Genomic DNA, 141,047 nt, shown 5'->3' with positions numbered 1-141,047 from the left:
CACTGTCTTCCTCTGAAAGGCAACTTTTATGTGCGTTTATTTTATTGTTCCTGAATGAATGGCTCATGTGGAAAAGAAACTGCGAGAGTAACTTTTAGGTAAAAGCTATTGACTCAAGCGGTTGGCTAATTGCCCATTTTCAGGCAGTGAAAATAATGGGCAAAAAAATAAAAAGCCATCCACAATTTGACTAAATTACCCTCCTATAGCTTGGGAAGGTATTTATAGTCAGAATAATAATAATAGTCAGAAAAACACAGCGCTGTGACCTGGCAGATTAGAAGGTAACCATTAGCGGTTTGATAGCTTCAGGGCAGTGGAGTATCGACCCGCGTGTAGCTGCATGCTTTTGTCATTCTTGTTCACTGTCAGCTCCCTCTCTTTTCTTTTCTTTTTTCCTTTTCTGGAGAAGGAAATAAAGCTCTTTTCATGGCAGATGGCTGTTTTTCAGCTAGTTCTTCTCGGCTACAGTTTTACACTACTGACACAGATGAGGAGAGCTGCAAACAGCACATCAGGGCTTCAGGACTGAGGTGTGGACAGGCTCGCTTTCAGTGCTTTCGGGAAATGTAGGTGTCTGTGGCATTGTCTGTCACACTCATCCTTTTGTGCAAAATCTATTCCCTGTTTGGCTTGTGATACTTTTATTTTGGAATATTTTTCAGCAGCACAAAGCCTTATTCATTCCTTCGCAGGGTAAATGTACAGTTCGAAATAATAATGCAGCAGCTGCAATGACACGGCCAAACATGCCAAAATTTATAAAAAAGCATTTCAAGGAATCTGTTGAAGAGTCGATTATATCTTTGGGTCTTTGGGGAGTTTTATAAAGAAATGACCAAACTGGGCTTAGACTAAATCATTATTGGGCCTGTGAACTTCTACATCATCATGTGTCATAACTGTACTTTCAGCAGAGTGTGCGCTTGCACAAAAGCTTAAACTTGAATTGTGTGCGTCTTTGGGGTAACTTCTTAACAACAAACCCAGCGCAACTGTCTGGAGTCAAACTGTGACTTGTTCTTTAAATAGAAGCTCCAAAAAATCAGAGACAGGGAGAATTAAGGAGTGGGAAACCAGCGGGAGAGCAGGCGTTCAATCACTCCCCACGCAGAGGATATAAAAAGTCTTCAGTAAGAATTTAAATAAGTATAAATGTAACACACATTTCTAAAATGACCATCAGCTCTTTGCAGAGGGCCCAGATTTTGCATCTAAGACAAAAACGAAAAGCTGAAGAAAGTTAGTAGAGAAGATGAAATGTGAGTTTGGAGCTTGCCACTCTTTGGCTTCAGCATCGAGTCCTGCTGCCGACTGCCTTCACACCTGGCCTTTTTGTATGCACAAACAGGATATAATGAGTAAATAAGGGTCTCGTGAGCTTTAGAGGCCAGCCAAGAGTTTTTCTCCCCAAGCTTACCAGCTGCTGTTTTTAGGTTTATATTTAGCTTAAAGATAAATGAGTGGTGTTAGTCTTCACTATCTCGTCACTATCAGATACCTGATAGTGGTTTCTTCCTGTTAAAAATGAGTTTGTGCTTACTCATAGGGGTAGTCGGATGGTTGGGGTTTTCTTTAAAAACTGTAACGTGTTCACAGTATAAAGCACCTTGGACTCATATTTCTTGTGGTCTGGATTGAAAACCTGAATTGATTTAAGTCAAATTTCATCTATTTTGCAAACAAACCAAAAAAAGAGTCAAATTGTGCTTTTCAACATGTCAAAATACGAAACTGGTGGACTAAAAGCTTAACAGTTTGCACAGGTAGTGAAAGTGGGTTGCTTTTAAACTAAATATCACATTCATTAATAAAGCTATTAGAATAATTGTTATTATTTTTTATTTTATGGTGCAGTGAATGTGTAATAGCCTATTAGAGTTGATTACAAAGCAGCAGGTACTGTGGGAACCTGTAACCTGCGAGGAAAATCATTCAGGAATATTTTAGCTTTAAAATGGAATATTTCCTATTTGCACAGCGCTAATGACAGTCCAACTACCCCACCATCACCCCCTCCCCACCATCAATTCATCTTATCAGTCCACAGTATCACTTATCAGTGAGTTGGTGTAAATGGCAGCGTGTGGGAGAACAAGTGCTGCAGCTCAACTAACAGCATTCCTCCTCAAAAGAGTTTCTCCTGTCCTTCCTTCCTTCCTTCCTCCCCTCCCTCTCTCCTTTCACTCTCATATTGTGTCTCTAACGAGTCACGTCCTTCTAGCAATTATTATGAAATTAAAGCTATTTTCCACGGCCGATGTTTGCCCCGGTAATAACCACACCGAGATAGGCTTCATTCATTTAGCGTTTTAGTTCAGCTCAATTCCTGTCGCATTAGCAAGAGGAGCAAAATCAGAGTGTCACTCAGATATTCTGCTTAATGGTTTGGCGATGGCCTGGCCCCTTTTCTTTTCTTTTTTTCTCCTTTTCCTTTCACGATCCCCCTAACCCTATCTCTCTGCCAATTACGCTGTTTAATCTATATGTAGATAATGGTGTCCAGGACCTCCCTGTTGAAATGTCAGGTGTGAAGAGGTTATTAGCTAACTTTTAATTACTGTCCATCATTCACCAGGCAGCAGGACAGATTGGTCTTCTCCAGCTGTCCGCTTATCTAGTCTCCGAGTTGGCTGGAGGTGTGGAAAAGAAAGACGTTTAGGAAGCACCAGGTCTTCCACTTAATATCACCATTTTTTTTTACACTATTAACTAGACTTAGTGTTTGGAAGGAAGACACAGAAGCGAGGAGGAAATGACCAAGTAGATTATGTGTCATAGGGTTTAATAGAAGCTGTCCATGAGGAGAGTTGCTCAATGAAAGGTGACTGTGATGCTGTGATGGCACTGTATAATGTGCAAAAAATTTGCAGAAAATGCGCAATAATTTTAGCATCAAAACAAAACAATCTCTGCTTTCCAAAAATCTGAAAGTAGTTGGCGCTGGTTGCAGACTATCAGAAATGCCAGTCTACCGACACTTTTAAAAACATGCATTCTAGTTTAAAGTGAAGCTTAATAGAGATCAGCTAGATCATAAATGTTCCAGCACAAAAATATTTTATGAACTCCCCCCAGTTCAGGTGTCAAAACCTGCGTTGTGCGCTGAAAGACCAACAACCCCAGAGCCACAATTTAGTCCTCCTGTCTTCAGCACTTGTACTTGCTCTGCTGTATTGCTCCAGCAGGGAAGCAACAGGATGACTAGTGCAGACAGATGCCAAGGAGAGTGGCCTTGGAATTGTCTGTGGAACTGGTGGAAGAGTTGGACTCAGCGTTTCCCAGCAAGACACAACCGCTAAAAAGACTGATTTCTGATGGTTGGTGCGAGACCATTTGATTCAAGACTGTTGCACCTGTACATATAATGTATAAGTTGGACTTCTAGCCTGGTTTCAGTTTTAGTTCTTTTTGTTTCTTTAATGCCCTGGGTTTGCTTTACTGCTACGAGCACTCCTTTTTCAGCTGCTCTCTACCCGATAGAAAAGGAACCCCCTCTTCCTTCTGCTTGTTCCTCTTCTTTACATGTGTAACTTGTCTGTTTCTTATCCAGACCGAACTGAATAGGAAGTCTCCATTAACTTGCATGGGCAGTTTTGCAAATGTATGTAGAAACAGGACACTGGTTGTAAAGGTTCTTAAACAACAGCGCACATACAGCAGGCCTAGAAAAGACTTTTTCCCCTAAAAATAGAAAACCTGAAGAATATTGTAACTAGATTCACATCTTCATTCAGGAAGCAGCGACACATAAAAATACACACTTGCAGCGAGAGCGATCTCTTTTCAGTCCTTGAACTGTCTTTCAGTGGTTTTACTATTTTAAGCTCTACAGGGCAGAGCACTGCTGATTACAGTGCCACAAAGAGAAATACTTCCCGGGCTTAGGTTTTCTTCTTCTTCTTCCTCGCCATCTTTTACAGCCTACACACAAATTCCGCTGGAAGTAGCGGAGCTGTTATTTCAGCAGGCATCCTCCATATGATGGAAGCTCTGGTTACAGAGGGCTGCTTCTGGATTGCACACATAATTACGCACGCACACATGAGCAGTGTGCTAAGACATTCCTTATTTTATTCAAACAAAGAAGAAAACGGAAATGGATAATTGGTAAAAAAAAAAAAACCTGCAGAAATTCTGACACAATTAGATAATTGTGGAAATTACTGATTGCCTACATCAACACACACACACACACACACACACACACACAAGCTCTCGGTCTCTGCCTCTCTCTGTCTTTGGGACATAAATGTCTCTGTGGTATCCAAGCCTGTATAAACTTGAGCATTAGTGTGTTTTCAAAACTAACCATGCGCTAGAGGACATCATTAAGCCGATTAAGGCTTTTCATGCAAACATACCTGCCTTTGAACTGAGGTTTGTGTGATATTTAAGACTTTAAGTGGAGCCTCACTTTTCTGTGCGGGGTTTTGTGTGTGTTAAGACTCTGCTTTCAGAGCTCTGCGGTGAATTACCGCTGACCCATGAAGACCCCGGGCCCCCCAACTTCTGCCTGTGGAAACCCCCCTGTCATCTGGATCACATTGGGCTCAAATGGGGGGCAGAGCAGAACCCAGTGTGTCTGACCCATGCAGATCAGGAGGATGCTGGAATGAAGGTCCACTGCGGTGTGTGTTTCGCTCTTTCTGTCTCTGGCACAGACACACAACCTGTATGACGTGATGGATCTAATGCACACAGTGTCTGCACACAATGTTTCTTTGTACAAGAGAGTTTTAAAGGAATACACTCATATCCTACTAACATTACTAACCACTTTGTAACACACTTTGCGTATTTGTAAAAAAACAACATTGCTGAAAATGTGGTTTAAATGGAATCATAAATGCAGTGTTTGAACCAGGCCTGATGTAAATGTGAAGGAGTATCATCAAAATAGTCTGAAAGATTGCGCCATCACAAATATGTGTCCGCTTGCCTTACATATAAGAAGAAACCTGTGCTAGACCTTACATCGTTTTTATCTCCCAACATGATGAGTTGCTGCCCCCTGCTGTAAGTTTCCATCCATGAAAACTCTCAGACAAACAATGCTGTTATTTAGACAGTTTATATGTATGAATGCACAGGAGGAACATTGTGATCTGACTGATCAGCCAGAGACATGCATAATATTTAAATTAGTTTAGTAATACAACCACTTCCCACTTTGATGCCAGTACTTCTCTGTCATTAATGATGATTTAAAGATCCATGACGTTTCTTTACAAGATAAAATACTACAGGTATGTAAGCATTTCAAGATAAACAGAGCTTCATCATTTGACCTTAACCAGATCCTTTTTTATACCTGAGCAGCTGTCAGAAACAAATACAAAAGATAAATATTGAATGATGTCATCCCTGTTATCAGGTTAAAAAAAAGGTTCTTGAATTCTTAAAGGGTGTTGAGGCACTGACACAATGAGTGTGTTGCAGTATTTACGGGTCGTAAACACATACCGTTACACTAACACTCCTTCAGCTCCCAACAAAATGAACTAGTTATTTACTTTATGCAAAATATGAAGCAATCTGGTCATTTTTTCTATACTCATTGCTAATATTGTTTATGTATGTATTTACAGAATATACATGCACATATACATATATTATGCATATATATTTATTGCTGATTGTGAATTAATAATAAATAATGTTACAAATGACTAGCAATATTATTTTCATTATTTTTGATGCAATATTGTCTACTTTATGGTTTATACATAGTATTTCATATTGAATTGGAGCTGATAAGATACAATACCAGTTGTGTTCTGATGGCCCTTGCCTTCACATTTTAAAGCAATGAGTAACCTTGAGTGTCATTTCTGATCTGCGCTTGTTGCTTAAAACTAACTCCACGCCGTCTGTGACTGAAACAGGACAGGAAACACGGGGCCACAGCCTTATGACGAAACGCTATGTTGCAAAAAATTTTATTACCTGGATACAAAGTTTTAGAAACAAAAGTTACAACTTTACAAAAAATATTCAGAAATTGTTCATGAAACAGTAAACAATACCATCACTATCAAAGTATTATTTTTAAACTTTATTAACACATTTTCTTAGACCTCCTGTTGTTCTTATGGACATTTTGCTTGTATTGCTTTCTTGTTTTGTTCTTTTCAAAACATGATTTATGTCAGTGTAAACATTCATTAACATGCTGCTTTCACATAATACATAAACTGAGAGGTTCAAGGATTAGATTCAGGCTGCAAGAGTATTTGGAGGTTTTCGCAGTGCTCACAGCCAGTTTGCAACATATTTTGCATTTCCACACAAATACACCTCTTGTGCAAACACACACTCGCTCTTCTCTCTCCCTCTCACACACATTCAAGCACGTTGTTGAATTTCACTCTGTTAGTAAGTGACGCATCTCCTCAATTCTGGGGCGCTTCAACAATTTTGAGCAGAAAGTTATTGATTCTAGTTAGTTTTTGTTAGGTTATGTGTTCATTAGTAGGTTAGTTTGTTAGTTTGTAGAGAGCTGTTCAACACTCTTCTTTTGGGTTAGTGAATTGTTTTGATGAATGTTGATGACTGTTGTTCATAGTAGGTCTGTCCAGTGGTATTGCTGGACATGCTTTGATTTACTCAAAGTTTAGTAAAGAACAGCAAACAAAGACATTAGTAAGATGGACATTTACAGGATCAGGACTGTTAGTATCAGCACCAATCAGGAGTTAGTACTGAGGTGTGCTCAGCTTCTGTCTGACAGCACCGCCCGAGCTGACAACAAGCCAGGCACTCACCTGCAGGTTGACCGCACAGAGCACGTACAAACGTAAAGACTGACCTCTCTGAATCTGATCGCAATCGGTTTTGCGTCGGTTGCTCATAAGTGTGCGGTCAACCCAGTTTGATGTCAGCAGCTGTTCCCGCTTGTCTTTTCACCTTGAGCTTAATCACTTTTTTTTCCTTTCCAAGTCCCGAAAGCCTTCTCGACATGCTCAGTGCAACGTTTTTCCCGACTTTAACGATTTATCTAAACTTCTAAAAGAAGGGATGCAAGATCATGCAAAGGGAGTATATGCGCTGCAGACTGCGGGCAGAAAGCAGAGGGTTAGTCAAGTTAGGGTTAGAAATGCCAGCCAACAGCATTCTCAATACAGGTTAGTAATCCTCCAACTGTTAGCACATATATTAGTACTGTTAGATATTAGTGAGATACTGTTAGTACAACCCAGATGTGGGTAAAAATCTATTTACACATAATTATTAGCATTTGCTGTAATTGGCTTCAGTGTGAAATGATAGGACTGTAGGCATCGGGACAACTTAATTATTGCCAGCGGGCATCGTTTAGAAAACTACAGACCATTAATTTCCAATGGCATCCTTGTGATCTAAATCAGTATAATAACTGCTACTTCAGTGAGGTTGTAACAAATGCTAAGAACCATTTGTAAATGTTGTTTTATCCCTTATCTGGTACATCCAGTGGCTAAAAGAATATAGGCCTGTTATTGATTGAGCAGCTGTGAAAACAAAAATCACAGTAAAGCAGCTTTTAGCTTAAGGCCCGTTACAAATACATTTCATCTGACTGATAAGAGACACATGCAGACATACGTATAGGGTACATGCAAAGAAACACGTGCACTCACGTACACACCCCCATAACACGCACACACACACAAGTGTGATCCACTTTAGAGGTTTCCGCACAAACAAAAACATACTGTGTGAATTGCACATTGGGAACTTGTCATTTTCACACACTTTAGCAGCTTTTTTTTCAAATATCAGAGCTTTGCACAAATCTGGCATAGATAAACTCCAGCTATGAAAAGACACAAAAAAGTCTCGCTGAAACGCTGCTCGCTTTGAGTGAAGTATCTTATACAGGAAGAAACCGTGAGAGGGTTAGAAAGAGTATGGGTCACTGCACGTGGCAGCTAAAGGAAAAATGCATGAGTGATGGTCAATGGCTACAGAATCAGTGTTTTTGACCAGCAAAATAAAGTCAGAGAACGGGCCAGGATGTGCTTATTACTTACAAAAAAAAAATCGCACTGCAGCAAATTATTCTGCACAACACCCATGAAAAAGCTCCCTGCTAAATCTGAGCACACTGATGTTGACTACGAAGCAACAAGTGAAATACTGTTTGCACTGATTTGCAAAAGCAGAAGTCATCTCTCAGTAGGAAAACACTGGAACACGGATTCTCTCTTCTGAAGGTACAGGGCAGGGAAAATGGCACCATGTGGTCGTCACTGCAAGACAAATCACAATAAAGGGAATTAGGATGGTATAGTGTAGTATAAAATAATGTGGATATAGTGAGTGATGGCATGATTACAAAGATATATTTTTGTACTGGTTTGAAAAATATTGACAAATATTTCCTTTTCTACAAAAATCTTGAATAAAATCACCAAAGGGGCAGATTATGCTAATACGATTTGGTCACATGATCCAATTTGTGGTTTATCTCACTTCTTAACCATAATCGTGAGAAAAGTACCATAAAGCAAGCATAATAATAATAATAATATTAAATGTCAGTGATTAAGCACGTAACTGATCTCCCACGTTCTAGCTGGTCTTCATTTATCTGTCCTCTGTGCCAGCATAGAGGCTCAACACAAACACACAAGGACACACACTCACACAAAAGCATGACTGAGTCCATAAAAAACTGGCTCTGCATTTTATATTCATCGGCACTTATATAAGAAGTCACTGTGTACAGCATAAAAGTGAATGTGGAGGAAAAAAAGTCATTGGTATAAATCTGTGGATAGATCCTGTACCAGTCCATACGCAGCACAGTAGAGGGCAATGGAGCGAAGCCACCGGGAGCACAATGAAGTCCTGTCAAGCCCCCCCAACAATCTGCTTTTTCCATCGGTGTAACTGGAGAAGAGCACACAACACAAAGCAGCAGAAAAAAGTGGGACACAACCCAACTGTCCTCACAAGATCCCCCAGGTACTGGTTGTTCTTTCATCTTTTTTTTTTTGTTTCTTTTTACTGCTTTATATTTAGTCTCAGACACGGTGGACTGAAAAACACCCACTGTAAAAACATATGAGTCACTTAGGATAGGCATCAGTAATATCAGTTATCTAAATGACTGAGTAATGCTATTAAATTTCCATGTGGCCTGAAAATTAACCTCCCTAGAAATGATAATGACGACAATCCAGTCTGTACACATAACCTGTCCTGTTGTTGGTTCCCTTCTGGATCCTCCCAGCGTCCTGTGTGTCTCTGTCTGCAGCGCTGTGGATGAATCCACAGGGAGTACCTAAAAGGCAAAACCCATACTGAGTCAGATGGACATGTATACTATGTATATACTTCATATATACTTCATATATGCTTCATATTAGATGTGAATCTAATATTAGAAGATCAAAGTTAAGGCTGGGACTATTTGACATTGCTCTTGGCAAATCACTGCAAAAATAATAACTACAGCTTGTTCTCTGCAGATTAAAGACGTATAGGGTATGTTGTATCCTGCTTTATTGAGAGATGTATTGAGATTAAAAATAACTACAAGATTTTTTTTCATAGTCTATGATAAATGAGCATACCACCCTACAACCTACAAGACATATTCTCTATAATCTAGGCCCTCACTTGGAGGGATTAAAGGAGTCAGTGTTTACCTAAAAACATAGATCTTATTAAAGGATTGGGTGAGATAGAGGGGGTAAAAGTTGAACGCAACGGAAGACCAGAATAATTGGAAATTATAAAATGATAAATTATCTCTTTTTTTTTCCTACCAGTAATCTCCGGGATCCACATCCACCTGTCACCAAACGATAAGAAAAGATCGCTCCTTCTTCGCCTTTTTTCTGCTTTCTTCGTCTTCCTCTACCAGGCTGACTGCAAGCCGATCAGACGGTAAAACAGGCGTCGTGTGTGTGCGCAGTGATTACGCCCGCACTGAAAGGCTGGTTGGATCGAGTCGCAGCACGCTACTAACACGAACCGCGGCTGTGCGTCTTCTCTATATGGCTGCCGAGCGGAGAGAAGCAGATGTGGGAGTGCCAACAACAGCTGCGCACTGACGGGAGTCCAGTCCACGGAAAACAGGATAAAGTGGAGTCGGAAGCCTCGGGACAAAGAACATGAGCCGAGGGTATTAATGAGAACAGTAACTTCTTTCACTCAGCGCGCAGACCTGAATTAATCGCTGGTCTCGGTCTCCAGCTGCTGCCACAGGTTTATGGTCTTTTGTATGCGCCCCCTTCATCCACCATCTGTGTTTCCCGGGCAACGAGAGGACTGCCTGCAGGCACCACCAACAAGGCCTGCATGCAACCACCTCAAATCAAGGCACACTACAGTGACGTGCTGTGATTGTGCTTACTGTAACATAACCAGTGGTTGATGTTTCTTCATTGTTAGCTGCTTTCTACACGTACACATAATCTCACACCTCTTCTTCTGCCTGCTTTGCATTCACTCATCCAAATTGGTGTTTGAACAATATTTCTTATCTTCTCAGTGCTGTGATTCAACACATTCAATTTCAAGTAACGGGTACTCGACTGAAAATGCCAAGTCTACGAGTGAATCCCAGCAAATATTGAAAGCTCTTAAAAAATGGACATTTGCCAACTAAATACTTTTTCAGACATCTAGCTGTTATCGTGATTTTAATTCATGAACAAAAGAGCTCACATTACTCAGATTAGCCTTAATTTTCAGGTATAATTGATAAAGGGCTTAATTATTTCACAGCAAATCAACAGGAAAACTGGAAACAAGTTATAAAAATCTCATGGATAAGCAGAAAAAGAACAACATTAGGCTGCGTGTCATCAATCATGAGCATAAAAGAGCATCCGACACCAGCTGTTAACCTCCGATAATTCTCAGAAACAGAAATGAAAAGTTTCAATAAAACAATAATAATAAGAAAACCAGTGAAGTGATAAACTGATGAAACAAATAGTGTCTGTCAAAGAGAAAAGCTTTAGAAAGAGGAACTTTTTGGGAGGGGGGGGGGGTCCTGACCCAAAGAATGTGGTTCTGCCAGGGGTTGAACCTCCTGGGCTGCCAGTGGAAGTGGGACACTGGCTTTTACTCTTGATTTTACTGCCAACTAAATAAAATGCTGCTTTTCTGGATCAGGACCTGGAACATTCTTGACTGGCTGAGTTAATCAGCTGATCTCAGTTCAACTGGGCTGCATTCCACTTACTGAGGAGGAAGATTAGTCTGAGAGACCTGACAAGAAACAAGAATGAGTTGCTTTCAAAACTACAGCAGTCGGTCTCCCCAGTTACCAAACACTTCAACATTTAAATAAACTTAAAATTACCATTATTTTTACATTTTGAGTTTTCATGTTTGCTTTTTGGGGGGGATTATGAGCCTGTTTTCTATTCTGTATATCTCCGTTTTTGAGGTCATGGTAGGCCAAGGAGCTGGGGGGGAAAAACTCACTGGACTTTCGTGAAGATGTTTCATCTTTCATCCAAGAAGCTTCTTTTAAATACCCAGGACTTTGCACCATTTGAGTGAAGAAGCTCTTGGATGAGAGGAAACATCTTTACGAAACTTAAAGTCCAGTTGTTTTCTGTGCCTTTAGTTCCCCGATTGCTTTAGTTGATGAAAGCTTTATTAATCTCCATTTTGCATTCCCATTCTTGTCTCTGCGTTTATCTTCTATCTCTTTGTCAAATTCCTGGCTCAGTCCTGGTCTCGGTGCTGGTTATTTCCTGTCTTATTTTGATAGTCTCTCGTCGTGTGCTTTCGCTTTGATTCTACTCCCACACACTTATTATCTGTTATTAGTTTCAGCTGTCCTCCTACCTGTTGCTTGTACCCTCGTTATCCTTTGTGAGTATATGTCGTCTCAGTCCTCTCTCTGAGCTGTGTCCTGTGTGCCTGCTTATCTTTGTGCTTTTGTTGGAGCGTAGCAATAAAGCTGTTTTTTCATTTTTATGTTATGTGTTCCCAGTCCTGCACTTTGGGTTCAATTACTGACGCCACACAGCGAATCTTGATTTCTTTTAAAAGTCATTAACATGATGATCATAATGTTGATGATTCATTAAAACTGGGATGTTTAACGTTTGTTTGTTTGTTTTCACAGTGTAGGTTATTTGAATTGTGATCCCACTGCATAGCTGTCAGTATAAAGCTGCCTAGTACGTCACTAAGAAAGGGTATTTACATTTCATTAATACGCCCATGCTATCTACCTGATAAAACCCCCATCCAGATGGAGGCGCCAGCTTGCGCGCTCACAGATGTTTGGCCTTCCTGAGTCGCCGTACCACTGCATGTACCTCGCTGCCCTAGCCGTGCGCGCGCTGGCTCGATTTGTATGAACAAACTGTGAAGCATCGCTGAATGTGACGTTATCCATGCATCAGCCAGCTCCGTCGGCTCTCTCGGGTCTGTGCCGAGTCACCGACTGTCTTTACCTGAGTAATGCCCGAGCGGCCGGTGATCCCCGCCAGGTGACTGGCTGCGGGATAACCTGCATCATCAACGTCACTGAGAGAAAGAGCAGCGACTCGCCCCTTCCAGGGGTGGAGTACATCCACATCCCGGTCTCTGACACCCCGGGGTCTCGACTCAGCGATCACTTTGACGAGGTGGCGGATAAAATCCAGGTTACAGCGGAGAGCAGCGGCCGCACGCTGGTGCACTGCAACGCCGGGGTGAGCCGCTCCGGAGCCCTGTGCATGGCTTACCTAATGAAGCACCGCGGCGTGAGCCTCCTAGAGGCCCACGGCTGGGTCAGGACCTGTCGCCCTGTCGTGAGACCCAATAACGGGTTCTGGAAACAGCTCATCCAGTATGAGGGGGAGCTTCGTGGTTGCAACTCTGTCCGCATGGTGTCCTCATCCATGGGAGAGATACCTGACATTTATGAAGAGGAGGCCAGGAATATGATGCCACTATGAGGGATGGAAGCACGCTTTTTTGTGTGTGGTGGGAAAGTGGGACATTATTTCACAATGATCTGCAGTGTGCTGGCCCTAACTGTAAAATCCTGTGCAGCCATGAAAGGAAGCATAAAAAGTGAATGCGTTCCCTCCGGGCTCTCATAATAATGGGCAGTGGTGCAGAGTAACAGTGAGCTACTGTATAATTTTTGCCTGCTGTGGTTTTTCCATGGCGCATTTAGCCACCTCGTGCTTGATTATGTGAGATTTTTGGTGAGCTCAGGAACCACTTGCAGATATGAACCCACCATCAATCTGCAAAATGCTCAAACATCCAGGAGGAGTGAGATTTACCAAAACATGTTTGTCATGAATGGGAGCTCTAAAGACAGGCTTGTATTAGGCTTCTACTCAATTTGACTAAATACTGCTCCACTGTCTTTCAGATCAATGTGCACTTTTTATACCACAACATTTATCTGAAAAATTGCAGGATGTTATAAAGGATTCAAAGCTTATAAAATACAACAAAATAAACGAGTGATTGCCATTCTCATTGAGTCGTTCCACATAAAATCAACCAAATCCTTCAATAAGGCAAATAGTGTCATCTGCATAGTCATGCAATAAACATCTAAAAAGGTACAAAGTTTAATAATTTTAGGTTGTTTAATCAAGGTAAACATTTTTTAACATAATAATAATAATAATGATATAAATATTTTTGAAGAAAAATAGCAGCCATATCAATTTTACATTCACCTCAGCTAGCACCACCTGAATGACGAAATTCTCTTGAGTCATAAGGAATCATTGCTGGAAGAGGATCATAGTATCAAAATGTAGGTACAAATGAGCCCTTTCATGTCGAAATTTGACAAAACACCAGAACCACATGGTGATGTAACCGCTCAAAGTTTACACATTGTACTTGTTTTGTTAGTGAGTCATCACACAAACATCCAGGTTGTCGGTTCTTGTTTCTGTTATTCTGCGTCACTGTAATAATAAAAATATTTTGGCTTTAGAGTGCAACACGGATTTGAAATTAGTTTGGTTGTGGTCTTGAATCTGAGCTTGAATACATTTTTCAACCCTGAAAGTTTAATGTTGCCATCTCATGTATGTAAAAGTTATGAGGGATTAAAAGTGCTGGGAAACTCATGTCAGATATCAGATTATGTATTTTGAGACCTTATAACTATGAATTTTCATCATCATAATAATAATAATAATAATAATAATATAGAAAGTTTATGCATGAAAAAAAAAATCAGCTGATTCTGAGGGCTCAGGTGGGAAGCTCTGATTCAACACTCAATGACCATTTTTGCTTTTAAAAATGTCCAGAAACTCCAGTAAACTCTTTGTATACTTTTTATGTGGATCAATTGTACATTTAGATAAAAGTTAAAGTCCTGCATTCACAGCGCTGCTAACTGAACTATTTTTAACATTAATGCTTTGATACTTTTTACTCTCTCTTCTACCTATGATAGGCACAAAGTCAAAATAAGAGCTGTGACACTGAAGGCTGTTAACAAGTCCGACTCAACTGAGACAAGACGGTAGAAAAAAGCGTTTATTTTCCAATAAGCACACAACTGAGCTGGCTCCCCTCTCACCCTAATGAACAAAAAAAGCTTTTTCTTGTTTTTTTATTTTCTTTTTTAATGGACAGTCACTCCTTACAACAGAGAAATAAAGTCTAGATGGCCATGATGTTTTCTAGCCAATTACGGTGCTTCACTAAAAAAAGAATTACAATAATTTCTGTGGATTCTTTGATAAAAATATACATTTTCATACCATAATATGGGATTCCTTGAGCCAAAAGAAAACATGCCCGCCACCTGTAACAAACAGCGAGGAAACTGAGGAAAACGGGTACAATATCAGAGCGACGCCACGGATCACAGTAAAACTCATTCACAACTTGGCACAAGTCTGTCATTTCTTTTAAACATAAACACACATCTGTTACAGAGGAAATGTGAAATCTTTATATTTAAGTGGTCATCCCCGAGACACACATCAAGTGGTACAACGTAAAAATATTCTTCTAAACCACAGACATGATGGATAGTTTTAAACACCGCTTTGAAAAAGACTGGTCGTCTCGACATACTGTCTGAAATAAGAGATTAACACGCGCACCCAGCAAACCTAAGACAAGTCTCAATTTTTAAAAAGGAGTAGTCGGCCATCATACGGTTGCTCCCTTTATGCCACAAGTTTGCATCACAGCATTGACAGTACTTTCATATCTGCATCCAACAGAAACCTACAGCCAGCTTAGCGTCAATAAATATGGATTTCAGTGTTAAGCAGCGCATCACTAATCGTGCACTTATGTAGTGTTGAATAAATGGAAAAAGTTCACGTGAACATCCGCTTAGAAAGTCTTACAAAAAAAAAAAAAAGTAAGATGGTTTTATTTATTTTTTTTTTAAATTAACCATCAAAGTGTCTTTTTTAATTTTCAAATGTCAGTTTCTGTTCTGTAATCAGTTTATCGCAAACATTTACTCTGTAATATTGTACAGGTGAATCAATGAGCTGCTGCCCACGTAGGGTGATTTAGTGTAGGTAGAACAGTTATTAACAAGGAGCAGCCTTTAATAACAAGTCTGGTAATGAAGTTATATTTGGGAAACTGCTATAAAACACTGTTTAAACAATCACCACAATCTAACGTTGTAGTCCTCATTGATTCTACATTCCACCTTGAAAGCAAAGATGTGCTTTCCAATATTTGTGCCAGGCTGTGGCTGTATTTAGCATGCAGATATGAGAGCAGTGACTTTTCTTTCTTCCATGGGTATATTTAAGCCATTACCTCCTTCTGGATTACGGTTGTTGCTACATTCACAGGGCCTACACTGCAGAGGCTGACCTCCAATATGACACTTTTACATCTTAATGAAATCTTGATGTATTTTTTAAATCTAAAAGACATTTTACAAAGATTCAGATGGCTTATTTAGGAGTAAGGCTGGAATTTGCTACTTCAACATCCTGAGCAAGGACCTTTGTCAGGCCAAACTACAAGTGAAATAATGACGCGAGTGCAAAAACAGCATGCCTATTTTACCTTCAATGCATTCCCCCCCATTCTCTCAATAAGGCAAATCGTGTCACCTGCATAGTCATGCAATAAACATCTAAAAAGGTCCAAAATAGAAGAATGTCCATTTAACCCGAGGTGTAACCCAGAGTACTTCAGTAATATATCGAACACCGGTATCTGCGTTCCTTCATTTCAAACAGCCAACAGCTGGCTTGAGATCAAATCTGAAAGAAAAGAAAGAATTGAAAAGTTACAACATTTCTTGAAAAGACCCGCAGAGAAATTTATTTCTTTATACAAGCCACTCACCTGCTGTTCCAGTTTTTGGTATTCTGTGGCCTTAGGTCGACGCGCGGCTCTGGATCGCTTTCCTTCCAAAACAAAGGCGATTATCTGGCGGCGAAAAAAAAAAGATTAGGCAAGACTGGTTTGGACTGCTGTAAGAAGTCTGATTTTCAAAATAAGGATAGCTAAGCCAGCAAATGTTAGAACTGAGTGTGCTACACATGAATGGACAACTAGGTAAAAAAAAAAAAAAAAGCTTTAGCTAATGTAAAAGTGGTTTTCAGCATTAAACCAGAACAGCTGGGAAATGTGTTTCTTTCCTTAAGCTCAGTGAAGAAATTGACACAACTCTCAACTGAATTGTTGTGTGTGTTCTACACAGGAAATGGACCTGCGCCTCAAAAGGCAACCACAGGTGTTAAATATATTTTAGGCTGTTATGTTAGTTTAAACACCAGAGTCAATATTTAAAGTCAATTTTAAAAAAGTGTGTGTATTTCTGTGTTTCTGTGTGTGTGTGTGTGTGTGTGTGTGTGTGTGTGTGTGTGTGTGTGTGTGTGTGTGTGTGTGTGTGTGTGTGTGTGTGTGTGTGTGTGTGTGTGTGTGTGTGTGTTTGGGGAGGGGTACAAGACTTGGGACATCAAACCGGTCTAACAGCAAAAGTACCTTGCGCTTGTTGTGGTAAGTGATGTAGAGCACTGCCACCAGCACAGCTGCGGAAACGAGGTAGGCAAAGAAATGGCTGCTTTCGCCGTTTTCCATCATTTTGGATGTGTTGGATGGAACTTTCACCTCTTTTTTTTTAGTCTGCTCCCCACCATCCTTTCCTTCCTCTTCGCCATTAGCAAGGTCTGGTGATTCCTCATCGCCATCTGTATGATCGTCACCAAGCCCTTCATCATTCTCCTCCTCATCTAAATCTTCTTCTTGGATTTTCACCGTGGTGCTCACTTTAGCTTTAGGTTTCCCCGTCGATGTGCTGCTGATTGGCTTTTTTTTAGAACTGTTTTCTGTAGGAGCTTTGTCTTGTGGACTTTCTTCTTCGTGTTTGGTTTCAGGCTCCGTTGGGTTGGCTTGCACATCTGTCTGTATGGGCACCTGGTCTTTCCCTTGAGTTTGCAGACCAGAATCCTGTTTTCCATCGTGCTGATCATTTCCATCCTCCTGTTGATTTTCAGTTTGACTCTGTTTATCCGTTTCATCTCCTGCGCTGTCCGGATTTTTCTCGACTGCCTTGGACTGTTCAGATGTTGGATTCACACCCTTCTTAGGTGAGCTGGGTGACTCTTCATGTTTTGATACGTTATCCGCCTTTCCGGTATGGTTACCAGACTCGCTTGACTGAGGTTGATCTGTTCCATTTTTACCATTTACTGGTGGGTCGTTCACATTTTGGGAGACTTCACCCTGTGCTGAATAAAAAACCAAGAGACTCAGTATTAATTGAATGTTAAATGTGTTAACTGGGATTTTGAATTAATTATTTATTACATGCACATCTGCTTGTTGATCCTCACTACTTATCCTCACTAGACTGTGACAGTGACCACTGACTGAGTGCATTTGCTTACATATGTGACATACTGCGTAGACCTACTACTATAGGACTAATACACCAGTTATCAAGGCTGGATTACCCACCATGCAAAGCAAAAGGTCAGTGGGCTACAATATGTCAGCTGACCTCATTAATTTGTTAGGTTGACTACAAAATCAACTAGGGCTATGTGCATATTCCTTAAAACAGTCGTAGTAATTTCTTTGCAGTTAATAGTTTCACACATAAACCATACAAAAACACAAAAAAATAAGCAACACGCACTAGGAATCCAGTATTTTTTATCATCCTGATTTTCAACTGGGCCAATAATCAGCAGAGTGAACAGTATATGCCATTAGTATTTGGTCATATGACTTGTATGGATCAGTGGTGCAGACCATGTTTAATAGATAAATAATGCTGAGATTTTTTTTTACCTAAAGAATGTAGATCTGTATAATAAGTTATAACTCATGAGTAATTTTCTTAACATTATGCTACGGAAAAAATGATCCAACAGTGTCCACAGTTTTATCCAGCAGGTTTGAAAATGTATGTAGTAGAGACCAACTGATTTATTGGTGGGTCGATATTATCAGCTGATACTGGCACTTCACCTATCCTGTTATAAAGGTTGATTAAAGAAAGTAAAGAAGAAAAAGGTAGAAACACCCTTTAATCGTGTTATGAGTCTTAATGTTGCATAGTTTGCCAACTAAAGGGCAGTCTACAACTTCCCTGTTGACAACAGGTACCACACAATCAACAAGCAATGCCAGGCAAGTAAACAAATAAGTGCATAATAAATGTCAGGGAAATCTCTTTAAGTTTCATGTGTCTGAAAAATAAACTATATATATTGGCCAATATATCCGAATATTGTCGGGGGTTTTAAACATCACCAAATATTGGTATGGATATATCGCCTGTGTCAGTTTGCCTCCAGTTGGGAGGAATTATGCCAGATTACGGTGAAAACCTCGTATGTGAATCCATATTTTGCTATATTCACTGTAAAGACAGGGAATATTATGATTATGCACAGGTGTGTATAGTAGAGTATAGCACAAGTACACATTCCCCTGCAAGAGATCACAATAAGTTAATTATATCGCAAAAGTGAAGCGGCGAAGGAAAAGGAGACTGGATGAGCGCAATCCCTCCCAAGCTCTTAAGAAGCGGAACTATATCCTGTAGCACCGAGAATGAGCCAACCTGTTAAACCGGATCCACTGCTAAAGGAGGATGAGGAAATAGTCAAGACTATTAAAATAACAGAAATAGCTCAAATGAAAAACTAAACAGAATCAATAGCACCTATTATGCAATCGCCACCATCCACCCCAATCAAAAACAAAATTAAAAAATAGCTTCATCAAATAAAACATTAAAATTTACAGTTTTAAAAAATGTCAACACTTTAACGTGGCCGAGTTTTTATTACTCATTTTATTTATTTATTTCTGCAGTGGTGTAAATCAGTCTATTCTCCTTTCTCCATTTAAAAAAAAGGACTGTTTTGACATATATCGCCTATCATCTTTACATCAGGGATTGTGGGGAAATCCATAATTGCTCGACCAACGCAGGCCTAAAGCTAAATAACAAACGCAAAAACACAACTCTACTCACCTCCGATGGAGATGAAACACAGGAATATTGCAGATGTCGTGAGCAGCAGCAAAACCGTCCTCATCGTGTCGGCTGTGTCCACACGGCAAAGAAACGCGACCCGAATCCGTCTAATTTCAACTGCGTCTCCTCAGAGCTCACGACGCAATCCGCGTTGACAAACGCAGGCCGACAGGTTTGACATGTCCCTGCTTCCGTGTACAAGCTGGTCTTTCTCTTCTTCTGCGATTGTAAATGCGTGAGTGAAGTTTAGTGCCACCTAGAGGCTACATGCTTTTATAATAAGGAAGTGCTGACGGAGAAAGCGTGGCGATTGTGGTTTCATTACTTTCACGTCCTTCTTATTGTGCAGTTTTATCATTTCAGCTGCCCCGCCCAGCCTGTGACACCGCTGAATCTCTAGAGCCCATCTATGGTAGTATACGGCACGAAATCATTATACTTTAGTATTTTTTTTTTTTGATTCAATATTATGATTTATTTTTATTTTGTCTCAGTTCACTACCAAAGTGGATTTGCTTGTTTAAGTTGGGTTTGTTTGTTTGTTTGTTTGTTTTTGCGGGGGTGGGGTAGTTGTGGGGCGAGATTTGACACGTTCAGATGAGGTGTTACAATAGAAAAACCTCTCAGTGTCATTAAATATATGCACTAATACCTCACCTTGCTTCTTTTGTTGGAAAGCCATATTAACAAACACTAACACTAATCTGTATTTCTCTCCCTTTTTTTAAGTTAATCCGTCTATTTTCTTTCACTTATCGAGTTCAGGGTCGCAGGTTGGGTGGGTGCATGTCTTTAGACTGTTAGGGGAAGCCGAAGTACCAGGATGGAGATAACGTGCAAACTCTGTAAGGAAAGGCTCCACAGGACCTGTGGCTAACAGTGGTTACCATACAAGATACAGTTATTTTATATTTATTAATTTATTTACTTTTAGCTTTTTTTTATCAATTATAATATCTTTGGTGCTCAAGTTATGATAAAGATGTGTCACTATAGGTTAAGGGACAGTTTTTCATGTCCTGCGCCCAGTCATGTGTATCACAATTGTTTAAACAGAGAAAAGAAAAATCCTCCCGCCCCCCGGTTTCCTCTACATTACAGCTCTGTCTTTACACGACTTAGTTTAATTTAAAAGCTATGTGGAAACCACTAAAATTACACACATTTAGGGCACACGTATTTGACCTCATGAAAAAAAGTTGTGTTTATTACGCTCAATGTCTTTTATCCACCATAGAAGAAGAGATGGGGGTTTCATTTGTGTTATACTGCCACCCACGGGTTAAGTGTAGGCATTGTTGATATTTTTCCTTCACGCGTGTCATTTCACCTTATCAGCAGATGGCAGTATTGGCATGTAGTGCAATTTAAAAAAAAAAAAAAAACACTTGTGCCATTATCTATGTAGGTTAACTTTGCTTTGTTACATTAAACCAAACTTAAAGGGTATGGAAAAACATTTCTTCCAGTAAGGAATGGCCAACATAAAACACCACAAAACAAAGCCACTTTTATCATGACAATACCAATATCGCTGGCCTTGGAGCTGAACATGTTCAGCAGTTTCAGAGATAATGATCTAAATGTTAATTAGAGGTGTTTTACATCTCAGTTGGGTGCAGGAGACCTGCAGGCTCTTGTAATGAATTTGTCTTAATTGTGGCAGGCTATTTGACATTTGAAAAGTCCGATGATCCCTCTCATTCTTGACACCCATTTGCATTTCCATCTTTAAGGTCAAATGGGTATGAATAATACATTACGGAGGTTCTTAAGCTCACAGCCAGCCATACCTGTCTTCACAAAGGAGCCAGCTGAGGCTTGCTCAGCTCAGTGAATGCTACAGAAACAATCAATTAATATCACTTTGGGAAACCGCATGTGAAGCATCCTGTAATTAGTAGGAATATAAGGTCACAGAGTCAATGGCAGATATAGGATCAACTTTTTTTTCCTGATTATGCTGAACAAAAAATGGCACAAACACTGGCCTTGCCTTAAATGTGCTGCAGCTCACAGTTTAAGTGACTTCTCAGATAAGAGATCTAGAGGCAGCATTACGCAAGTATCAAACGGTTAACCTGGAATAAATTTAAGATCAAAGGAAGGCCCAAAAAAGGAACCTTGGCAAGAGATTGGAGGAATTTAATGAGCAAAAATTAACATGTATTAAATCTGACCTCGTGCTTTACATGGCAGATGTTGAGCAGAGCAGCATCCAGACACGTTACTCGAGATAAACAGCCGTGTGTTACATGCTGACTGCAAGATAGCTTCTGTTTGGTTTCAAGTGGATAGTGTGATTAAATAAAAATATTTCTTTCAATATAGCAAGATCTATTTAACATTTAAAAAAATAATAATAATAAGCAGGCACGGGTATGGAAATGCATTTACCTGCACATTTGAACTTATTCACTTAGCGACTGGGCTTCATAATAGGGGTACTGTCTTTGGAGAATTGAACGCCGGGCTGGATGCATGGCCTCGAGGAGACAGATTTGCTGACTGTTTTGACAACTCATTACCTGTAATTTCACTGATGGATTGGTGAGGTGGCTCAGAGCAGGCAGCCGTGGCATCAGAGCACGAGCGGTTTGTGTCTGGAATGATGTAAGATAGAACGGCAAACAAGCAAAGACTTATTGTGCCTAATGATTGCTTAAAACAGAGCAGGGCACACTTGACAGTTTGGTGCCTCGACTATATAGGGCCCCAAACAGAAACGCATCCTCAGTCCCGCCGGTCTGCAGTTTTACAACGTTTAAAGTGAATTTTAAAAATATATATGACACAGACCACTTTTTTTTTTTTGCTGGCGGCAAATGGATGATGCCTCTCTGACAATGTCATTGATTATTTATGTTTCATCTGAATGTAGAAGATCGGCTAAGACAGACAGATCGTTCTCTGTGTTATCGTTAAGTCTTCTTTATATGTAAATGCATGTGAAAAAGTAACATTTCCCAGCTCCCTTGCTTAAGTTAAATTGGTGGATAGAGGGGTTGCAAGTGATCTCGTCCTGGCCGGCCTCCCCCCCTCTGCTCCCACATAATTGGTCCATCCCTGGCACTACTACTCATCTCCAAAGCCACCAAAAACTGTAACCTACCTTGTGTATTTTTTCACTAATTGAAATGCCTAATGAGGTCCCAAGGGCTCCATCCCATTACCTCTGAGTTAATTAAAGCCTAAGCAGCGTGCCAAACGGTGAATAAAGATGCAGCAAAAGTGCAAAAGGAAAAAAGGGGAGCCCGAGTAGGGTACGGTGCATCGGGATGGAGGGGTGACCTGCTTTTTTTTTTTTTTTGTCATTGTTGAGGGATGCCACATTCCAAGAATGAGCAGATGTCTATTATTTTTTTATCTGCGTCTATACCGGGCTTGAAATTTCCATTACCCTGGCTCAGACACTCATTTTCCACTGTGGTTAGCCTAATTCTGCTTTATTAAACATTAAAGTCTTTGCCACCGTCAGGAGGGTTTTGCTGAAGACGTTGTCACGTTAGCACTGATGGATAATGCAGGAATAAAAAAATGACAGCTGTGTTTGTTTTTTGTTTGGCTGCCCCGTCCAGTTTAAATGCAGCCCTGATAAAATCATACTTGTCTTTAAATGTGATTTTCTACACCTACAGTGTCATGCCCTGTGGTCACTTTTTATAGGAACGCTAATCCAAACCACATCACCTTGTTAAAGCAATTTCTTCTTGTTAAACGACCAGAAACAGCAGTGAAAAGACAGACTTGAGATATTTCTTTTAAGAAACAATTTCAAATGTTTATTTAACATGTCAAAGAAGGGGCACACACTCGTGAATTTAAAAAAAAAAAAAAGGAGGGGTTGGGGGGGAGAAGGGGGTTGCAATTATTGGCCAGTACTAAGACTTAAACTTCATACTAACATTAATCAGGTTTTGGCTAAAGTAAAAGTGTGTTTTTTGTTTCTTTTTTGCTTTTATAAAAGAAACTATGTACATTGGTTCATTTATACAAGAGGTTCATTGGATAAATGCATCAAAAACCAAAACAAAAAAACAAACCAAAACAAAAAAAAGAAACCAGTTCTGCAGTAAACTTTACAAAAAATACATTTTTGTTTTCATTGAGAGATGTAGAAAAGGAGACGGTCAAATATTGACCAATAATATTTCGTCCTTTTCATTATTTAGAAAAAAAGTTGTTCTAATAACTATTTTTTTAAAAAGAAAAGCAATCAATATACAGCACAATAAATGGGGAGGAAAGAAAAATTGCCTTTGTGAATTCATTCAGTTGGTTTGGTAACCAAGGAGAGGGGTTGCGACTGGAACAGGGCATGATGGGAATGAAGGGCCGCCTGGTGGAAGGGCGAAGGGGGAGACAGCATGGAGGGGTGCAGAGAGGTGAAGGGGATTGGCCGGGTGAGGATGGGTGTGTTTGACTGGCTACCTGAAGTACCAACGGGGATGGAGATGGTGGGTTGGGAGGAGGAAGAGGTGGAGGAAGAGGAGGAGGAGGATGAGGAAGAGGAGGATGTGGACCCGGAAGCTTTCCCGGGTATTGAGAAGTGGTGTTGCATGCGCCCCTCTGGTTTGGTGGTGAGCGATAGCGGCTGGGCCTGTTCGGAGTGAGTGGCAGCGGGGGCGGCGGGGGAGGCCAAGGCTGCGGAGGGAGTCGCCGGTGAGTCCAGCATGCTTCCGTGAGATGATGCGGGGCTGTCGCACATCTTCTCTGAGGGCAGGTACTGCACGCACTGCTTCTTGCTTCTTATCGAGAAGTCTGCGGGGAAACAAGAGGAAAAGTGAGCAAACTGAATTATGGATCCGCCGTTGACTTCAAATCTGGTGCAAGTCCCTTTATGCCGCGTCCGACAGAAGTGAATGAGTGATTATTTAAGCAATGAAGCACAATGTTAAAGTTAGAAACAAGACCTTTTTTTAAACTGACAACAAGAAGACTGAAACAGGATGTTCACAGCATAATACGAATGGTATGTGTGTATGAGTCAAAGGAGGAACGACACAAAATGTACACAAAATGTGCACTAAAGAGTGGAAAGCTCCCTTTTGTTGGCCAATTTGCCGTGGTAATTTGATTGCACAATAGCAGACATACCTACCACTATTAGCAATGAACCTCATAAGCTGCTTGTCAAAGTATAAAAGCAGGGAAAGGAGTTAGTTAGAGCCAGCGAAGGACAAAATTCACGCAGAAACAAAAAAAAGGGGGAAAGAAAATAACAGAAGAAATGTGCAGTGTCAGGTTGGGCTTGAGCTCTGCAAGAAAAATAAAGCCCTCGCTGTTAGTTCCTACAATTTTTCTTTCTTCTCTAATGTGAGGGGGAAAAAAAAAAACGAAATAAAGCCAGTCAGGAAGAAAACGGCCCCTTACCCTCTGGTTTTGAGTCTGGTTTATTCTCTCTCTTCCTCTTTTTCCGCTTTCCCTGCACACATGAAACAATGCTGTTAAAAACTGTTTTTTTCATAGTGAAAGCAAACGGATTCACCGACTTCACTTCAAAGATTAAAAGGGCAGTTTCTATAGTCATAACTGGACTGAACTTTGATGGGAAATGAATTTAAAAGTCATCCAGTCGTACGATATGAGACCTGAGAACAGAAATGTGCCACTCACATAGTTATCTCGTGCTGACCATCCCGGATAGAGCTGGGAGTGAAGTTGCCTCTCTTTCCTGGCCAGCTCATAGTATTTGGCTTGCTCCTCTCTTGACAGGGAATGCCACTGTGGACAGAGTATATCAAAGGACCTTTAAACACTCTCACACACACATATATGTATGTATAAACTCCAATGCCTTTGTCTGCACTGCTTACCCGTCTTCCAAGGATCTGGTTGATGGCCGCGCTCTCTTTCAGAGTGCACTCTGCCACCACTTTGGCTCTCATCTCCTTCATATACAGCATAAAAGCATTCAGAGGCTTCTTGATATGAGGCTTCTTGTCCTCTTCTTTCTTGGCGGGAACGGGGGACTTTCTGCTAATCCAAAACAAGAATGAAAGTAGCCGTGTGAATGACCGAGTAAGCACGAGTAGATTTTAGCATAACGAGGGACAGCAACGAAAGCGGGTCTTGCTGAATCGTCTTACGCGTGCATCGAGGGGCTGATGTCCCCGCTGGGCTCCTGCTTGATGGCCGGGGAAACTATGGCCGGATGAGGAATGCCGGTCTGGTGGAGGCTGTGCGGAGGTGGGGTGACCATGTGAGGGGAGAAACGGCTGGACACCAAGCTGGGAGGGCAAAAAGGGGGCAACGTTTTAACAGCGGGTTGTAACAGCGCACCTCTGTCAGCTTGACAAGGCATAAAAAAAAATTAAAAGAAAGTTCAGCTAACCTGGCACATAACCGCCCTGCCTCACCCTCGGGGTGAAATTCACTGTGCCTACTGCCTCCGTCTAGACTAAATTCATACACACAATGAGTAACATGCTTTCTTTTTTGTTCAAATAAAGACGTTTTCAAAAGGCCTTTTATTCACCAAAGGCTGAAGAAAAGTGGAGTGTGTTGTTACCATGGCAACGGCAGGGCTGTGACACCTGAAACCTCTTTCCTTACCACGTCCCAGACCGCGGAGAGCGCTCTGACAGCCGTCCACACAGAACACCTTTACAAAGTGTCTCTCTCAATTTCCAGTAGTTAATACAAAGGAGCATTGTAACCGACAAGAGGGGGAATTAAGCTCCACAGCCCAGGATCAGTCACTCTAGTTAATGTTAAGACTGGAACATTCACCTCTTTTAAGTGTTTTAGCATGTTACACAGGCTGTCGTTAGTGACAGCGCACATATGTGTTATATATGTGCCTTATTAACCTACATATCTGATGATTTCTAACCGTCACACTCAGCAACATGTGTTCAAACCAAACTTCTTGTCTTATAAAAAGCCTAAAAACAACTCAGTAAACAGGAGCTAATTCTCAGTTCATGTTTTATTTTCCTTTTTTCCCCCCTCGTCTTTGATATTCTTAATAATTTATACTGCATAAACAAACAGGACCCTTATGACTCCCCTGGTAATAAACCTTTACCAGCTATCCTTGTAAACATCCTACTTATTCCCCAGTGAATAACTCAAGCTGCTCCGAGTGATGGCATGCAGTCAAGCTCCGTATTTTGAAGATATTGCTTCCATTAGTGTTCATCATTGTAGCCATACATTTTTATTCATCCTTTACACTTGCGCTTTAAACTTATATCTTACTGATACTGTCGAAAGTGTTTCGTGTAACGTCTTCGTTTCAGCGGGTTTCTTCCTGGGTCAGAGAGCCTCACCGCGAGTTTATTTCAAATCTCCACGAAAGCAGAAATTTTGGCACAATATTTGGCACACAGTGCGTCTGGTGCATTAAATAACCTTGTGTGAGGCGTGCTTTGATTGTTGCGAGTTCATTTCAGGATGGAGTTACACATGCTATTGATCACAGAGAACCCTCTGAATATTTCATCTCATACTAACACCGGAAGGCTCGCTACAAATCTTTCCAATTTTGACAGAGGGTCAGAGAGTTTAGTCTGAAGGGACGTGTTGGTTCAGATGAGCTTTGATTTGTCCTAATCGATTCTCAGCCCTTTCATCTCTTTGGTGTGTGTGTGTGCGCGCGCATGTGTGTGTGTGCGCGCATGTGGAGTGGCTCAGAACACTGGCCTGACCACAGAAGTTTAGCTCTCAAAGAAAAGACAGGAGAGAAGCCCTGAATGCCAATAATGCATTTGCTCTATTTAAGAAGCTGAACCTGTCTCCAATAGACTTAGACCTTACATCCCTTTGTAGTCCTGACACCACTGCCTGTCCACCGTCTGACAGTGTTTTCTCCAAGCGGATATACTGCAATTTTTCTTTACATTCCTAAAAATCAAGCAACATCCACTCTAAATAACATTTACATCATTAACCACTGAAGTGTAGAGCTGCACGCATTGTAAAAAAATAAAAATAAAATAAGCAGGAAAAATGTGAACAGAGCATGCCATAGAGGCAAGAGATATTAGATGTCTCCCTTCGGGAGAGCTGGGGTGTTACTGAACATGATCCACTCACCTGGACATGGATGGATTCATTGCTAGCGCTGGATAGGGGTGACGGAATCCCCCCGGAGGGATGGAGTACATGTGCTGGCCCTGCCTGGGAGACAGAGGTACACGGAGTGAGCGAAGGCTCCAAAGTGAGGTGGATCAAACACAGCTGACAGCTAACCCATCAGCACTAATCCTCCCCTCATCAACTCAAATCCCCTGCTTGTGGAACAGCACCGCTGCAATTGATTACAGGACCCATGGCAAAACCAATAAATGCTGATAAATTCCTCTTGTCATGATACTGTCATGATATAGCGATGTGCTGCATTAAAACATGGGTGTAGCAATCAAAAGATTTCTGGACAAGAAATACTTTTTTCTTTCTTGCTTGACTTGAACTTTATAAATCATTTATTGCGCTTTTTTAAATTTTAGATCTCTGGGAGAAGCGGTCTGAAGTTGGCCACTAAGCCAGCGCAGCTAATTAGCTAACATCTCTGGTGGTGTGTTAATATGCATCATCACAGCAGGTGGACGCGCCCACAAAGCGAACTCATTCCAAGAAAGTGACGCAAGATGGCCGTCAAAAAAATCTATTTTTTAGGAGAGCACATGTAACTGGAGTCAGTTAAAAGAGATATGATATGTATAAATAACTAAGTAATAGATCTGGCTATGCAAACAGATCACAATGAAAGGAACTTACTGTGGCATGAGCCAGCTGAGAGGGTGTGCAATGGAACCGACTGCACCAGGAGACAGAGGGTAGTATGGAGACAGTTCTGATGGGTGAGGTGTCCGAGGAATACCTGCGGAGGCCACAGGAAGATCAATTTAATAGAAAAAAAAGTCTATCAAACTTGCACAGTATATTCCAATTTTTGGTGTCACAAAAAAATGGCTGTTTTTAAGACGTGAAACTTTCAAGCCAATAAGATGTGCACTTATCCGTGCACATTTGAGTGCTTAATTTCACATTATTATAACACAACAGAAAGATGTGAAGGTTAGTCCATCGATCAGATGCTTTACCTGTCTTTGGGTCGAGGATCTCTGGGGAGAGGTGCGATGGCGGCGTGCCAGGGGAGAAGTGTTCATTGCTGTAGGTGATGAGGGGCGTCAGTGGGTGGACATGGTGAGCATGCTGTACCACTGGGACTTTATTGGACTGAAGGAGACACAGAGAGCTGGAGGTGAGCAACAAGTGCATGACATCATGTTTGAAGAGAGTGACACTAATGTGTTTTTCTGTACTAGCGTTTTATTTACATATCAAAGAATTATTTATATTTGAATCTGAAGCAAACATTTTGTCTCCCATAAGTGTACGCGGCGCATGATTCATGCTGGCTATTGTACAACAGAAATGCATGCCATAAATAGGCCATAATTTGTGAATGCCCTCCATGGTAAACATCACAGTTTATGCGTGTGACTGGCCCTGTGATGCAATCTGGACCGGCACCAAGAAGCAGTAAAAAGGCCTCGCGGACACATGCCAAGATCATTACGGCCATTTAGCTGAGGAGAGAACTGTTTGTTCAGTCCAAGAAGAAAAAACAACGGTGCCACCGAGTCCAAAAGTCGCACCAGCAAGCCGCAAATAAACACAATGGGGCTAAGGTAAACGAAATGACCATAAACATGTGGAGCCATCATCTCCCACTCCGTCTGACAGCAACCACCACGGGCGGATTACAAATGCTGCTAATGTTGGAAAACCACTTAAAATTCTGTATAACTTCAGATAAGTGGTGAGGAGCAGAAAGGCCAGCAACACGCAGAGTATGTCTTTCGCTTATTTCCACAATACTTCACACGCTGTGAAAAAACAAGAAAGCACACGTCCTCTGTGAGATCTGACCAGCATTAAGAAAGGGATGATGAAGACAATAATAATAACCAGCGTCTCTACTTTCATTAGGCAGCACTCAGCCTAGCAGTCATTTCCCCTGGCTGCCAGGCTGAATAGAGCACTTGTTGGCTCAACTTGTCACAAGGGAGGGTCAAGGGGTGGGAGGGGAGAAAGAAGTCTTGTTCCTCCAGGCTAACCTTTCTTCAATATCCCTCCCCACCCCCTTCCCAACCTCTGTCTCTCTCTCTCTAACGTGGTCTGCCAGGGAACAAGGTTTGCATTGAGAGCTCTCTTGCTTCATGCTGCTAAGAATTGTTCCAAATGTTAGCTTTTTCTCTGCAGCTTTTTTTTAAGAAAAAGGAAGGTCCAACCTTTTCCTCTTTTTAAAAAAAAAGTCTTTAGCAAAGTGGTTTCTCCTGTTTAAAGCAGGCTTTGATTCAGGTAATGCCAGATGGAGTGGGGAAAATATTTACTGGTGTTAAACATGGCTATATTAAGATCACTTTCCACAAGAGTTCTCTTTTTTTTAAATGTCTCCAGACTTGGAGGACGCGAGGTAAATGCATACGGAGAACGGAGGGCTTTGGATCGTGGTAGAGATGGTGTTGACTTAGTAGGTTAAAATCCTCGGTCCCACATGTCATGTATATTTGAGTTGTGCTTTGTTGTTCCACTTCATGTACAATATGCCGACTTATGAATTTCCCTATATTGTGAGAGCTGTTTGAGACCTCTAGACCTGGGTGCCAACACATTTTGGGAAGCAGTTCAGTGAGAATTTGAAATGATGCCCATTAATAATTCATATCTTGGAATACATGAATCGTGCGCTCCAAACATATTTCTAAGTTTGAAGGCACTAGTTTCAAATCCAGGCTGCTTTTTCCGTTCGGCAGCCTGACAAAATGCAGAGAGAAATGCCGTGTGCAGCTTTCATGGACGCAAAACTATTCTGACCTACATGCTACCTGTTAGAGCTTCTCTGTTAGAGATGAAAATGGATACTTGAGCTAGCAAATTCCTTTTTTATTTCTAGATATATTTTTTAATTAAACGAATAGAAATCAGCATAATTGTAAGCTAGTTTAAATTAATTAAATTCCCCAGAACTCAGACATCATAACTCAAAACCAAACAACTTGTTTATCAGTGCCTTCTTTGGCTCGCTTTATGTCCGGGGTAATATTCCTCAAGCCCGTGAAAACCATCATAGGCGTAGTATTATTATCCACAAGCAAAGTGTAAGAGGAAAACCGCAGGACTCGTGAGCCACGTTTTAAATACAAACAACACGTACAGACGCTGTCTACGGCAGAAAGATACAAATCTTTACATCGATGTGCTTGTTCCAAACATGCCTGCAGTGGTGCATAACGCTCATCTATCCAAGTAAAAACACTCAGAGCTGCTCATGGAGTAATCTGAAATAGTAACAGGAAGGTTTAAGAGAGAGAGAGATGAGGGGAAAACAAAAAACAAAAAAGCAAGAGCAGAAAGTTTCGCAGCCGGTGCAGAGAAAAGATGTCTGTCTCTGAAGAGGGCTTAAAGCTAAAAAGGCCGAGGTGGCAGCACCTAGTCTGGCTGTCCAACTTGGAACGGTGCTAAGAAAAGCACAGTCCTTGGTCAGTGTGGGTGGAGGAGTGGATTTCATTCAAGCAAACATGTTTTTGGATCCTGCACATCTGAATTGAATTACTAGGCAAACAGCCGATGGGGAAGAGAGCTTAGAACAAACTGAATAACCCCGCAGCTTTGTGTGTCTTTATGCTCGGCGATTCTGGGTGGGAGGCTCAGAGGCCTTTCAAAACTCGAGGAAAGACGGGGTGAAAAGAATGCCTGGCATGCTGAGAAATCCGAGCCTTGTTTGTCAACGCCAACAGGAAGCGGACGTGAAAGGGGACTGACCGTGTCGTACGGTTGTGTGTCTTTAAAATCAGCCACTCCAAAAAGTATGCCATTCATCACAGGCAATGCCCGCTTTGCGACTGGTCATCACCTCTGACAAGGTCAACGGCATTATAATTCTAGGTTAGAATAATACGGCATCAGATTACTGGAGTGAACATCCTCAGCGGTCATTAAATAAATTAAGAGAGCTAGCAAAGTCAGCACCATAAATATGGCTGTAAACACGGACAGATCCCTCTGGAGCCTAACCAGCGATAAATATTTGTAAATTATCAGACAGTAACATTACTTTCTGGTGAATCGGCCACTAATAAACAGTATCTTTTCACTCAAGAATTCAGTCTGCAGCACTCGATCTGAGTACGCTCCTCTAAAGAGTTTGACTGGAATCAAAGCACTGGTTCCTCATCACATTTCTGAAGAGGATCTTGTCTCTGCAGTGGCCCAGCAGGACTGCAGACCTTAGATCAGTATTCAGTACAGTCCTCCCAAAGCCTTTGATTTCATGGATCTCGGTTGTTCGCTGCCTAATGCAAAACGAGAAAATCTCACCGGACTCCCAGTGAAAGGTCTGTTAAAGGAATATAGGTCGAAGGCAAATATGTGTATCGCTTTGGGGAGGGAAAAAAAATGTATCGTTTTTATTTAATATTTCTTCTTAAAATGTTTTAAGAGCCCAGAGATGTAGAAATTGCACCAGACGCATGCGGGGAGACAAAAAGGCATCTCTGGAATCTTGCTCGCTACCTTGCCACTTCGATTCATTTAAACAATTCGGTGACTAAGTAGCTTGTGATACGCTGACAGGATCAGGCCCCTTGGTGCCGTGATTACTCCATAGCATATTGAAACAAAAAGGGCGATTCTGTCAAGCGCAGAGCGGCCCATATTTGACGATTGAGTGTGCTGTAATCCAGTAAGCATCTGAGGGACAGACAGCAAGTTCTGTCTGATTAAAGAGTCACAGCTTCTCTGTAAACGAGAATAACAAAACTATTCAGTAATGAGACAGACAACAGGCCTGATGGACGAATTACTGCAAGCGACTTAATGACCTCAGAGGGGGAAGTACGGCAAGGCTTGTGATCACTATTAGCAAAGTGTGAATCGGTATATTATAGAAGATTCCTCTCCTCTCCTCCAGCTGGGTCACTACTGATGGGCTGACAACTTCTCCATACTGCATCACCTGGCCCTGCAGCGCCTTTGATGCATTATTCATGAGGCAACCCTCTGAACACAGGAGCTGAAATGGGGGTTTTTGGGGTTCACTCGAGTGTGCGTGTGTGTGTGTGTGTGTGTGTGAGACGCGCTGTGGTATGTTCATGAAAAAAAAGCTTGTTCCCTTCTTCCCAGTCCTCCAACCCCACCATCATCATTACTACCAAAAGCAATACCAACTGAATGCTAAACAAACCTGTCTGTTGAATAATTGAGGATCTCGGGCAAGAGCAGGCTCCGATTAGCATACAAGCCTTATGGACCCAATCTGTGGCAAGATGGTCTTTCCCCGGACTTCACGTACCCACCGAACACAATTTCTATTCACCAACATCTTTTCTTGTTTCACGCCGACAGAATCATCAGAAATGTCAAAGCAATTTTGCTCTGGAAACACCGATTGGCACCGGTCTCTGTAGGCAAAGGTAGAAATTTGAGAGCGTATTGTTCCCCCCCCCCCCCCAAAAAAAGTCCACATATCAACATGTGGCAACTCGCTAAAAGTTATTAATGTGCAGAGGAGCCTGACTGAGCAGGCCTCTCCGTAACAGACTGCAAAAACCTTATCAGTGAACCCAGTTGTCGACATGCTTTTAAAATGCATGAATACGCATATCCCTATAAGCAGGCCCCAACAGATAATCCAAACTGTGGCGGTCCATCTTCACAAAAAAAAAATGCAACAATGTCAGATCTAACACACGCAGGGAACAGGTCCGCTTCAGGAGTCCCTGCTGGGGTCTCCTCACCGTCTCCTTGGGTCTCTCTCTCTGGCTCCTCTTGGCCCTGGGCAGTAATCCCTGGCCCCCCGTGTGTGCCCATCCGCTCCCCCTGCTCTCATTAGTGCAGTGTTGGGGCCTAGGGAGCCTGCAGGCCTGGGGAGCCAGCCTGCTGCTCCCCTCCCACTCTCCTTCTCTCTCCTCGGCTGGAGTAATGAGCACATAATCAGCCTGGCTCCCTGTCAGCAGCAGCACACCAGAGGAGTATGTGGGCACCTGGCCCAGAAGGGGGAGGGTGGGGGGCGGGGGTGGTAAGGGCACAGCGGGGTGTTTCACTTTTTATCCTCGGTGCCCACAGTGCGCCGTACCCAGCGCTCGATCTACCCACCCCACATCAAATAACCCTGTGGTCACAGGTCACAAGATAGAGCGTAGCGGCGTGCTCATCTAGATGACAAAATGAAAGCAGTTACACTTTCAGTGAACTTCCCCATCACTGACACTGATTTAGCGCAAAAAAAAAAAGCATAATTATTTTTTCCGCAAGTGTTTCATACGTGACATTTGACAGCGCGCCGCCCATCCATTACAGCCGTCTCAACAGTATTAGCATTAACAATGCCAACACCAGTATAGAGCTTGTACAGATGTTAAATTTGAAGGCAATTTCCAAGTTCTGCTGTGCATATACAAAAACATTTTTTAAACATTTAAATGCATAAGAAAAGAGAACACATGTTCCACACTTCCAAAGAGAAATACACAAAAACAAATGATACTTTGTATTCAGACAGTTTTTGCCAGAAAACGATCCCTTCACATTCTCAGACTTCTACATTGTTTCTTTCTGTACTAGCTTTTCTGGTTTAATGACATTCAAAGACATGAAGGCCGCAAGACACAATAGAGTCACATAAAAAGTAGCAACAGCTACTGAAGGACAGAACAGAAACAATCCAACCGCAGAACTAAACCTCAGTCAACGTTCTTTAATTTCCTTAAATCCAACTGCCGTCATCGCATTCATTTCTGTGAATTATTGCTCGCTACAATGGGGATTCAGACAATTTTATAGTGTTCAGTACTGGCTAAACAGCAAAACTTCACTAAGCAGCTGCTGAGGGTCTAAAAGAAAACCAAAAAGGGTCACTGATAGGTCAGCATTTCTTCTAATAGAATATCTTTAATTGAGACATAAAGTCAGGACTGCAGTCCCATGAGCAAACTCTGTTTCCTTCACAATTTCCCATTAACTGCTCTCAATGAGGACTTTGTCAAATGCATCAGTGCAATTACAGGATTCAGCGGATCAACCGCAAACGCAGCAAGCATGTCTAGTCAGGATTTAAGGTCAAGGGGGCTGAGTCACTGCGACTGTTTACGACTACAGAGCAGTGACAATGGCTTTCTACTCTCTGCACTGTTTAAAAATTGGCTTCCTGAACCAGAAAACGCCCCGATGCAATCATGCAGGTGAGATGCTAGATAGTAAACTTCAGGCTCCACGTTATCTCGTGTTTTCCATCTGAAAAAACACACACATCCCTCAGTGAAGCCACAAACCAAACAGGTCTGCTGAGACCCCGCATTGTCTAACCCGAGTGAGACACCATCATGATTAGCTCACACCTGTGTGGGAAAGTTGAGGAATGGCAGGGAGGATCAAACTTGAGAGATTTATGCTCCAGACTGAGTTATTGTGGTAAAGACAGACAGGCTGCTGAGCAGCTGGACTGCGGGTGTTGCAGGCTGTGGTGGGAAGCTGCACATGGATGGGTGGGAACTGGCAGATTTGCATGCACACGATAACTTCATTATTGTGAATAATCGCATTACGCTCATGGTCTGATTAAAGCATTTATATGGCTCGCAGTAAATTGATTCCCTCAATACATTTATATGATTTGTCTGATAATTGGGTTAATGTCTTGTAGGATGCAGCCGGGAGGAAGCATCTTATTAGCGCCACAAAAATAAGGGAGGGTAAATAGTGGGACTCTGCTGGTGTGCACATTAATGGATTCACTGAGCTGAGTTGTACAGTGTGTGAAATTCTACTCCGTGTTTATTTCTTCCCTCATGCAAGCTGTTCTGCTGCTTGTCAAGCAAGCACTTAACTTATTCCACAATCTTTCTGACGCACGCACTGAAGCAAACCTGCAGAAGACGTCCCACACTTGCAGCGTGCACGTGCAGCAATCCAAAGTGTTTGTCAGTGATCGGTAATGCCAAGAATTCGGACTCGAACCCCGCTTGCACATCTTATCGTTGTCTGGCTTGAATTTTGTTCTGTTTTGAGATTTACTTACTAAATGGCCGGGTGTCGGAGAGCGCGAATCCTTTAGTCCTGCAGATCCGGGGACATCTAGAAGTGGCCATTTCATCTGCAAGTACTGCAAGTAAGAGGGAAAAAAACAGAGAAGAGGGTTACAAAAAACAACCAAAAAACTGAAAACAAAATATATGGATTTAACAAAACGCATTCAAAAATAGAGTCTCTTGTGCAAAAGTCACTCTCTAATGTGAGTGTAGGCAGTCCAATTTTTTTTCTACAGAATGCAAAAGTGGCATAAATGGTGTCAAACCCACAGAGATCTCCAGCAGACACCTGTACGAGACCCGCAGTGCTGCTGGAGTCTGACAGTGAGTTCTGGCACAGCGGAGAGTAGGAAGAGCGATGTGAACACAACGGACTGGTGGAGGACTGTGAAATTGCCGTTTGTCAGGGAAAAACAAGAGGCCAGCTGTGGGCGCCCATCGCTGAGCGGGTGGGAAGAGACAGCTGGAAGGAAGAGGAAGAACCATCTAAAGATCAGCAAAAGACTCCTGACTACCCACCTCAATCCGTACGGCCTTTTGACCTGATCGCAGCCCCTGCTCGTTTCTTTCTTCTCCACACTTTTTTCAAATATGAAAGTAATCATACTCTTTTTTTCTGGCATTTGCTAGACAGAAATCTGCAACTGCTTGTCAGATTATTACTGTTCTTCTCTCCCTTTGTGAGAAATGCACTCAAGAAGAGGTTTCACTGCTCGATGCAACAAGCTGAGCATTTTTTTTTTGTCCCACAGCAATGAAGATAGCATGAAGCCAGAGAGCTCCAACCATCTGGTTTATGAATCAGCTTAAATACCGGATACAGCAGCTTGTCATGCATGTGGATTTTCTCCCTGGTACAATTTAAAATTAATCAAGAGTTTTATTTTATAGGTAGTGCTTTTTGTTTTTCATTCATGCCCATGTTGAGTAGACACATAAAGCCTTCACAAGTCATTGTTTCGGTAGCGTTATAAATTCTGTCACATGTTGTTGCGCAATTTCCCCATGCATCCACTGTTATCAGTCTGCAGTGAACTAGCATTGTTTTATAAATAAGACTCCACGTATGACTTCCAGTGCAAAAAATAGTCCGCCCACTGGAAACATCTTGCTAATAAAGAAGGTCATTAATAGTACCTGTCACTTAAAGACATTTAAAAAAATAAATTTTTTTAAAGCTGGAAAAAATCAGCTAAAGAATATATAGCAAAGCTTTGTCCACTTTCTGAAAGTCGGTGCAGGGTAAATGATGACAAAGAGGCAAACTAGAGGAGTCATGCATTCAGGTTTTGATTTTTAAAACTCCATTCATCACTCCGGGTTTGTAAGGAGGAAGGAAGCTTGGATGGCTGTGGGTTAAAAATGGAAAAGACATTATGGCAGGAGAGGGAAAAGGGAGAGGAGGGAAGAAAAAAAAAACATTTTCAGGAATTAGTTTGTCGGAGCAGGCAGAGGGTATTGTTTCCTGACAGCTGGGGTCCAACAGAGAACTAAGGTAGGGGGAGGGGACCTTTTTTTTCCCCTTCGAAAAGGGGGGAAATTCTTGGAGTTGACATCAGCCCTCTTCATTTTCACTATACTGCTCAAGGCTGAATCGTAGGTTCCAACTAATGGGCCCAAGTCCATACAACTGTCAGGAGGCAGTTGCTTTTAAAGGCTGCTAGCTCCCTATTGAAACTTTACTCTGCTGTGTGCATAGTGCCTAATGAATGCTACTCTCCGGAGAGAAAATCCAAAACAATGCAGTTTTCTCTGTCTAATATATGTCAATCATGAGTCCTTCCACAAATGAAACGAGCGCTATTGTGAGCGTTTGGTCTGGCCCGGCCGTGCCCACCCCGGCTCTCCCACCCAATCCATCCCTTATTTGACAGCTTCTGCCAGGACTGAGGAACATGCCCCCGGGCACTTTTTTCTGAGCACCTACTTTTCTTTTAATTGCCAGTGAGCCCTATGTAGCAACTGTTCACACACTCCCCGAAACATCCAGCCAGGTAATGCCAGCCGCACACTGTCACATTAGCTCCAGTCCACACTTTGAGCTACACACCGCTCACTCACACATGAGAGGGAGAGAGGGAGGGTGTTCGAGTCTGTGAGTTGCTTCTGGAAACAAAAGGCGAGGAATTGGGGGCCATGCTGCTTAGCAAAAACTTTCTCTGTGTTGCAGTGCAGAAGGAAAGAGAAAAAAAAAAACAGGTAAAGTGTCAGAAGAAAGTTTGCACTGCAGAATAGGAGCCAGCATTTTTTTAAGTGGCTGATTCAAATGCCGTGGCTTAAGAGGTACTAGATGTGTGTAAAAGAGTGAAACAGGAGATAACCTAATATAAATTAAACTGCAAGACATTTGGAAATGCTTTACACGTGCCCTTATTTTATTAGAAACAAACACAGCCATATGGTTGAGGTCTCATAGCAATGCCTGTTTCAGCATGGGAGCTGGAAGCTCTGGTAAACACACTCGGACAGAGTACTGAAAGAAGTGTGTAACTAAAGTGAAGTTTAGCTGATCCATTTTCGTAACTCTCTAATTGTCTTCCAGCCTTCCCTGCTGCCTCCAACACTCAGAATAGACATCAGTAGAATGTGCTACTTTTACAGGACCCAGATGCAACAAAGGTGGCAGTGATGCCACTGAAATTTTCCAAAAAAGCTGCACTGGAGGCGTTTGGGTTTTTGAACACAGAGAATACAACATATGCTCGGGGGCATGTGGCCTGCCAGAGCTGGGTTCTAATTGTTACATTGCTCTCACAGAGCAGAGGAAAACACAGCCAAGAGTCTTTGTCATCTCTGAAGTGTGTGCTGCCATACTGCAGGCCAACAGCGGAGCACGGAGAAGAGACAGATGTCTGGACATTTGCTGTCAAACTAAGTCAGACAGTCTGCCAAAGGGACAAAAAAAAAAAATCCAAACTTTTGCTAACAACTATCTGTCAACTTAAAGGTCGCACTGAGGAGTCGTGTTAAGCGTAAATCTAGGTAATGTTAATTTTTCTATATTATCTCAAACGGATCGCAGGATTTTGCATACGTATTGGTGGCGGTGGATCAGGAGGTGGTTCAATGCATGGACCCCCACACCAAATGTTACTTAGTTATAAAGGGCATAAAATGAAGCGCTGTTTGAATGTGTGCAAATGGGCAAATGTGGCTTGCGGCAAAAAGCGCTTTGAGTGGTCAGCTGGAGTAGAAAAGCCTTATATGAGCACAATTCCATTTACCATTTAGCATGATATGCTGAATTGGATTAACTCACTCAAATCAACAGAAAAACAATCAGACAGGCAACAAATAAAGGAGCGAATATGCATAAAGTGGCAGCTCAGACGCGGCCTGGTGCTTGTAAAAGCGGCTTCGCCCAACTTGCAGTGAATAGCCGAGCAGCAAGAATGCCTCCACGGATCACCCCGGCAGATAATGTCAATCACCTACTGTGTGGAGAACTCCTCCCCATTGTTTTCTTTTAACCCTCCTCCCCAACAGAAAACAAATGGGCCACACAGCTTGCTGTTTGGCTGAGGTGTTAATTACCGTCCCCCCGGCCCATATGAACAGCAACTTCAGACAATAACCCTGTCAGGCTCCCCACAGGAACAGTCCCTCCCAGGTTTTCTCTGCTGATATCACCTGCTCCACGCGGGGCTATTGACACCTAAACCTGATCTATGCATGAAACACAATTAAAGGCTTTACGGCACAAAGGCAAGTGTGATAGGTAGCACCCGCCTTTGTCTCAGAGTTTGCATTAAGCGCCATTGTTTGTCGACATTAAGGACAATTACGCAGACAATTCTTAAGCAAACTTTGGAAGTCATTGTGCTAATTAGCGTGTAATTGATGGGGAAATGACAAGCGGTTCAGCTGGTAATACCCGCAATACCGTCTGCGAATGAGGCTACTGCCTGCACTGAATGTGGACTTTTCAGCTGGCCCACTATGAGGTAAGTATGCATTAGTAGTGGTGGTAGGGAGGTTGTTAATTAGAGGAAGGTTAAAAAAACCTAGTTTGATGAGAGTGTAAGTTATGGTGATATTTCTATTGTAGAGTACATGGAGTATAAATACAGTTACATTAGGCACCCATAAAAAACTTTTGGGGTTGAAGCCTGTCCTCTTGGTTTATACTACATTAACCGTGAGAAGCCCGTGTTGCTGCACTGGAAATAGCATGCTGCTAATGGCTACCACATTTGAAGTGTCCATTAGCCCACAGAGGAATGAAGTTAAGTGACTATGACAGGGGCACTCCCTCGGTTTGCCAGGCTTCTATTGTGACCCGGTTGGTTGTCCTGCACTCTTATTCACAGCCAGTAGAAAAACTGGGTCAAAGGTCAGACATCCAGAGTGCTGTGGTTTCTATGGCGACGTGGCCTATTAAGGCCAGGCTCATTGGCCTCTTAACATGCTCTTGTACACAAAAGAACTATTAGTGCAAAAAGAGGGGAGAGAGGAGAGCGATGAGGGGAGGCAGCGCCAGGGAGGTCCTGACAGCGCAGCGTCAAGCTTCTTCCGACATTTCCAAGACGGTTCCCGGAGCTGGCTGCGAATTCAGGATACGCAGGATACGCACTGTATGCCAGACGTACGCAGCGCTGACTTGCTCTTCCGAAAACAGGCAAGATACGTGGGTCGCTTTTCTCAAAAGGTCTCAGCTTTAAATTACTCAATGAGCGATGCCGTCATATGACTACCTCATGTGTATTCTGCACAAGGCCAAACTCACCAGCAAACCGGGTTTATTTGAAAAGTCCTTGGAGTGAATTTATTGCTGTTTCAGTAATAAAACAGCATTAACAGAATACAAGGCCAAGACAAACCCCCATAAAAAGCTTCTTTAACATTCTGTCTCAGTGAGTGAGCTGCAACTTCAGCAGGCGTTTGCATTTCTGCAACTCAAGCAATTATTTGTTTCATGAGGTTACTCTTTTCTTTTTTTTTGTCTTCCTTGAGCATGACATGGTCCTGAGTTATTACTTCCTGCATCTAGAGTGTAACCAACGTTAACTGCAATGTGTGTGTTAGAATGAAGCCGCCATTGTTCTCCTCCTTGGATTTCAGGTAATTTTAATCAGCCGTTTAAAGCTAAAGTGAGGGTACAGTCAGGAATAAGTGAGTAATTTTGTTACAGAGCACAACAGCAGGTCACATTAAAACTCACTGTGTAATTAGACGCAGGAGAAAATAATTATACATCTGGTAAGAGCAAGGCCATCTCATAAAGACAGAGAGTAGGGTGCAAAGCTATTCAAAGTTAATTATGTGAAGTCAGTTATGTGGTTTTCTGCACCTTTGGAGATCTGCTTTCGATTGTCACAAACTGCTCCCTGCTAATGTCACAATGATCCGATGTCAGGACAGGCTAGCCCTCTAATGTCAAAGATATCCTTTCTGCTCAACGACCCGCGGCATTGTTTGTCCAGTCGCGCAGGAACGCAACTTTTTTATTGTTTGGGGAGTAGCCTCGTTTCATTGAAATTCACAGCTGTAAACGTCTGTATAATTAACTCCAGAACACGAGGTGGTTACCAGCAGTCGGCTGGTTGTTTACAGTAAAGCTCGACTTAGAAATCAAATGTGTATGTGTGTGTGTGTGTGTGCACAAATCTAGGTGTGTGTGTCAACATTACGCCAATGACACACAAGTGAGACCTGAATTTTTCATTTATGACCAAACACAAATTGACCGGAGACAGCGTGGGTTACCAATATAATGCTGCGTTTTCTTGCCAAGGCGTTTAGGAGGCAATAATAAGTTCTGCATGCACCCCCACCCCCTCGCGCTGAACAGGGCAAATACCACAGCGTGGTAATCACTCCCAAATACACAGGGAAGACATAAAAATAACCCCTCTCTCTTCTTTTTCCAGAAGTTGCAAATAAATATTTACCCCCAGCCTCCGAGAGTAAACACACGTACGTCTAAAAGCGCACCTTTTTCCTCCCCCACTGACAGAGCACAATTGTTTTCCTCTCTTTTTTTTTAACTTCCCAAGAGTAGCTGACAAGGCTAGAGGAGAGGCAGCAAAGCGTCGTGAAGGGGGGGAGTCAGTTTTGAAAAACTGAGGTGGGCATAAGTGGGTGTAGTGGAGAAGGCGAGCGAGAGAGAGCGAGAGAGAGAGAAGGAGGAAAAAAAGAGCCTAAATTAAACACATTTGTTTCTGCTCTCACATACCACAAGTCTTATGAAAACAGAGGGCTGATTGTGTTCACTCTGCAAGTCCTACCCCCCTCCCCTCTGTCTCTTCACCACCACCCAGCTCCACTCCCCCAACCCCCTGTCCTGAGCAGCAGCAGCCCCTCAACCCCCCACACACACACACACACACACACACACACACACACACACACACACACACACACACACACACACACACACAGCTGCCTGCAGATGCCTCCTGTGTTTGCTCTCTTGAGTGCTAAAGCGCAAATCTCCAGACCCCGCAGACTTCTGGGCCCTGCCTCATCTCAGTTTTACTACCTGACATCCCTATCACCCCACTGCAAACACCACTCCCTCCACTCTCCTCCAGCTCTCTCCTACTCACACACACACACACACACACGTTCAAATGCCACAGGTACGTTTCAGCCACAGTCAGTTCTCAAACACAGGGGACCCAGAGAGGGACTGAGGCCTTATAATTTAAGGTGGCAAAGATGTGGAATCAGTCTCTTTGACATGGAATCAATTCATTTCCATTTATATGTCACTGTTTTTAAGCTCTAGCAGTCATGCAAACTATATTCAAAAATCATTTGGCAAAAAGTAAATAAATTTGCTACATGTGCTACAATGTAGCTTTTGAATCGAACAGTAAAAGCAATCTCAAACCTCCACAATGTGTGACACAGCACAAAATTGCCATGACATTCCCCGGGATTAGTTATGCGTACTGTCAGCAGACTGCAGGGAGGTCTGGAAGACTGCCAGCGGGGGTTTTTTTTTGGTTTTTTTAATACCTGAAACATTTGTAAAAGTCATTTCCTTGCAATCTGCAGGCTTCATTTTCATCGTGCTGATATTGAGTGCTAAATCACGATTTAGCAATAGGCTTGTCTATAAATTTGTCCCCGTGCAGGGCTCTTCTTACATCTCTGAAACTCTGAAAAGCCTGAAACCCGTCAGACAAAACCTACACGTTCACGGTGTGAAGAAAAGCCTATAGAGGAATCACAAGGCGGGATGAGGATGGGTCATTAGGTCCTTTACCTCTTCAAGGTTCAGCAGGTCTCTTGAAAGCAAAACAATGAAGCAGGAACATAAGCAGAGTACCATCAATTGCCTGAGAATATCTGTTTATTTTAATATTGACTAAATCACTTTTTACATATTTTGGGAAAACATGTCCAGTTTTGAGCAACTAAAATTAATTTATACAGGCTGTCACAACTTTTTATAGAAAGAAATCTTCATTACATTAACCAGACCACTGAGACCTCGAGGCTGGACATGCTACTTAAAACAATACAGCTGCTGCTATCTTTCACTTTCAATGCAATCTAATGAGAGGGGCAAGGTGATTATGATCAGGGGCTGCTGTAAATATCAGATTCCCTGGGACAGGGTTGAGGAGAGGCCCCCTTACAATTACATAGTATTCAGGAATGCAGAGCATGAACCACAGTAACAGGGAGCTGAAGACAAAAACGCTCACATCCCATTCTGAACGTTTAACTCACACCACGCGACAGGAAAAAAAAGGGGGTTTTACAAACAGCCTTTAAAAAAGTAGGAAAGTTTATCTTTCGTGGAGAACTGTTTCTGCGATACTGTGCCACAATGCAACAAGCTTCCACTCAATCCAGGCTGCACACTTCTGCAAACAATTAAATGTTAACCCAAGGACTGTAAGCTGCTCAGAGAGTGAGAGAGAGAGGGAGAGAATAGGAGGGGGTGACTGGAGAGAGAGAGAGAGAGAGAGGAGGGGGGTGCTTGTGCACAATTACAGCAGGGATTTATGGCCTGAGAAACAATTTATAAATCACAGCGCCTGAGCTAATGTGCTCCAGATTGTTCTCCATGCAGCTGCAATTTTGGTCTGCGTGAAACGGCATAATAAACCTGGCTGGAGGACATGTTTGGGTGGTGGCGGTGGTGGGGCAGGGAGAAAAGTTGAGATTGTGGGTGGGGGCTGAAAGTTTTGAGGTGTTTTGAACAAAGAAACTGAGAAGTGTTTTTTTTTTTAAATCATTATTATTATTATGTGAGGCCGGGTGAGATTTTGCTGAGGTGCGATTCTTAATTGAGAAAGGTTAAGAAGGTCTTGACAGAAATGTTCAAATTATGCAAATAATCCCAGTTAAAAGATTGGTGGGAGGTTTGGGGGTAATGATGGACAAAACAGCAAAAGCAGTGAAACTTCAAAACAAGCACAATAACTTTGCAGTGAGTGGTTTTCCACTCACTGCACAAAGCGTGAATGGCACTCTTTTAATTACACTTCTGACATGAGTCGAAAATCATTCGGGTAATGAAAAGGAAAGACAAATGCTGCAAACTGATCCCTTCATTGTGGCTGCTGGGCTGATGTAGAGGAGGGGATCGGATATGCCGAGGGGAAGCCTGAGCTTTCGTGGCCACTCAGCCAACTGGCCCTGAACCTTGACCTCTAACCCTTCACCCAGGGGGGCAAACAAAGCTCTGAGTGACATCTGAAACTAGACACTCTGTGGGGAGAGAGTGTCTGGACAGGACTCAAATAACCCCATTAACTCCGCAGAAAAGATTTATGGCTATTTATTCTCCCCCTGCAAATTTCGAAAGCTGAAGAGTCACACAGATCTGTCAAAAATAATCGAGGTGCGCAGCGAGTTTTATCCCGTTTACTTGCCAATATCTCCATCTTGCATGAGGATAGGCAAAAATGCGCCATAATTAACAACTCTGAGTGGAGCTGTGATTAGCAGTGGTACACACATATGCCAACAGTTAGTCTGCAGCAAAATAAATTCTGCTTAATATGAACAGCATGAGTCCGTCTTCAGGCAGTTTTAAAGAGAGTCACTGATGCATATTCACCCGCACCTCTGATGGATTTCTGTACAATGGATTACGTAAACAACTCTGGCATTGGTTTACTGTAAACAAAAACAGAGGGAAAAGTTGATGGTAAATGTGCTGCGGTGAATGCGAGCGCTCCGTCGCCAGAATGCTGAAAGCCACTGTAGTATTTAAATCAGGCAAGGAGGGAGGAAGACTGGGCCAAGCATTCTGTAGCTCAGCTGTGAGGCTCTAAGCCGTTGCCCTAGGGTCTTTGTCCTGCCTTTCAGGGCAAGTCTGAGGTAGTCAAAGACCCTATTCATGACCGGCGCTCCCCCTGCCAACACACCCATACAGCCCCAGTCAAGTCAGCCGAGAGCTATAGAGCCTTCCCATTTCACACGAGAATCAGACCTGCCCCTAAAGCCTGCTTCAGGGATTTCCAATAGCCAGCCCTTCTAACCCATGTACAAATCAAACAAAAGGGCTCCTTGGCCTATTCCATGTCATATAGGCTTGATTAGATCTTTTTTTTTTCTAATGTAGCTACTCTACATTTGAAGCAAATAAGTCAGTCAAATATGTAGGGAATTGTTCCGATGGAGATCCTGACCCTACCCCACATCCATGATTATCATCTGATACAAGATCAACCTCATGCCAACACTTTCTTCTTTAAAGAAGCACCCAACCTGAGTATATCAAATGATAAACTCTCAACACAAAGCAACCTAATCATGCTGATTATCTGAGGGCAGGCGCTAGGGGAATCCCGCTATCTGTAAAGAGTGTCTTATGTCTGCTGAGCACAAGGCCCTCAATCACATCCCTTACTCATAACTAATCAAGAACATTACCTCATAATTTTAAATTGAGCAGATAAGGTCAGGGAAGAGGGATATCCTGTGGCTGAGGGCGATGCGAACAGCTCAGGCCATCAGACGCTTCTGCTGCTCCTGCTGTTTATTCTAACAGGATCCACAAGTCTGGGTCGAGATAAGGAGGCTACACATTTTCGATGACTTGTGCCTTTGCTCGGCTTTAATCTAATTTGCTGCTCCGCAGAACATTGTGACTTCTTAACAAGTACAATTGGTTTATGAGGCTAACGGGGAAAGAGAGGGGCACCCAAAGGTTAAGTTAATACCAATATCAGGACAGGCAGCCTGATCTCATGGGAAAATTGTCAATGTGTGATATTTAACAAACAAATTCACATTAAATGCATTTCTTTATGGTGTTTCCTGGTTGTTGTTTTTTAGATATCTAAGATCTGGCCTGCCCTCATGAACATTTTGTGAACTTCACTTAAAAAACACACACTAAAGTTGACCAAATAAAGTGGCAATGCATAACTTCTTTGACAAATACTGTTGCATCAATTTTTAATGATAAACCACTAAAGATTACACGGACACACCGATAACGGCTTAAACAGAGTGAGATAATGCTTCTGTGACATACATTTACCCCAGGGTAATATGCGTGTGTGTCTAAATAAATGTATTAAACACGTGACATTAGCTCTCCGTCTTTATTTATACAGTTACATATACGATCCATTAGTTATGCGCTACCAGAGCTAAATTCAGTTTGCAGATGGCGCGTCAGTCTTATCGGTTACAGCGATGACTCTATAGTCAAGCGCGTGCAAGTTTTGGTCTATTTCAATACAACGACGTGCAAGAAATCATCATGCGGCAACTTAAAATGCGTGACAAAGTGAGAGATGCATTTGCTTAACGGGTAAAGTGAAAATCTGCACGGGTTAAACCAACTCTTAAAATGTCAGTGCAGAACGGGTCACGGGTTGTGTACGGGTGCAACGTGCGGATGTGTGACATGTATCTGTCAGTGGGCTACGAGCTCCAACAGCACTCCCAAACCTGCTCCACCATTTAACTCGGTGGGAAGCGGCATAGCTGATTTATAACCTCAACCAGAAGAACAGCTGCTCTGCTTGCAGTCAACTAACCTCATTCTGGAAGGATGTCCATCCACTTCTTAATTTAGTATGACACTACAGCCTCACTGGTACAACGCATACGCATGCCTTTATTGGGCCGTGCGCGCACAGAGCACTTCCGTGCCCTGCATATGAACCGAAGCGAGGCCTGGTGTAAATCTCAGTAGTACTGATGCTACATGCACATGATCTGATATCCTCCTGCTGTTGTTGACTGGGTTGTGACTGTAAGGTAATGGTAAAGCATTGTGGTCTACGAAGAAGAAGCTGTGCTCTGTGGGAGACAGAATCCCTCAGATAAGTGAGTGCCTCAAGGTCTGGAAGGCAGCCCACCACAGGATAACAGGCAAAGGAATAGCAGCACCCGTATCTGCCCCAGTTTATGCTTCTACCACCACATCTCATCAACAATCTCTCCTCATGCCTGCTCTCTCTCCCTCTGCTGCTGCCTGCAGTGCTTAAACTGAAAACAGCTGCTTGGAATACCAGACTGATGAAACCCTGTTTAGAGCGGTTTTTTTGTCTTCCTGCTGTACAATCACATTTTACTAGCGAGGAGTTTAAGGTACAATTATAGAGGGAAAACATTTCTTTATGCAACCTAAACAGTAGTGGTTATGGGTATGCATGGGCACACCAACACTTATATAAGGAAACAGTCACTCTACCCTAATCGACCAGTTAGACTGCTGTGGTAGGGATCATTATCATTATGATTTTATCTGCAGTTTTCAATGAGAAGCAGTGTACTGGAGGTGAAAAGACTAGTTAACCGATAAGACTAATTTAACAAATCCAGACAAAAAAATCACAAGTTCATCTCCTTTCTTTGTCGTATTACACAAGCGATTACACAGTTAATCCACCTTCATTCAACTGGCTGCATCATAAACATAATAATTATGGTTAGCTGCAGGCATAATTAAGGCCCGAACGATATATCATCCGACATTTGTCTAGCACAGGTAATTTAGTCATTTAAAAATGGTATCCGACAGAGTTGCTCCAACTCCAACTCTGACAAACTGTATTAAGAATAAAACTCCTTCTCCGTTCGTATGAGGACAGACACACGCACACGATTCATGCAAGCTTAAATTTGCTCTAAGAACAGCTTTTTTTAATATGTAACAGTTTGACCAAAAAAATGAGTGACAAAGAAAGCAAGCTTTGGTTTTCCATTGCTTCTAACTAAACTATATTTGAGCCTCACAATAGATTCATGATGCAGAGATTATCCACTAAGCATTGCAATTGTTTGAATGCAGAGTAAGGACATGTGTAGACATGACTCTCTATTTGTTCACAGGAACACCTATCGCCTATATTTAACTCTACAACAAGAGTTTTGTGTTCCGAGACTAGAACAGCGGAGACATCGGCGTGCGCTCCGAAGCACTAGACATGTTCACCTGTTTGGCCAAATGTATCTCGACTTAAACACAAGTTCTCCCATTTTTTGTTTGTTTTTTTTAAAGGAGAAAAAGCAGTGTACCAAACCGAGCAGCAGTTCTGGCCAAACGCAGCAAACGAGAAAAACACATAAATTGATTTTAAAAAAAAAAACACTCGCACACATATTCATCTTGGCACATCAAAGGGATTCATTGATGTCACTGAACATGGGGAGTCTGCGGCTGGAGAGGGGAGATGTTGGTTATCCTTTCCTCAAAGGGTGCTGAGATGCTCCTGATGGGCCCCGCGCTCGAGAAGCCAGAGAACGCTATAAACAGAATTTCTAATGTCAGGCGGGCGAGTGGGTGGGTTAGGTAGTGAACCAGCAGGCTATGGGGTAGCGGGAGGAATTGACGCCAGCTCATGCTTTCCACAGAGATTAGAGAGAGAAGGATAGAGACCAGGACTGACACCATTTCACACAGTTCTGTGTGAGGGATGGTAGGAAGAAAGCATCCGTGGGCTGAAAATCAAAAGCCAGATGCATGCACTCCCCCCCCCCCAAAAAAGGTTTGCATGTGACGCTGCTGGAGATGATATAAAGTTATAACATCTACTGATTTGTTGGTTAGTTGCTGTGTAAATTGGAACATTTGCAACATATTATTAGCTGCACTGGTTTGTGTTGCACTAATTAGAACTGACCTTGATTACCCCTGTGCAATATAAAAGCTAACTGCTGAGATATACAGCCGTGAAATATGTACCAATTCACACATTATGTGGAAACTGAGAATGTAAACATCTCTCCCCTTCTTCTGCAACTAAATCACGATTGTTTTTTAATTCCTTTAAGTCCGAGCAGTGGGTTCATTATCAAAATGACTCCAGGCGAGAGCTCCCAGCCAGTGATGGCATTTCTGCGGGCGATCAAGATCTCCTTCTAATTGGATAGTGCCACCAAATTGATGTAGATGTGTTTGCCTTTGAAGGGAAAAAAAATCCTTTAAAAACTATAAACCTAGTCAAAAATGTTAGCTGTGTTGACACAGCGCTTGGGTATAAAAATATTTGCACGCCGACATTCAGGAATACAACACTGAGCGTTGTGAGAATGTGAGCGCCCCGTACACTGTTCCCTCTGTTGCAAAATATCCACACAGCCTCACCTGAACGCCCCCACTCCCCCACCCCTCCTGACGCTCACAGGCTCTGCACAGACAAACGTGCAGCACGCATGGTTGCATGGTTGCTCATTCACACACACACACACACACACACACACACACACATGCAGCAAGGTGAGTGAAATGCCAAGTGAGCCACCTGATGAAAAGACATCTCCACACAAACAGGCTTTGCTTATGCAGGGAGAGGCCCTTTTATTCAGCGGGACAATGTCTGTGTTGACTTTTCTTTGTCTGCACATTTTAAGCACCAAAAGCACCAGAAAGAATTGAGGGGGGGTGGCGGTGGTGGTGAGAGCCAGAGCGGCATGCAATCATAGCCACTGACATGTCCAGACTTATACAAGCTCTCCATTCATATCTCGATCTCAAACCATTTTCTATTCAACAATCATGCTCGGGAGTTCGAGTGTCCCACCGTGTATTTGATGAAGATATGTTTGAGCGGCTAACCTCGCTCACACTCTCTCGCCACCTCTCACACACAAGAGGCATTTCGCTCGTCGGCGAGGACGATGGTGATGTAGTGGCCGAGTTATCTAAAAGTGCTGATGAAGGCAACAAGGGGCGGTGGCGTGGAGCGGAGTGCGTGTTTCGCCAAGTTAAATCTGACACTCTTCGATCACAATGCAAATCAGTGAATTGGCAAACATTTAGTTGGATTTGTGCTGCTAACTTTGGTAAAGAGGGAAAAAAACAAAACAAAAATTTCAAAAAATGCTCCGGTCCTGCGCCCCACAGCAGGCAGAGGTCTGGTGGAACATCTCTGCAAACATAAAACCTCCTCCTCAGCTCTCAGTGGATTACAGCGGAATGTCAGCTCAGAGCAGGCTTTAAATCAGTTATGCTTGGCCCTCAGGGGAACTCTGTGCTGATCCCATGTAGGCCTGTCTCTCATTGCTCATGATAGGGTTGCCACATCCCAAATTTTTTTATTTTTTTTAAGTTAGGGGCTCAAAACCTTCAAGACTGCAGAGTAAAATTACTGCATGACAACTCTTGAGCAACACCTCACGTCTATTATATGCACTGAATGCACATGCAGCATTACTACACAAAAGCAGCTAGTTGGGAGAGCAGTAGGAGTTATAAATAGATGCATGCAAATGTGAAAATGAATGTCTCGCATACATACAAACCTCCAAAAAAACATTTACATTACGCTCAAAGGTATCAAGCTGCCTAGTCTGCACCAGGAAATGGAAACGGTGGATTTTGTTGCCTGGCACTAATCACACGATCTGTGTGAGAGACGCAACTTTAATGCGTCTCATGCAGCACAAGTACAACCGCGTACTGCTGGGCGCTTATAAAACAAATGTGGCAGCTCCAGCAGCAGGGCGTTCCAAGCTGCACAACATCATAAAAGTATTTGCGGGCACCAGGATGGTTTTTATGTCAAGACGGGAGAGGTGACAAAACAAATTCATTTACCCTGTAGGGCAAATTTAATCTCACTAGCCTATCTGCATATTCCACAGAATGATGATTCGTGATAAACTTTACTGCAGAGCTCATCGTGTGTGTGTATGTGTGTATGCAGGCTACTGATAAATATTATTCTGTAAACCTATCTGCACTAAACTTGATCCACAGGTGTAAATAAACCGGACTCTCACAATGAGAGGTGAAAAAAAAAGAAAAATGTTGAGCCTTTCCCCAATCACATTCACGACATTTAAGCCACGAAGCCAGCCCAAAGCCCAGTACAATATGGAGACCTTAAGACGACCGCTAAGTATGCCAGCTATTGTCTGCCTGCTTGTTTTCTGCCACAGTGATGATTGACACAGTCAGCCCACTTTGTCCTATTGACCCCATTCTTTTTTTTTCTTCAAATATAGAGGATTATACCTCAGAATTTAAAATCCCCTGTAATTATTTGTTACTTTGCCACAAGCAATAAGCTGTATTAATTTTCAGCTCTTGTTTTCCTAGAGAAAACACCAGGAAGAGAGAGGCATTCATACCAGACACGCATGACAAAACAAAGCAAGGGACGAGATAACAGAGTTGAAGCTGTTGGGTTTGTTTCTTAATTACACCAAATGCATCTACCACAGTTTCCTTTGGGGGGAATAAAAGTATTCTAATGCACTTCTATTCGAGTACGTTTATCTCTTGGGTTGTGACATCACTCCTCGGAAAGTCTGGTGGCCAAAACCAACAACATAGACAAACTACAAGGTAGCGTGCATCACATGGAGTGAGGAGAGTAGCCATTTAGTTAATGAGCCCCAATGGAGACCTCCAATGAAGCCATCAAGACTGCTCAGAATAACAATGGTCAACTAACGCCTTTCTAATTGAATGGAAGGTACAGGGAGGCAAGGGGAGTGGGCAAGGAACAGTGAAAAGGATAAAGGGGGAGAGGAGGGGGGTGGGCCTTTTCAGTCAGATGCCTGCCAGGCCTTAACGAAAGTACTTGTTTTTTTGTTTTTTTTTCCTTTTTTTGGGGTGGGGGGTGACATGGCTTGGGGGATGGACAATCTCAAGAAAAACAGAGCTCACAAGCAGAGATTATTTCAAGGAAGTTTGTGCAGCACCAATTACATTGCATTTAACAGTCTCCCAATTCCAAATATTAAACTACCTAAAATGTGTGGCTGTTTGACCTTAAGAGTCGACATCATTACTAACTGGCTACCCACTGCTGTGTGAAAATGTCATGTTTGAAGCCAAGCACTGCGAAAAAGAAAAATTGCAACAACAACAAAAAAAGCAGCAACCAAACCAATAATCAGTATTAAACACTATAAAGTGTTTACAAGTTCACAAGCTGGGAATGCCTCAATGCAACAAGTTAAATGACACACTCCAAACTCTGCATCAGCCACACTTGCTTAAGACTGTCAACCTTATCTGGACATTTAAAGTCTCTGGACAGCGTCTGTCGGGGGACACAGTGCAGTGAAATGCCTCCCGTGTGTGTCAGAGTGAGGTATTACATTGTTGTTACTGTAGGATATGACCTGACCAACAGCCTTTTCCCCCCTTTTTGCAGAGTAGCTTTTAATATGCAGGCCAACACTTGAGAAGTTAGCCCGCCTATCAAAAGAAATGCCACTGAAGCTAACAACATTAGAAAGAAATGTGGTGCAAGTAAAAACAACATGAGAATATCTTGCGATTCTAAAATGGCATTTTAGAAGGAACAGCAGCCTCTGCACTGCAAAATACAAGTCCCTGGAATAACAGCACTTTAGATAACATCAGCTTTAGTAAGGCGAGGCCACTATTAAGTATATAATGAAGACCCAGTGTGAAGACTGCAGCACAGTTTTTCGAAGGGACTGTCAAAGTTGCTCCTTATTTTAAAAAAGACTGAGCAACGTGTCTGAGGTTTCCATCTGAATAAGAAGTTGTCATATGCGAGCCTTTGCGAGGGGTGGGTGGCAGGGAGAATTTTATATCCCCAAAAAGAACAAAGAAGTAGTTAGTACTCCTTGAGAGGCCACTCGGAGGGAATATGGCGGTCTGAGTTGTGCACAAGGAACTTTTACGCACGGCCAAAGTTTTTTGCAGAGTGAGAGGGAACAAAGAAATAAGAGCAAGGGGAGGGAAACACATCCGCAGGGACACTTACTGTTCTTGCACTGGGAGACAGCGAACCATTAGAAAGGTATGGATTGGTGAGGTCTGGGATCATGAGAAACGGGTAGCCAGGATAGTGTGGGCTCTTAAAAAAGCCACCATCTTGCTGTCTTCTCAGTGCTGCAGGGATAAAGAAAATGGTTAAGCAAGACACAACAATTACCAGTTGCACTATGCAAAAGACCCAGAGTTCCTTCTTATTATTATTATTATCATCATCATTATTATTATTATTACTGTTATCATTACCTTCGCTGAAGTAGTCTCTTGTTTTCTCATAACTTTCTGAGTCGGGTCTGGTTTGGGGGCGCCTCTCTGCTTGCTACAACGGACATTAGACACACACGGAGGAGGAGGGGGGAAACTAGTGAAACTTTCAGCGCTATTAAATCCCATTTCTTTTAATGCTGAGCCCCGCGGAGAGCACTTAAAATGTGCTCTGCACTTACCTCCGAGTCTGATGAGCTGCTGTTGTTTTCCGACTCGTTCACTAAGGAGGATTTCACATCATCCAAATCCCTTTCCGCTGACACATTTTCGGAGATCTTTTCCTCCTGCTCCCCTTCGTCTTTAAACGATATCATTTCATCGTTGGCCCCCAAATCGTCCCCACCACCTCCGTTTAACTGTGGCATTTTCGCAGATGAGTGAAGAGTATCAAGGAGGACGAAAAACAAACGTAACAATTGACCTTTTCTTCTTTTTTTCTTTCTTTATCTGATCAGCGTAGTCCAAGCGAACCACTGCAGCAGTAAACTACAAGAAAATGTTCATATTTCAAAACTCCTTTTTCATCCTCTGAACTTGATCCCGTGCTCCATGTCGAGCCTTGAGTTAATAATCCACAATTAAAAGTTTGCAACGGCGACAGAAAATATCGATGAAAGCTTGGCGTCGGTGGCCGGATGCGCCGCAAACTTGGCAAAGTTTCGTCTCCTTCGCAGGTTGTGGACAACTTACGGTCCCTGTGTGTCTCTACTTTTTGTGCCGCTGAGGAATGGGACTTTCTTTCCTCCTACAGGAGTCCGGAGACCACATAAACTACAGCACGCGCGACAGCGAGGTTATTCAAGCACGAGCAACACGTCCGATTTCATCTCCTAATATCCATGCGTAAGAGACCAACTGCTCAAGTTTAAAAAAAAGAAGAAAAAAATGAGGAAAGAAAAGGGGAAAAAAACAACAACGACACGGGCTGCAGTTTTCTCCACTTCGGACTCGCCTGCTTTCCCCGAGAACCGACAATTTGTTATGTGGGCCCCCAACGTAAACAAAGTTCATAACTAGAAAAAGAGAAATAAAAAAAAAGACGTGCAAAAGTATAAAAAAAAATATAAGGTTCAGCTGGACGTGCTCGCCCTTTCCCTCCACATTGCTGCCGGGGAATGCGCTCTGAAAATTACTTGGTTGTTCAAGTGGAAGAAAAGCGCAAGCCCGTCCGTAGAGGAGGAGTTTGCGCTGAAAACCGACACTTCATTCACCGCCGTGTAGGCTACATCAGCTATTCTTAACCCTAAAGCCACCAATGCGCAGTCTCCATACAGACCATGAAGTGACGGGGGGGGAGCATTTTAACTGGAGGGCTGCATGACCACAAATACATCACAACCCTAATATTTTATTATTATTATTATTGTTATTGTTATTATTATTATTATTATCATTATTATTATTATTGTTGTTGTTGTTGTTGACAAATTACGAGGTGGACTGGCTTTGTTTTAAACATGCGAATAAATCACAAAAAGCGCGTCAACCTAATCTTAATAGTTTAAGTAAACACCAGCAGCAGTCTATCGTGTGACGCGACCAGATGATATTCCCAGTATTGTTCAGGTAAGCAGCAGAGACCACGCCGCCTCCATCAGGGAGGGAGGAAATAACAGGCCAGCTTTTAGTGACAAACTCGTAATTACACGCTTCTATTTAAATTGCACGTCTGCGCTGCCCTGAAACAATAAAGCGCAATAACACCCGGGATAAAGCACGGCCTATTACGGCACAGCTACCAGGCATGACAGTGAGGCAACAAGGCTCTGAACATCCAGGCCTCCTGTGACATGCCTGGCTCACTTCTCTCTCTCTCTCTCTCTCTCTCTCTCAAGCACATTGCCCCATTGTTGATTTGAGGAACAGGACTGGAGCCTGGTTTTGCAAGCTTTGGAAGAACAAGGGAAGTGGTTACATTTTTTTTTTTAAAGATTCGTATGAAGTAACCTCCTCATAAATCTTAAACACGGGGATGAATTTTAAATCCGCGACAAATGAAATGAGCTGAGTTTGTTTTGTTTTTCTCACAAAGTATGGAGAGTTGCTAAAGTTATCCAGAGGTGCAATAAACTTAGGAAAGTGATTTCATTCTTCAGGAGCTTTTTCTTTCTTTATGCCTCACGTTATCTTGGCATTTCTTATTCCAAGTCCAGCGGACCTCAGACTTTTCCTGACTTCTGATGCAATTCGACATTCTTCGCTTGCTTGTGAAAAGCAGTCACTGATGTTGTTGACTGTGTGTCAGCAAGCTGAGGGCTGACTGACAATTCAGCAGTGTTGTCTCCACGGGCCTCATTAGATCCCCAGATTCCTACTGAGTGTTTGTGTATGTGCTTGTCAGTGTGTGTGTGTGTGTGTGTGTGTGTTTGTATTCGGTTAAAAGCAACATATACTGTAGTTGCATACTGCACCTAGTGCACACACACACACACACACACACACACACACACACACACAGGTGAGTATTTGCCCTCAGGGCTACAGAGCCTTGCTTTTTTAAGGGGTGGAAAATGTAGGAGGCTACAGTATGCAGAAAAAAAGTACGAGTAAATTTTCCAAATTGTGCTCCGGTTAGTTGCTGATTTTGTTTATCCGAAGTCTGTTTCGCAGCCTTTTAGTCACACCCTTTGTTTCTGGTGTGCATATTTCTATACCCCGTTTCAAAAAAACAAAAACCTTAAGTAGAGGAAAAATACAGATTTCTCCCCCTTAAAGATATTACATGTCAAAGATGCAATAGACTATGCATGTCCCAGCAGGTGTAATTACAATAATTCAGCACCCGTGCCCCATAGCCTTATGAATGATTAATAAAGAAATCAAATATTAAAACAAGTCAACACAGAAAAATAATAATGACATGCATAAGCAGTTGCCCAACAGGAGTATCTCTTAAATAATGACAACCTTACACACACACACACACACACAATAGTTGAAGCAAGCGTGATAATAAAGCAAATTCGGTCAGTCTGTGGACAGCATCGAGTATATTTGCAAGATGATAAACTTCAGGTATCTTTAATATGTTTTGTGATAGTGCCAAGGCCTTCATGCTGATTTGTACACCACTATCTTTCTTTTTTTCTTTTCCTTTTTGCGAAATTCTAACAATCCAGCTTTGATAAAAATTAATTTCTTCACACCCTCAGCACCTGAAAGCAGATTTAATCTCTCTGACTTTAACCTACGGAGCCCCGTTTCTCCGTACGACTGCCTCGTTGGAGTGGGATCGGTTTTAACTGAGAGCTGATGAGGGGTCAGGAGAGATGCGAACAGCCACAATCTTAGCCCGGGGGCAGATCAACTGGTGGCCAGAAAATTTATTCACAGGGTGCTGTCCCTGCATCTGCCTTACTTTGAAGTTGCTCTCTCAACTCTGGCATGTCGTACGTGACTGTGTGTTCATTTTTTTTAACCCCCCCTCCCCACTCTCACTAAAGAGAGTGTGAAAAAGCCGAGAGGGAGCAGTAGTGTACACATGTATGCGCTTCTATCAGAGTAGGCTTATACTTGTGGTAGTTCGTGTGTGTGTGTGTGTGTGTGTGTGTATTTGACAGACATGAGAGTGGAGAGAGGAAAGCAGGGGAGGCGGGAGAGAGATGAAGAGATGCTGTGTGCCAATCCATACTCGCGCTGGAGAATTCAAGGTCATCCTTTCATGTTTTGCCAACCATCGGTCAATCAGTTCCCAATCAAAGTGGTGCTTAATTCAGCAGTAATTCCCATCTCCTTATCACGTTTTTTTCACCACCACCACTGCACCCCCCTCACTGTTTCAGAGGTGCTAAAGCATTTCCCCTGTCTTCTATCTGATCTGCTGCAGTGTGTCCAACATGCCCTGCCAGGCCAAACCCGCACTGTCAAGTTCTTTAATAATACTAGTTAAAGTATGTGGAGGACATGTCAGATCACACAATGTGCTACCAGTGCTTCTATCTATCTCACTTCAGGAGATTTAGGGCTCATTTGATTGTCTCTGAAGCGTACCCAAGTCATGTTCTTCCATTAATCAGTTCAACCCTCCCCAATGTCTCCATTCGCGTCTGTGTGTGTGTCTCTTACAGATTGAAACTGGAGCACAGAAAACTGTCCAACAGGAATCTGGAACAGTTATAATAGATGTGATGTTGTATCTTAATATTTGTGATTCCATAATCCAAAGAAGATGCTTTGTTTACACTGCGTAAAAACATGTCGCTGCCCATCTGGTGCCGAGCATTTTCACCCACGAAGAGAAAGCTTACAAATCATTCAGCGAGTGTCACTCACTCGAACTGCAGTGTGCAAAAATTAAGCATGCACCAACAGTTGCACATTGCAGAAGGATCAACAGACTTAAAAAAAACAAAACACTAAACATTTCAGGATTTTTTTTCTCCTTTTTTTTTCAAAGGGCAGGATCCAAAAGCAGATGAACTTGCACAACTCTTTTGCATCACCACTATGCTATATTAGCTCACCTCTTCAGTCATCACGCTAAGTCTAGATGGGAGTGCCTCGTGCAATCATGGATCTCACAAAAATAACCTCATATCCGTTTTAATCCAGAGAAAGGTCCCCTTTCCAGGCTGGTATGGGCGTATATGGCATTTAAGACTGTGTGAGGATATGATTAGATGACAGTTTTTACTGCCTAAAGGGTGTAACTGAAACACTAAACTGTGCAGAGAGGGGAAAATAAAAGACTGTGTTGCAAAGTTTTATTCCTGCCCTTCTCCTTCTCTCTGGCGCTTTGTTGCATTTTTAGTATCCTTTTCAAGCAGAGTCCTGTTTTCAAGATGAGACAGAGTTTCCTGCCAAAAAAAAAAAAGAAAAGAAAAAGAAAAAGCAATCAATCCTACCCTAATGAAACAACTGCTGACTCTGTTCATTTCTATATGACCGAGCTATAAAACATGACAGCAATGAGGCGCCGGCCAAATTAGCATATTTTTCTAGCAAAGATAATAAACGTGCGACTAAATGAACTTTATAATGAGGCGTTCGCAAGAAGTATAAAAGATGATCAGACTTTAAAAAACATCAAACATGTCGAAGTCCTCCAGCCGAGATTTACATGGTCGCTAAGAAGTGCTCGCTCGCACCTCTTGTCTGAAAATCCATGTTCATGTTTTTCTGTATTGTGGAGGATGCTTTTAAGGAGCATTATTTCTGAGAACTTCAAAGCCTGCCAAAAGCACTCTCCTTTTGGAGTGTGCAGCAGCTTGAAAATGTACTTATATTTTCCAAATGGACAGGAAGAGGCCCTCACTGGTATTGAGGTGATGCTAATGCAGTGTGGCTCTAGTTTTTTTTTTTTCTTCTTTGCTTTTTTTTTAAGTGTAACACAAAAATATAGCTCCATATTTAAAACAATAATATTGTTTTACATGACTGATTATATATAAATTTTAACTCCCGCTCATTTTAACAGCTTGAAGACAGATACAGATTTATGTATTTTTTGCTTAGTCTACAAAAGCACATATGCCTACAGGTCCTCGTGGTCACTGTTTACGTGTACAATCCTACAATCTAGCTACCATAATCTGAGTCAGATTCTTTCCAGATGCTGCATTCGGGTTGCTTGATATTCCCTCCTTTTATTGATCCAGTTAACATTGCTGCATGCAAGGTCGCTGTTTTCTTAGCTTGGGACACACTGCATGGCTCCTCGGGGGGGAATGGGGAATAGTTCCCGTGATGTAAGCCCTGCCTGAGTAAAAGCCTGTTGACTTTATTTAATACATCCGCCAGATTTTTATGAGCATTACGCAAATGAAATGGTCTGCATTATGTGTGAACCATACGTTCCACAGAGGCATGCATGGCAGCAGACAGCTGGAAGTAACTTGAGCCCCTCGGTCACTTATCAGCCTTGGCATCCCTGCCATTTCCCATAGCCATCTTCAAGCCAGAAGAATCCAGCCATTGTTTTCATCTCTGTGGGCCCTGTGTTAACTCAGCAGCCTCTTGCTGATTGTTGCAGAGATATTAAAGAAAATGGTAGATTTGTCTTTGTCCGTATAACCCTGTCTTGTGATACCAAGGCCCCTATGTGTATGTGAGTGCATGAGTGTTTGTGTGCGCTGTGTGTGTGTGGGGGGGGCTTCTGGTCGATGCAGTTGTAGAGAGTAGCTGCACCTGCCCTGTATGTCAACAACAGGGTCTGGAGGAGACACTCAAGAAGAGAGGTGGCTTTCACACCACCGGCCTTTACTAGAGCTGCTTACTTTCCAAAGACAACAATGACCACGCTGCTGTGCTGCGCAGTGGAGCTTTTAGGCTCTATAGACTTGGCGCCTGCTCTGTGTGGCCTCGAGATTATCTCCCGACTGAGCCCTCAACATACAAGCTTATTGGACTTCCTCATGTCCCCTTGTTTTTGTGGCTCTAGAGTTTCCAGGATGCTTTTTTGACTGTCTGTTTTACACATAGAGACAGGATCCCCCGTGGGGGTTGTTAGGAGGTTACAGGGGGGTAGTAAAGGGGTCAGGGAGAAACTGTCAGTCTATTTCCTTTCTCTGGCCTTGGGAAACTGCACCACAAGTCTTTTGCATATTTTTAGCGTCCTTGCTGGTTTTTGTCTGCAAGTATCCAGAGGAGAAGATAAGTTATTCCCAGTCCTCGTGAAGTTCTGTTTTTCACATGGATTGCTTATTATTAGTGTAGTCTCTATGGCTCCTTTTTTTTCAACTACTTATAGAATGACCATATCCAGGACAAGATCAGTCAGAATAATGCACAGGATCTGGAAACCATCATCTGAATCTCTCTTCCACAGTATTCCTGCACAACCCTCTGCTGGATCTTGCAGATGTGAATTTTTTGTATTTTACATTAATTAATAAAGTCGCATTCACAAGCCAGAGAAATGCTGTGTCCAACAACAAGTTGCCACAAATTCGACATAAAAAGAGTTAAATTGTGTTATTTGGGATAAAATGTTCTTGTTTGTGAGCTGCGGGAGGATAGATGCTATCTGTGGAAAGTACGGATATAATTTCCAGGTACTTTAATGCTGTTATGAACACAGAGGGTAAATAGGTGCTATGTTTTGCTATTAGTAAATGCAGCAGATGCTCTAGCAGTGTACTGTTTAAGGGGAAGTGAGTCATGTTTATTAGACGCATCCGAACTCTAAAATTGGACTACTTGAAAAAAAAAGCTTGAGAAGGAGAAATTGCACAAAGTGGGCTGGGTAAGTAAAGAGCACCACCCCATATCTTTTTGGGCAAAACTTGCTGCGAGGTCAAGGCGGGTATTGAGCGATCACGTACACCTGAGAGAGCAGGCTTCTATAAAACCTGCTGGACAGTCATGCTCATTTACATTCAGGCAGCATTTACAAAGAATCACACAGACACGTCTTACCTGCTACACCACATTTCTTCCTGAGTTATCTCCTGGTGCATCTGCGCCGCTATCTTTCTGCATTATGAATGGTGAGGCGCTCATCTGCAGCTGTTAAAATAGCTGCTGTACGTTTGCTGAGTCCTTCCAGAATAGACCACTGTAAGAGTTAATATCATATTTACATAAAGTCAAGGTTATTGTCATTCTTTGTATCTGGCGACAGTGACTATTTGTGTTCTTTGCTTCTTGCGCTTTTTACATAATACAGTTAAGTGTGGCTGGTGCAGTGTGTCTTCTGAAATAGACTGTGGTCAGAAAAGAGGGTTTAGCAGCGCAGCAAAAGCCTACTGTAAAAAAAAAGAGTCCTCAGAGTGAAGAAAACCACCTTGAAGTTATTACCTGTAAACAGAGAGCAACTTTAACCATATTAAAATTATCTCAACCAGACTGCTGCTCTTGTTTCTTTCTAATTCCACCATACAATTATCACTCAGTGAATGGAAAGGTACGTGCCAATAAAAATAAGTCATTTCTGTTTTGCTTTGGCCCACCTCTCTGTAATGCTTAACTCTGCAGCTGCACTGTGAGCTGTGGAAAACAAACAGCGCAGTGCAGCTGGGCTTCTCAAGACAGCAAAAGGGGAATTTTAATCCTTTTTTTTTCTTTGGCACCAGTCTGATTTATTTGGTCATAAAGAAAGGAAAAGCACCCCACCATCTGAGAGGGATTGGGAGGTGAGAACGCAAATTATGCCAGAACCCCAGTTGCAGACTGAGAAGCACAACAGACCAGGAAATGAATCCCCAACAGGTCAAAGAGCTCAAAAAACACAGAAGAGGCCATTTAACTATAGTGACATGTTACTGGGATGCTGGGACAGCGCAAATCAGTTTATCATATGCCCCCTAGCAACCAAATATGCTACAGTGCGGGTTTTTTGGAGCGACACTATCTCTGAGATACAAAAGAACTACGAGGAAAGGCTAACCTACACGTGTCTCTCATCCAGTCCCGCAGTGTGCTCTGAAAACAAACTATCCGGAGAGCCTCAAACCATTTCCAGCTGTCACGTCCCAGCTCCAGTATAAGCCCTAACTTGATATGACAGGGCAAGGCGAGGTAAGGGTCAGGCTTCGGGCTTGGAGGAAGATTCAAAACATGTAACTCAAACTATGAGTATTATATTCATAATTGCCCGTGGTTGAAAAATGAAGATGCCTGTTGTCTCTCATGTTACCTTTAGCACTTTCTCATCTTACATCACACAGCGCGAGCCTTCCCACAAACAATAACATGGCAAGGAACAACGTATAGAACAAATATGTAATATTATATGATAATACACCAGAGCTAGCTCCTTTTAAGTATGCTACACTGACACACACAAACACGCACTGCTGATGAACATTTTAGGGGCAACAGAAACTCCTTTTTAAGACTGAACTACTACCCAGTATATAATTGCCAGTAATTTAACCATGTAATTATAAAGACCTAGTTCTACAATGCATGGGTTAGGATGTAACAATAATGTAATATAGCTACATTCTCTCACAGGCCTCTTTATTAGACTCAACAAGTTGCTGGAAACGTTCTTGAGAGATTTTGGTTCATATTCACATGATGACATCACATAGTTGCTGCAGATTTGTCGGCTGCACATCCCTGATAATAATTTTCATGCTCAGGAAACCAGTTTGAGATGATCTGAGCTTTGTGACACTGTGCACCCTACTGGAAGCAGCCATCAGGAGATGGGTACACCGTGCGCATGGTCAGCATCAGTACTTAGTTGAGCTGTGGTGGCATTTGAACATTGCTCAGTTATTATTAATGTGCCCATATCTGGGTAACTGAAGCATGCCAAGAAAATAATCCTTGCACGATTACACCAGCGGCAGTCTGAACCATTGATACAAGGCAGGACGGATTCACGCTTTCGTTTTATTTGTGCGAAATCCTGGCCCTACCATCCAAACATTACAGCACGTCACCGTGTCAGTATGTCAGAGACTGAAATAACACAAATATGACAAAGTAGTAAATACAGTACAACAAATTTAAAAGAAAAAAAAGCTGTGCAACAATCATCTGGAATAAAGCTCAAAATTCTGGTTTGCTTCATAAAGAAGATAAATGTCCAGAGAATAGCATGTCTAATCAGTCGACTCCACCAGTGCACTGAGGCACAGGACAGGCTGCAGGCCCCAGAAATTCTTTGGTTAATGTGCAATAAAATACTACTGCTCAAAACATTTTTAAACTAAACTTCACAGACGATATTACAGCAACGCTGCTGCATAAACGGAAGAACTCAAACGGACACAAACCTCAGCCTCCGCTATCACTCAGTACCGAGTGTCAAGAGACGTATAAGGTGTTTCCTCACGGGCATCGTATTGTCAAAAACTGTCTCCTTTTCTGAGCTGACGTGTTTAATTGAGCTGCAAAAAAATACCTGCATCTGACATGAAGTTCTGCTTAAAAGGTTAATGCAATCGGGCACGCATCTGCTCCATGTCACAGCCATTGTTTAAGATCCATCTGAGGTTAACGTATGTAAAGGAATGAAAACAGTACAACAATCCCTTTCTGGACTCTTTTTCTTCCTTGATACGACTATCCTGCGTTCGCCGCTAAGATTCGATTTCCAAGTTTTGCGCGAGAAAGCGTGTTGACTGTCCATTGAAGATATGCGAAGAATGCACATGAGAAACAGAAAACAGAGAGCTCTGCACTCAAACTAATCAGGATGTTCAATATGAAATAGTGAGTTGGAGCATTGTCCCGATTTCATTTCCTGAAACTCTTGATAATGACTCAGAACTGACAAGAGAGGGGAGGGAGGCAAAAAAGAAAGACAATTTTGACATTTTTTTGTTTTAAGAAGTGTGTGTGTGCGTGTGTGTGTGTGTGTGTGTGTGTGTGTGTGTGTGTGTGTGTGTGTGTGTGTGTGTGTGTGCGCGTTTGTGCTGGCGCCTCACTATCCAACCTCTTACCTCCCTTTTGGGGCCTTTAGGAGCATCCTGTGACCTCTGACCTCGCGGACAATAGAGGCCGGGACGTTTCCCAGTGAGCGCCGATGGAGCCAACAACAGGAACATGAGGGGTGCTCCTGGGAAACAAACTGTTTATTGTGCGGCAGGATGGACAGCCCCCCATGTCCCAGTCACTTACTTTCACACACAATCAGCGGCACTCACTACGCACCTCTGCAAAGTAAAATCCTGTCAAACAACAGGTGGCTGTTTTAAAGGCCGATGTACGCACCAGCAGCAATACTCAAACGTCCCGTATCTTCCGAGGAAAGGGGTGTGCATGTGGGAGTGAGTGTGTGTGTGTGTGTGTGTGTGTGTGTGTGTGTGTGTGTGTGTGTGTGTGTGTGTGTGTGTGTGTGTGTGTGTGTGTGTGTGTGTGTGTGCTTGGCAGTGACGAAAGCGCAGCGATAAGAACACGTCCCTTTCACCTAAGTCACAAAATATTACCATGTGTTGCAACTCCATATATACTCTTTTCTTCTTTTATCATTCATTTGTTACACAAATCTGCTATCTGTGTCCCTGTGTGCAGCCTACAAAAAACATGTTTCAGCTCCTTTTTTTAAATTCTGTACTGGTTTGGACTGCAGATGATAAGTTTATATTTAGTGAGACTTTCTATTTGATAACAGTACCAGGCCATTTGTTGGTGCTGCCACTGCCTGTCTGTTTCAGAGGAAATCCCTCCTTTGTCTCTTAAGGAAGCTCAACAAACTGGGAAAACCTGAATTTGTCATCAGAACTCAAACAGCTGGAACACATTTGATTAGGGAGAGTCACCACTGAATGCAATAGTCAACACTAAAGATTAGTTATTACCGAGACTCAGGAGACTAGTCATTCCGAGAGCAGCACAGTAAAACGGTTTCCAGAGCTGTCAATCACCTTTCCACAAGTGTGGCGCAACGCAGAGTCACAGAGGCCTCTGGGGATTCTTCTGTAACTGCTAAACCCCGATGGATTACTGGTTCTTTATGACTACATGTGTGGTTTGGGTCTGTGCTCCACATGATGCACATCTGATAAGGGTGGATCAGACGGGATAGGCACAGGAGGCCTGGATCCGCTGTCTCCGGAGAGACATTAAATCATGATAATCAGAGATGAATTGAAATAAAGCCATTAAAGAATATGAATCCATAAATAAAGATTGTGCAGAGCCTCTTGAAAGGCAAATATGGCTGTTTTAATAGCAACATTGTTTTAATATCAATATTACTGAACCTCCCATACTTGCAAAACATGTGTTAAAGCTTTAAATCTAGTACGGTGTTTGCTTCTTAAACAATAGTGTTTCTACTCTTCAATTGTTCTTCGAGGGGCTTTTTTTAGATTTGCTGGAAATAATATATAGAACAAATTGTACAAAAGACTGTGATTCGGAAAACAGGTCATTAGTTGCCCTGTGACTGTAAACACTGCACGGCCTCTCAAAAACACTAAAATGTTGTAACTTTTTTCTTCTAGGCCCCCTGCTGCTTGTAAAAGTGAAATTCCACAAATGAAACCTGCAGAGCTCTCTATGTCCGCAATTATAGCATTTAATGCCATTTAATAATAACATCCTCAACGCTATAAAAGTTTATATCATTGCATCATGTAAACTCTGCAAGCCAAAGGAGCACACAGTCGTGTACCAGCTTGTTTTTATGTCCGAGGGAGCACAAAAGGGAAAGCTCTTATCATGCCTGTTTACTTATTGATGCGAGCTGTAAAATTCACAGATACCCACGGAAGCAAAAAAAAAAGAAGGAAGATTTGAGGAGCGATTTGGAGATTTTTCTAGGTCAAAGGCCACCTTAACACTGACAAGCAAAATCAAATCACAGCTGAGGAAATGAACCATGAAACAGTGATTGCTCCATACATAATGACCCTTTTTCCAGTTGCTTAGCTCAAGAATTATTTGATTGTGCAGAGTGCTGACTTCACTACAAACATGAGCACTACTTGCACATATTGCCTGAGTATATAATCAAATCTAGACCATTGATACAAGGGGCGAACAAATATCTCTTAGTATGCATGAACAATAGATCTTTGTTCCATAAGAGAGCCCTCAGAAAGCTAACAGGCTGACCTGAAGGTAGAACACCTCTGGGGATTGTGAGCAAAGCTTGTGCTCAGCATTAATTGGTTGCGCTTTTATTGGATAATTTAGACATTAGCAAGACCCATTTAAGTTAATTTTGAAAATGACATGGAATATATGTGCTTTGTCACAGCAGCCATGGGAAAAGGGCCATCGAAAGGAGCATGGGCACAGACGCAGCTTTTGCATGATTGCTAAAATAAGTGGTATGCTTTCTGTTATATAATTGAACTTCGACTAATGATGATTCATGTGACCAAAAAGACAGATCACTGAAGTCTGCTGAGCCCGTGGTTTCAAATAACAGCACTATAGGCTATATCCCACATGAGACAGGTCAGCTAAGCTCCTACCCCCACCCATATCATCCCAGTTCTGACACATTCACACTTTGAGTCATACATCACTGGAACTTGGGGCACCGGTCATGTAACTAAAAACTCAACCTCTGGGTATAGGTGGGAAATTCCCCATACAGGTCAATGATCTGTTACCTTATTGAAACAGAGACATTTTTACTTATTGCCTTGAACTTTTTTTTTTTTGCAAAGCATCCCCGCCACCCCCTTTAATTGCAGTTATCCCTATGTCAACTACAAAATCCCTATAGATTTGAAGGACACAGTAGCAAACAAATCATTGTGATTTGAGATTTCACAGGAAACTGTACGGCAGGGCGAGCTCTGTGAACTGAGGCCTTAAGCCAACAGTGTAGGCTTGGCTTTGTCTGAAAACCTCATGCTGATAAACAGCCTCTCCAAGAAGACAACCTCAGGCCCCTGCTGCACAAGACCCAAAACTTCAGCTACCTCTGCTGCTTGCTGAATCTGATTACAGGCAAGCCCTGAGGACAGGCAGGTCATTGAGAGCACAGAGATGAGCAAACAATAAGATATTATCTGAAGGAATCTTCAGTTTTCCAAAGGAAAATGGTCCCTCTCAGTGTCACATTGACGATAGGATCCTCAACCTGACACTGAATCAGCCATTTAAGAAGAATGAACACTGCGAGCCATTCATGCATACTCACTAAAATAATGAGAGCTCTTTTTTCACTCTTGTTTAAGACATATAAAGGGAAGCTCATGAGGCTTTGCAAGACAAGGCCGTGCAGAAACTGGAGCATGCAGCTGACTCAAATGAATATGCCTTTACAGTGATTGGGTATTGAATGAACAATTCTATAGTCTTTTTTCTCTATTCTTTATGTGCGTGTAAATAATAGACGTGTTTGACCTCATTGTACTTTACTCATTGATTGTCATGCACTTGAAATAAATAATTTGAAACAACATTGTAAAATAAAATCATTTGATTCTGGGAAGTGCAGTGTTTGGTTAGAAAAATTATGCTTCAAACCCCGAAAAACTATTTAAAGTAAAAGTTGAACAGCATAATCTATTCTGACCATGTGGTTTCCTTGTGCATTAGCTCTTTTCAAACAGTGACATCGTGTGGACACCTCTGCTCAATTATTGTCGAAGCCTTTGTGTGTAATAATGCTTGAAGCCATGTAGCTTGCCACTGTCTGTCTATTTAAACTTGAAGGATGAGCATTGTATGGATCACACTTCATTTTTTCTGAGCGCTTTTAAAACAAGCAAGCAAGCAAAAATAATTAAATCATTAAAATATGAATACATTTTAAAAACAAAAAGTTAATACGTTAATTTAATAGTTTTTTTTTAACCAGATCGAAATCAGATTTCTTTCTCTAGTTTTATTTTTTATTTATACAGATTTTTTTTTTTACTTTTATCTTAACCGAAACTGTTTAAATTACAGTTTGAACTACAACAATGGAAGTTGTAGCTCGGTCAATTCGTGAGTTTTAAGTAAAGTCTCGCGATATTTAAACTGCCTGCCAGGCACCCAAAGAAGAGCAGTAATGAGGAGAAGGAGACAGCAGCAAAATAGCTCAGTTGTTCCTAAGAAAGATCAACATATAACTCATTGTTGGTCACATTACTTATACTAGAAACCAAACGTTCAGACTCAGACGGCATTTGTCGTTTACACGTACACTGAGATTTGAAAGTACGCGGCCTCAGAAGCCAAATTTTATGTGTGAAGTGCTAACTGTTAGCTGACAGGCTACCTAGCATAGCCATTGAAGCAATGGCGTTGAAAAGAATTCAGAAGGTGAGTGTATATTTGCTTACAAGTGCCAGCCATATCTTCAATATATATATTTTTAAGCTTGAGCCCCCTCTGTAACGATGTTGCCTGTGTCTAACTTTTTCTTTGGGTCGAATTAGCAGTGCTAGCTTGATTTTTCTGCTCCTGTTTAAAATAATTTATAGACAAAGACAAGCTAACCCACCGGTGGCCCCATTGGTGCACTGCTACAGTAACGGTCGCAGTCAATAAACACGCTGTTTTTTTTAAATGTTTCTTTGTGTGAAATTATGTATTTTTCTCCTGAAAGGTTACTAAGCACTCTCGTTAGTGTTTCTAGTTGCGTTTCACCATGCAACATAAAGCTCAGCTGTGACGTTATTGTGTGTGTGCACTTTGTTTTTATTATTGTTGGGTATGTGGATGACTTGTTATTAAATCAGTGGGCGGACAGTTGTCTTTATCCTTGTATCAGTAACTGTGGCTGATGATGTGTTCAGTCGCTGAATGACAGCTGCTTGTTGGTTGCCAAAATTGAACCCTAGTGCCAGTGTTGCCATATATGGAATGGCAAATGGGGCACTGGAGCAGGCCACTGTGTGTATTTATATAACAGAATAGATAGGCTTTCATTCAAGAGATGTTTAATAACGGGCCTAATTTCTGTTTGAATATCTGCTGTTTTCTTTCTGTGGTCAACCAAGCTTTGATTTGAGTTTGTGCAATTACATATCACTTCATGCCTCTTAGGGGGAGAAGAATTAATTTTAATTTAAAATAAATGCTTTTAATCCGTGGGTATGTAGTTCATCAAACTACTGATGAGGCTTCAGCTTTGGCCTATTTTCTCCTGCTGCAGATGTGTTATTTCTGTATAAAACAGCCTGTCAGATGGAACATATGGGTGGGACAAAATATTTATGACATTATATTGCAGTGCAGCATCTTGTGTTATAATATTGTTCCTTTTAGAGTGCAGGCACTCTAAAAGCATTCCCACACCAGTTTCACTTACCAGCATTAGTGGCTCATAAGACATCCAGGTTATGCTTAGCGAATGAATTCATCTCTTATTTATGTACACAGAGACTGCAGTGTTTTGTAGACTGTCGTGTAGTCTATCAAGAACTGTTGATAGTGCCAGTATACTGGCACATGGATTGTGATAGCATGACATCAAGAGTTAATTTGTGTTTCTTTGAACTTCAAACGTCCTAAATCACTTTGTAATTGCCCTGACTTTTAGGAACTGTCGGACCTGCAGAGGGATCCTCCTGCCCAGTGCTCTGCTGGACCAGTTGGAGAGGATTGTAAGTAGTTTAACAGTTGTTGAGTAATCTTTGAAGTAGAGCTGGGCGATATAAGATTTTTTCATATCACGATATGTTTTTTTCATTTCAGGCGATAATGATATATATCACGATATAAGCCAAATAACTATATTTGTAAGATTTAAATGTGCCGTTGCTCACAAGTAAAATGTGAAACAATTAGCAGCTTGTTTTAATTAAAATATTTATTTCCCATAATAAGTTCAACAGGGCAGATGTACTTAAGGAACATGAGACTTCAGTTTCAGATAAATAAAGGCAAATATTGCAAACTACACAAAAGGCAGCCGCTAAAGCGTTTAAGTTTCAAAATAGAACAAACACAACAGACCACTAAATTGTCAATTCCACTTAGAAACAAAATATTAATTCTAAAAATAAATCTTAGGTCGTTTTACAGAACAGACAAAATTGACTAACTTTTGTCAATATCAAATAAACTGAGAACTAAAAGGAAATTCTCAATCTCTCCTTGTTGTATAGCTTAGCTTTTTAAACAGTTTTAACAGTTACTTTAGTCTGACAAAAGCCGAATGACGAATTAGTGCTTTCAGTCAGAGATTGAGCATGCACCGCTTTATTGTATTTCCAGACTTGCTTTCGGCACAATTTACAGTGCGCGCTACTCTGTTTTTTGTCAGACTTGAAATAGCCGAAATACCTTCAGACTACGGAATTTCTGGGGCCCTTCTCTTCGACAAGCTCTCCGGCATTGGAACAATCATCTGTTTTTTCTTCGGTAACCTTCGCTCACGCTCTCGGTTGATTTTTCTCTAGTCGGCAAACTCCTTTCCTTCATTACCCGGGCTGCAAAAACAAATACACATGTGCGCCTTGGCGCTTGTGCTGTACGTAACAAGTCACGTGACGTGACGCTGCGGCTGTGATTGGTTCGGCTCTGCGCTACTTAATTTGGATTGGCTGTTCTTTTTTTTTTTTTTTTTTTTTTAAGAGGACGAGAGAGATGAGGCCTATCGCAATAGTTTAATTTTTCTATCGAGAAAAAGTTATTTCGCAATACATATCGTTATCGTTCTATCGCCCAGCTCTACTTTGAAGACTTATGTGTCATTTACATAATTTTGTTTTTCCTCTTCTCAGTGTTTCATTGGCAGGCAACAATAATGGGTCCAGTAAGTGAAACACTTATCACAACCAATACAGTTGAAGTATGCTTATAAATGAAAATCATGACCCCTTACTTTATTTCTCTTGCTATTTAAACAGAGTGACAGTCCATATCAGAGTGGAGTGTTCTTCCTCACCATTCACTTCCCAACAGATTACCCCTTTAAACCACCAAAAGTGAGTAAAACAAGGGGGCACAATGCTTCTTTTTTACATTTATTCTGTCATATAATTGGCCTTACATCATTTTTTTCTATGTTTTGGAACAGGTTGCATTCACAACAAAAATTTACCACCCAAATATCAACAGCAATGGAAGTATTTGTCTGGATATTCTGAGGTCACAGTGGTCGCCTGCACTTACAGTTTCAAAAGGTAAAAAAAAAAAAATTAAAATGTGTGGTGTGGGTGTACATATACCCAATACATTTTGGGGCGCCAAAAAGTGTTTGGAAAATTGATTTAGCCAACAGATTTATGATAAACAGTTGCCTGCTTGTTGAGAGAATTGAAATGATGCCAAAGACATAACATAAAATTATACCTTCTGTTTCTTTGGATTGTACTGTAGATGGGTCAGATTTATCTCCTAATTTTGGGCTAGTGCATCCATGTAGTGATTGATTAACAAATTATTATTAAACTTATTTATAATGGCACATATGAAATGATTGGAGTGAACCAATCAGTGCTTCTAGATGTGATTTTGATTATTTAAGAAGTTGAAATGACATCTTGCTGTGTTGGTGGTAGAAGTAGAACACAGTTATGTCTAACATAAATCCCCTCTAAAAGATTTTTAACTTTGATTCTTTCTTCCACAGTATTATTGTCCATCTGCTCTCTTCTGTGCGATCCAAACCCAGATGACCCGCTGGTACCAGAGATCGCCCATACGTACAAGGCTGACAGGGAAAAGTAAGTGTAAAACATGACTGCTTTTGCCACAGTTGAGCTAACAGCCAGATACACTCATGCTGCAAGATTAAGTTCTGAGTTTGAGGTTAAGTTAAACTTTTCACATTGCATGTGTTTTACAGGTACAACAAACTAGCAAGAGAATGGACACAGAAGTATGCAATGTGAGAACACCAAGGAGATCAGAACCCATACGAGAACAAAAGAAACACAGATGATTTGTAACTTGAAGCAAATGAGCATCAAAGTAGTTGGGGGACTTGGGAGGGGGGGAGGGGGGTTAAACTAAACAACAGCCCACCTTTTGGAGAAGGAAGCGGTACTATGAGGTACATTGCCACTTGGCTTTGTGTGTGTTGAGCTGATACAGTGTGCTCTGCTTCATGACTTGTATGGATCTGCTGAGCAGGACCTAATGGACTCCTTAAAGCGCTCCCACATGGAATACCAGAAAACTCTTTACAATCCCTACCACCATACTCAGACTTTAAACTGTTACTCCTGCTATTGTGATGATCATTATAATTGTTGCTTTTTATAAGCATCATTTTTACCGTCATTGAGTCATATCGTCATGCTACTCAGAAACAAAATGTTTGATTTAGGAGATTGTCTCTCCCGTCATTTCAGAGGTACTGTCTGCACCCCACTGGATGTCTTGTTACTGTATTTCATGTTTTCCGGTGGCCTTTCTGTGTTATGTTGATGTGCAATTTAGACAGAATGTTTCATGTTGAACACAAAAGTGTGCAGTGCCATTACCAGCAGCTGATGTGTTGGCACGTAACTGTCTCTACCCTGAAACAATGTGAAAGGTGTTAAGAAGGATTTGTCTCCATCATCCGCTGCAATTGGAATTGTAACAGTATTGAGTTATTTTTAAAAAACTGGGGAGCTGCTGTTTATAAGTTAGCGGGTAGGTTAACATCCACCTCCATTTTTCTCACACATGCCATCATTGTTCTTACGTCTTGAATAATAAATGACGGCTGGTGTCCATAGTGCTCAAAACTATTGCTGTTTGACATGTTATGCTGTGTAGCTATGAATGTGGCTACTCTTTGTCGTACAGTCATAGCTGTGCGCCACTTCCTCAGTACAGTTACTCAGGTATCTTTAAGAAGATCATCAGCCTTTTACATGCGGTGACCCATGGTGAGAAAAATGATCAGGGTTAACACAGTCTGACTTCTAAAAATAGCACTTGCCTAATTTTGCGGTTCTGTTCAAATAACGACCCATCACTTACTGCAGTGTGATCAAAGACATACCACAATGGGTCTGTGCTGCACATAAATATGCTTTCTGAAACATACTGTTACTCTCATTATTTCTCTCCACTTATTTCAGTGTTTTTAAGGTGATTGGTTGTGAACAGCTTGCAAGTGATGCTGTTTTTGAACAGACTTGATGTTTTGCAGATCTGTGTCACTTAAAGTCATAACATGACAGTTTGATATGCTTTAAATATCAGGATTTATGTTCATTTTCATCCTTGTGCTGAGTTTTTTTTTTTTTTTTTTTTTTCCCCATTAATAAGCAACACTCACAGTAAACTTTTTTTCTTTTTTTTAGGGTATAATGTTTGTGGTTTTCTTTTCTTTTTTTTTATTGTATCTTTGAAAGGGTTTTTTTTTTTTTTTGGCATTTGTGTCATGAGAATTGAGCACGATTTTGATGTGTCATAATGTAATAGTAAGATAATCCATTGTAACTGTTGGACAAAGTAGTTGGAAAAGTTGTCAAAAATCACAACTCAGTGCGTCGATGCTGCCAGTATAAAGGGAATTATTGGATATTAGAAGGAGCAAGAAATTTTGCTATTGAGCTATTATTTAATAGATTCATCCAGAAAGGTAAATAGCTAAGCATGATTATTTAAGAAGCTTTGATTGTAGAATTAACACCGTTGTTTAGATGCTGACTATAGATTTTTAATATTCTACTGTAAAAATAAAAAAAAATGTCAAAACAAGTTGTCCTGAAAGTATACCATATATACTAAAATGTTTTGAAAATGTACCCACTGAATGCTCCGACACCTCCGCTGTAATACTACAAGTTCAGTCTTTGTGTACATTAGTGTTTGTTCATCTAGCTATTTATTTATTAGAAAGCTGGGTATCTTCCAATTCTTCAACAAGAGCCTCAGTTCATAATATGAGTAATGCTACATTGACTTCCTTTAACCCACGTGTTCAGTATGGTTTCATATAGGCAGCTTGGCATGCTTTGCACTCGGGTGATCCTTCTCAGCCATTTTGCAGAATATCAGGGATTTCGTTGAATTTCATCTGCCTAACACCTCTGACTAAAAGTTTAGCCTTAACCCTCATTTTTGTACATATATATATAGAGAGAGAGAGAGAGAATGTGTCATATAAAATGTAAATTTGCTATCAGGGCTGTATTCCCAAAATGGGTGATTCATTACATCGGTAGACCTGGAAGCCTGCTTGAAGAGTTCACAATGTTTTGTTTAAAGAAAAAAAATCAGCTTGGCTTTTACTGAATGCAGGACCAGCCTTCACGCATCTTAAAATCTGGAATATGTGTGCTTGAACTGCCATCATGAACAGTCACATGTCTTCACGTAACCTACACAAGATAATTATGACCTTGTTATAACATGAATAAAGTTCATCTTGATTTCTTGTTGTTTGCAGTCATTTCATGTTACAGCCTGACTGATTTCTCAGCGTGTGACACAATGTTTCTGCACCCAAGATAGTCAGAAAAAATATGTTTGGGGTAATTTAGAAATGGTGTCATCTCACAGCTTGTCCAGCAGAGTGCTCTCTGACTCATTTACAATGCTTTTGGCAACCGCTGCAGCACCTGTTTGCATGTGTTCCTCATCACAGGGGATTTTAAATTGGGTATTTATGATTTTTTTGAGTTGGCATTAACTTGACATAACCAAAAAACAGTCAATTAACATTTTGCAGACATTTTCTTACATACTTCTTAAAAACAAATGGTAAATGGTTCCTTTATTTTATGATAAAAGTTTAGGCTTATCTCTGGAGAGAGAGAGAGAAATATGTATGTACTATAGTTACAGCAGTGATTTGTGTCTCAGTCCTTAAAATGTTGCTATGAAGACATTTTCAGGGTAGAAATGGAGAAATATGTGATTTGGTTTGTTTTAGGGCCTTAAAGCGGGTTTTATTATACCTAAATTACATGCACTGTTGTTTATTTTTACTGTGAGTCCTATTGCTGCCAAAATTTATTCACTATTACTATTCCTTCAACTGTGGTTGGATATTGACTAAAATGTATCTTACTTTTCTTTTAGAGCTGTCTACTTGGCTCTTTTACGGATGCCAGAACATCAAGTAACCACACCCTAATACAGAATATCACAACCTGTATTAGGGTGTATGCACATGCACAGTTCAGTGAATTAACTTTAAGCACATTATCACCATATTACAGCAGCTTTGCCAGGTATTGAGAAGCAGTTGCCTGTGTGATATATTTATGAAAGTGACCAGTGTGAAACAAGACAAATGTTCATAAATTAATTTTCCTTTACATTTGATCCCTATAGTTGTTTCCTATACTTCTTATATAGACACTTTTGGGGGAAATGTATATCTTAAACGGGAGAGGAACCATATATTTTGCACCATATATTTTTTTGTTTTAAAGTTACAGAAGTTGTAAAAATAATCATGTAACGTGCTCTAATAACTCTAGGGTTAGAATTTTGAATTTCTAATTTATTTCAATGAGTTCCCAGTAAAGGGTGAGGCCTTTACTGGTCCTGTGGACGTTTGATAAGTAACATTATGGGAGATTTTTGCGGTGCAGACAGCAGTGATTGCGTAAAGGTCAGTTTCGTCTGATCTCACTAAATATTTGATATTTGCATCATGATTTTTCGGAAACATCGCTGCAACTAATTATAGTCGACCTGATAAATTATTAGAAACAACGCACACAACACCCCCAAATCGGCAGCGTCACGCCACACTGTTGTCATTATTATCATTATTATTATTATTATCATTATTATTAATAATAATATAGGGTGCACCATGGCTGACATCTAGCCTCTAGGCTAAACTAGCTTCGCCCCCCCCCGTTGAAAGTCAGCAGCATCATTGCCACTCCTCCCAATAGGAAGGGCGCATCCCGGTAGCTAGCTGGCTAGCTGTACTCAGAATAACGATGGCAGTTAACCTCAGCAAAAATGGCCCTGCATTAACAGCTGCATATAAAGAAGTGGTAGATGAAAAATCCAATACCAACTGGTAAGGAGAAACATTTTCATAGCAGTATTAGCTGTTTGTACGAGGGAGGTTGTTAGCTACATTGTTGGCTAGCTTTGAGCGAGTCGACAAGTAACTTAACCTATCGTAAAATAAACTTAGCCAGTTACCTGGAAATAATGCTAATTTGGGAACCACATTAGAGTTTGTAGTATTTATATAACCGATAACGTTTATTAAGAGTCATCTTTGTATAATGTGGGAGTTTAGTTTCTGACATTTATTGGTGATCTGTTGATTAATAACCTTAAAGATGTGCTAACGAGATAGCTAGTTACAGAGTTGTCAGTCTGACGGCTATACTGAGGCAACTATCATGCTTTGATTATATTTTTAGCTCGAATTAAATGAAACCATGAAAGGGCGTGAGGTAAGTCGCTAGCGTCCTTGCCCACTTCCTGGTAAGATATCAGAAGTAATTTATAACCAGTAAGTGACACTAAAACTTCCTCTTTGTTTTACCTAACGTTACAGTAAGTGTTTGTGGTTTGAAATTTAAACCTGTTGAAGTTCAGCCGCCGTGTTTAATGATGACCCGAATTAGATAATCCCCAGGAGGACGTGTTCAGAGAGAGGACTGCTGGCTCTGTGTGGACTCTGAAAATATCTCTCATCAAGTCAATGTTTGCCTTTCTTCCCTCATTTTAAGCAGTCGACAGCCACCGCCTACCAGCTCAGCAATTTGCTTTTTTAAAATGGTGCTGCTAACAGGATTAAGTAAATGTAGAATAAAGAAGTGATCTTTCGGAGTGAGCAAGTTCCTCTGATACGAAATGCTACGTGCTGTGTTCTGATAACAAGCAAATGCCCTTTAAAATCCACTGCACACTGGATTTTTACTTTGTAAGCATTATTGTTGGTGTTTGGGCTTAAATTAGCAGCCTGGGTTGAGCTATAATTAGCATTATAACATATGGCTGATCATTTCATCTGTGCAGTAAATCATAAACGCATCCTGGGTTGTCTCTGGAAGGAGACCTCCAAGCCAAGTGAAATAAGAATGTCATAACACGTCCCTGAATTACACTATACACCTACCTACAACTTTCTAAAAACTCACACAGTTATGAGTTCATATCAGCCAAATCATTACATTATTAACTACATGTGGAACTCTCCTGCTATTCATCACCTAAATAAATATTTTGTTGCATGCAAATAACCCACAAAGACTCCTTTAGACTGACCCCGACACGAAAAACCCGACTCTATGAATGGCTTCTTCAAATGCCTTCAATATTAATGTATTTACACACAGAAAATGGAGCTATGTATTAACTAAAGCTTGTTTGTTTAGGTCTGCTAGTCTTTATTTTTACTAGGATTTTCATAGCAAAGAAATTTCAGTGGAATTTTTCTTCTTGGGGCCGCGGCCTGTAAAGATTACTCAAAAGGCTGATAGAAATGAGGATTAGAAACTGCAGCAGTGTTTACACTACACCTGTTTCCCCTGTATCGTGTGTAAATGGGGCTTAAGTGATACTTTGAATAGGTTTGCAAAACAACTCTTGTTTACTGTGAAATGATGCATATCCACTTTTCTGTCTGTGGGATCTGTTTTCAGCCAGTGGTGTAATTAAGTGTAATCTGGTGCTTTATACAGGGCCTTGTTCACCTATGAGGGAAACAGCGATGACATCCGACTGGCAGAAAAAGGGGGTGAGTAACCATGTGGATATTTTAATCAAGTTTTTATGATCTCGACACGATATTAGCAAATGTGTGCAGGAATGCCAACGTCAGCATAGCGGTACTGGAATATCAGCATAAAAGGACTGCTTGCCTCTGCTTTCTCACCCCATCATTTGCAATGGGGAAAAAATGCCCACAGTTACACAATGAACCACAATAACCATTTGACTTTTCCACAATGTTTATGCATCAGATGGAGGACTGGAAGAGCTGGTTGAAGAACTCAACAGTGGAAAAGTGATGTATGCTTTCTGCCGGGTCCAGGATCCAAATTCCGGCCTGCCTAAATATGTCCTCATCAACTGGGTCAGAGCGACACTCAGCTATTAAACATGTGTTTGCAGTCTCTGTTGTGGTCACTAACCCTCTAAATGTTGTTGCATTTCAGACTGGAGAGGGAGTAAAGGATGCCAGGAAGGGAATATGTGCAAATCATGTCAGTGCCATGTCCAATTTTCTGAAGGTAGTGTGAAACCTTTGAGTCTAGTTCAAATACACACTGGAATTTGTACTGCTGTCTGCTTGTGTTTGCAGAGGAGGCCTAACTGCATGCACCTTAATGCTGACTTTACCGCATGATATGCAGTAAATGGATACACATTCCTGTTCCTAGAATTCTCATTAATGTAATAGCTTTGTTGGAATGATGTCAGTGTTATTAATGCCACACTTGCAAGCAGCTCATTGCTGTGGCTGGTTTGTGTGTGGGAACCAAGATGAAAACTAGAAGGGTTTCCTCCTTTGTGTTTTAAAAGGAACTGTTCTTCTTTGCTTTTTCAGGGGGCACATGTCACAATAAATGCTAGAGCAGAGGAGGATGTGGAGCCCGAGTCGATTATGCAAAAGGTGGCTAAAGCCTCAGGAGCCAACTACAGCTTCCATAAAGAAGCTTCCAGCCGCTTCCAGGACAGCGGTCCTCAGGGTCCCGTGGTACGCACTTACACTTGCCTGTCAACACTAGAACAAGATAAGCAGTGAACTAGATCTTAACTAGACTCCTTCATCTCAGATCATGCACACGTCTTAAATGTTTTTTGTTGTTGTTGTTTAATGATAATCTGCAATCTGATTTATAAGAGCTTATGGGATCCATACTAAAAATAGTCATTATTCCTTTAACAAATCACAGTCTACCTCTGCACACGTGTTTCAACATCCTTTCCCTGCCCAAACACCTGCGTTCAGTCATAAACAGTCACAGAAATGAAGCTGCTGCTGATCTAAGACACCCAAATATTGGCACTCGTACTGCTGCATGAGCGTTTTCACGGTGAACTAAGTCTGCATTATATTGAAGATGTGCCATGCAGTGATTGTGTGAGATCTGTCACTGTTTTTGCACAGTGCATGTGTACCAAGTGAGAATGCAGAAGGAAGAGTGTGTTTGAGCCACCCTGGTGTGGAAATGCAGTCACGTTCACACAGAAAATAAACAAAGGCAACATTGTTCTTGGTCACTTGTGCACATACTGAAAAATGAGTCATCCTCTGTTCTGATTTTCTTCAGCGCTCTTTGATGTCTCAGATTTTTTTTTTTTTTTTTTGATGGTTTATCAGTTAGCCTTGTTAATGTGAGGTGAAAGGTGCTTCATATTGAGGAAAGGCAAGCCAGGCCTTCATGCATCCTGTCACATCCTGGCCTCATTCTGCATTTCAGCTGCTGTGTGCTATTGACCGCCGGTGTCAGCAGCGTACAGTCTCGCCCTTTCCACTGCGCTCTGTGTTGGGAATGATGACAAAGTGATGACACAGCACTGATTAAAAGCTGAGCAGATTTTAGATTTTGTGTCATATCACTGACACAAAAAAGTGATTTGATATGGATCCGTTTAAGAAGTTTATCCACAAGTAACCTGTGAAATAAAATACTTTTTTTTGTATTTTAATTTACTCTGGCAATTCTGCCAACACTGGACGGCATATCGATGTTTGTTTTCTTGTCATGCAGGGCTCAGTCTACCAGAAAACCAACGCCATGTCAGAAATCAGAAAGACCAACAAAGACAACTTCTGGGCCCAGGCAGAGGTACACTCATTAAACAATATATATACTTGTCTCTTATCTCTGTGAAACTGCAAGAAATGCCTCAAATATTTTAACATATTAGACATCCTGCCTTTTCTGTTAAGCTCCTGAGTGCCATGTATTTTTCACTCTATAAAAAATACATGGCGCATAGCCTTTTCCATCACAAGTGTAACTGTGATGAGTAACCGCTTAGTTGTAACTTTTTGGTGGCGCTAATTTCCCTGTAGTTTTCTTAGATTAATCATTGTAAAATCAAGCTTTTCAATGACTGTGACGTTTTGACCTTGTTGCTGTGATTGGCCTTTAGAAAGAAGAGGAGAAGCGTCGACAGGAGGAGCGGCGCAAGGCAGAGGAGGAGCGCAAGCACCTGGAAAGGGAGAGGAAAGACAGAGAGGCCAAGGAGGCAGCGATGAGGGAAAAAAGGGACAAGGAGAGATCCTCTCAAATCGACCAGCAAAAGTAGGCTTACCTAATAATGAGACCAGTTTGCAATTGTTTCTTTTTTCTTTTCTTTTTTAAACGAAGGTTCAAATTACATTTTCTCTGTGTTCTTATTATTAATTAGGAAGTACCAGCAGCAGCAGGAAGCTGAGAGTAGAGAGCAGGAAAAACCCCGTTGGGTGAGTGCCTCACTGGGCCACTGACACGACTACACTTAATTAACGGTGTTCATTTTTGAGTACTTTTTGGTGGTGCATACGTCTTCTAAACGCAAGTCAAGAAGGTAGCAAAGTCAGCAGTGCCAATATTGATATTAACATTATCAGGAGGAGCAGGAGGAGAACCAGGCAGCCCAGACGAGAGCAGTCAAGAGAGGTGAATCTGTGGAGAAGGCCAACGTGAGTTCCCCTTCACCCAAGTGCTCTTCTTCTGGCTAATTTACTCTCTTTTGCCTAAATCTAAATCTCTAATCCAGTGTAAGCCCTTTGATGCTCAGGGGAACGCACCTCTCTTCCAGCTTTTGGCTCGAATGACATCTTTCTTCACTGCATATATTGTTAGATTGATTTGTTATTTTTGTGTCGTTTGACAAACGCTTTCCACCGCATTACTGACGACCTCGGTCTAATGCTTTTTTGTACATATTATTGGTTTTCTTCCTCTCAGGAGGCTGCTTCTCTCATCTCTCAGCGTGCTGTGAACCCCAGAGAAATGTTCAAGCAGAGAGAGAGAGGAATAACTCCCAGTGACTCAGATGTGCCTCCTGCTGCTCCTGCAAGCCCTCAGCCAGGTATTTTCGCACTGTAAACAATGACTTGGTCATGTAAATCTTTGAATATCAGCATCTTTTTCAGGTAGTGGTAGGTATAAATTCTGTAAGTGATTATTTCCCCATCACTGTCCTTTCCATAGTTGAAATGTTCCATCAGACTGCCTAGTTGTCTCATAGTTCATACTTAACTCTGTCGCCATAACGCTGTCTCTTCCTCTGCTCAACCTGTCTGGTCTTTGTTTTCTGTCTCTTCAATTTTTGTTTTGTTTTTTTTTACTACTTGTTCTGGGGGCTCAATGTGCATCTCTGCTCAGGGCGTCTTCAAAGCCCCTTTCTGTCTAAGCAAGTGTATGAATCTGAGCGAGCCAGCTCACCTCAGCGCCAAGCTTCTCCTGTACCTGCAGGCTCCGCCTCTCCTGTCCATGCCACAGGTGTGAGCTTTAAACACACACACGCGCACACACACAAACAACAAGTTGGGTGTCAGACTGATACTTAACAACAGCGAATCGCTTCGTGTCTCGTTGTTCTGGTGTCTCATCTTTCACATTTCTTGTAATCTGCCATTTCATCATGAGTCATGCTTCCATTCTGTTTTCTTAAAACTTGTTTTGATACTCCTTAAGTTAAGCAGACCAAGAACGCCCTTATGTCTGAGCCTGGTGGTGGAATTTAAGCTTGTGTGCTCTTGTGAATGTCTTCCACATGCATGTCTGTGCTGGTGTTTTGGGTGATAAGAGCCTGATGGTGATGATGATGATGGGCCGTCCCGGTGTGAGTATGATGAGCAGGACGCAGCCCCTCAGGAGCAGCAAGGTGGGGTTCATTTCACGGGCAGTGTTAATCCTTTATATCATTTTCCCAACCCTTCCATCTGCTTCAGTATAAACACGTTGTCATGATTTGCTGTTTTGTGATAAAATAACTAAACTTGCAGCTTGATAAAAGTCGGTTCCTGAAACCTGCTGGTAAGACTGACAGCCTAGGCCCCCCCCCCCACACTCATTCTTACAGTTCTCTCTCTATTGTAGAAGAAGCACCGACTGCTAACTCGTGCGTTACAGAGCCGCTTTATGAAGACCCTCCTCAGGTGAGTGTTTACTTACCTTTGGCTGGACAGTGATAGACATAAGCAGCCACAATTAAAACTAATTTATCTGATCTTTCCTAGGCGGAGGAGACTAACACCTATGAAGTGACTGCTGAGGAGACATCAGACAGAGGCATCTGTGCGAGAGCTTTATATGACTACCAAGCTGGTCAGTCTGGGGTTAAAGTTCTCAAATATTTGACCAAATTCCAGCACATGGCCATTTATCTATGGGACACATTCTTGATAGAAGGAATATGGCTGTATATTAATGTTTGTATGGAAGACCTAATTATCCATGCTACACATGACAATCAGCAGCAGCTCTGACACAGTAGAATTTATCTCGCTGTGCTTGTTGTTTCCAGTTAGCTTCAGTATCTCAGTTGAGATGAAGATGACCCTGAAAAGTCACCCTAAAAGTAGTAGTATAGGTTTTGTAAAAAAAAAAATAAACGGTTAAAAGACAGTAAAGAGTGACAGAAAAGGGGAATGTGAACAAAGATTAGGGAGAATGAAAATAGAAGTTGCAGCATCCACGCTGGCCTGGCTCAACATCCCAAATATCCAACCTATTCAGCCCTTCAGCTATTCATCTTCTATCCAAGTACTCTGTCAAGTTCACCTCACTGGCTCTGACTCATGTTAATTCAGCCTTTATGTTAAAATGTGTGTATTTCATACTGATGCCTATCAGGGTCACAATGAGTCTTTCGGTGCTTCTAGGTACAAGTGTGTTTTTTCTTTTTACCCACACACCCTAGAATTCACTGTATGATTAATAAACCCATTTTAGGAAAAGTCATGAAATCTGAGATCATGGGGTTTTATTTTAGCACCAAAGCACTTTCAGTGACACCTTTGGTGGTTTTAGTGTTTAGGAAGTTTGACTGAAGTACGTGTTGAGAAATTTCTTAAAATAAACAAAACTTCTTTTCTTTTAGCTGATGACACAGAGATCTCTTTCGACCCTGACGACATCATTACCGGGATTGAGATGATAGACGAGGGCTGGTGGCGAGGCTACGGCCCGGACGGCCATTTTGGAATGTTCCCGGCCAATTACGTGGAGCTCATGTAAGCCTGGCGCGCCGCTCATCGATCGGAGCGGCAGGCCCGTAGGACCTCTGCAGTAAACACAACACACAGCAACGTCAGTCCTCACACACTAGATATCAGGCTGAAGTGAAGCAAATGAGCCTCCACTTCCTGGATAAAAATAACGTGAATGGTCATCGCGGGCCTGAAGCTTTTGATTTCAAGAAAGTATTTCCATTAAATTGTTGATGTTATAAGCAAGTGATGGCATAGCGTAGGGATTTGTGAAGACCTACAGGCCAACCAAAAACCTCCCTTTGTCATTCCAAAATTAAGTCCTGTAAATGTGATGCAGTGTCAGCCTCTTTAATTCTGTTGTGAGCATTTCTATTTCCCATTTCTTCCAAAGTGGCTTCAGTTTGATTTCAGGTATGATTTTGTTCTTACTTTGTAGCAATTGCTCCTCTCCATTTCAGGAAAGAAAAAAAATCAAAGGTGGTGATACCAGCTACAGAATGAATTTTTGCCTTGATTTTTGCCTTTCTGTACCGGCAGACTGAATAATTTTTTTATTACTATCATTATTATGTGACTGAATTTACATCCTGTGTGAATTTGAAACCTTTACTGATACAACTGTGGTTAATTACATATTTAAAAAAAACAAAATTTGTTTGCTGTGCTCTGAGTGGTAGGCTCTGTAGTAGGAAATGCATAAAATGGTTCCTTTTTAACTGTGAGCAAACGTTTTTGCTTTCATTTCATTTCAATTCCTTCCTCATATGGGTCGCATCATTTCACCATTTGAACATATTGAACTTTTCAGGGAGAAGTTGAAAAGAAGAAGGCGTAATCAGCATTATTTCTGTTCTGTTATATTTGGATCTCGCTGGACTGAGGTTGACTGAGTGCATAATAGATGTCTGACGATAAGTGACGATATTATGGTGCCATTATGACGGGGCGTGAATGCCGTGATAACATTTTATTGACACGTTTAAGCAGCTTGTCGGCACATTTTATGCAAGACCACTATTTTTTTTTTTTTATCATGGAACAAAATTTTTGCTCTTTTGAACTTTGAGGTCAGTTATCAAAAGGAAAAAAATGAGTTGATCGCAAATAGCAAAGGGCATTGTTTATCCATTCCAATGTTTCATGTTTGGGTTTTTTTTTTTCCAGAGTCTATTGTAATGCACAAACGTCCTTCATAATAAAAATAAATAGGCAATCTGTGTTGTCATGTTTTTTTGTTTTTGTTTTTTTTAAACAGGCGTACATTAGAAACACATTGAAATAACATAGAAAACCTTCAGGGATTTTCAGAGGTGTAACAGGAACTCAGATGTATACACAAGCTTTAACGTCAGTTTCCTGGAATGAGACAACAGCTGGGGAATTCACCTCTAATGCATAGGTTTCATTTTCACACGAAAATCAGATTTTGCTTCTCCCACATCCTTCAGTTAAATCTTGTGTTCAAGTGAAGAAATTACCTGCTTTATAATATTGCAAACTTGATTTCCAGAGAAGTTAAGAGCTGTTCTGTTGTTGTTTTAGCAGCGTCACATTGTCACAAGGCCTTGTTGTTGCATGTGTCACATAAGTGCCTTATATCTTCTCGCCTTTGATGAGCCTTTATTATTCATATCTTGAATTTAAATGCAGTTAAAGAACTTCCCACGATGAGATGGCACTTTAATAACTGTCTGAAGAGCTCGCTTCTTCCTCCTGCTTCGCTTTAAATACATGAATATTTTGTCTGAGCTTGTTTAAATTCAAAATTTGAACTGAAACTCTTTTTCTAATGTAAATTAATATTGGCTTGTCAAGAAATTAATCAGCCAGTTTAGTTTCAGGACAAGTTCCACATACGCCTACACAATCTAGAAACTAAATTTTAAACCTCTGCTTTAAATTATTGTGAGTTCACTTCTGAAGATCCATGCCGATCCCTAAAACAACCGGGGAGAGGTGCAGATCTTTTTTAAATCCCTAACCTACAAAAACAAAAAAGCAAACGCAGAATTTTTTTGCAGCCTGCTTAATAACCATTTGTCACCGTGACTGGAATCATTATGTGCCAGTTACACATTCTGCAGATTGTTCCCAGGATAGTGAGTCACTTCAGACAGGAAATCAGTGTTTTGAAATCACAATATTCTCTCCATCTCATTTACATTGAGCTGCCCTCCTCTCAACCTCACAGTGTTTATGTCAGTGAAAGTCACAAATGAAAAGCTGGGGATTTTCTCATTCTTACGAATGATGTTTTTGCTCATCTGCTCATCAGGTCTGTGCGTTTGTTTTCAGTGGCAGGAGATACAAAAGCTCACAAGATTTCTGCAAAATTTATTGTCACAGTTACTTGGAATTAAGATACATTTCCTATAAATCCTCAAGGGGAGGGCGCAAACATTTTCTCACACCTGATATTTCTAAGTTCATTTTTTCTCAGTTTGTCTTAACGGCTGCGATCATGTCTTCCACTTTTTTTTCTTGAGCAGCTTTGCTCATGTTCTCAAAAAACCAAAACAAGAACATGCCTATCAATCATGAAAAAAAAGCCCTTTGAAATTTGGGCAGTTTGTAGATATTTGGTTATTTTGACATTTGAAGTGTTAATCATTTTGAAATGTCACACTCTATCCGCAACAGATGGAGGAATAGGGCATCCCCCTTTCAAACAGATCAAAAACATGCGGAGGAAATGTGGATCGTGTCAAGTGCAGCATCTCTTGACTTGGGTGCTTTATCACGAGATCTATATAGGTTTGCTGTGTGTGACATAGCAAAAGGAAAATTAAGGGAAAATACACTTTTAAAATGTGATTCAGGTAAAAGAAATCAAGAGCAACCATATACATATATATATAAATTTTACTCAAATAAGAAAAACAACTTGTGTTTAAAAGTCACTCCAGTGCCTCCCGAGTTGCAGGAAATCTCAAGACTCTGACTCATAACTGTTAATAAGGAGACAGATGACCGTTTTTCTTTACGCACTTTTTTCTTTTTTTTTTGGGCCACTCATCTCTAGTGGAAAATTCTGCTTCTGCCATATCCTGGCATTTTATTTTTAAACGTGATATCTTTCTGCGATGGTCAGTAGAAACCATTTTAAAGAAGTAGAACATTCACACTTCCTTAAAATACAGCCTACGGGCTTAAATCCCTGCAGCTGCCAGGAAATTTCAAAGCTTTCATTTACCTACATGTTACCACTTAGAGTATGTCTTTAATTTCTATTAGTTGCTATGAGTCAAATACACATGCATGAGTGAATCCAGTCTAAAACACCTTCCCCCAAATGGTGCAATTTTAAAATGCCATTTCAGGTTTGCATACATCCCACTCTAGTAACAGTGGAAGGTTTGACCTTTTAGACATGATGCACTGAAAAATGAAAATTCTGAATATACTCGAATGATGTCAATAAAACAGACACTCCCACTTCCATAATAATCCTGTAGCCTGCTGGCTTTTGGATGACTCCTATCTTTGCTGTGTTTTATGTTACCTATACTTTCTTTGGCCCTGTGTTTCCTCCGTCACACATGAATAAGTGTGTTGTCACTTGATGCGTGACAGGGATTTTTTAAGACTGGACAGCCTAACGGGTTTAACGATGATTCACCTTACATCTGCTGTAAGGCTGGCAAATTTGAAAACCTGTATTCATGCAACAAGCAGATAAAGCTGACCTTTTAAAATAATAAGAAACTTGACTGCACAGTTAGCCTAGCCTCACTGTTATATATAGGTCAAAGCATTGATTACACACAAAGATACGCAGTCTGTGGTTCAACAGCTTTATTGAAGTAAATGTGCCAGGTGTGACCTTTTTTAAGGGACAGTACGCAGTGAGCAAAAGATGCAATAGCTTACATATAAAAGTCTTTATAGATATATGTATGCATAAAGATCCTATTAGCTTTATTACAGAAACCTTCAAATCTTACGAGTCAGAATGCACATAATGTGGTAAGAGTATAAGAACTCTATGTGAAAAATAGTTCCCATGAAGTAAACAAGCAGTCCTCTGTGACTCAGTTTACATTGTTGACCACGTACAGCCCACTTTAATCTTAAGCGGGCCAGACCATTGAAACTGGCTTTTCTGACAGTGTAAAGAAATTTAGCTACACACTGAATGAAATAAGAAGTGCAATGAAATGCTGCTGCAGGAAATGCAGGAAACCTTTTAGCATGACTCTTTGGGCTTAAATAGTAAGAAATAAAAGTGTAAAATTGCGGGAAAGGTTCTGGTAGCACATTGTCCAGACTGATCTGTAATTATAAAAGAAAGTTTGGGGGGGTTTTTTATTCACAGAAAATGTATTTTTGTATCTTTGTTCTAAAAAAATAGATATTTCTATAGTATGGAATGAAAAAACAGGAACTTGTTAGTCATTTAAATGTTTATCTAGTTATTTTGGTGCAGTATGAGTGGTCATGGGGGAGGTCCTTATCAGTAGGAACTTACAGCTACTTCAAAATCTATGCCCTCCCTCACATTTTCCATTGGGCCAGATTGGAGTGTTCGGCGGGCCGAATCTGGCCCCCGGGCCCTATGTTTGACACCGCCTGCTTTAGAGAAATATTTTTTATCTACTTAAGCACTGATGTTAATAAGTGATAGCCTCCTTCATTTATCTGACAATAGCTCATAGTCATTAGTGTACATGTTCAGGAAATGTTACTCCTCCATTTAAACTATATTTGAACTTACATGTGACTGAAGGTATTTGTGAGTCGGTATGTTTGTTTAACATGAAAGCTGTATAAGAAATCTTCAATAGAATCACTTGTAGTAATCTCTACAAAATCAGAAATATGTGTTTCATGTGTTGATGACATCACGAGTATAGACAATAACATGTCCTCAGGAAAAAAACAAATGAGAAACAGCACACTGTGAGCTACAGCTGTTACACTGTAAGATACCCAAATGCAGATTTTAATAAAGTTTTAAGCTGACTATTCAAACACAGCTGATGGAAGAAGAAAAAAAGGACTCAGTTTCCCAGACTCATTTGCGGTGTTACATCAGTCAACCAATGAAACTGTCCTGTGGAGACACCTTCCTATTTTGTGGTGTCAAGTTGATGTGAGCGCTGCATGAATTACTGTCACAGTCAAGCCGGAGACTAGAAGACAACATCTGGAAATGGGTAAGAACAATCTTGATTTTGTACTCAAAAGTAGATGCTGTTTACATGTGTTGCTTTATGAATGTATAGAAACGAGTTAAACACATCATTTTAGGGATGATTGTAGTTCTTTTGAAGTTGTTTAATAACCACACTTTGAAGATTTTTGCAAAAGTAAATTCATGTTCATGACATTCATCTGTGACAGAAGCGACTGTTAGACCCAAAACGTCACAAAGTTTCACAAGAGTTCTCGCCGACTTTTAAAGTGCCGCAGTTAATCTGTCACAATAATGTGACTCTGATCGGTGTCTGCTTCAAACACCAACACAAGCGCGTTTCATGTGAAGCTAAATAACCTCTGAGAGTCAATGGAACAATTTTTAAAAACAATATGTCAAAAATATTTCTCCAACACTCAAAATGGAGAAGTTCAGGGCTACTGAAAGCAGAATTAAAGGTTCAAGCCACAGCACAGGAAATAAATGATCTCAAAAGAGAAGCATATTGGTTTTGCACACAAATGATATCACTGTGGGTGGAGGGCTTCATGGTATTGAGCTGACAGTTTGTGAAGAATGACATGTCATTCTCAGAATTGCATTTCATTCCCAGCCTTGGTATTTTCTTCTTGTTTGTTTGGCTTTTTTTAACATTCATATTATTTCCAGCTACATTCATAAATTCATAGATTTTGCAGTCCTGAACATGGAAGTGCTTAAGTCAAAGTCAAACTGTTGCCAGGCGAAATATCAGAAACCACTAATATTCACATTAATGCAGGGCAGGTAAATGAATGAAAGTGCCTCAGTGGATTCTCATCTTGCTTGAGATTATCTTGCCAAAATACTGTAGTTCTTGTGTCACAATATCATACAGTGCAGCGTACAAGTGGTTGTGTTCATGAGCAGGAAGTGGTTTTGCAACCTGTGGTTTTATATCACACCCAGTTGACAATATGTTCTACAGATTACTGTTTTTCTTTTTTTTCCCTGCACTTATCAAACATTATAACTGTTGACCAAATTACAAGAACACCGATGAAAATCACCTTTGATATTACTTATGAGGGATGCCTTTAAATTTTGATCAGATTGCGCACTGCTACCCAAGATCTGTCTTGGGTTAGAAAAAAAAAAAATTCAAGGTGGCTCGGGTAAATTCACATACCCAAATGACTCGATTTTTGTTGAGTTTACCGTCTCTCTCTCTTTGAAGCTCAAGAGGACCAAAATGAAACGTCACAACAAACAGCAACCAGTGACGAAGAGAAGGGGACCGCAAAGCAGGTACTAAACTCTGTCACTGCTGATAAAATGACAAAAAAAAAAAAAAATGACAGTTGGTCTTCTGGCAGCCGTCTGGGCAATTTCCATCAGTTACAGTTAATCAGTGACTACAGACATGACTACTCAGAATGAGTTATGTGTTGTGTTTTCATTTCCCCTTTTCAGTGGATTTGAGTGGCGATTTTTTGAAGTGCTGATTATGTGCGTACAGTCGTTTCATCTCTATGGTCGATTATGAAATGAGTAAGGAGGAATAAGTGATTCTGCTTTGTTTTCTGAGAGGCCTCGAAAAGGCGCACACACACACACACCTCACACGCCACAATATTTCATTGCACATAAAGAAACTGCGGGAGCACTGCCACTCACAGCCGCTGTTCTGGTAAGTGAAATGAGAGGAACAATATGAGAAACACAAATTAGCTCATGAAATTTCCAAAGCTGATGTTAGTTGAAAGCATGGTGGTTTCTGTGGTGACTTCTGGCCTGACGATAGCATCGATCCAGAACGCCGCTGACAATCATTGTGAGAATTGTGTATCAACACATTGACATCAACATCACCCACACAGTTTTCCAAAAAAAAAAAAAAAAAAAAAAAAAAGAAAAAGAAAAAAGAGAAAGAAAAGAAAATTCATATGTGAAAATCAACCGAAAGTTTCACGATGATATTTGTTCTCTGGTCTTGAGTGCGATCTTCAGCGCAGGGGCTTCATTATGTGGCTTACAGTGAAGACATTTCCTGTAGGCGATCATTGATGCGTAAACCTGAAAGTTTTGTGAATCAGATCTAAAATACAATGACTGAAAACAGACGAGCTGAATTCTGTGCAAGATTCCAATCACCACTTTCTCACATTTTTAGATAAATATCATTGTGCGCGTACATTCTGCCGCATATTCAATCAAAATCCCCTGATTTGGACAAACGTGGCGAGAAAAGCAGGTCGCCCGGGGTGCTCCTCTAGGCAGTGCAGAAAATATTGCCTATGAGAAAACCTTTAGAAAACAGTGGAAAGTCAGAGCTGTTTGCTGCTGGCTGGGAACAGGAGTGTAAAGCCACTGAACTGTGACTCAGTTGGGCTATCTTGGTTAGAGGCCTGCACCTTCACTATTACTCACTCTAGGGGTTTACTTCTCGGAACCAGGAACCACATAGAGGAACTTGATTCAATATGAAACCGCCTCTAGCTGTTTTGTTGTACAATGAGTGCCACAGATATAGCAGCTTCTATATGTGGTGATTCAAAGTAAAATATTGACAGCGTCCACTGCGGTATCCCTTGACATCCAATCTACCGAAATTGATCAAATGCAGCTGTGATGTGAGATCTCACATTTAAATAGCTGCTGTAAATTCCAAACTCTTTGTTTTCACTACGAGAAGTGACTATATCAGCACTTGTGATGTATGAACCAGTGTTTACACAGCGTGAGCGACACGGTGGCTGCGAACAACGGAAGACTATCACACCCAAGGGTTCGTTTTTAGCTGCCCCTTTTTTTTGTTGTTCTTCTTCTTTCTTTTTTTTTTTTACTTCAACAATAGCAATATCATTTGAGCTAAAATTAAGCAACAGTTTCTCTTCTTGACTCTCAGCTTTTTGAAATCTTTCGAAGCGACGATTTTAATTCTGCATGCCTTTTCTGTTTCATTTCTCTTTTCTTGCAAACCACAAATAGTGACATTGTGAATTTCCTCTGCTGGACTTCTGAGTAATGTGAACTTGACGCCAAATTTCTTGGTATCTTAAATTCCTCGTTAGTGTCACTGACACTGCTTTTGCAGAAGCGTATGCGATTTTTGGAGCTCTTGCAAAACAGCATCATTATTCACCTACTGACTCTCACATAAGGCGCTTGCAACGACAATTCTCTTCTCGGCTCAAGCTCATTTTACTGAGTGACATTTGTACCAGTGACTGACAGCTCCAGACCAAAAACCCCACAAGTCTGCTGCGTTCTCTCCAGACAGGATGTGTAGCGGTTATCTATTGAAAGTAGCGGTAAAACCCTACTCTCTGATTTTGACGTTTCATTTCAACATTTGTGTCTCATGAGACAACTCTGCATGTCGTTTTTCCCATTTCTCTTACAGTACCTTCAGCTATAAAACAGTGGACTGTGACACATTTACAAAGCATACTAATGTAGTCCTTTCATGCATCTGTTTCCTCTTACTGTAGGCTTCTCCTGCTGTTATTGAGATTCACGACTCTACAACTGAATGTGAAGATGAAGGAAGGGCCAGTGTGGTGCAGATGGAGGAGAAGGCATTTGTCTCAAGTTTGCACTCTTTTATGAAGGAGAAAGGTACACCCATAGAAAGGATTCCCCACCTGGGCTTTAAACAAAGTGAGTTTACACTATTATTGCTTTTATATAAACACATTGTTATGTGTTTAATGTTATTAGAAAAAGAAGTAGATTATTCATGTGTGTGTGTGTGTCTCCCCCCCACTCTCAGTTAATCTCTGGAAGATCTACAAAGCTGTTGATAAACTTGGAGGCTATGATTCAGTAAGTACTTTATTTAGCTTCTGTAGCAGATGCAAAAAAGGCTTCACTGCTGGCGGGCTTTTAAGTGGAAATGAGCTGTAGGTTTAGGTGCTAGAAATGCAGACAGCGACGCTGTCAACATATCGCTCCCCATGCTCTGTTTTCTTTGATGTTGACACTGTGGCATAAGTTGTGAGAGTGAAACTCATAATGAAATGGAACTAGATCGAGGCTCGTGTTGACCACTGTTGCTTTGTCCCAGGTTGTAAATACACCAATATGAGCCACCTACGTTAGCACAGGTTTAAAATTGAAAGTGTAATTTCAATACCGAAAACCAGCAGACATGGCATTTAAAGGGTAAGCAACCACTGCCCTTCCTCAAAAACATTTTTACAAATAGATCTATAAGTAAATATATTAGGGTCCAAGCACCTGAGGTACAAAAATGAATAAATTAATTCACACAAGCGCTGTCTGCTAGGTGTTACTCTGGGTCAAGTCTCTGACTTGGACCTTTTAATCACGCTGTTGCTGCCTTGGTATGTTACACAGAACTAATACAGGGGTGGACAATTAACTTTTCCAAGGGGCTCCATGATAAACTGGGACTTCTGTGGAGGGCCACACCTTCACCCGAGTCCTATTTTTAGCCCGCCCTTTCAAAGAATTAATATCGAGCAGAACTGACTCCACCTTATTGGTGAATTCCTTGTTTCTCAGTTTCTAATGTACCCCCTTGGGAAAATGAATTGCCCGTGCACTAACAAGTGGCAGTGCACGCATACCTGCACAGATGGCACTCAAGCATGTTGTTAACTGTCCATCCTCTTGCCCAATTGTGATTTTAATTCTGTCTCCAAAAATAAATAAATACAAAATTGAGGATTTATGGTTTGAATGGACCAGTAGGTGGTTACATCCATCTTTTATATACAGGCTATGGTTTCATGATAGAAACAGCATAAAAATAGGATACCAGATACTGCCATCCTAGTGGGAACAGTTTAAATAGTGTAATGATTTTTAACTCTTATACACGTTCATTTTTGTCAACAGGTGACAGCACGACGCCTTTGGAAGAAAGTCTACGATGAGCTGGGAGGAAGCCCCGGTAGCACCAGTGCAGCTACTTGCACTCGCAGACATTATGAGAGGTGAGGATGACTCTGTTTCTCAAGAACCTTTTTTGGTTCAAACACTATAAGATCAGCTGAGACTCAATTTAAACTGTGCTGCTTATGTGACAGGCTGGTGCTTCCCTTTGAGAGGCATATAAAAGGAGAGGAAGACAAACCCCTGCCTCCAAGCAAACCACGAAAGCCATACAAGAGAAATTTGGATGGCAAGATGACTAAGGCAGAAGGGAAGAGGAAAAGAACTCATTCAGATAGAGACATTGATTCAGAGGTAACAAATTATAACTCTGACAAAACACCTAATAGAGAAGTGTTTGATATATTGTGTTCTAAAATCCCTCCTCCTCTATGCCTTTCAGTTACTCACCCAGAGAAGTCCAGAATCTTCCTGTCAAAGCGAAGCAGTAATTCATCCTCACTCTGCTCTCTGGGCTGACAGACACCACACTGAGCCAAACAGAGCAGCCAGTAATGTCTGCCCTTCTGTTTACCTTCTCCCCACATCCAACCCGTGGATTGCTCAATTACCGACTGCAGCCGGAGAGGTCATCTCTCCTCTGGAGAAAAAAAAGCGAATGGCTCAGGCTAGCCTCAATTTGCCGCCCAGTTCTCAGAGCGAGGATAAAGAAAGGCCCTCCGTCATCCACTGCTCCCAGTCTCCAGCCAGGGCTTCTTCCAGCAGAAACTGCAACTCCTCTGATGGCTCCCCACTCCCTTTATCCTCCTCCTCTTCCCGCAGCCCCTCCCCTTACTCTGTTTCATCAGAGGAAGGTCCAGCAGGAGGTGAAGATAAAGCTGCATCAAGCTCAGAAATGTCCCAAAATGCTTCTGTCAAAAATCCATCGGGCTGCAGTGAGGATAGCAAGACTGTTAGTAAGACACACAAAGAACCTAAAGGACAGAATAAGGATGTTTCTCAAATCGGCTCTGACTCGATTAAAAACCAAGTTAACTGGAAGTCCAACAAAGGAGCAAGTAAACATTACCCTCTTCCTTTCCAATTACCCACCTCATACTCTGTGAAATCTGTCTGGGCTCCAACATCTACCTCTAGCTTCACCAAAGTTATTCCAAAACCTGGCAATGTTCTACGACCCACTCCAGTTCGGCCAAGTTACAAAAACCACACGGGCAGGTTGCTTCAGCAAGACGACTCTCTGACTTGTGCAAAGAGGATGTCTATGTGGTCCTGTCAGACAGAGAAGAGAGAGAAATCCAGGACAATGCAACAGAAAGTTCCTCCCGCTCAGCAGAGCCTGTCCTATTCCGCCGCCACCCTGCCATTGCCCTGTGTCCTGTCAGGCTATGAGAAAACAGCCAGAGACTCCAGGCACCAACCTCCCCTGCACCCTTCATTTATCCCCAACAGAATGAGACTACCTCCCTCTCAGCTAATGTACCGCAATGTGCCAATGGGTCCACCTCCCTCTGCTCTCATCGGATCTGCTCTTTACTCTTACCCCTACCCCATTCCTCTGTTAAATCCCCAAACTGCATATGCCATTCCTGCCATCAATCCCATTTACCCTCAAAAGTTGTGAGAAAATCACAATGATAATCACAAAACAAGACAGTGGGTTGTTGCTCAGTGGAGTATTGTTGAGGCCTCCTTACATATGTTTTAAACATTAAAAATTTTCAAGTTATTCCTGCTGAGTGACTGTATGGATCCTGGGGATGAAGTCCGAGCAGTGATATCTACAAATATTTATAGGAGCCAATGAATCATGTTGAAGACTTGCTGTCCAAGTGCACCTGAGTGGTGTACTACTTAAAAAAAATTACAATATGCAATATGTCTTTAGCTGCTACACTAGGGTCAAATAATGTAATCTGTATAATATAAATTTTGGAAAAACAGATTACCATCGGTTATTTTCAGTTTTGATTTCTTTAGATTTTATGTAGTAAATGTTAATGATATGGTGTTATGATTATTAAAATGAATTTTATATTCAATTCAGGTCAAAATGAATGCGATATTAACCTCCTAGGACCTGCCGTCCACATATGTGGACATCACATTTTTGGTTATTTTGACCAAAATACTCAATTTTGCTTTACATGGGCCTGATATCCACTTACGAGGACATTATACTGCTACTGTTCTATCAAAATTTTAAATGAATATCCTCATTTGTGGCTCTCATTTTTCTTAAAAACAAAAATAAGGTAAAAAAAAAAAAATCTGGAAATTCTTTGTTTTTACATTCATTGGGCCCCAATATGCCCAAATATCAAAGAGAAATTAAAAATGCATGTCGTGGAACAGTTCGGGTCTTAGGAGGTTAAGGTTATCGTCAATTGCACAGTTTCAGTATTTTGTTTTTGAAAACAAAAAACTGTCTAATGTTTCTTAAAGTACTGTAGTTATGTCTGAAGATTATTATTATTTTGAATGAATGTTGGTCAGTGTATGATATTAAAAAAAATTATCTATATTGTTCTCATGTTATTCAAGTGTATTTAAACAAAAGACTAAAGCAGCCAACAAATAAAGAGAAAACATGAAAACATCTTTGTTCTTTTTGTTCAGTTCAACAGTTCAATCACAGCACTGTAGGATGGTGAAAGATGAAAGCTTTAGCATTAGGCCCTCTCCTCAGCCTTCTTGATATGATGTTCTTCTGCTTCCCTGGCCGCTGTATCTGTGGGGATGCTGTTCGCTCTTTGTCGTAGCGTCCTGATGACACACAGTTTGTGCTCCAGTGAGTGATGAGAGTCAAACCTTAAATACTTTACGTTACCCATCATTTTTTAAATGTCCCCCATTACTGATGGAAATCTCACAGTCTAAGAAGGCTGTCATTTTTCATATCCTCCCTGGTGAACTTGACGTGTTTCTCCACCGAGTTAATGTGATCAGTGAATTGTGGTACGTCCTGAGATTTGATTTTCAACCAGGTGTCATCCACATACCTGTACCAACGACTTGGGCGTGTTCCAGGGTAGGATAACAGAGCCCTGTTTTCCACTTCTTCCATGTACAAGTTGGCCACAATGGGTGAAACTGGGGAACCTATGGCACACCCATGTTTCTGCCTGACCCTTGTATGTGAAATAGGTGGAATGAAGACACAGTTCCAAAAGCAAACACACTTGGGCGGTGCTGAGAGTGGACCTGTTGCTGAGGTTGGGGTCATCCTGTAATCTCTTACAAACTACATCCACTGCTTCAGGGACTCGAACACAAGTGAAGAGAAACATAACATCATATGAGACCATTGTTTCATCTGCCTCCATAATGACATCTCTAAGCTTCTCAACAAAATTCAAAGTGTTCTGGATGTAGCGCTTAGAGCTGCCTACCAACGGGTTGAGGATCGAAGCCAGAAACTTTGAGATGTTATACGTGACTGAGTTGATCATGCAGACAATTGGTCTAAAAGGTACGCCCTTTTTTTGTATCTTCGGTAAACCATACAGACTTGGTGTAGCTTCCCCTGGGTGTAGCCTGTGGTATGAGGTCTGGTCAGCAGCATTGTCTTAATCTAAGTGCTTGACACATTCTATGACCCTTTTCCTGTAACCACTACCTGTGTCTCGATTCAGAGCCTCATAAGTATTTTTGTCAGTGAGCAGTGACAAATTCTTCTCAATATAGTCTTTCTGTTATTTGTGTTTGCTGATGTGCATTAAGGAAACTGCAGCTGTCTGAGGCATGTGGTGAGAGCTGCAACCTTGCAGGTCTGATGTAGTCCAGATAAGTTCAAAGGATGCTGATAGCGTGCAACACTGAACATCACTATGGTGGCTGCAGTGCAGGGAAAAAATATGAAAGAACTTTGAAGCAAGTGCAATGAGGAGTGACGAGAAGGAGCAAATAGGACAAATGAGATACTGCAGTAAGGCTGTCTGAAAGAGCTGCAATGAGTGAAGCAGATGATCTCTGAATTCACACTAATGAAACTGCAGATTAAGAGCCCAGATAACATGTAGATCTAGCTCCCAGATTGGATTTTGAAGACAGAAACCATCTCTACTTTTAAGATTAGGTTTAAAACTTTCATTTTTTGATAAAGTATATAGTTAGGGCTGGATCAGGTGACCCTGAACCCTCCCTTAGTTAAACTGCAATAGGCCTAAGCTGCTGGGGGGCTTCCCATGATGCAATGAGCATTTCTTCTTAACTCAACTCTATTCACACTCTGTGTGTTTATATGCTGCTTTGTATTTAATCATTAGTTATTTTTAATCTCTGGCTCTTTTCCGCAGTGTCGTTTTTGCTTCCTCCCTCCCCACTCATCCCCGACCACTCACGGCACGGCCTCCCTGAGCCTGGTTCTGCCTGGGGTTTCTTCCCATTAAAAGGGAGCCGCTTGCTCATAATGATTCATCTGATTGTTTGAGTTTCTTTTTATTGGTTTAGAGTCTTTGCTTTACAATACAAAGCACCTTTACTGTTTACTGGCAACTGTTGTTTTGGCAATTAAATTTTATCAAATTGAATGACATGCTGATTTAGGAAATCAAACTGACTTCTACGGCATCAGTTATTTCTTTGTGTGTTTGTAATAATCACAATCTTTTGGTATTTCTTGAGTGAATATGCCGTACCCTGTGCTGTCACTGTCTTTTATATAGTGTCTATTATATTATGTCTATTAGTGGTATAGGAAACATTTCTATGAGGTTTTTCTAGATCATAATTAATGCTTGAGTTATATATTTGATAGTATTAGCAGTAATTATCTGTAAATATATAAAATATATAATAAATCTATATAAAGATATCTCTCGCAATATAAGCACAATAACATAACCACTAATTATGATGCGTGAAAACGCCATAGAAATGCTTCTCCCACCACTTTCTACCACTCTAGCATTACTTACAACAATCTTCAGCAACATGCAATATTTTGAGTGTATTGCTCGTATTCACAGCACGTGTTATATAGATTAGATTCCCTCAGTTTTGTATTTCAGGAAAAACCGGGCTCATTGAACTTTTAAAGTTTGCGCTCCTGTAGCAGAAAATCCTCAACATCCCCGATCAATATCCTTCCTGAATGTCTAGAAACTAATTTACTGTCTTTTATTGAATGCTCCGTCCAATTATTAATAAAAACTATACTAAGCCTACGAGAAGGCTTGCCTGACAAGCTAAACTCAGGTAAATGGGCACATTGTAAATCTCGCGAGAAGAATCCCAGTGGCGCGAATAAACAACGAGTTTTTCCGCTAACTTGTGGCTGCTGTGACAGTAGTAGTCGCATTGGTACATTTTCCCTCATATTATTCAGTTTTAATTGCTCTGTTTTTATTATTAATTTATTTTTAATTCAAGAGATATTCTGCGTTTTGGTGAAACGTTGTATTTTTACTGAAAACCATGTCGGACGCTTTGTCTGATGACGGCAGCGACTTCAACCAGGATGACACCCAGGAGGATGTTATGACCCCGGCGGAGCTGATCGCTAAACTGGAAGAAGTAGGCCAGATTATTCCCCTGACGTGCAGACTCTTCACCTCTATTAGATATTCAGCACCGTCTTCACTGTTGTGTCCGTGTGTGTCGCCCACAGGCTTGGCTAAATGAGAAGTTCTCACCGGAGCTGCTGGAGAACAAATCAGAGGTGGTGGAGTGTGTGATGGAGCAGCTGACTCATATGGTAAACTACCCGGGGAATACCTCCTGCGGTGTGGGTTGTTTCTAATGTTCAGCAGCATGCATGGTTATAGTTGAGTTTCTGAATTGCAAAACAGCAACTGAAACGCGAAGGACTGCAACCTATGAGAATGTGCATGACTGATTCAAATGCAGCAGAGGGAAAACTATATACAGTACTGTGCAAAAGTCTCGAGCCACCTCTCACTTCTTTATGTTTTGCTATGATGTAGTGAAATTGACATGCAGAATGTAAGGCAAAAGAGTTGGTACAATTCTAATGAGCTTGAAAGTCCATATTCCGTATGACCACCTTTATGTTATACACAGCCTGAACTCTCTCGGGCAAGCTTTCTTGTAATTTCTTTAAGTAATCTTCAGGAATTGTTCTCCAGACTTCTTAAAGGACATTAAAAGCTCTTTGATGTTGGCTGCCTTTTGTTCTGTTCTCTGTCAACATGATCCCACACTGCTTCAATAATGTCGAGGCCAATCCATGACTGATAGTGTTCCACTGTGTGGGGTTTTTTTTTGTTTTTGTTTTTTATGTTTGGGGGGGTTTTTTTGTTTTTTTTCCCCATCCAGGTATGCTTTTACTGCATTGGCAGTGTGTTAGGGATCATTGCCATGCTGAAAAATGACTTGTTCAGAAAAGAACCTGTCCAGTTTGCACAATTTTATTTAATGGCACACATGCTGAGATATACCAAGCTGATTCTCAATGGTTAGTAGCTCAGTGAGAATCATCTTGTTGGTGTAGAAATATAATTTCATACCTGTAAAATGTTTTTTTTCTTTGGCATTTTTAATAGATTCAACTAAAGGATTGAAAACAAAGAATGTGTTTTTTGCTACAGGCTCCCAGTAGCAAAGTCCCTAAAGTAACACGTTAAAATAGCTTCTTTGCTAAGTTGTCTGTTGTTTTTGTAGACGCATTACTGGCTTTTCCTTCGAATTCGGTACCTTTTCGTGCTCGGATGATTCATAGGTCAATGTTAAGTGTCTTAACAAACAACAAACAAAAGTAGGTGCATTCCACCTCTTCTAAACTGTGAATTTTGCTTTTTTTTAACCCATAAAAAGCAAAGGTTTGTAGAAAAATACCCATTACAATTCACTAGAGCTCAAAATGCCACTTTATACACACAAATTAATTTATTTTTCAGTTGGAGTTTAAAGAAAGTAATTTACTTTTCAGTGGGTCAAAAAACATCATCAAATGTTCAAAATATAGAAGTTGAATTCGGGAATATCTGAGATTTCTGCTTTTTGTTCATTTACTTGAATTATTACAAAAATGTTTTAATTTCTTCTGTCACCTGACAGATCAGCACTTCATTGCTGGTTTTCTTATGATTTAGTTTTATTAGTATGGATAAATTGATCTATAGGAAGACCTGCAATTGATATCAAGACTTTGATGGTCATGTCAAATGTAATGTGGTGGCTTCAAAATAAAATCTCAAACAATTCAGGGCAATGTGGTTTGCTCTGTGGCAAACTACTATCTAAAGCTGCTGCCTGTCAGTAGGACCTTGATTACATTACTATACATCCAGCTGTGGAGATTCATTCAGTTCAGATGATTAGGATGGTATTAACACTGTGATATTCAAACATATCCCAGGGCTGTTGCTTTTCTGGTCATTCTGAGTAGACCTGAATAAAAGGACCCTTTAATTTCTGACAGTTTTGTCACCAACAGGAGTCCAACTTGCAGCGGGTGAAGAAAGGCGATGCAAAGGCCAGCATCCATCGCATGGAAATAGACAGGATCCGCTACGTTCTCAGCAGCTACCTGCGCTCTCGTCTGCAGAAGGTCGGTTGGGTCAGCGCCACAAAACTGAGTTTTGTCTCACTTGGTGGCTGTTGGTGACATATGCCTCCCCTTTTGTGCTGTTTATGTCTAGATTGAAAAGTATTTCCCACATGTCTTGGAGAGAGAGAAGTCTCGGGGTGAGGGCGAGCCGTCTCTGCTTTCGCCTGAGGAGTTTGCTTTTGCCAAAGAGTGAGTGTGCTGGAATAAAGTCGTTTAAACCGCTGCGGTTCTTGCAACACTTGGGGTTTTTAAAAAAAAAAAATCACACGCCAACACATCTGGCTTGCAGGTATTATGCCAACACTGAAAGCTACCTAAAGGCTGTAGCACTGAAGCGCATGCCATCCAACTTACAGACTGTGGATATGATCAAAGCAGGTAAGGTGTCATTCTGTGTCTAAAATGGTGATACTATTAGCCCATGTAGACAGATGGTGACGTTTGCTGTGACATTTTCACTGACCATTGCACTCGTTTCACCACTGTGTATCCTAATGTTAGTGCCTGAGCCCTGCCTGGACTCCTTTGTGTTTCTGCGAGTGAAAGAGAGACAGGAAAACATCCTGGTAGAGCCTGAAACGGAGGATCAGAGGTTTGTTTGTCAATATTTCTCTTTATGTGCTATTATTTAGGCATCCAGTAGGTGGCAGTGTTGCCTTCTTGCATTCACTAACCTTTTTCTGTATAGATACTAAACTGATAAAATCTCCACTGTGTCTCTTCTATCAGAGAGTATGTCGTGGATCTCGACGAGGGCTCTCAGCACCTAATGCGTTATCGAACTATAGCTCCACTTGTGTCAAGCGGAGCTGTGCAGTTGATATGAATGAAAAGGTCAGTACCAGCGAGCCTTGACTGAGCCATCTTTGTCATTAACTCAATACTGCCCTCACACCCTCTTCTACAGGCATCTAATAATTCATTTCTGCAGCTCTTACATAAGCCGTGGCTTTGCGGTGACATCTGGATTTATTTTTAGCGCTTACTTTTTTCTCTTTCCTTTTTTCCCTTTTTGAGTGTTCATTGTCTCTTGGCAACAGATAATAAAAAACCAACATTGAAATTTTAAAGCACCATGATGTGTTTACAACAAATTTTAGTTGTCTTCTCTAAACTAAACTACAGTTAACAGTCAAGTGCAATTAATATTGGTCTTTTATATGTTGCAGGTTGCTTATTACTGTGGATCCAGGAGACATTCCTGAAATAAAGACTGCGCAGAGATCACATCAGGAAGCATGCCCTTCATCCTCACCTTTCATCCAGAATAAGGACTGACTTTTAGGATGTAAATATAGGGACGTTTGTAGCACCATGGCACCAGAATTTAATTCTGTGGGGGTGGGGGGACACAATCGAGGTCACTGCCAGCGGGAACTAAAAGCTGCGGATGAACCCTGTTTACTAAACTAGGTTTTTGCAGCGCTGAGTTTGTATTTTTGGATCTTTTTAATCATGTCATGATATATGCTTTGTTGTGTAGTACGTTGGTGTGCGTGTGACTGATAAAGACAGCTCTGTCTAATCTGTTTATTCATTACTCCTCATGTTGCTCCATCCAAATGATTCATGTTATTGGATGATTTCTCAGCTGCTCAATAACCGGATGCATCAGATGACCCGACGGTGAAATTTCATCAGTTCACTTGGCATCATAACGCCTTCCATCCCGAGGTGCTCATGCTAGATGTGCATGCATCTTTGCAAGATCAGGGTTTGTTTGCTGTGATTTAAGGACATTCACACTTGAATTAACATGCTTTAATGTCATAGATTATCCTGTTAATGCTCATGTAGCTGTTGTACATCGTGACATTATTCTTTTTCACATGTTGAAAGTTTCCTTTTTGACTTTGCTTTAAACTTTAACCTAAAAGATGTTATGATAGCATTGTTATGTAAGTGTTTCAGCGGGAGCAATCAGTGCTTATTGTTTGCCTTCACATAAATTCACCAGTAATTAGAACTAACAATGGATTGAAAGAGTGGGCTTAGCAACACAGAGTAATCAAGACGACTGTCTAACTCTTAAACTGCATTCATAGAAGACCTGGAGAAGAAATGTTACTTGATGTTCTGATTAATGTCATATAGTGTGTGCCTTGACCTGGTAAAATCAGGAACAAATCAAGTTGATTTGGATGTCTGATAGCATACAGTGTGGTTTTGAGGGGAACGGGCCTGTTATTATTCCTATTAAAATGTTGGAAAATAAAATAAATATTCCCTCAGGCATCGAAGATAGTTTGAAATGTGACTTGGAGAAAAAATAAAATGATTGTGAAAGAATTGCATTTATTAAACACTACACCATTTTTTTAGGCTTTGTAGAATCTTGACATTTGTACCAGTTTTTAATCATTTCACGGTAATTGTAAAGTCATAAAAATGTCCTGTAGTTTGGTGGCACCAGTCTCAGTAAAGATAGGTCTTCCATGTGTGGATATGTGTGGAACTCGATATACTCGCATACGCACATGGACTGATTCCTGAATAGCTTCCTCGGCTAAGTGACCAGACTGCTGAGAGTTGTTTGTAATCCGGCCCTCCTCAGGTTTGCACATGCTGATGGACCGTGGGGCAGTGATCCCTTTAGAGCAGGCGCTAGATAGCAAAGGTTTGGAGCCATGCCCAGGCCTCTGTGGGATCTGTGTCCACTAACAGGTGTGAGAATAAAGGGCAGGATGACCTGGATAGTTTCCATATTGCAGAGTGGAATTACACAAAGAAGACTTTTATGTACTTAATGCACATCGTCAACACTGGACAATGAATGTGCAAGGTGACGATACAAATATTTAACTTCACATAAATATACATGGTTAACATTTAGGTGTGTTCATATGTTTCTTTCCCATAATTAAATTATTTATTTAGACATAAAGAGAAACAAAGTCACAAGCTGATTGGCCAGGACAGCGAAGAGGGTGGAGTTTACAATATGACATCTAAACTGAGGTCATATAAATGCGTTGTGCCAGATTCTCCTGTGGGGAACAACTGACAACACGACTACAACACGCTACTCATGGGAGATTGTAAGTACATTTTTAAATGTCAGAATTACACACAAAGATTGTTGCATGTTGTCACATACCAATCTTTGTGTGCAATTTTTTTTCTTTTTTACATACAGATTTTGTTCTAATTGTGACAGATTTTTTTTCTGTTTTCCAGAACTCCAAACATTGAGGACAATATTCCCATCACTCAGCATAGGAATACCAGCATGGAGATGTCCAGTACATCGTAAGCAGACACAACACACACACACACACACAAACTGTGCAGATTAGCTTGCACAACTTCTTTAGGGGTTAAATTAAAATTACCATCATATTTTTTATCAGATCACTTTCACATTATGATGCCTTCCTTAAAAGCCCTGCATAAACATGTAATGACACAACTGCGATACATACAAAGATATATTCACATTTCCAGTCAGTACTGAGGTCCCCGTGTGTTTCTTGTTAGTGTCCTGCCAGTGGTTGGCTTTGGGTCGATGGCTCGGTCAGCCGGACTGCTGGAGATTGCTGTCAGGCTGTGCTTGAACCAGCGTAAACAACTGTGTCCTCATGTCTGGGTTCCCATCCTGAAACCCCAGCGATCCTGCATCCGTCCTCCAGCTTCAGAGCACTTATCCTCTGACATCTTGAGCCAAGTCTTTCTGCCCCGTCCTTCCTCACCTTTCCTCGATGACTTGGACGACGGCGATGATGTGTTGTTCCCAATCAAGAGCAAACGTGTGGTTTTTGCCGACTCGCGGGGATTGTCTCTAACAGCCGTGCGAGTGTTTTCCGACGAAGAAGAGCAGTCTGACCTCGACGTGCTGCCATCGCTGCAGTCTTTGGGCAGCATGACAGAGGATGGCTACAGCTGCACAGTCAGCACCTGCTGCCCAGGAACACGGCTCAAACTGGGCTTCCCGCAGCCATCTGCAGATTTCCAGGCCTTTCGAGCCAAGCTGGCAGAGAGCATGGTCATCTTGGAGAACTGCAGTATCAGCGAGAAGGCCCTCCGGGGTACCGTGAGAGTTAGGAATGTCAGCTACCAGAAGGATGTGCGTGTGCGCATCACCTTTGACTCGTGGCAGAGCTACAGAGACGTGCCCTGCACATACCTGCAGAAACGCTTCGGAGGACCTCAGACGGACATCTTTGAATTTGACATTACCATTCCTAAAGTGCTAGATGCGAAAAGGAAGATTGAGTTCTGTTTAAGTTATTTGCCAGGAGGGCACAGCGAGCCTTTTTGGGACAATAACGATGGACAAAATTACAGCATTACAGTGAGTGTGAACTCACATCTGTGCCATGGGAAGAATCAAAGTGAAAGGGCATGACTCACTCAACCTAAAAGTGATCCTGTTTTTTCCCCCTCGTGTATACTATATCAGTCCTGGGTGAAGGTTTAGTGTACATTTTTGTGTTTTTCTGTGAAATGTTACTTCTTTGATTTTTGATCATGTTTAGACTGCTTAGTAACAGTTTTATATTGTAAAAGTGTCTTTAAAACAGGTCAGTTTTGGTGTCAGTTCCTTTCACATTAAGCATCACACACTGTCCACGCTCTGCTGGCGTGTCCTGCATTTTGGCCCATTACCACAGGATGAATTATTGTTGTGCAACAGGGAGGGGATCCCTTTCACTTTAGGCATTTCTGGGATTCCCATGTAGGTCAGAGATTACTGGGCAGGGACAAACAGGAGGCCAATAGCAGAAGCCGCTAATCTTAGCACAGCTGCCAAAGAGCGACTGCAGGGAGCTTTGAGAGCTTCCTCATTACCTTTCTCTTATGTTCAAACACTGAACCGCCTCCTAATGGCTTTTAGTGTTACAAAGTATCACACAGTTCTGCAGTAAAAAGTCTTTCCTGCAACAATTTCTTAGTCACAACCTTACATTTAAAGTGAAGCAGGAAAGTATTCAGCAAGGATGCTGGAAACTAACGTTCATGTTTCAGTGTAGTATAAGTGATTAGACTTCATTTTGTAGGAGACACATGTTTGAGAGGTGATCACAATAAGCTGAAATAATCTCCACAGGAAAAAAAAAACAGTTTACACGCCGTCACACCAGCTTTGACTTGTCACAGCAGAGAAAGAGCAGGAGGACTGATGATGGCTGACTAAGCTATGGAAATGAGCAAGTGTCCATATTAGAAAAACCTCACCTTGACTATGACTTTGCCTGATTTTCCCTACTGCAACAAGTCAAAATGTCAGCTGTGAAAAAAAAACACATCAAAGGGAAAATGGGAAAAACTTTAAAAAAAAGAAAAAGAAAAAAAAGACACAACACCATGATGATGCCAGAAAAAACAGTCTTCTTAAGCCTGCTGTGTTTTCAGTGCATTTTTTTGTAATGGATGCATGTTCATTGTATTTCCAGCTGTGATTAGGATGGAGTAATGCTATACACACTTTTATAAGTCTTCTAGTTTAAATACACTATCTGGTCCAGGCAGGAGGGAGGAGGGAAAGCAGCACGAGTGCACCCTGAGAGGTGACTCTTTCCACAGTGTTCTGACCTACACATGATGGGCTCAACCATCTTTTTGCATCACAGCGTCTGTCTTCGCTGCAGACTTGCACACTTCAAGTTTTGCACCAGCGCTTCCCTCAGCGTCCCACACTGATGTTGCACACTTTGCAGCTCGGGTCTTTCTTGGCATTGGCGGTGGTCAGACTCATAAGCTGGTGCCCGCTGATCTGCTCCACGCCGCCCTGATCCAAGTGAACCGGCTCGGTGAACAGCACCTCGAGAATGACGTCGCTGGCGTGGCAGTACAAGGGCTCCTCCCCGGGTCTCTGAGGGGCAGTGTAAGTCAGAAAGGGGTTGGAAGCCAAGTCCAGCATAGGGAGGCGGGTGCGGCAGAAGGCATCTCCCTCTGAGCCAACAGGGGCGAGCACCAGCACCACATAGTGGTAGGCCGTGTACATGCAGTAGAAGTCTGCAAAATACAGGCAGATGTTGGGGTTTAGCAGGTGTCCAGCCGGGATCTGAAACCGCAGGGGTCCATACGGGGAGTCTTTGGGAGGGAGCCCTGTATCAAACTCTGTGTTGCAGCTGAAGAAGACTCCGTGCAGTTTGCCGCTGATGGGTGAGCCGTGACTCCCACTGGTGTCTTTGAGGGCTGGACGCATCAGACCTCCACACTCCTTTCTAATTCCATACATGAAAAGGAAAATGAGTTATTGCACTCCGTTCTTATGGGAATGTATAATATAGAGAAAGAGTGAAGTGCCTACCTGACATAATCAAAGTAGTCTGGGTGCTGGTTGCGATAAAAGACCGAGAATTTCAGAAGCCTCCCCGCTGAGCCCTTGGCCTTGTCGAGAAGCTGCTGTAGGTGTTCCATGGCGTAGTCTGCAAAGTTTAAGTTTTGAAGCTGTGAAACTACTTGAAGTCTGCACTACTTTCAAATGCTAATGACTATCCAGTGCTGAGACAGACTTGTGGGTTGTTGTCTTTTGGGGGGAGTTTTGCCATTTTTGTGCGCTGCGTTTTTTGTTCCTCTCTTGTATCACTTTGGTCAGATCTCTGATGTTTGACTGCATGCATAATCACTGTTATTTTAGTCACAACACATGAGTGCATGTCTTACCCCCAGTGCAAAACTCCACCACCTGGCTCCACTCTGACACCAAGTAATCACCATCTGGCTGTCGGACAGCAGTTTGAACAGCAACACAGTATTCTGTCCGCGGGCTGAGGAACCAGTGTCCCCTCACTGCCATGGGGAGAGGCACGGCTTTGGCCACCAGCTTGGTCGGCACATCCTGCAGAATGAAGCAGGAAACAGGTGACACCAGGGTACAGGATGCAAGCCTTTAACGGTCTGCCGCATCCATCATTTACATTTCAAAGCCGATGTAGATGCAATTGTTAGTCAAGCATTTCCTTCCATAAACTTTGCCTTTATTAATGTGAGATTCCATTTTTAAGCCCCAGCTGCTGTAACTAGGATACATCTAATCAAAACAGCAGCTTCGTTTTGACCAAGGCCTCTGAGCAGCACAGCTAATTACTACAGGCTCAGAGGTCCATATATCCATAGCAACATCTCTGATGCAAGTTTGTTTGTGCCTCTTCGTGTATCAGAGAGAAATCATATCCTCCATCTAAGAAGAGCTCGCTCAGTACTACCCCTGCCTTGACTTCACAAAAGCACTTTTCAGTTTGTGAATGCGTGCTGCAATAATATGCCATAATTACAGTCGGCATTTTGCATCTGCGGAGATAGCAACTGTTTCTTTTCATTATCATTATTTCAGGCTACAGGCATGCCATCAGTATAACTATTAAAAAGAACACGAGGACAAAAGGGAAGAAAATTTAAAAGATGATTAGAAGGAAAAAAAAGGTTTTGAAATGTATAAATAGAGAATAAAGCTTGTGGTGGCTTTGGATGTGTGGAGCAGGGAAGAGGGAATGCATAGCTGTTGAAGTCTTTGGAGTTAGTAGGGTTTCATCATTAAGTTTAAGTTTAATTATCACACAGTTTATTTTTAATGTCTGAGTAATAGCTCATAGTGCTGGCGGGGGGACAGAAGTAACCCTTAACAAGATGATGATCAACAGCGACTTAATGAACCACAGAAAAGCTGCAGGTTTCAGAATGGCCAAGTCATGACTTTAGCCCATTTGAGATGCGACTGTGACCTGAAGAGAAGATGCACAGTCATGAAATCTCAGAGTCCACAAAGGCCTCATAAGCAGCTACAGGAAATGAGCAATGAAGTTTTTGCTGGTAAAGGAGATAAAACGAGTTCATGAAGTGAAGAGTTCTTTTTCCGCCTTGCACTGTAAGAGGTGACTCAGCACTTCAGGTACAGATATGAACTGCTGTTGTGTTGAGTCATGTTATGTTTGTCTTTAATTGGGACGTCAGTGCTGAATGAAAATCAGACCGGGCTGTATGAGTAACATAGAGGTTCTGGTAACTACAAAGGAGTTCACCAGCTTCTGTGGAACTGCACACTGCATGAGTGTATTTCTAAAATTCATCCAAGTCAGCAATCTATCTTGCTCACACTGAAAATGCTGCATAGCTGGAATAATGTTTAGATTAACTTTAAGTGGAACTAAGTTCAACAGGAGTTCCAGCCGTTCTGTGGGTCTGAGCTGCTAGCATGGCTCAGAGCAAATGAAGATATGTCTTATATATTTAATATGACCCAGAGAGAGCAGATGGAAAGAAGCTGGTAGCTACACATCTCTTCCCTATGCTCAAGATTAATAGACTCTGACCAATGTTAAAGATAAAACTAAAAAAAAGATTTGTTGTCACATTATATCTGCGTTTCATGAAATCTTTTAAATTAACAAATTTAACCATGCACATGGGAAGGAATTAACATGAAAACGTCTCCATGCTGCAGCTGAATCTGTCAGGTTTTGTCCACTTTCAAAAAAATATATAATAAAAGAAACAATGTGCAAGTGAGTCACTGGCCCGAAGCTGTTGACTGCACACATTTTCCTTTTCGCTTGTATTGGAAGTGACTGAAAGGGCACAACCACAGTTTTCTGTGTTCCGAGTAACAACGTGTAAGGCAGTCATCTGCTCAGCAAAGCAGACGTCGATGAAAATCGAATGATTTCCTGCCTCGTTCGTGCTGCCCGCTGTTAATTAGGAAATGACGCACAGTAAACGGATGATGAAGACGAACACTGTGACCGGTGTGAATCTGGAGCATGAGTCTAGATGACACCAATACAGAGCGGGCTGCCTTCGGGGAGGAGGTGGGGGAAAGGTATGTGAGGTCATGCTGGAGTTACAGAATGATCAAACCCTGTGTTTGAAGCGGTTGGGGTCCCTGTTGGCCTTGCGGCTTAAGTCGATGAAGAAGTGTGTGGCTCTGGCCGTGTCCTCGGGGGTCATGTCCCACATGATCCGGAAGGAGTCGCAGGTCACCTCACAAATCTGGATATTACAGGGGGTCGAAAGGGGAGCATCCATGTCTGTAATCTGCCATTAGAATTAGAGATAAAAGCACTGAGTTAGATTGTAATAAGGCGATGTAATACTGGTGCTGTAGATGGGGGTGGGGGATATCTGCTAAGAGATTAAACTGTGTCACTGTACAACAGTTCAAAACAAAACACCTCAGCTGAATCAAATTAACCTTTCATTTAGAGATCTGTGTCCAAGCTCTTTCTTCACTGCCCCCCCTTCCTCCCTTAACTGACATTTCCCATCATTGCACAACTCAATACGCTCCCAGCTGAGTGACTGGCCCCTGTTTTCCCCCCGTGCATTTCATAATCCACCTACAGCAGTCTCTCAGCAACCACACGTCTCGCTGCCTCCCTCAATCTTCTCCTGTAATTCGCAAAGGGGTCACAAACAAAAACCTTTCCATACCCGTCAGCAGGCATTCAAACGTAAAAGGGAAAACTTTCTAAACATTTCTGTCTCCTTGCTGAAATCCGCTCCTTTTCAAAACTGCCAGCGACGCGACTCCTTACAGCTCAAGGAAAGTAGGGAGGTTTAAGCATCTGTAGCAGGTGATGTATGATCATATTTCCTGAGCTGCCCATCAGCAGTTCGATCTAGGCTGCTGCACATAGCCTTGAGTATCAGGCTGGAAGCAATTTGTTGGCCAGCCTGTGTTTGTCCCATTAACTGTCACCTACCCTCCTCTTAAATGATGGTAACTCTCTTCAGTGTGTCCACAGTGCTCCTGTTTATCCCAGCTTGCTTGCAGTTTTCATCAGTCTATTGTTACTGCAACAGTCTCCTCCACAGCTACAGTATATTTACTGATCTCTTGCAGTATTTTCAACACCAAAGCAGCATTTTGCATATTTCTCTTATTAGCCCTGGCACAGTGAGCACGTGGCAAATATGTGTTCAAAAATAACTCCCCCCGTTGTGGTCCCTGTGATCCTACAAATTGCCTGGTTTAGAGTCATTGTCTGATTGCCGGGTCTGCAAAGGTGCGCCCCACCCGTCAGTGTGATGGACAGGCTGCGGTAGCTCATTAAAGCCTGTGAACTGTGAAATTTGTGCGATGGCTCGTGCACACGGGCAACCGGGGCAGGGAGCCGCACCGTGCACGTGCAGGTCCACGCGTCTGTTTTCCAGCTGCTGTTCTCTTTTCTTGCCATAGTGTGCCTTTTTTTTCAGAGATAGAAACTGGGGCAACAGAAGATTCTCTCAGGACAAGTCATCAAAGCTCCCCGTGCGTCTACATATGCTCCACTTTTGGATGGCAGAGATGTGAACACAGTTCAAATTCAGGTTGCCATACCATTCACACAATTACATTTCTCTCACTTAGAAAAAAAAGCCGATTATCTCCACCACATTACCAGCTTTAACAGACAGCTGCTCCAAATAAGGCAATTTGGTCTAACTAATAATTATTATGAGTACACATCATAACTCATAATTCATCTAGAAGTGCATAATTAGGCTACAGTTCACATCTCTGGCTGAAGTACATAACACACACACAGATGTTGTGCTGTAATCATGCATATGGAGCAGGGCATAGAAAGCAGCTCTGTGGTTCAAAGCCACATTTCTTCTTCTTCTTCTTTGAGGAGAATACTTTAAAAGACATTTACATAGCTAGGCGAGAGGGGAGGGAAAAGGCGCAATCTTCTCGCTTTAGTTCTTAAACTGGGATGCTGAAAAGGCAGTCACCGGGTATGAAAATGGAAATATTATCTCTTCCTTAAAGTAGTTTGAAGCGATGCACAGTTGGCACTGACATTTAGGAGAATGACGCCCAATCTCTTTACACGAATCAGTCAGGGCTGCCGTGTGAAATGTCCTCGCAGTCACACGCAAAATGTCATTGGTGGGATTTAATAAATACCCAAAGTTGGCAGGGGGGGGAAGAGAATAAGAGAATAACAAGAGAATAACAATCTGCAAATAAAACTCCAGCATCTGCTGCATTCATCTGACTTCATGTCAAATATATTTGGAGAAAACACACACACACTCACTCACACCCAGGATAAGATCATTTGATGTCAACAACTTGTAAATAGACTCGTTTAATAAATTGATTCATTTTCTGGGACTCAGAATAATGTAACGTGAAGAATAATGTAAAAAAAAAAATTCCTTACTTGTATGAGGCTCAAATTTGAGATGGTAGAAGGTCGTCTTATTTCGCTTTCTACTTGCCTGCTATCGTGCAGCCGATGATAGATCCCCCAGGAAAACTGATTAGGAGGTGAAACGAACACACAGCCTCCTCTCTTCCTCTTTCTCCGTCTGTTTCTCTCTCTCTGTGTCACACAAACACTCTAACCCCCCCACCTCCCACTCCCTGCCTCCCTCTCTCCCCCCCTCCCAATCTCATTTTTCGCTCTGAGCGCTGCACGATGATAACTTGACTCCTCTGCACCCATAAAGGATAAATTAAAAGCTGAAATACAGAAAGAAGGGATAAAAAAAAAAGAAGATTTTTCCAGTTGCAGTGTGACCGCAGCGAGACACTCAGTGTACCTCGGCAGCATCGGAGCTTTCGCCAGCCAACCGTGCACAGCACATCACATCACTCGCTTGTAAATCTGCCCCGAAGCACAAAATCCAAATATACTCTAATCTGAACACTGAACTGCCGACATAAATGTCACCTCTCAGATATGGAGAAAGTCTGGGCTCTGGGAGTCTGAAGGTAGAAAGAATAACTGCTTTTTGCGCACTCAACTTGCCACACATTATTCTAAACAAATTACACTGTGAGTGGTGGCCCATAAAATTACACAGAGTCCTGTCAAGACCTCAAAAAACATACATGTGCCAACTGTCATGCCATATGGACCAACTCCACAGGGCATCTCCCTCTAGCCTATCCGGAGGCGGGGGATGCCACTATCTAAGTCCTGAGTAATCAGATTTCCACTTGCATTCATTTTCTGTGTGATGGGTTTTTTTTTTTTTTGAGCCTGTTCGACCTCACTGGACAACTTAATTTAGGATTGCATCAGAGATTAAAGAGACCCTCCCCAGATTAACGCGTATAATCTGCTACTAAAACAATAGACATGAGTGTAGGCTAAAGAGAGATAACAAAGGGATGAATTTATAGTGCTAGTGAAATCCTTTCACTGTGTTTTATTTAAAAAAAAATGACAAAGATATAGTGCCTTAATTCCACACACTGTGTGGCGTATTGAAAAGCTTCATTTATTTCCAGACAGCCACTGATAAGTGATACCCCTAGAGTATAATTAAACTGCAATCATCCATCATTAGTCATGCCATGACAGCCTCTGTCCAAATAACCTTCCCTGCTTCAGAAATGGGAATAACCAGTTTTTTAGGAGAGCGGTAGGTGTGCGTGTAGAGAAAGCAGAATTTGGCCCCATGTTATGGTGTTCAGAATGTCTCTTATATTTCAATTATGCTTACAAATTGGCATATTTGAGTTGTGTTTTTAAAACAAATATTGTAAATTTATTCTAGTCTCATTCAAGTATTTGCCGAGAGGTCCTTCCCTTATCAAAGGGACCAGGCACTGTTCGACCGGGGGTACCAAAAATCTGTGGCACCCCTAGGAGGAATATACTATTACTACATTTACATAAGCGGATGCTCCCAGAATAATGTATTACACACATGTTCAGTCCACATACTGGGAGAATCTGTGTCCACCAAATTATGAACAAACTCCATAAAAAGTTTTATTAGCAACTTGGCATTTTCTCTGAATAGATGGATTATTCTCAGCACATAATAATACTAAGTGCAATTCTCTTTTTTCTGTCAACATAGTATTTTATTCTATTGCATATAGTATCTTATTCTTATTATCTTATCCTATTCCAGTGTTTTTCTTAATTTTTGCTACTGTAACTTTGCACTGTCGACTTTCTGCTGTGACACAACAAATTGCCCATGTGTGGGGCTAATAAAGCTTATCTTATCTTGTCTTATCTTATCTTATCTTATCTTATCTTATCTTACCTTATCTTACTTCTTCAGCCCTTCACTTGTCCAGTTTGCTCAAATTTTTTAAGGACACCATGTTAAGATATGCCAGATATGACCTTATACTTCTTTGGGAACCACTTTGCTGACTCCCAGTAATAGTATTTTATGTTTGTCAAACTGTGTTGCGTTTGGCATATTTTGTAGATTCAACAAAAGAAACAGGAACTAGTAACAAAGTACCTAAAGACACAATTTAAAATTTCATGCCAAATGAAACACGATTATTTGCTAACTGGTCTGTTATGTGTATACACAACAGTGGTTCAAGTGTTGTGGCTACAAATAACAGACAAACCGAAATGAAAATGAACCAGAAAGCAGCAGATCTCCAAAGAAAAGCTTTGAATCACCTTCAGAAAGCCCAGGGAACTGTTGCTCAAGACTGCTTAAAAATTAGCAGAAAGTCTGACTTCTTGGAAACAAAATATAAAGAAATGAGGGGTGTGTCAAGACTTTTGCATGGACCAAATACCAAATTTTCAATTTGGTATAATTAGTTTGTCCTTTCCTGCTTCGTATTTCTCTCATCCTTCTCTGCATCTTCTATATTATACATTCTATATTATGTATTTACACAATTACAGGTCAGGAGAACCTTTTCACACCCTGCTGCCTAAAATGAAGTTCAATTAACTAGAACAGTATTATATTATGAGATTATTAAGGGATCCTAATAAATTTCAAAGTGTAATATAGTGATTAAGCTGTGTTTGACCTACTCACATCTGCGCATTGAAGCGAACAACGGCCTCTTCCGTTTACTTATGATTATGAGCATCGGTGAGTAGCTACTGCTGTGTTGCATAACAAAGCATATTTATATGTCGGTAAAATAACATTTTTCACATACATACATAAGTCGATCTAAATGTATTAATGTATGCCGGTCTATTGAGTTTCGTGGTGAACATGCGCATGTTTCTGCGCAGGTTTGATCCAAGTGAACTGAGTGGACGGTGACAAATGCGGAAGTGTCATGGCGCCGTGCTGCAGAATCATCAACACTGTCATGCAGTGTCCCACACAGCACTGGTAGAAACTGTAATGACTCTGGGGTTTTGGATTAATATTTCATAAGGACGTCAGAGGGACAATAACGTAAGTAGGCGAGAAAGCACAGCCTGTTAAAAGTTCATCCTGAGAGTTAAAACAAAGTGTCCTGTGTCGTTGTATTTCACTGGAATGTGGCCACGTGTTGCTGAGGTTGTCTTGTAAAATCATTTCTAAAAATAAAAATGTGTCTGCAGGATCTCTGTTTATAGTGATACAATAACTTGTCAGTAATTTATGTCACAGTGTTATAAGCGCTACTTTAGTAAAAACAAAAAAGTAGAAGCTCAGATTTACATTTTTGTCTGTGTTCAGATTAAAAGATAATGTATATTACAACGAAATTAATAAGTAAATACTACATGAATCAATCATGTCAACAGTATGTTCTGCGGTCTTATAGAGCAGGATGTGGTAGTAGAGTAAGAAATACTTAATATGTGTCTATATTCACCCTTTAAAATCTGAAGTCATATTTAAACATATAATACTATATAATATAAACATTTAATACTTTTTAACATTAAGTTTTTAATTAAAAAAATTTAAGAAAATTCTATTTCAGCTTTCATGCTGCATTGGGCCAATGGGGCAAGCTGTACCATTAAATAAAATCAGTAGCTAGTTTAATTCAAATACAGCAAAACTGTGGAGATTTTCACATGTCCTGTCCTTTAATCATAACAGAGAGAATAATTTAGTTAAATATATCTATATGTATCATTTTCAAGACCTATTCTACTTACCATTTCCAGTCTTCGTGGAAGTAGAGTTTAAAATGTGCTAAGAGGCATAAGTACCAATGTAAAAATGTTCATACATAAATAATCAATAGGCAGTAGCAGTAAGTAGCCTTGCAAGGCCAATTTGGCCATGTCTACATACTGTGATTGGTAGTCTGATACAGGACTGTAACCCTTGGCAATCGGCATGCTGACTGTTGAAATGTGTGTTATGTATAAATATGAGAATGTTATAAGAAACAATGTTAGTATTTGTAATATCCATCCCTTGGTCGATCCCCTGCTTTTGCCCCAATTCAGGATGTCGGACGCAGGTTCAGGCGACCCCAGTGGTCGTGTGCCGACTCCTGGAGGGAGCGGTAGCAAAGGACTCCTGATGAGCCGTCGCCCGTCAGCTGGCATCTCTCCTGGCCGCCTCCCCACGATGCGATCCAGAGACCTCACATTAGGAGGAGTGAAGAAGGTCTGATATGTCTCTGTTTCACTAACTCACTCGCTTCATTTAACAACAACAACAACAAAAAAAGCGCAAATGGAAACTTTAAATGAATACATTTGTTATCTCATCTCTTGCATTTATCGTTCTTCTTTTTACTCTTTAGAAAACATTTACACCCAACATTATTGGCCGAAAAGTTAAAGAAGAGTAAGTTCCCAAAGCGCTAAATAAATAAAGTACAGACATCCAAAGCCAGCTGTTTCTTTGACTGTTATTTTCTCACACTAGAACAAAAGTTGAAGATGGGCAGAGGAGAGAGAGGAAGGAAACGGATCGAGGTCGGGGTCCCAGAATGAGAGGCAGGGGCCGAGGCCATCAAGAACTCATCCAGTCGCACTCCATTTTTGAACAGGGACCCGGAGAGATGATGATGAAAAAGAGAGGTGGGAGACCCGGTGCTCCTTACGCATCGTTTACGTGTGTGTCTTACAGAGTCTCTATCGAACGAGCATAATTCTGTGTCACCCACACACACAGGCGGCTATGAAAGCGAGAGAGACGCTCCAAGCATGGGACCCTCGCCCATCATTAATATCAAAAAGGAAAAGCGAGAGACCGAGGAGGAGACCAAAGAGATCCTGCGCAAGCTGGAACGAGACAACGTGAGTCTCTTGGCTTTAACTCATCTTTGTTTGCGTAACTAAGTACGTACAATTTCATTTATATAGCACCTTTAGAATAAGACCTAAGGGACTTGCTGGGGTCATATAGCTGTAAAATGTTCACTGATGTAACCTGGTTCTAGTCCATGATGAGCTCTAAACGTCAGAACGACAATCTTGAAATGGGCTTTGAGTTGAGTGGGGAGCCGGTGCAGCTGGATCAACAACGGTTTAAATGTATTTAGAAGATTTAGTCAGAATCCTTTCTGCAGGTTTTTGAACAACCTGCAGATGTTCCATGGAGTTTTTGCTTAGACAAGTAAAGATTATATCTTTTTCCCAATGCTTATTGTGTTCTTTTAGTTTGTGGATGATCCCTTCCTGCGGAGTGAGAAGAGGAGCTGCCCTGTCCAGCTCCCCCTGGCTGTGTCAGGATGGGGATTCAAGGATGAATTTAGTGACGCTCCTATTAAAAATGAGAAGAAAGAGGAGGATTGTGAACCAATGGAGCCTGCAGCTGAAGGTAAATGTTTGTACCTGCGTTTGACTCAGAACTTGTTTAATTTCCTTTGCAGCATCATGAAATTAATCGTAAGTTTGTCTTCAGTGAAACAAGAGCCAGAGGAAATTGAAATAAAGAAGCCTGAGGCAACTTTCAGGCCTCCTCCTCTCCCCGAGCCCGAAGTACTCCCTGACCTGCTGCACAGATGGAGTCTGAGCAAAGCGGAGGAGCTTTTCTTCATTCAGCTACCAGACTCGCTGCCCGGCCAGCCTCCCACAAAAGAGCACAAGCCGGTGAAAACAGAGGTGCAGTCAGAGGATGGGCAGTCTGTGCTCCTGAAAACAGAATCAGAGGTAAGCATACAGCTGGGGTCCAAGTTTAAGTCCATGATGTTGTCGTGTTCTTCTGAGTAGGTGGTGTTTTTATACCAAACAGGAGGAGAAAGCTGAGGACAACAGCTGCAATCTGAAGGATCTACGGGAGGGTGTTGTGGGAAAGATGCTGGTACGCAAGTCTGGCCGAGTGCAGCTCATACTGGGGCAGGTGACGCTCGATGTGTCTCTAGGAACATCCTGCTCTTTCCTGCAGGTACAACACAAATTTATTTCTTTGAGGGTTTTTTTTATGTCTTTTTCTGAGTAATGTATTTATTTCCATCTTCCAACATCCTCCTCCGATCTGTTGTATTTGCACGATTAAAAACATTTCTGACGCACTTTTCTTCCCGTCCCTTCTATTCACAGGAACTTGTCTCTGTCAATACAGAGGGGAAAACAGGTAACTTGACTGTATTAGGGAACGTCAAACACAAAATGGTTTGCTCACCGGACTTTGAAGCTCTGCTGGAGAGCAGTTCTTGATGCTCATCAGAGGAGCAGGCGACTGATCCTCCTCAAGTCTGATGGACACCTGCAGAGAAGTTGACAAAAAGCTAGATACTCCAAGGCTGCTGCACCTGTAAGGCTTACAAGTAGAGAGGTAGCTGACTGAGATTTTGTGTTTACAGAGTGGTTATAAAACACTATCTATAATTAGGAAACAAAAGTTTTATTTTCTCTCATTCATAGAGTTTATTAATTCATGGTTGTAAGCTTGAATGACGTGCCAAGTATCAGTACCGTTTTTCCTTCTCTGTATCTGAAATTACTTGAAAAGACTTTACATGAATGTAAATGTGTGAATAAAAAGGGTGGTTTTTTGTTATTAAAGTATTTTCAGTTGTTTAAAGGTTGGTTTGTGGAAATTACAAAAATAATTACATTATTTTGTAGATAAAAAATATATATATTTAAAAAAAAACATCAACAACAAAGGCTTTATTTTTTTGTTTTGGGGGAATTTGCTATTATGTGAAGAGTAATATTAGAAAAGGTGTATTAATTCTATCATTCTGATCCAGTAAAAATGGCACGTTTGTACTAATATTTCCTATTTTGTTTAGTTGTGGTAAAAAAAATTTCAAATACAGTAAGACAGTTTTAAATATAGTGCAGAAATTCTCAACAGGACTGAGCTTGGGGCTTTGGGAAGGCCATTCAAGAAACTTAATGTTAGCCTGCTTTATCTAATCCAAAACCAGGTTTGATGTGTTTCGGGTCATTGTCTTGTTCTTGGTTGGCATCCTCCTGGTTTATGGTGATGTAAAACTTACTTCCAGCAGTTTCCCATTCATGGCAGGATTGAGCTTTGGTGATTCCTGGGTTGTTCTAACAATTTACTCTCATCTAAGGGTGATAGTTTAAGACCTCTTTTTAGACCTTAAAAAAGTAGTGAGACATCTGAATAACTTGTATTTAAGGACAGCTGGTTAAACTGACGATCTTAGAATTTGCAGTGTTTAGAAATGGCTCAAGGAGATCTTACCGACTTCTGTAAATCTACAATTCTCCTTTTTTGGTCTTCGCTGAGTTCCTTTGTTTTCTCGTTGTTCTGAGTGGTGGTCCAATGAGTGTTGTCAAACATCCATATGCTAGCAAAAAAACTAGCAGTTAAAGTTAATAGGTCTTGAACTTGTCAAGTTAAAGGACATTGTAGAACCTTGAACACCATTTATTAAAAGATATAAGAAAGTGGATGTATACTTTTGAGCCTGCTTGGACTGGAAAAAAATCCAAAATAACTCCTTCTACCCCGAGAAAAAGAACGGTTTAAAGAAATCTTTAAAGCCCCAAATCAGGGGCGATTCTAGGATCAGAGCTTTGGGGGTGCTGAGCACCCAGAGGGAAGAATGGATTGGAAATTTTTTTTTTTAAAGGAATTTAAAAAAAAAAAAAAGATATCCTAACCTTAATTACTGGGGGAGATGAATGATGAGTAAAAAGTAAACTGAGTGCATTTTTTGGACAGAGATTGTAGTTAGTTAACACAGATTGGACAGAGATTCACTTTTAAAGTGTGTGTATAACACAATACAGATACATAAAAAATACACTCCAAAAACAGAAGAGTCCTTAAAATGTACAAAATATTATTAAAAAATTAGAAAATTTGAGACACATTGGCCTCTGGTACAATCTATGAAAAGATCGTTAGTGCAGATACTACTATGGCTCTGCAGATTTTTTCTTTTCTTTTATCCTATGTCGCCTCACCTTGAGGTTGTTAAATCTGTCTATCACATTTTGGTGGTCAAGTCTCTCAAGCAGCTCTTTCTCAACTGACATCACAGCCAGTTGCTGGAGTCTGCTTTTTGGCAACCGTGACTTCCTCTGACTGAAGTTCAATATGGTAATGCAGTGACAGGGCTGACAACCGCGTTTGTTTTGCAGACAAACAACACAACTTCCAGATTGTACGAGTAAAATTAGTTGTTTTTTGTTTCTTTGCCAGTTTAACAGTTTATGTTGTGCTTGTTAGTATTTCCTGCCTGTTTTCTTACCTGGTTCTTCCTGACCTTTTCCCCTCTTTCCTCTCTCCCTCTTTGGACTGACAATCATACACAAATAGATTGTATTCAATTAGATTAAAAAATACTATTAAGATCACTAATAAAAAAAAGTCCTCTCAGTGCACTTTCAATTAAAAGGCAAATAACCAAACCACATGTACATCTAATAAAAGATATAAATATTGAAACACTGATCCAACATTATCCTCTATTGATGGATCATTTGATCTTACACTTTTACCTGAATGTGGCTCCTTTTTAAAATAAATAAATAAATAAACTTCCACATATCCATTATGAACCTGACTGTCTCTTTGCACACACACACACAAAAGGAGTTATAAGGTTAATGGGCGTCCAGTCAGTTAGCTAGTAAGTACTTTGGGTTTAATATCGGCACATATGGCAAAATAAGCAGCTTCTCTCATTACATTTCAAACAGGACAGTGGTAACAGCAGTAGCTACGGACAATGTTAAATTTTTGATTTTAAATAGGCTGTAAACATTTCAATGGGAGCAACAGGACGGTCAAATATCACTGATTTTACTACAGAGCAGGACAGATTGTAGGGCAGCAAACATCGTAGGAAAACACGTTTTCAACACAGCAGGTTGCCTGGTGTAATGTTTTTCAGCTAAAAAGAAACATGGCATGACTCCTACCAACTATATGAAGAGTAACTTAGGGTTAAATGCAGCTAATATGTCCTGTTTTAGGGCAGGCGCTTCCACTTCCGCTCCGCTGCATCTCAGACACCATCGCTCTGGCACAAAGGGCACCTGAGAGAGAGGTGGGCTGGAACAAACCATTTTGGGAGGGGGGAGGGGTTATCTATACTTCTGTTGTTAAAATGTTCCATCTCAATTACGTACTGTACGCTTTTTATATTTTTAGTAGTGTGTCCTACAAACAGCAAATATTGTCAAAAAAAAGTAAGAAATCTTTGGGGGTGCTTTGATTCATTTTTGGGGGTGCTGAAGCACCCCCAAAAATGGGCTAAAATCGCCCCTGCTCCAAAACACGCGCAACAAAAAACCCCTAGAATAACTTGTAGGGAACCCTCTATTCCCAAAACCTTATATTTGATAACAGGGGAAAACACCTGAAAAAATCCTTAGTCTTTTTTCTTCAAACGATCCCTCTTTCTCAAATTCAGCGCACCGCGGCTCCCACTAAACCCCTAGGCAAACAAGCAGGGAAACCTCCTGAAAAAACCCTCCGTATTTCTATCCAAAATATGCACAACAAAAAACCCTAGAATAACTTGTAGGGAACCCTCTATACCCAACGCCTTATATTCGAAAAAAGGGGAAATCCTGAAAAAATCCTTAGTCTTTTTTCTTCAAACCAGCCCTCTACTAGCTCCGTCTCAAATTCAGCAAAGTCTAAGTTCTCCTTTCACTCTGACTCGCATCGAACCTCTCCCAGAGCAGCATCTTTTCCTTCTTGTTCGCTCCCCGGCTCATCCCCGAATGCTGCTTACCAGAGGTGGGTCGAGTATCCAAAAAATGTACTCAAGTAAGAGTATCATTACTTTAAAATATTATTACTCAAGTAAAAAGTAGTCGTCAAAAAAGTTACTCGAGTAAGAGTAAAAAAGTACTTGGTGAAAAGGCTACTCAAGTACTGAGTAAATAGCGAGTAACTGTTTGAAATGTCCGATTTATTTTATAAATAAATGCTATCAGACAATCAAAAATAAATAAATATACAAATGTTAGTATTTTCAAAAGGAATATATGTGAAAAGATCCACAAAATAAGGCACAACAATTCTAATTTCAAGATTTCAGTTTTTCACAACGTAAAGCTTTTTCAAGCAAAACTCACAGTAAATATATTCACATTTACAGCAGCCTCACAGAAAACATTAGAACGAGGCAACTTCAACATAACAGACTACAGCTGATGCGCCAGAATGTCATACTAGGGGTGGTTCTTTTAAATACAAGGAGGGATTAAGTAAATCAGAAACAAATGACACAGAGTTGCAACAGGTATAATCAGGAAAAGTTTATTCCCAAGGCGGACAGCAGGAATTAAAAACAAACAAAAAAACAACACATCTGTGCTAAAATTTCACAAGAATAGACATTCAAACAAAACGTATTTTGTATACTAAAATACCCTGAAGTATAGACAGTGGATTAACACAATGTAATATGTAAAAATGCAAAAACTACACTCACATATAAACACTGAAATCAGAGTAAAACTAATTATAAAAGACAAATTTCCACTCTGTGGATGTACATATGTGTATGGCTCACTTTACCATAAATTGTTTCTTCAGTCAGTGAAATGGTGCTTCAGCTTCAGCAGCAGTTTGCTCTCAAGGTTCTTGCTGTGAAGCTGTGACCGTTTGGCAGTGAACAGGAGTCCTGCATGACTAAAAAGTCTCTCACAGGCTGCAGACGCAGGAAGAACTGTATTGACTTTGATCGACAGCTTCTTGATGTGAGGAAAGCCATGCAATACATCCACACCTCCAGTGAATGGACATGAAAGGTACCTCTCCAGTTCCTCTGCTACTGGCTTTCCTGACCCCATGGATCCATCATCTTCATCGAATAGGCCGCTGTTTGTGCTGGCCTCACCCAGCTCTGGGTCTAGGTGATGTCTGATGAAGTGGAGACCTGTGGAAAGATGTAAGGTTTTCAATTCAATTCAATTCAATTCAATTCAATTTTATTTATATAGCGCCAAATCACAACAAAAGTCGCCTCAAGGCGCTTTATATTGTACAATAGATCGCACAATAATAAATACAGAAAACCCCAACAATCATATCATATGACCCCCTATGAGCAAGCACTTTGGCGACAGTGGGAAGGAAAAACTCCCTTTAACAGGAAGAAACCTCCGGCAGAACCAGGCTCAGGGAGGCGGCCATCTGCTGCGACCGTTGGGGTGAAGAAGGAAAACAGGATGAAAGACATGCTGTGGAAGAGAGACAGAAATTAATAACAGATATGATTCGATGCAGAGAGGTCTATTAACACATAGTGAGTGGCTGGAAAGGAAAAACTCAATGCATCATGGGAATCCCCGGCAGCCTACGTCTATTGCAGCATAACTAAGGGAGGATTCAGGGTCACCTGGTCCAGCCCTAACTACATGCTTTAGCAAAAAGGAAAGTTTTAAGCCTAACCTTGAAAGTAGAGATAGTGTCTGTCTCCCGAATCCAAACTGGAAGCTGGTTCCACAGAAGAGGGGCCTGAAAACTGAAGGCTCTCCCTCCCATTCTACTTTTAAATACTCTAGGAACAGCAAGTAGGCCTGCAGAGCGAGAGTGAAGTGCTCTAATAGGGTGATATGGCACTACAAGGTCATTAAGATAAGATGGGGCCTGATTATTTAAGACCTTGTATGTGAGGAGCAGGATTTTGAATTCAATTCTGGATTTAACAGGAAGCCAATGAAGGGAAGCCAAAACAGGAGAAATATGTTCTCTCTTCCTAGTCCCTCTCAGTACTCTTTCTGCAGCATTTTGGATTAGCTGAAGACTTTTCAGGGAGTTTTTAGGACTTCCTGATAATAATGAATTACAGTAGTCCAGCCTGGAAGTAATGAAGGCATGAACTACTTTTTCAGCATCACTCTGAGATAGGATATTTCTAATTTTAGAGATGTTGCGCAAATGGAAGAAAGCAGTCTTACGTATTTGTTTAATATGTGCGCTAAAGGACATGTCCTGGTCAAAAATGACTCCAAGGTTCCTCACAGCATTACTGGAGGCCAAGGTAATGCCATCCAGAGTAAGAATCTGGTTAGATACCATATTTCTAAGAGTTTCAGGGCCGAGTACAATAACCTCAGTTTGATCTGAATTAAGAAGCAGAAAGTTAGCGGCCATCCAGGTCTTTATGTCTTTAAGACATTCCTGCAGTTTAACTAATTGGTGTGTGTTACCTGGCTTCATGGATAGATAGAGCTGCGTGTCATCTGCATAGCAGTGAAAATTTATGCTATGTCTTCTAATGATGCTGCCTAGGGGAAGCATGTATAATGTAAATAGAATTGGTCCTAGCACTGAACCCTGTGGAACACCATAATTGACCTTAGTGTGGGAAGAGGACTCTCCATTTACATGCACAAATTGGAGTCTATTAGATAGATATGATACAAACCACTGCAGCACAGTACCTGTAATACCTACAGCATGTTCCAATCGCTCTAATAGGATATTATGGTCAACAGTATCGAACGCAGCACTAAGGTCTAGCAGGACAAGCACAGAGATGAGTCCACTGTCAGAGGCCATAAGAAGATCATTTGTAACCTTCACTAAAGCTGTTTCTGTGCTGTGATGAGCTCTGAAACCTGACTGAAACGCTTCAAATAAGCCATTCCTCTGCAGATGATCTGTTAGCTGTTTGACAACTACTCTTTCAAGGATTTTTGATATGAAAGGAAGGTTGGAGATTGGCCTATAATTAGCTAAGACAGCTGGGTCTAGAGATGGCTTTTTGAGTAAAGGTTTAACTACAGCCAGCTTGAAGGCCTAAGGTACATAGCCGATTATTAGAGATAGGTTGATCATATTTAAGATTGAAGAATTAATTAATGGCAGGACTTCTTTGAGCAGTTTTGTAGGAATGGGGTCTAAAAGACACGTTGATGGTTTGGAGGAATTAATTATTGAAGTTAACTCAGAAAGATCAATTGGAGAAAAAGAGTCTAGCTTAACATCGATGGTACTAAAAGTAGCTGTAGAAGATATTACATCTGTGGGATGATTATTGGTAATTTTTTCTCTAATGATAAAAATTTTATTTGTGAAGAAGTTCATGAAGTCATTACTAGTTAACGTTAAAGGGATTGTTGGCTCAGTAGAGCTCTGACTTTTTGTCAGCCTGGCTACAGTGCTGAAGAGAAACCTGGGGTTGTTCTTATTTTCTTCAATCAGTGACGAATAGTAAGATGTTCTGGCTTTATGGAGGGCTTTCTTATAAAGCAGCAAACTATTTCTCCAGGCTAAATGATGATCCTCTAAATTTGTGACACGCCATTTCCTCTCCAGCTTACGAGTTATCTGCTTTAGGCTACGTGTTTGAGAATTATACCACGGAGTCAGGGACTTTGGATTTGAGGCCTTAGTTTTCACAGGAGCTACAGTATCCAGAGTCGCATGTAGTGAGGAGGTAAAATTATTAACAAGATAATCAACCTCTGTTGGAGTAAGCGTTCAGATAGCTGCTCTGCTCTATGTTGGTACAGGGCATTGAAGATGATAACTGTGGGTGGATTATATTCTTAAACTTAGTTACAGCACTTTCAGAAAGACATCTACTTTGATAAAGTCTACTCTCCATTGCTGTGTAATCAATTATTGTAAATGTAAATGTTATCAGGAAATGATCAGACAGCAGAGGGTTTTCAGGAAACACTGTTAAATGTTCAGTTTCTATGCCATATGTTAAAACAAGATCTAGAGTGTGATTAAAGTGGTGGGTGGGTTCTTTTACATTTTGAGAGAAGCCAATTGAGTCTAATAACAGATTAAATGCGATGTTGAGGCTGTCATTTTTAGCATCTACATGGATGTTAAAATCACCCACAATAATTATTTTATCTGAGCTGAGCACTAAATCAGATAAAAAGTCTGAGAAATCAGAGAGAAACTCTGTGTTGATTCATTTAAACTAACATAATCATCCGGCTGCAACCAGGTTTCTGTAAGGCAGAGTAAATCGATTTGTTGATCAATTAAGTCATGTACTAACAGAGACTTGGAGGAGGGAGACCTAATATTTAATAATCCACATTTCACTGTTTTACTCTTTGGTTCAGATGTGGATACTGTATTGTTCTTTCTTTTTGATTTTTATGTTTAAGTTGTTTATTGCTGGTTTTGGTTTGTTTTTGTCATTTTGGGAGCTGACACAGTCTCAATGGAGATGGGTTTTGGGGGTAGCAGGAGGAGAGAAGCTGCAGAGAGGCGTGTAAGACTGCAACTCTGCTTCCTGGTCCCAACTCTGGATAGTCATATTTTGGGGGTTTAATAAATTTGTCCATATTTCTAGAAATGAGAGCTGCTCCATCCAAAGTGGGATGGATGCCATCTCTCCTAACAAGACCAGGTTTCCTCCAGAAGGTTTGCCAATTATCTATGAAGCCCACATCGTTTCTGGGACACCACTCAGACAGCCAGCAATTTAAGGAGAACATGCGGCTAAACATGTCACTCCTGGTCTGATTGGGAGGGGACCAGAGAAAACTACAGAGTCCGACATTGTTTTGGCAAAGTTACACACCGATTCAATATTGATTTTAGTGACCTCCGATTGGCGTAACCGGTGTCATTACTGCCGACGTGAATTATGATCTTACTGTATTTACGTTTACCCTTAGCCAGCAGTTTTAAATTTCCTTCAATGTCGCCTGCTCTGGCCCCTGGAAGACAATTGACTATGGTTGCCGGTGTCTCTAGCTTCACGTGTCTGAGAACAGAATCACCAATTACCAGAGTTTGACCCCGGCGGTGTGTCGCCGAGTGGGGAAAAAACGGTTGAGACACATGAACTGGTGGTGTACCTGGGGCTTCTGTTTAAGACTATGCTTCCTCCTCACCGTCACCCAGTCGCCCTCTTTCCCCAGCTGCTTGGGGTCTGCCGGGAAACAGCTAGCGGGCCTACGCTATCTTCGGCTGCACCAGCTACAGGGGCCTGGCTAGCTACGGGTGAATGAAGGGTGCGGCCGAGTCTCCAATTCAGTAATCCTGGCCTCCAGAGCTGCAGATATGCTACATTTGTTACAGGTATCATTACTGCTAAAGGAGGCCGAGGAGTAACTAAACATCTGACACAATGAGCAGGAAAGTGCAGGAGGGACAGGTGAAGTAGCCATGGTGCTAACGAGTCGGCTACGAGCTAAGCTAAGCTAGCGAAACAGTAAAGAGACAGTGAGTGAATACTTTGGCTATAAATTAGGCAGTGAGCAAACAGAAAGGGTGATTCAGATGAAGCACGTTAAGATTATACTATGAAAAAGGGATGTATCAAAAGATTTAAATTAAATTGCTAAGCAGAAAAGCTACTCAGAAACACCACTGTGTTTGAGCAGGAACAGGAAGTGATACTCTACCGCAGAGCGAGCGAAACACCAAGTGACAGCGCCACCTAAGGTTGCATTAAAACATGTTTCGTTAGGTCTTACTTATTAAACTAAGGTTTGGATGCCAGAGGGAGAGTATGGGCGAACCTAAATAGTCCAGGCACAGATTACATCATATTATGTTGCTAATAACCTGTGGGCTCAGGCTAAAAATGGCATCAGCATGTTGACAACTGAGCTCACAGGAAGAAGCTCCAGGAAAGGCGGTCCACACAGACACCCACTGACCTACATCTGAAGCTGCTGTGGGATGCTCTGCTCTGTTCTGAGCCAGTTACACAGAGAAACCAGAGGAGGAAAAAATCTGCAGCTTTCATGGGTGTATTTTCAGTTTTAGTAGGATAAATGTCATCTGTATGTCTTTGTCTTATTTATTCCTCAGATAAGGTGATTACATGGCCATGCATGTAAATATGCGTATTTCAATCGATTTCTACTACAGCTGTTATTAAATGTCGTTTCAGGGTGAAATTATTATTGTGCACCTGTACCAGGTGTTGTGCAGGAAAGGCTGTAACACAATAAATAAGTAAATAGTCAGTTATATGTGTTTATCCTGCTAAGGGCTTCTGTGAACCGGGCCTGTTACAGGGTACACCTTGCTTTTACCTTCACATCTGAGCAGTTGGATAGGTTTAAATAAAGCAGCTTGAGGAACAAGTAAGCTGACTTGATTCCCTCGAAATTCCAACAACTCAATCAGATTTTGAGATTGGAAGCTGGAAATTCTTCTGAAAGATATATCAACTCAAACTCACTAAACTGATCCACTGTGCTCTGTTTTTCCAGCCTAGTAGAGGAGCGTAAATGCACCTCATTGCCTAGCTCTCCTGCCAAGCGAGTGTCACCCACCAAAAAGAAACAGTTCTATATCAACCAAGCCATCCGCAACTCTGACCTCACACCCAGGGCCAAAGGCAAGAAGAGCCTCCGCCGACAGGAGAACAGTAAGCTCTCATTTTACGTAAATTAAAAGATGGCGTCAGAGACTGCAGGCGGAGCAATGCTGGGAAAGTATTGAAAGGATTACTTTGGGGAAGAATCTCTGTGTGCAAGTTCAAAATGTTTTATAAGATGTATTTGAGGCTCCTGAGGCTGCTGGGCAACATTTTTACAAAGAATTCTGACGTTAGTGGCTTCAATACCTTAGAGGATGAGAAAAACTTTTACATTAGTTATAAAGTCATTGCTTTGCTCATTTATCTCTCTCTAATCTTCTCCTTTGAAAATTAGCACCCTACCTTGCTAATCTCCTTGAGAAAGATGAGTGCTCCAAAGACGATCTGGAGGTTTGCAGCAACCCAGCCATCCCATCCATCTTCTATGAAGTCTGCACCAATGGAAACTATGTAGAGGTACACAAATTAGTGGCATTTGTTGCAGAAGTGCGCACGGCTTAAGAAAAGATTTATAATTTCACCGTGTCATGTTCTCAAATTTTGTGTACTGTGTGCGCAAATATTTACCTGAGAGGTCCCACAGGAAACTGCCGCTCAAAAACCGTGTTTGTGTGTCCAAAGAAATGTAAACTGTGTGGTTTGGCTTGTGCGGGGTCTCACAGGGCACAGGGTTTTGAAGACCACCTAGAAAGATCAGGGACGCTGACTAATGTCATTTCTTGTCTTGTTGTTGTTTTAGCCGTGGAACGACTTCATGAATTGCTCTGGTGAGGAGCAGGAGAGGCTGCTCTCTCTGTTGGAGCTGGAGGAGGCCAAGAAGAAAAACACCAACCAGCTCCTCAAAGACCAGAGGAATGGTCAGTCTCAGCCTTCGAGCCTTTAAAGTGAAGTGTTTGTCTGACTTTGTCGTCTCTCTCTGCAGTAAATCCTGCCTTCACTGGTCAGGACTGCTTCCAGAGAATCGATCGCAGGTTGCGAGCAACTCTTGAGGCGGAAACAAATCCCCATGGTGAGTGTCTTCTCTGCTTCAAATCTCTCACTGTTTGGTCAGTGATTGCATCACTCATGTATTTGAAGTCGTTGTCTTTATAGTAAGTAGGGGTGGGCGGTATAAATGGTATACGGTAGAAACGATATTAATTTGGCCAATGGTAGAGATTTTTACTATACCGCTCTACCGCGATAGCGCATGTTGTTGGTGTCAACAAGCTGCGCCTGTTTTGGTTGAAAGCATTGCAGTGACTGCAAACAACATCAGCTGCAAATTATGCCGGGCGACAGTAATAGCAAAGAGACGAAGCACTTTTGGAATATGGGGAAAGCCAAAAACTGCGCTTCTGTACCATTGAGTCATTAATGCTGAATTCCCTAACAGCTGCTCTATTCCCATGTTGTTGCAGTATATTAATGACTAACCTCGTATTGTGGATGGATTATCTCAGTTGTTCTCCTGACTGAAGTTTAGTCCATTTATAGCATCCTGCTATGCAATTGTATTTGTCCTTAACCACCAGAAACCCTCACGTTAACTTTTATCGAGTGGAAAAAAGTTAGCGTTCATCCTTTAGCTTCACTGTGCTAATGATATGCTAACGTAGCTGTTTTGCTAGTGATCACGTAGCACATCATTATATACCAGCTAGCCCAACTTCAGTAACCCTGCAAACGTCACTGCTATTTAGTTTCCTGTCTTCATTCATGTTGGAAGTGATAGCAGAGCTGTACGTTTGAATTATTTCAGAAATCTCTCAGTAAGAACATGCCATATCATGTTTAGGTGGAAGCTAGCGAGCTAACTTCTAACTCCGTTTAATTTAATAAATTCTGTTTTCATGGATGCTTGGATATTAAACTTAATTGTTACACCTGGTAAAGCAGCAACGCTGATCATTTTATTAAAGATGAAAGAATTTAGACAGTTTTTAACTCTCAGTGATGCTGCAGTGTTCGTTTGACTTTTGGGACCTGAACCAGACGGAGTTTTGGACCCAGATTACTCCGCGAGGCTCCTGACTACGGCAGCCGTAATGCTCCGACAATCCATCAGGCGGTGTGGCTTTATAGCTTACCAAAGTTGTACTAAAACATTTTTGACAGATTTCTGCGCGTCGTGTACCACATAAAATCTGTTTGAGGTCAGTAAGCTCAACCAGAATTCATACATAAGGCACACTGTCCATTTTTGAGAAAATTAAAGGATTTTAAGTGTGCCCTATAGTGTGTAAAATACGTTATACAGAAGAAAAGAATATATCGTGATATATATCGTTACCGCACATGCTTCAAATTATACCGTGATATGGATTTTAGGCCATATCGCCCAGCCCCAATAGTAAGTTCAACTCATGTTAGTTTTATGCAGAGCCAGTTATCTCTTAACCACCACTGGCGGGTCCTCTTAATAGACCCATCTGCTTGTGGCTTCGTGCTACAAGAGTTATTTCCTCATTGTTCCTATTTTTTATGTTTTATACAATGTTTGAAATATGTGAAAAAGAGGATGTTCCTTAGCCTTCTGTTGTATGAATGTGCCCAATGAAACACTGAATTCAATCAGAAATTATAAGATACTCCTAATCATTATCAGGGACGAAGATGATGCGCAGGGACATGAGAGCAGGACTCCCTGAGATCGCCTGCTGAAGTTTAGTATTTTTCCCAAACACAAACTATGAATTTTGTGAAATCTGTGGTTTCTGCTTCTCAGGGAACGCTGGAAGTTCTGGAGGAAAACCTTCTGAGCTTCTTCAACGCTCAACCTTACTCAGTTTACACAACCAACCTCAGCAGCAGGCAGAAATCCTCTTCTTTCAGTTGGTGTGTCTGTGCTTCTTCAAAAGCTTTTCATTCACTTTAGTCTTTAATTGGTTAGACTTTGATAATGGACAGTGGAATTACACCTGTGGGAAGTGGTCTGGAGAGCTCAGTGGAATGTCATTTGTCAAGTAAAATCAGAGCAAATTACAACCTAGTGACCCTCAGTGCATTGCTTTGGCACCTCATTAATGTGTTAATTAATCTCATCTCAACAATGCTGCTGTTTGGATTGTTCTGACAAACATGCAGGTAAACCTGCTGTATTAGATTACATCAAGTCTTTATCGTCTGTCACCATAGCGACAGGAACACAACAGGAACAGGAGAAAATAGCTTACAGCCGGTGGTGAATACACAGTCTCCCTTTGTCGAGATGTGCGGGAAAATTGGTACACTACACAAACGTAGTCAGTTTGAATCAAGTGGGTTAATAACTGTCACATTTTTGTTGTTTGTGTTCGTCAATCAGCTTTGAGAGGCTGCTGCTTCACGCCATCTGCCAGTATATGGACCTCGTCTCTGCAAGTGAGTGGCAATAATACATAATGGCTCAGTCACACTAGGGTAAAGTTAGGATGGTAGATTGCCAACATGTTGCAGTCTGAGTCTGTCTGTGTCGATGAGCACAACTCTTCTGTGGCGTGTCTCTTTGCAGTAAAGGTTCGACTCAGCCGATTGGTTATTTCAGCTCGTTATATTACTGTGTAAAGGGAAGGTCGCTGAGCGCCTGTGTCAACCTATGAGCTTCTCATTCACTCATTTTATTTCTGTCTGATTGCAACAAAGCAAACAGTGTTTAAAAAAAAATATATATATATATATATTTCTAAGAGAGAGGGAGTAGGCATACCGGGCCCCTATTCCTCATGTTGAATACAATATTTAACCAACCACAAAGTGACAGTACAGCAGAAAACAGTGTTTCATAATGATATTCCCTGAGCCCCTCCCTGAGCCTGGTTCTGCCGGAGGTTTCTTCCTGTTAAAAGGGAGTTTTTCCTTCCCACTGTCGCCAAAGTGCTTGCTCATAGGGGGTCATATGATATGATTGTTGGGTTTTTCTCTGTATTTATTATTGTGCGATCTACTGTACAATATGAAGCGCCTTGAGGCGACTTTTGTTGTGATTTGGTGCTATATAAATAAAATTGAATTGAATTTAATATTAGTTTTAAACAAACAAAACATGTTAATATTTGAATTTTCTTTTTGAGGGGGGGGGGGGGTAATTTGTTTTTAAGCAAACAAGTAAGTCGGGTTTTGAAAAAAAATATTCTTAATTCATAATTAGTTGTACTCAGCTGGAATAACTCATGGACACCTGCAGCCAATTGTTTGTTTGTTTTTTACTTAATCTGCTGCTCATAGTCAGATGTACTGAATATAAGTGGTGAATATGAATTCCTGTTTATGCAGATTTAAGCTATAATTATAACTCAAGAATTAATATGCTGATTTAAACAATACGGTGAAACTAAACACTCAGCGCTAACATGTTTCTGACGTTAATGCCAAAAAGTAGACTATATTACAGAGTTGGTGACAGTAGTCTGGTGTCTGCCTGTTAAAATCCTTGAGTCTTCACTACATATGTGTGCTCTGAGTCTGAACAGACATGGAATTTAACAGCAAATTTCCTCGTTGTTGGGAGTTTTACAGTTGCAAGTATTTACACTCGTACTTCACGTTTAAAGCCACTTTGTGTGTTCTTAAATGTACAGAATTTTTGAACAGCGTCTTCACGAAATAAAAAATACCAACAAAAGAAAAACGCAATGTATTTTTTACAAAAAAACCCCCAAAACTTACTGGCATGTATCATCTTTTCGTCTCATTAAAACTGGAAGATTTTGAGTTTTTATCATTATAAATGCTTCTGTCTTTACATAATCCTACTTATCCAATCCTGGCTGCGCCTGCTAAGCCAGTTTAGTTTGTTTCAGTCACATCACAGTGATCAAAGTCTATTTCTCGCTTGTTGGGCCTCCAGGCAGCGACTACAATGGCTTACGTCAGACTGAAGTGGTGAACAAACAAGAAGAGTTCCTGCCTCCTGGACTCCTGCTGTCTGCCTACCTGGAGCAGATGAGTTGAGGACAGGACCACGCCCGTTTTTGTTTCTTCCTGTTGCAGACAGGAGCTCTGAAATGTAGATATGATGTGCAGTCTTCACACATTGTTTGTAATAACCACCCAGCTAAAATGTCTGCTTCTCTTTCTCTCTGTCAATTTTCCATTAACTAGATCCAAAAACGCAACAGAATCGATCACTCGAGCGTTAGCTAGGTTAGTTCGTGCTTAAAGTTGAATTTTAAACTGTAGGTTGGGTAATATGTAGTGAGTATACAGCTCAGCAAAGCAGGGTCTGGACACAAAGTCCCATCTGAGGCTTACAAACTGATACCTGTTTGAGGTTGGTAACTTGACCTCTCCTGTCACACCGTTACATTTTCTACCCCACGGTGTGTGTACAAGCAGCACAGGAAATCCAGCTGCTGAATTTTACAGTGGACTTAACACTTGACAAAACAGGCACAGTAAATTACAGCAGTAAGTCCTGAAAGTAATAAAAAGCATACTGTGTAAGGTCTGTGAGGAGTCTGCAGCGCTGTGTGTGTGAAGGTTTTAGGACCGTTCTTAAATGAAATGCATCACCGCCTGAAACAGTAGCCTGCATGAAGCATAAATTTTAATCTCTTTATTACTCACAAGAAAGTACATCTCTTTCATTGCTACTTGCAAATTATAGTTACTCTCTTTCTATTGTGTGTATTATTTAGAGGCAGATTGAGGCTTTGAGGTGGGTCTGAGAAACCCTTACAGTTCAATCAGAGGCATCTTTTGTGACAGCTGAGTAGCGGCTTTATGAGTTCTGCTTCCAGTGCATGTGTATGCCATGTGGGCATTAGGTTCAGTTTTCTGAATGTGCAGCAGATCGAGCATAGATGCTGACAGACTGCTGCTGTCACTGCACACTGTCAGTGTTATGTCAGTAATAGCCAATATTTAGGATAAGAAACTATATTATTCTGTGTTTTGGTGCATCAACGTACAGAGTGCTCTCTCAGTTTACATGAACACACAGCTTTTAACTGCTAACACGGATTCAATATATTCTGTACCTACGTTAAATGGGGGATAAAACCTGCTGAGCTCTGACTCTCAGGTATGTTAAATCTCAGTATTTGCATCCCTGAAAAATACTTCTGCCTTATGAACACAGTTTCTATGTTTTCTCTGTACAATTTTCTCCTTTGTACTGTACTTGGGTTTTGGAAACATGTATCCAGGTTATTTAAGAAAAAAGAGACTTTATTTCCGTTTTCTTTTTATAATGACGGCAGCAGAGTAACAAAACTTGACCTGTTGGTGCATGTAATGGAGACCAGGGGTTCCATTACCTTGTTTGCATTGTTAGTGATTCATTGGTGGATTGGGAATGTAAATTAGTATAGTAAAGAAAAACTCATTTGTTCTTATGAATTCTTTATTAGGTTATTTGACATACAATTAAATTGACAGCTTGTAACGGTGATGAGACAGTGGGATTGGCCATCCTACCTGTGTCAAAGAGCCAAAGTTAGAGCTGCTTACAGGTAATCATTTGTCAATAACCTAAATCTATGTGAAATGTGAACTTATAAAGGTACTCACCTGTCCGGGTTGCTTCTTGCAGGATGTGGAGCAAAAGATTGGAAGCAGCTCAATCACCTGTTTAAGAGCTCTTGGAGCAAACCAGTGTGCTGGGTTAGGGAGTATGGTTAAAGTGGGTTTTAATTTATATAGTAATGGGTGTAGCTTATGTTATTGGTTTGTTTATAGTAAGTGTTGGAAATATGTATATGTTTGTGATGTGCTTTAATGTTATTGTATGTTTGTGTGTGTGGAGGGTTATGTTTTCATTTTGATTAGTTTAACCCCCATACTTGGGCTATTCCCGAATGCTCACCTGAAAAGGTAGAGTATAAAAGGAAGCCATTTTGTTTAGTGGTGGTGAGTGTTTGTGCTGTTATCATGCTCCGTCTTTAATAAAGTGCCAATCCATGGATGTCTTTTACTCCAGTCTTGCGTCATATTATTGGACAGAACCTATGACCGCCGGCCAAAACTGACAGTGCATTTTGTCAACAACCAAAGTGTGCGTGTGAAAATCCAACTTCTCAGGCTTTTGACTTGTCACTCTGAATGTCATGTAGTGCTCATTTCTGTGTACTGTGTAGAGCCCAGCCTGTTTTTGAATTATGTTCACCTCGGGGCCCTGTCAAATTTTCCATTACATGTACACATAATTGTGCCAATCATGTTACATTTAATTGACTTGTGCCAACATTTGAATTGAAAATGCCCAAAAAGTTTGAGAGCTTTATACAATAAACTGAAAAATCTTTGTGTATGTGTGCATACTTATAAGTATCACTGCAACTATTAAATGATTTAATTTTTTTTCTTTCCATTTTCTCATTTTATTATTGTCAGAATGCTGAAAACAAAATCTGTGTGAGTGCTTTAAATAAATGGAAGTTAAAGTGTTCATTCACATTTGTAATATTGACTTAAAATCAGACCTAGTTTTATTCTTGAGATTGTTCTCCTTCTGCTGGCCTAACAGCTCTTCTCCAGCATCATTGCTCCAGTTCAACAACCAAATCTGTGTGAGATCAATATCCTTTTTTATCCATTTTTAAACTGAAATATCATCATGCAACATTATGCCTTTGGCCCACCTTTCTAAGGGTAATCATCGTAGTATAAAAGTTTTATGTATGTGTTCCTTAATTCCTCCTGGATTAGAAGAGCAATCTTGATGAAACTTTGTATAAAGAAAATTAAATACGTAAATCACATATAAAAAGATTTTATACAAATATATATTTGTACATTTAACAGGTCAGCTGAGTATAGAATAACATGTCAGATTAGAATGTGGTGTTATAATTTAAACATAAACATATCTGCATGTTCCATAGCCCAGCGAGAAGAGAGGCCAGGGTTGAAAAGCTCTAAAAACACTGCTTGAATAAATATGAATATATAAGGTTGATGGTGGTTGAAATAAAACATTTTAATCGATTTCTTGTTTGCACTCAAACCTACAACATAACATATACAAAGAAAAGCTTGATGTGGTATGTAAGGAAAAGATAAACAAATACACAGAAATTTTTATGACTCAGTTTCTTAATTTCAAAATTCTCCAAAACTAACAATTTTTTTTATTCACTCATATTAAACCGATTAGGGTCAAATTTAGTGTGAACAATAATACACAAGTGCATGCATACATGCACACACACACACGTGCACACACACATTGGAATGCTTTTGATTCTATGTGACATCACAATCTTGCTTTGATCTTTGATCCCAAAAAACCCTTAAATAGGAGCTTTAAACTGTTAAACTTTACTGCTCAACTGACGTTGACCTGACGGCAACCAAAACCCTTTTGAAAAGTTTTGCGAGAGTTTTACGACAGAAACCAAATTTTCTCACCAATTCACTGAGCAAACAAACACATTTCAGTCAGTCAAGATGACTTTCACCTCAAATCATCTTGAAATATGTAAAGGGACCCTTTTGGGAGATCACTACAAGGTCGAGGGTTTCCTTGAAGAAGGGGGCTTTGGTATTGTAACCAAATGTCGCAATACAAAAACCAACAAAGTCGTTGCTATTAAAGTCAACAAGAGCGACCCTGAAATTCTGCAACAGGCAAAAATGGAAATTTACATACTGGAGAAGCTGCGAAGCTTGGATGCAGATAGATGCAACATTGTTAAATGGAACGACTTTTTCATCGACGGTGACCGCATCTGCTTAAATTTTGAACTCCTCGATGAAAGCCTGTGGCGGTACATGCGGTACCGGGGGAACCGGGTTCTCCCAGTAAGAGAAATCAGGCCAGTGTTATTTCAGCTTGCAAATGCCCTGTCCCACCTGGGTTCTTTGGGAATAGTGCATGCTGACCTCAAACCTGGAAACATAATGGTTGTGGACCGCTATGAGTGTCCCATCAAAGTCAAACTTATACACTTTGGCTTTGCATGTCCCGCATCTACAGTGATTCCGGGTGACTGTGTGGGGACGGTTGGTTATAGAGCACCTGAGGTTATGATTGGTAGTCTATTTAATGAAGCAATAGACATGTGGTCCCTGGGGCTGGTAGCTGTGGAGCTTGCTACAGGGTTTCCTTTCTATCCTGGGAGAAATGATTATGATGTTTTGAAATTCATCATACAGACCCAGGGACAGCCACCATATCATGTTTTAGACTCTGGCTTATACACTGATAACTATTTCATAAACAACAACTACAACGGACAACGCTGGACATTTAAGACCGAAAGACAATTTCAAGATGAGACAGGTTATCAGTCCAAGGACACTCGATGCATAAGACTTAAGTGCCTCGATGACCTTGAACAACTACTGAAGATAAGGGGGTGCTGGGAAAAAATCCAAAATGTATTTGTCAGCCTAATCAAACGGATGTTAGCATTGGATCCAAACCAGCGCATAACACCCTCGGAGGTTCTCCACCACCCCTTTTTCAATCCTGGCCTCTCTAAGAGTTCTCCTGCACTGACATGAGTAGCACAGGGGACAAAACCTTGTGGTCTCTCAGCAGCCTTCAAGTTGCAAAAGAGAAAGAACGCAGAAAATCAGCTGCAGTTCCCAAAACTCAGAAGAATTTTCTCAACAAGAATACGTCAACGCATCAGCCAACACATCCTCCTCTAAAGATGATCTTGAAATATCTAAAGGGACCCTTTTGGGAGATCACTACGAGGTTGAGGGTTTCCTTGGAGAAGGGCGCTTTGGTATTGTAACCAAATGTCGCAATACAAAAACCAACGAATTTGTTGCTATTAAAGTCAACAAAAAAGAACCTAAAATTCTACAACAGGCAAAAATGGAAATTTTCATCCTGGAGCAGCTACGAGGCTTGGATGCAGATAGATGCAACATTGTTCAATGGAACGACTTTTTCGTTGAAGGTCACAGCATTTGCTTAAATTTTGAACTCCTCGATCAAAGCCTGTGGCAGTACATGCGGGACCGGGGGAACCGAGTTCTCCCAATAGGCGCAATCAGGGCAGTGTTATTTCAGCTTGCAAATGCCCTGTCCCACCTGGGTTCTTTGGGAATGGTGCATGCTGACCTCAAACCTAGAAACATAATGGTTGTGGACCGCTATGAGTGTCCCATCAAAGTCAAACTTATAGACTTTGGCTTTGCATGTCCCGCATCTACAGTGATTCCTGGTGACTGTGTGGGGACGGTTGGTTATAGAGCACCTGAGGTTGTGATTGGTAGTCTATTTAATGAAGCAATAGACATGTGGTCCCTGGGGCAGGTAGCTGTGGAGCTTGCTACAGGGGTGCCTTTCTACCCTGGGAGAAATGATTATGATGTTTTGAAATTCATCATACAGACCCAGGGACAGCCACCAGATCATGTTTTAGACTCTGGCTTATACACTGATAACTATTTCATAAAAGACAACTACAACGGACAGCGCTGGACATTTAAGACCGAAAGACAATTTCAAGATGAGACAGGTTATCAGTCCAAGGACACTCGATGCATAAGACTTAAGTGCCTCGATGACCTTGAACAACTACTGAGGGGTTGCCGAAGAACTGAAAATAGCCAACATTTATTTTTCAGCCTAATCAAACAGATGTTAGCATTGGATCCAAAGCAGCGCATAACACCCTCGGAGGTTCTCCACCATACCTTTTTCAGTCCTGCCTTCTCTAAGAGTTCTCCCTGCACTGACATGAGTAGCACAGGGGGACAAAACCTTGTGGTCTCTCAGCAGCCTTCAAGTTGCAAAAGAGAAGAATCACAGAAAATCAGCTGCAGTTCCCAAAACTCAGAAGAATTTTCTCAACAAGAATACGTCAACGCATCAGCCAACACATCCTCCTCTAAAGATGATCTTGAAATATCTAAAGGGACCCTTTTGGGAGATCACTACGAGGTTGAGGGTTTCCTTGGAGAAGGGGGCTTTGGTATTGTAACCAAATGTCGCAATACAAAAACCAACGAATTTGTTGCTATTAAAGTCAACAAGAGAAACCCTGAAATTCTGCAACAGGCAAAAAAGGAAATTCTCATCCTGGAGCACCTACGAGGCTTGGATGCAGATAGATGCAACATTGTTCAATGGAACGGATTTTTCCTTGACCACCAGCGGATCTGCTTAAATTTTGAACTCCTTGACCAATGCCTGTGGGACTACATAGAGGACCGGAAAAACCAGGGTCTCCCCATAAGCGAAGTCAGGCCAATTTTACATCAACTCACAAATGCTCTGTCCCACCTGGGTTCTTTGGGAATAGTGCATGCTGACCTCAAACCTGGAAACATAATGGTTGTGAACCGCCATAAGTGTCCCATCAAAGTCAAACTTATAGACTTTGGCTTTGCATGTCCCGTGTCTAAAGTGAATCCTGGTGGCTGTGAGGGGACGGTTGGTTATAGAGCACCTGAGGTTGTGATTGGTAGTCGATATAATGAAGCAATAGACATGTGGTCCCTGGGGCTGGTAGCTGTGGAGCTTGCTACAGGGGTGCCTTTCTACCCTGGGAAAAATGATTATGATGTTTTGAAATTCATCATACAGACCCAGGGACAGCCACCAGATCACGTTTTAGATTCTGGCTTATACACTGATAACTATTTCATAAAAGACAACTACAACGGACAGCGCTGGACATTTAAGACCGAAAGACAATTTCAAGATGAAACAGATTATCAGTCCAAGGACACTCGATACATAAGACTTAAGTGCCTCGATGACCTTAAACAACTACTGAAGATAAGGGGGTGCTGGGAAAAAATCCAAAATGTATTTGTCAGCCTAATCAAACGGATGTTAGCATTGGATCCAAACCAGCGCATAACACCCTCGGAGGTTCTCCACCACCCCTTTTTCAATCCTGGCCTCTCTAAGAGTTCTCCCTGCACTGACATGAGTAGCACAGGGGGACAAAACCTTGTGGTCTCTCAGCAGCCTTCAAGTTGCAAAAGAGAAAGAACGCAGAAAATCAGCTGCAGTTCCCAAAACTCAGAAGAATTTTCTCAACAAGAATACGTCAACGCATCAGCCAACACATCCTCCTCTAAAGATGATCTTGAAATATCTAAAGGGACCCTTTTGGGAGATCACTACGAGGTTGAGGGTTTCCTTGGAGAAGGGCGCTTTGGTATTGTAACCAAATGTCGCAATACAAAAACCAACGAATTTGTTGCTATTAAAGTCATCAAAAAAGAACCTAAAATTCTGCAACAGGCAGAAAAGGAAATTCTCATCCTGATGCTGCTACGAGGCTTGGATGCAGATAGATGGAACATTGTTAAATGGAACGACTTTTTCGTTGAAGGTCACAGCATTTGCTTAAATTTTGAACTCCTCGATCAAAGCCTGTGGCAGTACATGCGGGACCGGGGGAACCGGGTTCTCCCAATAGGCGCAATCAGGGCAGTGTTATTTCAGCTTGCAAATGCCCTGTCCCACCTGGGTTCTTTGGGAATGGTGCATGCTGACCTCAAACCTAGAAACATAATGGTTGTGGACCGCTATGAGTGTCCCATCAAAGTCAAACTTATAGACTTTGGCTTTGCATGTCCCGCATCTACAGTGATTCCTGGTGACTGTGTGGGGACGGTTGGTTATAGAGCACCTGAGGTTATGATTGGTAGTCTATTTAATGAAGCAATAGACATGTGGTCCCTGGGGCTGGTAGCTGTGGAGCTTGCTACAGGGTTTCCTTTCTACCCTGGGAGAAATGATTATGATGTTTTGAAATTCATCATACAGACCCAGGGACAGCCACCAGATCATGTTTTAGACTCTGGCTTATACACTGATAACTATTTCATAAACGACAACTACAACGGACAGCGCTGGACATTTAAGACCGAAAGACAATTTCAAGATGAGACAGGTTATCAGTCCAAGGACACTCGATGCATAAGACTTAAGTGCCTCGATGACCTTGAACAACTACTGAGGGGTTGCCGAAGAACTGAAAATAGCCAACATTTATTTTTCAGCCTAATCAAACAGATGTTAGCATTGGATCCAAACCAGCGCATAACACCCTCGGAGGTTCTCCACCACCCCTTTTTCAATCCTGGCCTCTCTAAGAGTTCTCCCTGACATGAGTAGCACAGGGGGACAAAACCTTGTGGTCTCTCAGCAGCCTTCAAAACAGAAAGATCATAGAGAATCAATCTCCAGCATTGCTTCAACCACGGACAAAAATGACAAAAACACAAACAGGGATTGGAAAAAGCCATTAACAGCAAATTACATTGCAAGAATCAATTAAGCTACTCCAATAATGATCACTTTGGCTTTTTTTTTTTTTTTTTTTTTTGTCTGTCCCATTTGGTTCTTTAGCCATCAGAATTGTTATCTGAAGACCAACAAGAATACCAAATGGATTTATTTTGCCAAATGGATCATCATGGCATTGCCGTATTGGTCCATTTGATCAAACTTTGTTGTTATTATTTATTTTATTTTCAGTTGTTACAGATGGGACAGACATGATTGAGGGATAGGAAAGGGAGAAAGAAAGAGAGGAAGGAAAAGAAAAACAGAAGGGAAAAGGGACAGTGAGAAAGGGCACTTACAAAGACAAAGAGAAAAAAATCTCCTGGATCACCTGTTGAGAGAAAAAAGAAGAAAAACAAGCAAAAACCCAAAACAAAGCCACATACTAAACACAACACCATCACGTTAATCTAGCTAAGTGTGAACAGCAGTAAATACTAAATATTGAAAGTTGTTGTGCAGCACAGGGACAGACAGCGCACAATGTGCTTTGAAGTAGCAGCTAAGAAAGGTGTAGTTTATGTCTACGAACAGTGAACACCCGTGTGCACACCTGTGTGGATCAACGCGCTTGTATACAAAAGGTTTCCCCATGTAACGGTCTGCTAGAGGGTGTGGAGGGCCATAGCCCCGTCCTCCAGGGCATGAAGCAGGCATGGAGGAGATCCAGGTTCCAGACATCCAGAGGCCCCAGAGTGCGAGAGCCCAAGGAGTACCACCGGAGGGGCATCCGTGCCACCTTCCTAGGAAGGGCTGAGGACATCCCCAGGCTTTTTTTTTTTTGTAAATTTTCACTCCCCCCACCCCAACCAGTCGCGACAGATGGCTGTCCCTTTAAGAGCCTGGTTCTGTCGAAGGTTTCTTCCTTTTAGAAGGGAGTTTTTCCTTCCCACTGTCGCTCATTGCTTGCTCATAGGGAATCACTTGATTGTTGGGGTGGCCAAAACTCT

General features: G+C 41.4%; 10 protein-coding genes, 1 long non-coding RNA gene and 1 pseudogene across 16 annotated transcripts; 8 read left to right on the top strand and 4 right to left on the bottom strand.

Annotated features, from left to right (window-relative positions):
* Positions 1-5,926: 5,926 nt before the first annotated feature.
* On the bottom strand, positions 5,927-10,223 carry LOC116323946. The gene is made up of 3 exons (XR_004199738.2): positions 9,759-10,223; positions 8,775-9,271; positions 5,927-8,234 (listed from the first exon to the last, which is right to left on the bottom strand). It is a non-coding gene; the product is annotated as an uncharacterized LOC116323946 (long non-coding RNA).
* Positions 10,224-12,224: 2,001 nt separating this feature from the next.
* On the top strand, positions 12,225-16,082 carry zgc:153044 (uncharacterized protein LOC751678 homolog). The gene is made up of 2 exons (XM_031744458.2): positions 12,225-13,526; positions 16,057-16,082. The coding sequence occupies exon 1, from the start codon at positions 12,357-12,359 to the stop codon at positions 12,900-12,902; it is 546 nt and encodes a 181-aa protein (XP_031600318.1). The 5' UTR covers positions 12,225-12,356; the 3' UTR covers positions 12,903-13,526; positions 16,057-16,082.
* Positions 14,244-19,644, bottom strand: tgoln2 (trans-golgi network protein 2). The gene is made up of 4 exons (XM_031744443.2): positions 19,412-19,644; positions 16,906-17,651; positions 16,264-16,347; positions 14,244-16,178 (listed from the first exon to the last, which is right to left on the bottom strand). Exons 1-4 carry the CDS (start codon positions 19,473-19,475, stop codon positions 16,173-16,175), a joined length of 900 nt encoding a protein of 299 aa, XP_031600303.1. The 5' UTR covers positions 19,476-19,644; the 3' UTR covers positions 14,244-16,172.
* Positions 19,645-23,362: 3,718 nt separating this feature from the next.
* On the bottom strand, positions 23,363-54,129 carry tcf7l1b (transcription factor 7 like 1b). 2 transcript variants are annotated; one of them, XM_031744471.2, is made up of 12 exons: positions 53,029-54,129; positions 52,829-52,901; positions 52,572-52,699; positions 35,445-35,528; positions 28,465-28,600; positions 28,139-28,241; positions 27,455-27,538; positions 25,504-25,644; positions 25,231-25,393; positions 25,031-25,138; positions 24,788-24,839; positions 23,363-24,175 (listed from the first exon to the last, which is right to left on the bottom strand). In XM_031744471.2, the coding sequence occupies exons 1-12, from the start codon at positions 53,212-53,214 to the stop codon at positions 23,682-23,684; spliced, it is 1,752 nt and encodes a 583-aa protein (XP_031600331.1). In that variant the 5' UTR covers positions 53,215-54,129; the 3' UTR covers positions 23,363-23,681. The 2 variants fall into 2 exon arrangements, with proteins under 2 accessions (XP_031600331.1, XP_031600338.1); XM_031744478.2 differs by having other exon boundaries at positions 25,231-25,390; positions 53,029-54,126.
* Positions 54,130-67,168: 13,039 nt separating this feature from the next.
* Positions 67,169-73,262, top strand: ube2d4 (ubiquitin-conjugating enzyme E2D 4 (putative)). Its single transcript, XM_031732019.2, has 7 exons — positions 67,169-67,459; positions 68,682-68,745; positions 69,868-69,899; positions 69,994-70,071; positions 70,164-70,269; positions 70,719-70,812; positions 70,935-73,262. The coding sequence occupies exons 1-7, from the start codon at positions 67,436-67,438 to the stop codon at positions 70,978-70,980; spliced, it is 444 nt and encodes a 147-aa protein (XP_031587879.1). The 5' UTR covers positions 67,169-67,435; the 3' UTR covers positions 70,981-73,262.
* Positions 73,263-74,923: 1,661 nt separating this feature from the next.
* Positions 74,924-83,387, top strand: dbnlb (drebrin-like b). 3 transcript variants are annotated; one of them, XM_031732013.2, is made up of 15 exons: positions 74,924-75,074; positions 76,696-76,751; positions 76,978-77,090; positions 77,173-77,247; positions 77,565-77,714; positions 78,733-78,810; positions 79,121-79,272; positions 79,379-79,433; positions 79,581-79,652; positions 79,921-80,044; positions 80,341-80,457; positions 80,765-80,842; positions 81,058-81,116; positions 81,198-81,285; positions 82,061-83,387. In XM_031732013.2, the coding sequence occupies exons 1-15, from the start codon at positions 74,992-74,994 to the stop codon at positions 82,195-82,197; spliced, it is 1,437 nt and encodes a 478-aa protein (XP_031587873.1). In that variant the 5' UTR covers positions 74,924-74,991; the 3' UTR covers positions 82,198-83,387. The 3 variants fall into 3 exon arrangements, with proteins under 3 accessions (XP_031587873.1, XP_031587876.1, XP_031587877.1); XM_031732016.2 differs by lacking the exon at positions 80,341-80,457; XM_031732017.2 differs by lacking the exons at positions 80,341-80,457; positions 80,765-80,842.
* A 3,864-nt stretch (positions 83,388-87,251) lies between these two features.
* arid5a (AT rich interactive domain 5A (MRF1-like)) lies at positions 87,252-94,326 on the top strand. The gene is made up of 7 exons (XM_031732012.2): positions 87,252-87,328; positions 88,526-88,596; positions 90,783-90,951; positions 91,064-91,116; positions 92,155-92,252; positions 92,346-92,505; positions 92,594-94,326. Exons 1-7 carry the CDS (start codon positions 87,325-87,327, stop codon positions 93,773-93,775), a joined length of 1,737 nt encoding a protein of 578 aa, XP_031587872.1. The 5' UTR covers positions 87,252-87,324; the 3' UTR covers positions 93,776-94,326.
* A 3,073-nt stretch (positions 94,327-97,399) lies between these two features.
* gins4 (GINS complex subunit 4 (Sld5 homolog)) lies at positions 97,400-101,899 on the top strand. Its single transcript, XM_031732011.2, has 8 exons — positions 97,400-97,668; positions 97,763-97,849; positions 99,551-99,664; positions 99,756-99,853; positions 99,954-100,042; positions 100,166-100,256; positions 100,394-100,498; positions 100,834-101,899. Exons 1-7 carry the CDS (start codon positions 97,570-97,572, stop codon positions 100,488-100,490), a joined length of 675 nt encoding a protein of 224 aa, XP_031587871.2. The 5' UTR covers positions 97,400-97,569; the 3' UTR covers positions 100,491-100,498; positions 100,834-101,899.
* A 170-nt stretch (positions 101,900-102,069) lies between these two features.
* zgc:77112 (uncharacterized protein LOC406459 homolog) lies at positions 102,070-104,184 on the top strand. 2 transcript variants are annotated; one of them, XM_039621271.1, is made up of 4 exons: positions 102,070-102,446; positions 102,542-102,702; positions 102,842-102,913; positions 103,142-104,184. In XM_039621271.1, the coding sequence occupies exons 2-4, from the start codon at positions 102,632-102,634 to the stop codon at positions 104,007-104,009; spliced, it is 1,011 nt and encodes a 336-aa protein (XP_039477205.1). In that variant the 5' UTR covers positions 102,070-102,446; positions 102,542-102,631; the 3' UTR covers positions 104,010-104,184. The 2 variants fall into 2 exon arrangements, with proteins under 2 accessions (XP_039477205.1, XP_031587880.2); XM_031732020.2 differs by having other exon boundaries at positions 102,070-102,702.
* Positions 104,185-104,856: 672 nt separating this feature from the next.
* LOC116314125 (phytanoyl-CoA hydroxylase-interacting protein) lies at positions 104,857-113,429 on the bottom strand. Of its 2 annotated transcripts, none has more exons than XM_039621272.1 (5): positions 113,354-113,429; positions 108,464-108,640; positions 106,274-106,448; positions 105,918-106,035; positions 104,857-105,831 (listed from the first exon to the last, which is right to left on the bottom strand). In XM_039621272.1, exons 2-5 carry the CDS (start codon positions 108,629-108,631, stop codon positions 105,288-105,290), a joined length of 1,005 nt encoding a protein of 334 aa, XP_039477206.1. In that variant the 5' UTR covers positions 108,632-108,640; positions 113,354-113,429; the 3' UTR covers positions 104,857-105,287. The 2 variants fall into 2 exon arrangements, with proteins under 2 accessions (XP_039477206.1, XP_031587881.1); XM_031732021.2 differs by lacking the exon at positions 113,354-113,429 and adding an exon at positions 110,758-110,820.
* A 161-nt stretch (positions 113,430-113,590) lies between these two features.
* Positions 113,591-117,249, top strand: polr3d (polymerase (RNA) III (DNA directed) polypeptide D). The gene is made up of 9 exons (XM_031732018.2): positions 113,591-113,728; positions 114,724-114,886; positions 115,026-115,069; positions 115,151-115,305; positions 115,400-115,524; positions 115,888-116,047; positions 116,132-116,379; positions 116,462-116,614; positions 116,770-117,249. The coding sequence occupies exons 2-9, from the start codon at positions 114,725-114,727 to the stop codon at positions 116,884-116,886; spliced, it is 1,164 nt and encodes a 387-aa protein (XP_031587878.1). The 5' UTR covers positions 113,591-113,728; position 114,724; the 3' UTR covers positions 116,887-117,249.
* Positions 117,250-121,462: 4,213 nt separating this feature from the next.
* Positions 121,463-133,120, top strand: LOC116314121 (annotated as a pseudogene).
* Positions 133,121-141,047: the final 7,927 nt, after the last annotated feature.

Source organism: Oreochromis aureus, linkage group 12 (genome assembly GCF_013358895.1).
Source record: "Oreochromis aureus strain Israel breed Guangdong linkage group 12, ZZ_aureus, whole genome shotgun sequence".
In the NCBI taxonomy this organism is placed as follows: Eukaryota; Metazoa; Chordata; class Actinopteri; order Cichliformes; family Cichlidae; genus Oreochromis; species Oreochromis aureus.
The sequence above is the reverse complement of the archived record's forward strand: the minus strand, read 5'-3'. Positions and strand labels throughout refer to the sequence as shown.

Coding starts and splice junctions, on each gene's coding strand:
- arid5a (XM_031732012.2), top strand. Junction 88,597..90,782: donor AGAAGGGGACCGCAAAGCAG/GTACTAAACTCT, acceptor CTCTTACTGTAG/GCTTCTCCTGCTGTTATTGA. Junction 92,506..92,593: donor ATAGAGACATTGATTCAGAG/GTAACAAATTAT, acceptor TATGCCTTTCAG/TTACTCACCCAGAGAAGTCC.
- zgc:153044 (XM_031744458.2), top strand. CDS start 12,357: ATGCATCAGCCAGCTCCGTCGGCTCTCTCGGGTCTGTGCCGAGTCACC.
- ube2d4 (XM_031732019.2), top strand. CDS start 67,436: ATGGCGTTGAAAAGAATTCAGAAG. Junction 67,460..68,681: donor CGTTGAAAAGAATTCAGAAG/GTGAGTGTATAT, acceptor CCTGACTTTTAG/GAACTGTCGGACCTGCAGAG. Junction 69,900..69,993: donor AGGCAACAATAATGGGTCCA/GTAAGTGAAACA, acceptor CTATTTAAACAG/AGTGACAGTCCATATCAGAG.
- gins4 (XM_031732011.2), top strand. CDS start 97,570: ATGTCGGACGCTTTGTCTGATGACGGCAGCGACTTCAACCAGGATGAC. Junction 100,043..100,165: donor TGTGGATATGATCAAAGCAG/GTAAGGTGTCAT, acceptor TCCTAATGTTAG/TGCCTGAGCCCTGCCTGGAC. Junction 100,257..100,393: donor CCTGAAACGGAGGATCAGAG/GTTTGTTTGTCA, acceptor CTCTTCTATCAG/AGAGTATGTCGTGGATCTCG.
- LOC116314125 (XM_039621272.1), bottom strand. CDS start 108,631: ATGGATGCTCCCCTTTCGACCCCCTGTAATATCCAGATTTGTGAGGTG. Junction 106,449..108,463: donor CCAACCGCTTCAAACACAGG/GTTTGATCATTC, acceptor TTCATTCTGCAG/GATGTGCCGACCAAGCTGGT. Junction 105,832..105,917: donor GACTACTTTGATTATGTCAG/GTAGGCACTTCA, acceptor GTATGGAATTAG/AAAGGAGTGTGGAGGTCTGA.
- zgc:77112 (XM_039621271.1), top strand. CDS start 102,632: ATGCGTTGTGCCAGATTCTCCTGTGGGGAACAACTGACAACACGACTA. Junction 102,703..102,841: donor CACGCTACTCATGGGAGATT/GTAAGTACATTT, acceptor TCTGTTTTCCAG/AACTCCAAACATTGAGGACA. Junction 102,914..103,141: donor ATGGAGATGTCCAGTACATC/GTAAGCAGACAC, acceptor GTTTCTTGTTAG/TGTCCTGCCAGTGGTTGGCT.
- dbnlb (XM_031732013.2), top strand. CDS start 74,992: ATGGCAGTTAACCTCAGCAAAAATGGCCCTGCATTAACAGCTGCATAT. Junction 77,715..78,732: donor GCGGTCCTCAGGGTCCCGTG/GTACGCACTTAC, acceptor CTTGTCATGCAG/GGCTCAGTCTACCAGAAAAC. Junction 80,843..81,057: donor AGCCCCTCAGGAGCAGCAAG/GTGGGGTTCATT, acceptor TCTCTATTGTAG/AAGAAGCACCGACTGCTAAC.
- polr3d (XM_031732018.2), top strand. CDS start 114,725: ATGTCGGACGCAGGTTCAGGCGACCCCAGTGGTCGTGTGCCGACTCCT. Junction 115,306..115,399: donor GATGATGATGAAAAAGAGAG/GTGGGAGACCCG, acceptor CCACACACACAG/GCGGCTATGAAAGCGAGAGA. Junction 115,525..115,887: donor GCAAGCTGGAACGAGACAAC/GTGAGTCTCTTG, acceptor GTGTTCTTTTAG/TTTGTGGATGATCCCTTCCT.
- tcf7l1b (XM_031744471.2), bottom strand. CDS start 53,214: ATGCCACAGTTAAACGGAGGTGGTGGGGACGATTTGGGGGCCAACGAT. Junction 52,700..52,828: donor AAGAGACTACTTCAGCGAAG/GTAATGATAACA, acceptor TTATCCCTGCAG/CACTGAGAAGACAGCAAGAT. Junction 24,176..24,787: donor ACCAGACTCAAAACCAGAGG/GTAAGGGGCCGT, acceptor GTTTCCCCGCAG/ACTTCTCGATAAGAAGCAAG.
- tgoln2 (XM_031744443.2), bottom strand. CDS start 19,475: ATGAGGACGGTTTTGCTGCTGCTCACGACATCTGCAATATTCCTGTGT. Junction 17,652..19,411: donor GTGTTTCATCTCCATCGGAG/GTGAGTAGAGTT, acceptor TTTTTTATTCAG/CACAGGGTGAAGTCTCCCAA. Junction 16,348..16,905: donor CTTACCACAACAAGCGCAAG/GTACTTTTGCTG, acceptor TTTCGCCGCCAG/ATAATCGCCTTTGTTTTGGA.